The 130,881-nt window shown below is 38.0% G+C and overlaps 16 protein-coding genes and 1 pseudogene across 27 annotated transcripts; 9 read left to right on the plus strand and 8 right to left on the minus strand.

Moving 5' to 3' along the window:
* Positions 1–33,949: 33,949 nt before the first annotated feature.
* On the plus strand, positions 33,950–38,313 carry LOC110615527 (probable LRR receptor-like serine/threonine-protein kinase IRK). Its single transcript, XM_021757414.2, has 2 exons — positions 33,950–36,033; positions 36,433–38,313. The coding sequence occupies exons 1-2, from the start codon at positions 34,592–34,594 to the stop codon at positions 37,880–37,882; spliced, it is 2,892 nt and encodes a 963-aa protein (XP_021613106.1). The 5' UTR covers positions 33,950–34,591; the 3' UTR covers positions 37,883–38,313.
* A 2,141-nt stretch (positions 38,314–40,454) lies between these two features.
* Positions 40,455–44,844, minus strand: LOC110624023. Its single transcript, XM_021769074.2, has 4 exons — positions 44,515–44,844; positions 44,248–44,392; positions 41,431–41,555; positions 40,455–41,290 (listed from the first exon to the last, which is right to left on the minus strand). The coding sequence occupies exons 1-4, from the start codon at positions 44,581–44,583 to the stop codon at positions 40,844–40,846; spliced, it is 786 nt and encodes a 261-aa protein (XP_021624766.1). The 5' UTR covers positions 44,584–44,844; the 3' UTR covers positions 40,455–40,843.
* Positions 44,845–45,282: 438 nt separating this feature from the next.
* On the plus strand, positions 45,283–49,066 carry LOC110625033 (U-box domain-containing protein 62). Of its 4 annotated transcripts, none has more exons than XM_021770523.2 (8): positions 45,283–45,989; positions 46,071–46,329; positions 46,474–46,555; positions 47,228–47,285; positions 47,501–47,589; positions 47,930–48,025; positions 48,108–48,194; positions 48,714–49,066. In XM_021770523.2, the coding sequence occupies exons 1-8, from the start codon at positions 45,413–45,415 to the stop codon at positions 48,735–48,737; spliced, it is 1,272 nt and encodes a 423-aa protein (XP_021626215.1). In that variant the 5' UTR covers positions 45,283–45,412; the 3' UTR covers positions 48,738–49,066. The 4 variants fall into 4 exon arrangements, with proteins under 4 accessions (XP_021626215.1, XP_021626213.1, XP_043816993.1 ...); XM_021770521.2 differs by having other exon boundaries at positions 48,124–48,194; XM_021770522.2 differs by having other exon boundaries at positions 45,284–45,989; positions 46,074–46,329; positions 48,124–48,194.
* Positions 49,067–49,813: 747 nt separating this feature from the next.
* On the minus strand, positions 49,814–53,806 carry LOC110624609. The gene is made up of 7 exons (XM_021769817.2): positions 53,092–53,806; positions 52,880–52,970; positions 51,399–52,526; positions 51,161–51,223; positions 50,837–51,057; positions 50,398–50,516; positions 49,814–50,225 (listed from the first exon to the last, which is right to left on the minus strand). Exons 1-7 carry the CDS (start codon positions 53,134–53,136, stop codon positions 50,114–50,116), a joined length of 1,779 nt encoding a protein of 592 aa, XP_021625509.1. The 5' UTR covers positions 53,137–53,806; the 3' UTR covers positions 49,814–50,113.
* Positions 53,807–54,056: 250 nt separating this feature from the next.
* Positions 54,057–55,103, minus strand: LOC110624608. Its single transcript, XM_021769816.2, has one exon. It carries the CDS (start codon positions 54,949–54,951, stop codon positions 54,274–54,276), a length of 678 nt encoding a protein of 225 aa, XP_021625508.1. The 5' UTR covers positions 54,952–55,103; the 3' UTR covers positions 54,057–54,273.
* A 3,718-nt stretch (positions 55,104–58,821) lies between these two features.
* LOC110624566 (RING-H2 finger protein ATL74) lies at positions 58,822–60,411 on the minus strand. The gene has a single exon (XM_021769762.2). It carries the CDS (start codon positions 59,778–59,780, stop codon positions 59,178–59,180), a length of 603 nt encoding a protein of 200 aa, XP_021625454.1. The 5' UTR covers positions 59,781–60,411; the 3' UTR covers positions 58,822–59,177.
* Positions 60,412–63,292: 2,881 nt separating this feature from the next.
* On the plus strand, positions 63,293–66,931 carry LOC110624590 (transcription factor RF2b). Its single transcript, XM_021769792.2, has 4 exons — positions 63,293–63,984; positions 65,487–65,619; positions 65,801–65,885; positions 66,193–66,931. Exons 1-4 carry the CDS (start codon positions 63,308–63,310, stop codon positions 66,567–66,569), a joined length of 1,272 nt encoding a protein of 423 aa, XP_021625484.1. The 5' UTR covers positions 63,293–63,307; the 3' UTR covers positions 66,570–66,931.
* Positions 66,932–67,976: 1,045 nt separating this feature from the next.
* Positions 67,977–71,025, plus strand: LOC110624587 (folate synthesis bifunctional protein, mitochondrial). Of its 6 annotated transcripts, none has more exons than XM_021769786.2 (4): positions 67,977–68,227; positions 68,511–68,676; positions 68,874–68,996; positions 69,272–71,025. In XM_021769786.2, exons 3-4 carry the CDS (start codon positions 68,930–68,932, stop codon positions 70,738–70,740), a joined length of 1,536 nt encoding a protein of 511 aa, XP_021625478.1. In that variant the 5' UTR covers positions 67,977–68,227; positions 68,511–68,676; positions 68,874–68,929; the 3' UTR covers positions 70,741–71,025. The 6 variants fall into 6 exon arrangements, with proteins under 6 accessions (XP_021625478.1, XP_021625481.1, XP_021625480.1 ...); XM_021769789.2 differs by having other exon boundaries at positions 68,877–68,996; XM_021769788.2 differs by lacking the exon at positions 68,511–68,676 and having other exon boundaries at positions 68,877–68,996.
* Positions 71,026–74,405: 3,380 nt separating this feature from the next.
* Positions 74,406–76,075, plus strand: LOC110624589 (expansin-A8). The gene is made up of 3 exons (XM_021769790.2): positions 74,406–74,646; positions 74,735–75,047; positions 75,419–76,075. The coding sequence occupies exons 1-3, from the start codon at positions 74,505–74,507 to the stop codon at positions 75,720–75,722; spliced, it is 759 nt and encodes a 252-aa protein (XP_021625482.1). The 5' UTR covers positions 74,406–74,504; the 3' UTR covers positions 75,723–76,075.
* A 2,418-nt stretch (positions 76,076–78,493) lies between these two features.
* Positions 78,494–81,003, plus strand: LOC110624459 (macro domain-containing protein VPA0103). 2 transcript variants are annotated; one of them, XM_021769621.2, is made up of 7 exons: positions 78,500–78,898; positions 79,053–79,101; positions 79,195–79,297; positions 79,670–79,765; positions 79,863–79,937; positions 80,415–80,484; positions 80,775–81,003. In XM_021769621.2, the coding sequence occupies exons 1-7, from the start codon at positions 78,746–78,748 to the stop codon at positions 80,856–80,858; spliced, it is 630 nt and encodes a 209-aa protein (XP_021625313.1). In that variant the 5' UTR covers positions 78,500–78,745; the 3' UTR covers positions 80,859–81,003. The 2 variants fall into 2 exon arrangements, with proteins under 2 accessions (XP_021625314.1, XP_021625313.1); XM_021769622.2 differs by lacking the exon at positions 79,670–79,765 and having other exon boundaries at positions 78,494–78,898.
* A 2,019-nt stretch (positions 81,004–83,022) lies between these two features.
* Positions 83,023–85,780, plus strand: LOC110624100 (macro domain-containing protein VPA0103). Of its 2 annotated transcripts, XM_021769185.2 has the most exons (7): positions 83,027–83,298; positions 83,538–83,589; positions 83,699–83,801; positions 84,038–84,133; positions 84,869–84,943; positions 85,301–85,370; positions 85,502–85,780. In XM_021769185.2, the coding sequence occupies exons 1-7, from the start codon at positions 83,137–83,139 to the stop codon at positions 85,574–85,576; spliced, it is 633 nt and encodes a 210-aa protein (XP_021624877.1). In that variant the 5' UTR covers positions 83,027–83,136; the 3' UTR covers positions 85,577–85,780. The 2 variants fall into 2 exon arrangements, with proteins under 2 accessions (XP_021624878.1, XP_021624877.1); XM_021769186.2 differs by lacking the exon at positions 84,869–84,943 and having other exon boundaries at positions 83,023–83,298.
* A 543-nt stretch (positions 85,781–86,323) lies between these two features.
* LOC110625154 (reticulon-like protein B16) lies at positions 86,324–90,050 on the minus strand. Its single transcript, XM_021770705.2, has 6 exons — positions 89,847–90,050; positions 89,561–89,725; positions 88,183–88,363; positions 87,949–88,090; positions 87,236–87,305; positions 86,324–86,906 (listed from the first exon to the last, which is right to left on the minus strand). Exons 2-6 carry the CDS (start codon positions 89,721–89,723, stop codon positions 86,740–86,742), a joined length of 723 nt encoding a protein of 240 aa, XP_021626397.1. The 5' UTR covers positions 89,724–89,725; positions 89,847–90,050; the 3' UTR covers positions 86,324–86,739.
* A 3,292-nt stretch (positions 90,051–93,342) lies between these two features.
* Positions 93,343–97,383, minus strand: LOC110625153 (U-box domain-containing protein 52). Its single transcript, XM_021770704.2, has 10 exons — positions 96,974–97,383; positions 96,657–96,766; positions 96,459–96,580; positions 96,071–96,291; positions 95,940–95,997; positions 95,536–95,830; positions 95,272–95,373; positions 94,758–95,183; positions 93,906–94,670; positions 93,343–93,730 (listed from the first exon to the last, which is right to left on the minus strand). The coding sequence occupies exons 1-10, from the start codon at positions 97,146–97,148 to the stop codon at positions 93,665–93,667; spliced, it is 2,340 nt and encodes a 779-aa protein (XP_021626396.1). The 5' UTR covers positions 97,149–97,383; the 3' UTR covers positions 93,343–93,664.
* A 1,234-nt stretch (positions 97,384–98,617) lies between these two features.
* On the minus strand, positions 98,618–100,123 carry LOC110624716 (protein DETOXIFICATION 53). The gene is made up of 2 exons (XM_021769982.1): positions 99,468–100,123; positions 98,618–99,368 (listed from the first exon to the last, which is right to left on the minus strand). Exons 1-2 carry the CDS (start codon positions 100,121–100,123, stop codon positions 98,618–98,620), a joined length of 1,407 nt encoding a protein of 468 aa, XP_021625674.1.
* A 1,899-nt stretch (positions 100,124–102,022) lies between these two features.
* LOC110625303 (superoxide dismutase [Mn], mitochondrial) lies at positions 102,023–108,541 on the plus strand. The gene is made up of 6 exons (XM_021770916.2): positions 102,023–102,435; positions 107,251–107,297; positions 107,377–107,502; positions 107,629–107,685; positions 108,098–108,175; positions 108,294–108,541. The coding sequence occupies exons 1-6, from the start codon at positions 102,135–102,137 to the stop codon at positions 108,390–108,392; spliced, it is 708 nt and encodes a 235-aa protein (XP_021626608.1). The 5' UTR covers positions 102,023–102,134; the 3' UTR covers positions 108,393–108,541.
* Positions 108,542–109,078: 537 nt separating this feature from the next.
* Positions 109,079–110,791, minus strand: LOC110624000 (annotated as a pseudogene).
* A 950-nt stretch (positions 110,792–111,741) lies between these two features.
* On the plus strand, positions 111,742–114,033 carry LOC110624095 (40S ribosomal protein S26-2). Of its 2 annotated transcripts, XM_021769178.2 has the most exons (5): positions 111,742–111,879; positions 111,963–112,055; positions 112,163–112,247; positions 112,335–112,468; positions 113,802–114,033. In XM_021769178.2, the coding sequence occupies exons 1-5, from the start codon at positions 111,877–111,879 to the stop codon at positions 113,883–113,885; spliced, it is 399 nt and encodes a 132-aa protein (XP_021624870.1). In that variant the 5' UTR covers positions 111,742–111,876; the 3' UTR covers positions 113,886–114,033. The 2 variants fall into 2 exon arrangements, with proteins under 2 accessions (XP_021624870.1, XP_021624869.1); XM_021769177.2 differs by having other exon boundaries at positions 112,163–112,468.
* Positions 114,034–130,881: the final 16,848 nt, after the last annotated feature.

Below are 130,881 nucleotides of genomic sequence, written 5' to 3' on the forward strand. Positions count from 1 at the left end.
GAAGGAATTCAGCAGTCATCAATTGTCCCTTCACCTTCTCGGCAGTTATTGCTCCAACTGCCGAGGGGGTGAATACCAAGAACTATTATGATCGCGTCTGTTCGGGTTCAGGTGCCTTAATAACATCCTTTCATCTTTCAGTCGTTGCGCAGTTTCTGAATTCTATCTGTTCTTTCCTCTTTCTGTCTTTTCTCTATTCTCCTTGTTCTCTGCCGCCTTTACTTTCTTGTCATCATTATCTGGACATCTCCTTTCTTTCCTTTTCCGTGAATATCTTTTAAGAATCTGATATCGCTGGCTTAGAGCCTAGTGTAGTTCTGCCCCGTACTAAGTCCACAGGCTCGGAGTATATATCAGTGCCAGCTTTTCCTCATTCTTGAGCCTTCTGTTGAAATGAGAAATTCTTGTTTTATCTGTGGCAGGTCTATTCGACACCTTCTTCGAACAGATTGCCTTGTGCCCCAGAGGTTTGCTTTGATTTTGCTCTTATCATCCTAAGGGAGAGTTGTTTCTGACTTGTCTCTTTTTTGAAATTTTTTGCAGTTCCTGAAATAAAAATGGGTCAGTATAAAATTCTTGCAAATTTAATGTTACCTCTAAGGCGTCTGGATGGTGCATCGGAGATCCTTCTGGTATGGCAGCCGAAGGATGGGACCATTCGGGAAGCTGCTGAAACTGCTTTACCCAGGTCGTCTGGCCGGCCTCCTCCTCTGCTTGTTGTCCGGGCTCCAGAGAAGTTCTGGGCTGTTGAGGGGTTCGCTCTAACTTCGCCCTTTTCCGCAGAGAAAAAGGGGATTTCCTCGATGCCCCTGTTGTCCTCTTTTGAGATAAATGGGAGCGGCGCCGGCGCTCAGCTCGTTGTTCCTTTTGGTGTGAAGTACCAGTATTATTATTCCCTTTGGTGTGAAGTACCAGTATTACGTGAGGCTGGGATCTGCTGCATTCAGTCAGGTCTCCAGCGATTTTTTCGAATGTGTACTTCACGATCTCTTCGGGGCCATAGCCTCGAAGACTTATGTTTTTCAAGCGTGGTGCACGGTCGGCATACCATATCTGAGCTTGTTCGTATGTACCGTGCATCACATTTGGGTAACCGGATGTTCGCCCAGGGGAACAGTGAGAAATGCTTATGGGAATCAACTTGTTCAGTTCCCCTGTGATAGCGAGACAGATCTTGGCCTTTTCTGAGAAACTCTCATTCCGAGCTACGAGAAGTCCTCCGAGCTGAAGACTAGAATAATAGGATAGGTAATAGTCACAGATGAGGAAGTATCTAAATATGTAAATTCTTTAAGGATAGTCTTTCATCCCGTAGTGTAGGCCTTTGTAACGTGCTGTAATGTGCTTTTCTTTTAATGAAGTTCTTGTTTTGTTCTCATGCTTAAGCTGTTCTCTTTTTATCATGTGTGAAATACTTCAGATTGCTCGCCTTATAATTTTAACCAACTGAGCTCTGTCCTGCTTTTTCCCGAGCTAATCTAACCTATCTGCGAGCTCTGATGGGTTGAACTCCGGATCCACTTAGTCAACTGGGCTTTCAAGTTTTCGAACTGAACCGGATCCACTTAGTCATCGGTCTTTATTTCGATGAATTGAGCTTTGAGTCTCCTTCATCCGTCCGGGCTCTCAGGTTATGTTGTCCGAGCGGAATTGACCGACCTGAGAGTGCTGTCCTTGCTTAGTGAAATGAGCTCGGAGTTTCCTTTAGCTGGCCGAGCTCTCAAGTCGTGCTGTCCGGGCTGGACTAATCCGACCTCTGAGTTCGGCTTCTGATGAGTTGAACTCTAAGCTCTCAGCTTTGTATGACTCCGAGGTGCTTTTGGCGCTCCGTTCCGATCTCCCACCCTTTGTTTAATAGCGGTAAATCAAATCTTGTAATTTTTTAAGTGATGCACAAATCTGACCTTTATCATGCTCCCATTTGCTTGTACTTTTGAGTCTTTTCATAACTTGCCCCTCTGTGTCCTCGGCATTTACCATAGGGATGGTGAAGTAGTAGGCTAAGTTGCTCTGACTGATGGGTTGGGCCTGTATTATGTGGGTGGCAAATGGGCTCTTAAATGATGGACTGTCATCATATACTTGGCCTTTGATAAATGTAAAGAAGCCCAGCGATCATCCTTTTGCCCCTTTACCGTCTCGCCGGTTGTTACCTAACCGTCAAGAGGGTAAACTTCGAGAACAATTAATGATCGCACTGCTCCAAGACAAAACTGTTCAGTATCGACGCTTTGCCTCATAATAGCTGTAACGACCCTAAAATGGACCGTCACCGGCGCTAGGATTCAGGTCGGCTTAAGGCCGCTAGAACCCGTAGCAAGCCTGCTATACTCTCTGTGTACCTGTAAATCTCATACATGATCATACATTTTCTGTGAAAATAAAACTCTTTTCTGAACCAAGGCTTAACCTGTGCATGCACTATCTCTGTCTATACCCCTGACTAGAGCTGGCTCTAGATGGGTTATCTCATACCTGTTAAGCCTGGTTTTTCACATACTCAGCAAAATATATACATAAACAGATCATGTACAAAAACCAAAGATTTACAACACAACTATATCAAGCACAATTCTAACTGTAAACACAATTAACACATCTCTTTAATATTACATGTCCACTCTAAGCTATTACAAGTTTCTTCTCTTATCTCTGAACTCTTCTGACCTTCCCCTGTACACTGTACACTGAAATCCTGCAAGACTGGGATTAAGGGAGTGGGATGAGCTCTATAGCCCAGTGAGTAGACTAACAAAATCAGTCATAAAATATGATCTCATGGAATGCGTCATAACACAGACAAGCCACATCAAGAGTAAACCTGTCACCACATAGCCCCAGTAACTCTGTGCCAGGGCGTAGAATCGAGCACCTGGTCTTCCTGTCATAAATATATATATATATGTGTATATAACACCTCTGTACTTACCATTGCCAGGGCGTAGTCAAAGGCTCCTGGACTTTACTATATACCTGCCAGGGCGTAGTCAAAGGCTCCTGGACTTTGCTATACGTGCCAGGGCGTAGTCAAAGGCTCCTGGACTTCCTGTCTGTGACTATGGGATCATTCAGTATTTACCCACATCAACAAATAACAATGCAATGCAACACATTCGTGTATACTAATGCAATCAACCTATGGCATAACCATGATGCATGAGGTATGCTAAAAGCAGTTTATAGTTCAATTTAAAGTCATAAGTTTAGTTCCACTCACCTCTGGCTCTGGACTGACTCTGCAGGTTCAGTAAACTCTGGAGCAGTACTCACTGCTGCTCTCTCTGGTTTCTCTGGTCTGTATAAACACATAAAGACTTAAATGAGGGACCAAACTATCTTAAGAATAACTCTCTTAAACTACCCAAGAAACCCCTTAATCTCGCTCCAAAACTCATGCAAAACATGTAAAAGAAAAGCTGAACAGAACACTTTCGGCGGCAGGTTCGACGGCCGAATGTCCTCTCCAGAGACGAAACTCAAGTACCTTCGGCGGCACCTTCGGCGGCCGAATCCCCCAAACAGAGCCGAACATGCAAAACCACTCGGGGGCAAGCTGTGGCAACCAAGCCACCATGCAGGAGGTTCGGCGGCCGAATGAACCTTCGGCTGCCGAACCTGAGTTCATCCAGAACTCAGCTTCAATGGCAAACCAAGCTCCTCCTTCCCTTCAACTTCTCCACACATGCATACTTCAACTATTCCACATACATATACGCAAGTATATGTTCACAGGGGTCCAAAACTATCTAATAACCCCAAACAACAAAACAAACATAACACATAAACATGTATACATGCATAAATCATCAAAACCACTACATCTCACTTAAATATGCATCTTTCACCCTTAACTTCCATAAAACCTTCAGAAAACACATAAAAACATGTTCAAGAGCATCACTTACCTCCTATAACAAGAAGATGAACACTCTGAACTAAGGACAACGGACCAACTCTCCTCAAACTCTCAACTTCTCAAAACCTTTAGCTTTTGTTTCAACCTTTCAAAACCTTTGACAAAACACACTTCAATCTTCTGTATGAGCAGCTCAAAATTACTTGCAGATTAGTCATAAGGGACGTGGCCTATTCCATGGCAAGAATCTGAGGCCAACATCTGTCAAAAACCATGACTCAGCTAGCTGGCCAACTCATCGTCGGCTGCCCAATCACATGCAAGACCATGCAACGTTCGGGGGCCGAACTTGAAAGCCGAACATGGAGCACTTTCGGCGGCCGAACTTACTTTCAGCGGCCGATCTTGGCTGAAGTCTCCATGAACTCGTTTCTCTTCAAAACTCAAAACTATATAACTTAAAAACCTGAAAACATATCATAACACAGAAAACAAAAATCCTACCCTGTTATAGAATCCCAGCACCCCGGATTCCACCAAACAACAGGAATTCCGGTGCCGGACTCTAGCCGGGTATTACATTCTCCCCTCCTTAAGAACATTCGTCCTCGGATGTTCCTAAAACAAACAACAATCAAAACAAAAGGAGGAAACGAACCTCAAAACAGATGTGGATACTGCTGGAGTATAGACTCCCGCGTCTCCCACGTGCACTCTTCTAAGTTATGGTGGTTCCACAACACTTTCACCATCGGAATCTCCTTGTTCCTTAGCTGTCTAATCTGTGTGTCCAGAATCCGTATTGGCTGCTCTATATAGGTGAGATCTCCAAGAATCTCCACATCAGGCTCACTCACAACCTGACCCGGATCTGACACAAAATTTTTTAGCATAGAAACATGAAACACCGGGTGAATCCTCTCCATAGAAGTAGGTAAATCTAGCTTATATGATACATTTCCGATCCTCTGTAAAATCTCAAAGGGTCCAATGTATCGTGGAGCTAACTTACCTTTCTTCCCAAAACGAACCACTCCTTTCATTGGAGACACTTTCAGCAATACCCAATCTCCCTCCTGAAACTCTAACAGTTTCCTGCGAATATCTGTGTAGCTTTTCTGTCTACTCTGTGCTATTCTGATTCTCTCTCTGATTACTGGCACTGTTTTACTGGTAAGTTCTATCAACTCTGGTCCGGCAAGAGCTTTCTCTCCTACCTCTTCCCAGCAAACAGGGGATCTGCATTTCCTCCCATATAAGGCTTCATAAGGAGCCATCCCAATGCTAGCATGATGACTGTTATTGTAGGCAAACTCCACCAAAGGTAGATGCTGCCTCCAAGAACCGCCAAAGTCTAGCACACACATTCTGAGCATATCCTCTATGGTCTGGATGGTTCTCTCTGACTGTCCATCAGTCTGTGGGTGGAAAGCAGTACTAAAATCTAATCTCGTGCCCATAGCACTCTGCAAACTTCGCCAGAATCTGGAGGTAAACTGAGGTCCTCTGTCTGAAACTATAGACACTGGGACTCCATGTAATCTCACTATCTCATCCAGATAAACCTGTGCTAACTTATCCACAGAATAGTTACTTCTAACTGGAATGAAATGAGCAGATTTCGTGAGTCTGTCCACAATCACCCATATAGAGTCTATCCTGTTGGATGCTGCCGGTAAGCCCACAACGAAATCCATAGCTATATTTTCCCATTTCCATTCTGGAATCGGTAATGGGTTAAGCATTCCAGCCGGCTTCTGATGTTCTAACTTTACCCTTTGACAAGTCTCACAGGCTGTCACAAACTGCGCCACTTCCTTTTTCATGGCTGGCCACCAATACACTCTCTTTAGGTCTCGATACATCTTGGTGGCTCCTGGGTGAACACTATATCTTGCATTATGAGCTTCCCTCATAATGTCTTTGTAACGCCCCGGAAATCCGGACCGCTACCGGCGCTAGGATTCAGGTCGGCTTAAGGCCGCCGGAACCCGTAGCAAGCCTACATACATCCTGTTTACCTGTTTAATCCCATACATGATCAACAAACATACATAAGAATTAAAAACTTTTCTTTTTCTTCATATACCAAACTCAACCTGTGCATGCACTGTATTCATCATATACATAAACATTAACCCCTCTGTGGGATTTCATCAAAGCCTCTATGGCAATATACATTCAGTGTTGAGTTGGTTCACATATTCATCATAAAATAAGATCATGTACATACCAAGGGATTAACAAATACTATGGTCAAGCACAACTCTATCCTCAATGAGCTTAGTTACATAAACATAACTGTTTCAAACTTTACATTGCATTCTTATCATTTGTCATGTCCACATACTCTAGCTATTACATACATATGACTTTTCTCTTCTTTTCTTCTCTATCACTTCCGTACCTGCAAACCTGGGGGTTAGGGGAGAGGGGTGAGCTAAAAGCCCAGTGAGCAGAAACTAAAAACATTATATTAAAATTCATGCTTTCATGAAATGCATCATATCACAGACAATTCACATCAAGGGTGAACCTGTCACCAATTAGTCCCAACATAGTCTCGTGCCAGGCCGTAGCATGGGGTCCTGGTCTTCCTGTCATAACATACATAGAGTCTCGTGCCAGGCCGTAGCATGGGGTCCTGGTCTTCCTGTCATATCATATATAAAGCCTCGTGCCAGGCCGTAGCATGGGGTCCTGGTCTTCCTGTCATAACATACATAAAGTCTCGTGCCAGGCCGTAGCATGGGGTCCTGGTCTTCCTGTTATATCATATATTAAGTCTCGTGGACTAATTGGATCATACAGCATTCACCCACAACCACAAAATAAAATGCAATGCGACATATTCGTGTACTAATGCAATCAGCCTATTACATGTCATCATGATGCATGAAACATGCTCAAAACATTTAATTGCTTGATTTAAAACATTAAGCTTGTTTCCACTCACCTCTGGTTAGCTCTGACCAGACACTGAAGCAGCTCACTCACTGCTGGGGTCCTCGGTTCCTCGGGTCCGAACCTACACAGGTGGACTCCAATGAGGGACCAAACATATATAAACATAACTCTAATATATCCCCCAAAAACCCCCTAAAACATCATGAAAACATCATAGAAAATATGCATGAAATGGCTGAACAGGGCACCTTCGGCGGCACCTTCGGCGGCCGAAAGTCCTGGACAGAGACGAAACTCAGCTAGGTTCGGCGGCACCTTCGGCGGCACCTTCGGCGGCCGAAAGTGCCAGACAGAGACGAAAGTCTCTTTTCGGGGGCACCTTCGGCAGCCGAAAGCTGCCTTCACAAGAGGGGTTCGGCGGCCGAAACTCCCTTCGGCTGCCGAACCTGGTTTCTGGGAAACGGCAGAAACTTGGTTCAAATGAACCTCCTGCCTCCCAAAACCATAGATCATGCATATTTCTCAACCAAAACACACATACAAGTTCCTAGGGGTCTCAAACATGCATATACCCCATCTACAACACTTCATACACACACAATCAAGCTACATTGCTCAAACATCATCAAAACCCATAAACTCAACATATGTCCTAACATGCATTCCTACCCATAGATCTTACTTAAAACTTGTTTAAAACATAAAAAGGGTTCAAGATCGACCCTTACCTCTTGAAGAAACGAGAGGAAAGCGATCCTAGCTTGGAGATGGAGAGATTAAGCTCTTTGAACCTCCAAGCACTCAAAACTTGCTCAAAGCTCACAAATCTTCAAAACAAAGTTATAAACTTGTTAAAACCATGAAAGATCTAGAGGAAACACTCAAGATCGAGGGAGGAACGGTGGAGACTTACCTTGGCCGACAATGGGAGAGAAAAAGCTCGCCCGTGCGGACCAAGGGGACCCTTTTATAGTGGCTGGCCAGGCCACGTTCGGGGGCCGAATGTGCCTCCGCATCCATGCAATGTTCGGCGGCCGAACATAAGGTTCGGCGGCCGAACCTGCACTTCCCTCACTTAGACTTTCGGGGGCCTAACGTGCCTCCCAAAGTCCATGCATGTTCGGCGGCCGAAAGTGAGTTTCGGCGGCCGAACCTGGGTTTTTCCTTAAAGAATTTTCATGCAAAAACTTATTTAAAATCATACTTAAAACATTAAAATACATGAAAACATTTTATAAAAACATGCTTTTACCCTTCTAGAGGTTTCCGACACCCAAATTCCACCGGACGGTAGGAATTCCGATACCGGAGTCTAGCCGGGTATTACATTCTCCCCCCCTTAAGAACATTCGTCCCCGAATGTTCCTCAACTAGTACATGCATAGCGAAACAAACATAACATACACACATATAGCACATGGAACACATCTCAACTAACCTTAGAAGAGGTGGGGGTACTGCTGGAGCATGGACTCCCGGGTCTCCCAAGTGCATTCTTCCAAATTGTGGTGTTTCCAAAGGACTTTCACCATCGGGATTTCCTTGTTCCTCAACTTTCTGATCTGAGTGTCAAGAATCCGCACTGGCTGTTCAACATAAGTGAGATCCTCTTGGATCTCCACATCAGGCTCGCTAAGAACCTTGCCCGGATCTGACACGAACTTCCTCAACATGGAAACATGGAAAACCGGATGGATTCTCTCCATAGAAGCAGGCAAGTCCAGCTTGTACGATACATTCCCAATCCTTTGCAGGACTTCAAAGGGTCCAATGTACCGCGGAGCTAGCTTACCCTTCTTACCAAATCGAACCACCCCTTTCATTGGAGACACCTTGAGCAACACTAGATCCCCCTCCTGAAACTCTACTTGTTTCCTGCGGATGTCTGCATAACTTTTCTGCCTGCTGGTGGCAGTCTTTATCCTTTCTCTGATCATGGGCACCACCCTGCTGGTGATCTCTACAAGCTCAGGCCCTGCTAAGGACCTCTCTCCTACCTCTTCCCAACAAACGGGTGACCTGCACTTCCTCCCATACAAAGCTTCATATGGAGCCATCCCTATGCTAGCATGATAGCTGTTATTGTAGGCAAACTCCACCAAAGGTAGATGTTGCTTCCAAGAACCGCCAAAATCTAGCACACACATTCTAAGCATATCTTCTATGGTCTGGATGGTCCTCTCTGACTGTCCGTCTGTCTGTGGATGGAAGGCAGTGCTAAAATCCAACCTAGTACCCATAGCACTCTGCAGACTCCGCCAAAACCTGGAGGTAAACTGGGGCCCTCTATCTGACACTATAGATACCGGGACCCCATGTAGTCTGACGACTTCATCCACATAAACCTGCGCTAACTTATCCACAGAGTAGTTGCTCCTAACTGGAATGAAGTGAGCAGATTTGGTGAGTCTGTCCACAATCACCCATATGGAGTCTAGTCTGTTGGATGTTGCCGGTAACCCCACTACAAAGTCCATAGCTATGTTCTCCCATTTCCATTCTGGAATAGGTAGCGGGTTAAGCATTCCAGCCGGCTTCTGATGTTCCAGCTTCACCCTCTGACATATTTCGCAGGCTGACACGAATTGTGCCACTTCCCTCTTCATAGCTGGCCACCAATACACCCTCTTCAGATCTTGATACATCTTGGTGGCTCCAGGGTGAATGCTGTATCTTGCATTATGAGCCTCTCTCATAATGTCTCCTTTAAGCCCGATGTCATCTGGTACACATAGTCTATTCCCATAGCGGAGGATCCCCTTATCATCGAATCTGAACTCACTATCTTTGCCTGACTGAACAGTCCTGGCAATCTTCACTAACTCTGGGTCCTCGTGCTGTTTCTGAGCCACCTGCTCCAGAAACACGGGGGTTACTTTCATCTGTGTAATCAAAGCACCTGTACCAGACAACTCCATCTGTAGACCCTCCTCAATGAGCTTATAAAATTCCTTCACCACCGGTCTCCTCTCTGCCGTGATGTGGGATAGACTGCCAAGTGATTTCCGGCTTAAGGCATCAGCTACTACATTAGCCTTACCCGGATGGTACTGTATCTTACAATCATAGTCACTGAGCAGTTCTACCCATCTCCTCTGCCTCAAGTTCAAATCTCTCTGACTCAAGATGTGCTGCAGGCTCTTATGATCTGTGAAGATCTCACATTTTACCCCATAGAGGTAATGCCTCCACATCTTGAGGGCAAAGATAACTGCTGCCATCTCCAGATCGTGTGTGGGGTAATTCATCTCATGCCTCTTTAGCTGTCTAGAAGCATAAGCGATCACCCTACCATTCTGCATCAACACACAACCCAAGCCTACTCTGGATGCATCACAGAATACTGTGAAGTCCTCATTGCTGGTTGGCAGAGCTAACACTGGTGCTGAAGTCAACCTCTTCTTGAGCTCCTCAAAGCTTTCTTCACATCGATCGGTCCACTCGAACCTCTGATTCTTTCTGGTCAATCTGGTTAAAGGAGCTGCAATTTTGGAGAAGTCCTGTACGAACCTCCTGTAATAACCAGCCAAACCCAAGAAACTTCTGATCTCTGTCACTGAGGTGGGTCTGGGCCAGTTAGTCACAGCCTCTACTTTCTTGGGGTCTACCTCTATTCCATTCTCTGACACTATATGCCCCAAGAATGATATGCTCCTTAACCAGAACTCACACTTGGAGAACTTGGCATACAAGCCATGTTCCCTCAAGGTCTGCAAAACTATCCTCAGATGATGGGCATGCTCCTCTGCATTCCTGGAATACACTAGGATATCATCTATGAAGACAATAACGAAGTGATCCAGGTATGGTCTGAATATTCTGTTCATGAGGTCCATGAATGCTGCAGGGGCGTTGGTTAACCCAAACGGCATTACAAGGAACTCATAGTGCCCATATCTGGTCCTGAAGGCCGTCTTTGGCACATCCTCCTCTCTGATTCTCAACTGATGGTACCCGGATCTCAGATCTATTTTGGAGAAACAACCCGCTCCTGCTAGCTGGTCGAATAGATCGTCGATCCTTGGCAATGGGTACTTATTCTTGATGGTGACTTTGTTCAACTGCCTGTAGTCGATACAAAGCCTGAGGGATCCATCCTTTTTCTTCACAAAGAGTACTGGAGCACCCCAAGGTGAAGTACTCGGTCGGATGAAACCCTTGTCCACCAGTTCTTGCAACTGTTCCTTCAACTCTTTCATCTCGGCTGGTGCCATCCTGTAGGGAGGGATAGAGATCGGTCTGGTACTAGGCATTAACTCAATTTCGAACTCTATCTCCCTAGCAGGTGGTAACCCTGGCAGCTCGTCTGGGAAAACATCTAAGAACTCACTCACCACAGGCACTGAGGCGGGCTCTCTAACATGACTATCCAACTCCCTCACATGAGCTAGAAACCCCTGACATCCCCTCCTAAGCAACCTACGAGCCTGAAGAGCTGAAATTAGACCTCTAGGTGTACCCCTCTTGTCTCCTCTGAAGACGACCTCTGACCCATCCTGACATCTGAACTTAACTACTTTGTCCCTGCAGTCCAAGGTAGCACCATGGGTAGATAGCCAATCCATCCCTAGAATGACGTCAAAGTCTGTCAAATCTAGAACCACAAGGTCGGCGGACAAGCATCTTCCCTCTATAAAAACTGGACTACACTGGCAGACTGACTCTGCAGCTGACGGGTCACACTTGGGTCCACTGACCCATAGGGGACACTCTAACTCAGAGACCATCAATCCTAACCTCTAAACGGCTCTCGGTGCAATAAAAGAGTGAGATGCACCCGGGTCCATTAATGCATACACATCAGAACACCCAATGATGAGATTACCTGACACCACGGTGTTGGATGTGTTAGCCTCCTGCTGCGTCATGGTGAAGATCCTGGCTGGAGCTGACGGACCCTCACCTCTGAACCCTGCTGAAGAAGAGGCTGACCCTCTCCCTCTGCCTCTGCCACTGGCCTGTGTAGCAGCTGGAGCTACTGGCTGTGCCACACTTCCTGAAGCTGTCTGTGCCATAGGAACTGCTTTAGGACATTGCCATGACATATGCCCCTCTTGCCCACATCTGTAGCAGGTCGTTGTCCCAAACCGGCATAAACCCCTGTGTGGCCTACCACACTTCGCACAAGCTGCATTATCTGCCCCAGAACTAGAACCACTGCCAAATCCCAGACTAGACTTGACCTTGTTCCAGAACTTATTCTTCTTACCCTTGGGCTTACCCCATTTCTTACTGCCTGAAGCTGCTGCACTCAAGGTAGAGGGATCTAACCTTCCCCCACCCGGAGTTTTAGAACCAGAAGCTTGTGCCACTGTCTGTTTGACTGTCCCCTGAACGATGGCACTAGCCTCCATTCTCCTAGCCATATCCACTATGGCGTGAAAACTCTCTCTATCTGCTGACTGTACCAAGGAGGAATACCTGGGATGGAGCTTCATGATATACCTCCTCGACTTCTTCTGGTCTGTGCTAAGGTCTTACCCAGCAAAAGGCAGCAACTCCATAAACCTGTCAGTATATTCGTCTACACTCATGTCATCGGTTTGCCTCAACTGCTCGAATTCTATCATCTTTAATTCCCTTGAACTATCAGGGAAAGCCCATCCTGCAAATTCATTAGCGAACTCCTCCCACGATAGGCTATCCACCCTCGGCTTCACATAGTTTTTGAACCACTCACGGGCCTTTTTGCATTTCAAAGTGAAACCAGCCATCTGAATGGCTCTACTATCATCAGCCCCGATCTCCTCTGTGATCATCTTGACCTTCTCCAAATACACAAACGGGTCATCACCTGACTCAAACTGGGGAGCACCCAACTTCATGTAATCTGTCATTTTAGCCTTGCTTCCCCCAGATGAGCTAGGCTGAGGTATCTGGGTATCTGGGCATGTAGGTGCTGGTGGTGGTGGAGGTACAGCATCCCCTGAGGTAGGGTTTGCTGGATTTGGATAGTATGGTGGAGGTGGGTACACTGGGTACTGTGGATATGGTGGGTAGTATGGTGGGTATGGCATCTGTGTGGGGTAGGGGTTAAAACTAGGGTAATCCGATGTACCTCCCATCGAATACCCGGGATTTTGGGTGTAGGGCGGATAGTGAGGTGGCTGAACAAATCCCGAGGCCTGAGTGCCTCCTTGGGATTCTCCCATACCCTCTTCTGACATACTGACGCCCAAACTGCCATCCCTCCTTTGATCAACATCCATCTGATCCCCCATATCCTCTGACATACCTCCCTGCACTGTTCCTCTGACTGATCTGCTTCTTCCCAGATCTAAAGACCTTCTAGGGTCTCTCACTGCTCGGTCCCTGTTGGACCTACTTGACATTGCCCTAGGCAATGTTGAAGGACGGGCATCAGTGCCCTCGTCCTGAGGTGGTATTCCAGTCAATCGCGCAGATCGACGGGTTCCTCTCATCCTGTTTTCTGAAAACAGCACATAGCACAGCAAATATTAGCATCATATGATTCATGTGGGCACACATGAATCCTCATCACATACATATCACATCATTATAGCAAGACAGGACTCTACATCCTATCCTAGTGAACATGACTTTTTCCTATTGTGCTTGACCTTCTATAACATCTATGAGCCCGACACTTTAGGTCCGACCATATGAACCTAGGGCTCTGATACCACTCTGTAACGCCCCGGAAATCCGGACCGCTACCGGCGCTAGGATTCAGGTCGGCTTAAGGCCGCCGGAACCCGTAGCAAGCCTACATACATCCTGTTTACCTGTTTAATCCCATACATGATCAACAAACATACATAAGAATTAAAAACTTTTCTTTTTCTTCATATACCAAACTCAACCTGTGCATGCACTGTATTCATCATATACATAAACATTAACCCCTCTGTGGGATTTCATCAAAGCCTCTATGGCAATATACATTCAGTGTTGAGTTGGTTCACATATTCATCATAAAATAAGATCATGTACATACCAAGGGATTAACAAATACTATGGTCAAGCACAACTCTATCCTCAATGAGCTTAGTTACATAAACATAACTGTTTCAAACTTTACATTGCATTCTTATCATTTGTCATGTCCACATACTCTAGCTATTACATACATATGACTTTTCTCTTCTTTTCTTCTCTATCACTTCCGTACCTGCAAACCTGGGGGTTAGGGGAGAGGGGTGAGCTAAAAGCCCAGTGAGCAGAAACTAAAAACATTATATTAAAATTCATGCTTTCATGAAATGCATCATATCACAGACAATTCACATCAAGGGTGAACCTGTCACCAATTAGTCCCAACATAGTCTCGTGCCAGGCCGTAGCATGGGGTCCTGGTCTTCCTGTCATAACATACATAGAGTCTCGTGCCAGGCCGTAGCATGGGGTCCTGGTCTTCCTGTCATATCATATATAAAGCCTCGTGCCAGGCCGTAGCATGGGGTCCTGGTCTTCCTGTCATAACATACATAAAGTCTCGTGCCAGGCCGTAGCATGGGGTCCTGGTCTTCCTGTTATATCATATATTAAGTCTCGTGGACTAATTGGATCATACAGCATTCACCCACAACCACAAAATAAAATGCAATGCGACATATTCGTGTACTAATGCAATCAGCCTATTACATGTCATCATGATGCATGAAACATGCTCAAAACATTTAATTGCTTGATTTAAAACATTAAGCTTGTTTCCACTCACCTCTGGTTAGCTCTGACCAGACACTGAAGCAGCTCACTCACTGCTGGGGTCCTCGGTTCCTCGGGTCCGAACCTACACAGGTGGACTCCAATGAGGGACCAAACATATATAAACATAACTCTAATATATCCCCCAAAAACCCCCTAAAACATCATGAAAACATCATAGAAAATATGCATGAAATGGCTGAACAGGGCACCTTCGGCGGCACCTTCGGCGGCCGAAAGTCCTGGACAGAGACGAAACTCAGCTAGGTTCGGCGGCACCTTCGGCGGCACCTTCGGCGGCCGAAAGTGCCAGACAGAGACGAAAGTCTCTTTTCGGGGGCACCTTCGGCAGCCGAAAGCTGCCTTCACAAGAGGGGTTCGGCGGCCGAAACTCCCTTCGGCTGCCGAACCTGGTTTCTGGGAAACGGCAGAAACTTGGTTCAAATGAACCTCCTGCCTCCCAAAACCATAGATCATGCATATTTCTCAACCAAAACACACATACAAGTTCCTAGGGGTCTCAAACATGCATATACCCCATCTACAACACTTCATACACACACAATCAAGCTACATTGCTCAAACATCATCAAAACCCATAAACTCAACATATGTCCTAACATGCATTCCTACCCATAGATCTTACTTAAAACTTGTTTAAAACATAAAAAGGGTTCAAGATCGACCCTTACCTCTTGAAGAAACGAGAGGAAAGCGATCCTAGCTTGGAGATGGAGAGATTAAGCTCTTTGAACCTCCAAGCACTCAAAACTTGCTCAAAGCTCACAAATCTTCAAAACAAAGTTATAAACTTGTTAAAACCATGAAAGATCTAGAGGAAACACTCAAGATCGAGGGAGGAACGGTGGAGACTTACCTTGGCCGACAATGGGAGAGAAAAAGCTCGCCCGTGCGGACCAAGGGGACCCTTTTATAGTGGCTGGCCAGGCCACGTTCGGGGGCCGAATGTGCCTCCGCATCCATGCAATGTTCGGCGGCCGAACATAAGGTTCGGCGGCCGAACCTGCACTTCCCTCACTTAGACTTTCGGGGGCCTAACGTGCCTCCCAAAGTCCATGCATGTTCGGCGGCCGAAAGTGAGTTTCGGCGGCCGAACCTGGGTTTTTCCTTAAAGAATTTTCATGCAAAAACTTATTTAAAATCATACTTAAAACATTAAAATACATGAAAACATTTTATAAAAACATGCTTTTACCCTTCTAGAGGTTTCCGACACCCAAATTCCACCGGACGGTAGGAATTCCGATACCGGAGTCTAGCCGGGTATTACAGTCTTCCTTCAGACTGCTATTATCTGGTACGCAAAGTCGACTTCCAAACCGAAGGATCCCTTTGCTGTCAAATCTGAACTCTGCACTGTTGCCTGACTGAACAGTCCTGGCAATTTTCATCAACTCAGGGTCCTCGTGCTGTCTCTGTGCTATCTGCTCCAGAAACACTGGTGTCACTCTCATCTGTGCTATCAACGCACCTGTACCAGACAACTCTAGCTGTAACCCCTCATCGATGAGCTTATAAAGCTCCATCACTACTGGTCTCCGCTCTGCTGCTATATGAGATAAACTGCCTAGTGACTTTCGACTTAAGGCGTCTGCCACAACATTCGCCTTACCTGGATGATACTGGATCTTACAATCATAATCACTAAGTAATTCTACCCACCTTCTCTGCCTCAAATTCAGTTCTCTCTGGCTTAAGATGTATTGTAAACTTTTATGATCAGTGAAGATCTCGCATTTAACCCCGTAGAGGTAATGCCTCCACATCTTGAGTGCAAAGATAACTGCTGCCATCTCAAGGTCATGGGTGGGGTAATTCAACTCGTGCTTCTTTAACTGCCTCGAAGCATAAGCAATCACCCTATCCTGCTGCATCAGAACACAACCCAATCCCACTCGAGACGCATCACAGAACACTGTGAAATCCTTGTCACTAACAGGCAGAGCTAGCACTGGTGCTGTAGTCAATCTTCTCTTGAGCTCCTCAAAGCTCTCTTCACACTGGTCTGACCAGATAAACTTCTGGTTCTTCTGAGTCAGTTTGGTCATAGGAGCTGCTATCTTTGAAAAATCCTGTACGAACCTCCTGTAGTAACCTGCCAGTCCCAAAAAGCTTTTAATCTCAGTTACTGTAGTGGGTCTGGGCCAGTTAGCTACAGCCTCTATCTTCTTGGGGTCTACCTCAATTCCATCTGCTGATACCACATGTCCCAAGAAGGAAATGCTCCTCAACCAAAACTCACACTTTGAGAACTTGGCATACAAACCATGCTCTCTCAGTGTCTGCAAAACTATCCGCAGATGATGGGCATGCTCCTCTGCATTTCTGGAATACACTAAGATGTCATCAATAAAAACAATCACAAAGTGATCCAGAAACTCGCTGAAAACTCTATTCATGAGATCCATGAATGCTGCAGGGGCATTAGTCAACCCGAACGGCATCACTAAGAACTCATAGTGCCCATATCTGGTCCTAAATGCTATCTTAGGCACATCTGTCTCTCTGACTCTCAACTGATGATACCCGGATCTCAGATCTATTTTAGAGAAACAACCTGCTCCAGCTAGCTGGTCAAATAGATCATCAATTCTAGGCAGAGGATATCTATTCTTGGTAGTGACCTTGTTCAACTGTCTGTAGTCGATACAAAGTCTGAGGGATCCATCCTTCTTTCTGACAAAAAGTACTGGAGCACCCCAAGGTGAGGTACTAGGGCGGATGAAACCCTTATCTACCAAGTCCTGTAACTGTTCTTTCAACTCTTTTAACTCTGCTGGCGCCATCCTGTAGGGAGGAATAGAGATAGGTCTAGTATCAGGCAGCAATTCTATTTCAAACTCTATCTCCCTATCAGGTGGTAGTCCTGACAAGTCGTCTGGGAACACATCGAGAAACTCTCGAACTACTGGTACTGCGGCTGGGTCCCTAACCTGACTGTCTAGCTCTCTCACATGAGCTAGAAACCCCTGACAACCCCTCCTAAGCAAACGACGAGCCTGAAGGGCTGAAATCATACCTCTGGGTGTACCTCTCCTGTCTCCTCTGAAGACACACTCTGACCCATCCTGGTCTCTGAGACTCACTATCTTCTCTCTACAGTCCAAAGTAGCACTATATGCAGATAGCCAATCCATCCCTAGAATGACATCAAAATCTGTCAAGTCTAGAACCACAAGGTCAGCTGGAAGGCATCTACCCTCTATAAACACTGGACTGAAGCGACAGACTGACACTGCCACTGATGGGTCACATTTGGGTCCACTGACCCAGAGAGGATACTCTAACTCAGAACTGATCAAACCCAATCCCTCTATGGCTCTCGAAGCAATAAAGGAATGAGAAGCACCGGGGTCCATCAAAGCATACACATCTGAACACCCAATGATGAGATTACCTGACACCACTGTGTTCGACATGTTAGCCTCCTCCTGAGTCATAGTGAAAATCCGTGCTGGGGCTACAGGATTTCCACCTCGGGAACCTGCCGCTGAAGTAGAGGCTGCCCCTCTCCCTCTACCTCTACCACTACCCTGAGGCATAGCTGAAGCTGCTGGCTGCCCTACTGGCTGAGCTACACTGCCTGAACTCATCTGCTGGGAAGGTGCCACAAAAGTCACCTGAGGACACTCTCGAGCAAAATGCCCTACCTGTCCACATCTGAAACAAGCTGACGATCCCAACTGACAAGCTCCTCTGTGTGGTCTCCCACATCTTCCACATACTGGAACAGCTGTGCCAGAGCTTGAGCCACTACCCATTCCCAGACCTGACTTGACTTTACTCCAGAACCCTTTCCTTGTTCCTCTCGCTCTATCCCATCTCTTACTGCCTGTAGAACCTGAACTGGGGGCCTTAGAACCCGAAGCCTGTGCCCTTGACTGTTTCTGAATAGTGGCACTAGCTTCCATCTTCCTGGCTGCATCAATAATAGAGTGAAAACTCTCCTTTTCTGCTGGAAGGATCAAAGAAGAATACCTAGGATGAAGTCTCATGGTATATCTCCTCGCCTTCTTCTGATCAGTATCATAGGCCTGACCCACGTACTGAAGCAGATCCAGGAACTTATCTGTGAACTCATCAACAGTCATCTCATCTGTTTGTCTCAACTGTTCAAACTCAATTATCTTCATCTCCCTGGAACTATCAGGAAAAGCCCACCCTGCAAACTCATTAGCAAACTCTCCCCACGACATATTGTTCATTCTGGGCTCTATATAGTTCTTAAACCATTCCCGAGCCTTCTTACACTTCAATGTAAACCCTGCCATCTCAATGGCTCTACTATCGTCTGCACCCAACTCATCAGTAATCATCTTCACAAATCTCAGGTACTCAAATGGATCATCTCCTGTGTTAAACTTAGGAGCATCCAATTTAAGGTACTCAGTCATCTTTACCTTACTTCCAGATGAACTAGATGGAACAATTTGGACAATAGGGGCTATTAGTTCTGTTTGTGGTGGTGGAGGTGCTGGTTCATTTATTTCTGGGTGTGCTGCACTTGGATGTATAGGGGAGGGTGGATACATAGGATATGGTGGATATGATGGGTAATAGTGAGGATATGGCATATATGGCATGTATGGAGAATATGGGTCAAAGCGAGAGTACTCCGACATACCCTCCATCGGATACTCTGGCTCCTGAAACAAGGGTGGATAGCCATAACCTGAGGCCTGAACGCCTCCCTCGGACTCTCCCATACCTTCATCCATAGACGGCTCAGTCTCCATGGCCTCCCTCGCTTCTTCTGATCCACCTCCTCTAACTACTCCTCTTCTGCTCTCGTCTACAGACCTTCTAGGGTCTATTGACAAGCCTTCCCTGCTAGATCTTTGTGACCTTGCCCTTGGCAATGCAGGAGGACGAGTAGCTACTCCCTCGCTATCTGATGGGACTCCAGTCAATCGAGCTGATCGACGAGTTCCTCGCATCTTAACTCTGTACAACAACACATATAGCATATCAGCACATAAACATATATATCTTACTCAGCAAAACACATGCATATGCATCTCATAGCATCAAAAAGACAGGACTCAACATCCTATCCTAGTGGACATGATTCCTATTGTGCTTGACCAACTCTAATCTCTATGAGCCCGACACTCTCTATATAGGTCCGATCATATGAACCTAGGGCTCTGATACCAATCTGTAACGACCCTAAAATGGACCGTCACCGGCGCTAGGATTCAGGTCGGCTTAAGGCCGCTAGAACCCGTAGCAAGCCTGCTATACTCTCTGTGTACCTGTAAATCTCATACATGATCATACATTTTCTGTGAAAATAAAACTCTTTTCTGAACCAAGGCTTAACCTGTGCATGCACTATCTCTGTCTATACCCCTGACTAGAGCTGGCTCTAGATGGGTTATCTCATACCTGTTAAGCCTGGTTTTTCACATACTCAGCAAAATATATACATAAACAGATCATGTACAAAAACCAAAGATTTACAACACAACTATATCAAGCACAATTCTAACTGTAAACACAATTAACACATCTCTTTAATATTACATGTCCACTCTAAGCTATTACAAGTTTCTTCTCTTATCTCTGAACTCTTCTGACCTTCCCCTGTACACTGTACACTGAAATCCTGCAAGACTGGGATTAAGGGAGTGGGATGAGCTCTATAGCCCAGTGAGTAGACTAACAAAATCAGTCATAAAATATGATCTCATGGAATGCGTCATAACACAGACAAGCCACATCAAGAGTAAACCTGTCACCACATAGCCCCAGTAACTCTGTGCCAGGGTGTAGAATCGAGCACCTGGTCTTCCTGTCATAAATATATATATATGTGTATATAACACCTCTGTACTTACCATTGCCAGGGCGTAGTCAAAGGCTCCTGGACTTTACTATATACCTGCCAGGGCGTAGTCAAAGGCTCCTGGACTTTGCTATACGTGCCAGGGCGTAGTCAAAGGCTCCTGGACTTCCTGTCTGTGACTATGGGATCATTCAGTATTTACCCACATCAACAAATAACAATGCAATGCAACACATTCGTGTATACTAATGCAATCAACCTATGGCATAACCATGATGCATGAGGTATGCTAAAAGCAGTTTATAGTTCAATTTAAAGTCATAAGTTTAGTTCCACTCACCTCTGGCTCTGGACTGACTCTGCAGGTTCAGTAAACTCTGGAGCAGTACTCACTGCTGCTCTCTCTGGTTCCTCTGGTCTGTATAAACACATAAAGACTTAAATGAGGGACCAAACTATCTTAAGAATAACTCTCTTAAACTACCCAAGAAACCCCTTAATCTCACTCCAAAACTCATGCAAAACATGAAAAAGAAAAGCTGAACAGAACACTTTCGGCGGCAGGTTCGGCGGCCGAATGTCCTCTCCAGAGACGAAACTCAAGTACCTTCGGCGGCACCTTCGGCGGCCGAATCCCCCAAACAGAGCCGAACATGCAAAACCACTCGGGGGCAAGCTGTGGCAACCAAGCCACCATGTAGGAGGTTCGGCGGCCGAATGAACCTTCGGCTGCCGAACCTGAGTTCATCCAGAACTCAGCTTCAATGGCAAACCAAGCTCCTCCTTCCCTTCAACTTCTCCACACATGCATACTTCAACTATTCCACATACATATACGCAAGTATATGTTCACAGGGGTCCAAAACTATCTAATAACCCCAAACAACAAAACAAACATAACACATAAACATGTATACATGCATAAATCATCAAAACCACTACATCTCACTTAAATATGCATCTTTCACCCTTAACTTCCATAAAACCTTCAGAAAACACATAAAAACATGTTCAAGAGCATCACTTACCTCCTATAACAAGAAGATGAACACTCTGAACTAAGGACAACGGACCAACTCTCCTCAAACTCTCAACTTCTCAAAACCTTTAGCTTTTGTTTCAACCTTTCAAAACCTTTGACAAAACACACTTCAATCTTCTGTATGAGCAGCTCAAAATTACTTGCAGATTAGTCATAAGGGACGTGGCCTATTCCATGGCAAGAATCTGAGGCCAACATCTGTCAAAAACCATGACTCAGCTAGCTGGCCAACTCATCGTCGGCTGCCCAATCACATGCAAGACCATGCAACGTTCGGGGGCCGAACTTGAAAGCCGAACATGGAGCACTTTCGGCAGCCGAACTTACTTTCGGCGGCCGATCTTGGCTGAAGTCTCCATGAACTCGTTTCTCTTCAAAACTCAAAACTATATAACTTAAAAACCTGAAAACATATCATAACACAGAAAACAAAAATCCTACCCTGTTATAGAATCCCAGCACCCCGGATTCCACCAAACAACAGGAATTCCGGTGCCGGACTCTAGCCGGGTATTACAATAGCCTTTCTTTCTTTCTTTTCGAATTCCTTTTGTCCTTTGAAGAACTAGCGCTTGGTTGCTCTCTGTCTCCCTGCAATTCCTTCTACGTTTCTTCTTTCATCCCATCGTGTTCTCAGGTACGCTTCCTTGTTCTTCTATGGCAAGTTTAAAGCTTCCTGATGTTTTTGACCTTGAGTCGCATATTACCCCTTCCAACATAACTAATCACATTTCCCGGAGGCTTTTAGACACTCCGTTGTATCTTATCCGAGCACCTCTTCCAAATGAGAGGATAGTTCTTCCTTACCCTCGCCCTCCTGGTTTAGTAGATCCCCAAGAGGTTCGTAGTATAGTGTTTTTCCTGAAGCAGAGAGAATTTGGTCTACCGCTTCCTTTTACTCCTTTCTTTGTTGAGGTTTTTGAATACTTTGGGGTAACTCCTCGAATGTTGTCTCCAAATTCCATTTTATTCATGTCCTGTTTCGAGTCTATCTGTCTGGGTTGGGGTTTTGCTCCTACGGCCTGTCTGTTTGTCACCTTTTTCCGCCTGGTCAGGGCGAAGCAAAATTTCTATTACTTGTCCCCCCGTAATGGGCTGTCTATTCTGACGGGCTACAAGGATTCTATAAAGGGATGGGTAGAGAATTTCCTTGTGGCGGAGTTGAAATTAGGGTCCTGCCGATCGTGGGATGTGGATCTGAGGTGGGGGGAGATCTTTCCGGGCTGCAACGATCTGCCCGAATTGAGTCTTATTGAGCAGGTCGGGTTGCTTCGACTGACTTCCGTTGAGAGGAAGTATGATGTCGAGAAGTAGGGGTGAGCATTCGGTCGGTTCGGTTCAAAACCGAACCGAACCGAATAAACCGAAAACCGAAATTTTAGTTTTTATGAAAACCGAACCGAACCGATTTTGGTCAGAAACCGAATCGAACCGAACCGGTCTGATTCGGTTCGGTTCAGTTCGGTTTGATCGGTTTCAATTTTTAATATTTTTTTAATTTTTTACTCTTTATTTTTAGTATTTTAAAATTTAATTAAAATATTTTAATTTTAATATAATTTAATTTCTCTATATTATTGAAAAAATATATTATTATCCCAAATCGGTTCGGTTCGGTTTTTTTGGTTTTTTTCTGATCAAAACCGAACCGAATCGAAATAACCGGAATTTCTGAAATTTAAAACCGAACCGAACCGAAATGTATAAAAAACCGAACCAAATTTTCAAATCGGTTCGGTTCGGTCGGTTTTTTCGGTTTGAACCGGATTCTGCTCAGCCCTATCGAGAAGTGCATGTCTGCGTCAAACCTTAGGGATATCCAGGACACGGGTATAGTGCTTTGTTCGATTATTCTATATATATATATATTTTTTTTTTCTTTGCCCCTGATATCAGGAAGTATGCTGACTCTTTATAACTTCTTGTTTCTCGCAGCTTCCGAGGTTAGAATGGATAGCATCAAATTCCCCAAGAATTTTGAACTGTCTCGAGAGAACATGCATGCGATTTTTGACGCCTTTGGGGATGGGCGCTCGGTAACTGAGGTTGCTGCAGAGCTGGCTCAGGCCGCTTCTTCCAAGAAGATCGGCCGATCTCTTGTCAAAGCCTCTGCTCGGGCTTCCAAGCCGAGCTCTCGCAGCATTAAAGTAGCTCGGACATCTGGCCAAGGGGGGTCGAGCTCAACTTCAGAGGTCGGGAGGGAAACTTCCCTAGCTGTTACTGAACAAGGGGGGCAGGGTGCCGTCCATTCTGCTGAGGAAGTGTTAGGGGGGAAACTTAAGTCCCCTATTGACGAGAAGGAGGCCTCTGGGACAGGGATGGAGGTCATCCTCCTAGAGGATCAAAGCCCAGAGGTTTCTGGTGAAGGTGCCCCTGCCCCTGCGAGGACTGAGCCTGAGGGATCTGAAGGTGTCCCCTCAAGGACTGGGTGCAAGCGTCTGACCTCGTCTGGAACGCCTGTCCCATCTCCTGCTCGGAAAAAATCCCGGACTGCTGTGGGTCCTTCCCCACCTCTTCCTCCCATTGGGAAAGGGAAGGGCGTTTCTGCTGTTCCTTCGTCGTCCCCTACTGACAACATTCTGGACCTGTCAAGCATCTCCTCGGAGTCTCCGGCCTCCGCTGTTGCCGCACTTCTCCGGGAACGGATGTTCGGCGGGATAACAGAGGCTTCGGATCCTCGTCTGCTGGCCCTGACTGGTCAGTTGGCCAGTTCTACCAAGGAACAGGTGTCCTTCCAATCACGCTCTCGTGAGGAGCTCGGAACCACAATTGGAGAAATGCTGCTGATGGTAAGTTATGTTTTTACCTGTCTTTTGAGTTTGCTTTGTGCCTTTTCTTGACAATTGTTCTGCCGTCCTAGGTGTTAGGCCTGGTTATGGAGGTGGATGCCCGTGATCTCTCTCTCCGGGAGTCCGTGGACCGCCGGATCGAGGAAGCGCGTCGTGATGAGAACCTGACTGCCACCAGCGACGCGAGGGGCCACCTGGCAGCCGCCCGGGAGCAGATCCAAACTCTCCGAGTGGAGTTGCATTCGGCCCAGGAGGCTTCTAAAAGAGCTGAGGACAAAGCAATGGAGGCGGCAGAGCATAGCAAATCCCTGGAGTCAGAGCTATCTCGTACGCGCCGAGTTCTTCAGGAGTCTGATGAGAGGGCAGCTGAAGTGGAGACTCGTTGTGTAGAGGTTGTAAAACAGCTGTCCTCTATGACGACGGCCCTTCAGGAGAGGGATGAGGCTGTTGGCCAAAAAACCGAGATCCAGCGCCAACATGAGGCCTTAAAGGCTGATTATAAGGGGCTTCAAGCTCACCTGAGTGAGGTGAAGGCTCAGAAGGAAAGTGCCCTAGCCCGGGTGGAGGTCCTTGAGCAGGAGTTGGGCACAAGTTCTGAACGTATCAAAGATCTGTCTTCAACGGCTGAAGAGTCCAACCTTCGCCAACAACAGCTAAAAAATGAAGTCAGGGTTTTGGAACGTAAATGTTTAGCCCTGCTTGAGGTGGTAAAGTATGCCGAAGGGAAGGTTCAGCTGAAGCGTGAACAGTATATAACGGAGTATCAGGAGTCTGATGAGCTGAAGGGGAAAATTGATCAGGCCTGTGAAGCTCATCTTCAGGACTACAAAGACTCTTCTGAGTTTAAGGAATTTGTGGCTGAGGCTTGTGAAGAACACCTTAATGAGTATAAAGCTTCTGGTGAGATGAAAAAGGCTATCCTTGATAAGGCCTACCGCATGTATGTAACTGGCTACAATCGCGGTTTAAGAGAAGCTAGACAGGCTCCTGATGTTCCTTTGGCCGAGCTTCGGAGGCGCGAAGTGGACTCAGATGGCGAGTCAGTGCTATACGGGGAGGATGATTGCCCTTTGCCCCGAGGAGATTCGCGGAGGAACATAGACCGGCCATCTGAGTCTTCGTCAGAGGAATCTGAGGTAGGGTCGGAGGAAGATGATCTTGATTCTGAGAAAGACGGCCTCCACCCTAGGTCAGAAGTGGCCCCTACCATTAATGTTGAGAGCTCTGGCCCCAGGGACACCGAGCTTCCTTCAGGGATGGCTGTAAGTAGAGATAATGTGGGTGAGGATGTACTTACTGATGTAAGTCCTTTAAGGACTATTTATCCTCCTTCCTCGCCGGAGAAATAAATTGTAATAGTCAGTAGTGCAATGTTAGTTGCTTTCATATTTCTTGACATTTATCTCTACTTTTTGGATTTGTGATGTAAACTATATAATTTTAGGAGCTCTGAATGTGCGAGCTCAGCTCTTAGCTGATTATTGTGGGAGATCAAGTCTCATACCACTTTAATGACAATTATCATGTCAGTTTTTGGCTGTTAGTCCTGCTTTCTGCGCTGTGACTTCGTATATTTAGATAAACTGATTTAGGCTTTGATGATAGCCTTTTTTATCCTTCGAAGGGTATTTTATGCGTCCTGCTATGGAGGGAGCTCGGCCGTTCTGTTTTGGCCTTCGTATCTAGATCTTTTAAGGATATAAGTCTACCTGAGTTTGAGAGCTCGGTCTTGGGCCGTTGCGAATCATCAGTCCGAGCTGGGAGCTCGACTTTGAGTGTCGTAAGAATATAAGTCTGGTCGAGCTGGGAGCTCGGTCCTTCCTGTTTTTTTTTTTTTTTTTTTTTTTTTTTCTGGGCTTTTCTCTTTCCGAGGTCGGAATTGGATATTTAGGCTCGGGGCCTCGCCGGTTTTTGTTTCCAGGAGATCGTACGGGATCCTGTTTTGTCTTTGAATTTCCGGGACGACCTCGGGGCCTTGCCGGTTGTGTCTTTGAATTTCCGGGACGACCTCGGGGCCTCGCCGGTTTTTTGTTTCCAGGAGATCTTACGGGATCCTGTGTTTTCTTTGAATTCCCGGGACGACCTCGGGGCCTCGCCGGTTGTGTCTTTGAATTTCCGGGACGACCTCGGGGCCTCGCCGGTTTTTTGTTTCCAGGAGATCTTACGGGATCCTGTGTTTTCTTTGAATTCCCGGGACGACCTCGGGGCCTCGCCGGTTGTTTCTTTGAATTTCCGGGACGACCTCGGGGCCTCGCCGGTTTTTTGTTTCCAGGAGATCTTACGGGATCCTGTTTTGTCTTTATCATGAAAAATGTGTTTTCACAAAGATAATTTCATTGTATAAACAATTTCCATTTATTCATATTTGTCAAAATACGATGCTTTTTCTTTACAAATATTTCAAGGGAAATACCTTTTTAAGTGCTGGATGTTCCAAGCATGGGGCTCGGGGTTTCCTTGCATATCTTCAATTCGGTATACCCCGGGCTTAACCACTTTCGTCACTTTGAATGGACCTTCCCAGGTCGGTGCTAGTTTGCCTGCAGCTGCTCTTTTTCCAGTGGCTTCCAGGTTTCTTAAAGTCAGGTCTCCCACCTTCAAGCTTCTTTCTCTGACCTTTTGATTGTAATATCTTGCTGCTCGTTGTTGGTAAGCGGCAGTTCGGACTTGGGCGTCTTCCCTAACTTCTTCAAGAGCATCTAGGTTGCTCCTTAATTTGTCCCCATTAGCGTTCTCACTAACGAATTGAACTCGATGAGTGGGGATCTGTAATTCAACTGGGACTACAGCCTCTGTACCATAAGCAAGTGCAAACGGGGTTTTTTGAGTGGGCGCTCTGGGAGTGGTCCGGAGTGCCCATAGAGTGCTATTGAGCTCTTCTGCCCAATTCTCCTTTGCGCCATCCAGCCGTTTCTTTAATCCTTGAAGGATAGCTCTATTAGTGACTTCCGTTTGGCCATTAGTCTGAGGATGAGCCACAGAGGAGAACTTATGCCATATGCCCATGTTCGTTGTGAAGGCTCTGAAAGTGCTGCAGTCAAATTGTCTGCCATTATCTGAGATAAGTACTCTTGGTATGCCAAATCTGCAGATGATATGCCCCCATACGAAATCTATCATTTTGCGAGCTGTGATTGTGGCTATTGCTTCTGCCTCTGGCCATTTCGAAAAATATTCCACAGCCACTACTACGAATTTCCTTTGTCCCGTAGTCTTGGGGAAAGGTCCCAGGATGTCAATTCCCCATTGTGAGAAGGGCCATGGACTGGAGATGCTTGCTTGAGGAGTGGCAGGAGTCCTGATGGCATTAGCAAATCTCTGACATACGTCACACCTTCGGACAAATTCTTCTGCTTCTTTTTTAACGGTGGGCTAGTAGTATCCTTGCCTGAATATTTTGTTAGCTAGTGTCCCTGCTCCCTCGTGAGCCCCACATAGGCCTCTATGTATTTCCTCCATTACCTTTGCAGCTTCTTCCGGACTCACACACCGGAGCCATGGGCTGGATTTCCCTTTTCTATATAAAGTTCCCCTTATTACCTGGTAATTGGCAGCTCGAGCTGCTATCTTTTTGGCTTCGACTTTATCTTCGGGGAGTTCGCCCTTTTCCAAGTATCTCACGTATGGAGTCATCCAAGTTGGGCTCTGCTCCACCTGTAGTACTGTGTTTATCTTCTTGAAAGCAGGTATGCTGACATGCTGTATGTAGACTTCATCAGGGAGCTGCTCTAACTCTTCTTTGGTCAGCCGACTAAGCAGGTCTGCCTCCTCATTTTCATTTCGAGGTATCCGCTGAAATCTTGTCAATATGCCTCTGCTCGTGAGGTCGGCTTCCACAGCTTTTACTTTATCAAGATAACTCTGCATGATGGGATCTCTGGCCTGATATATTCCCGTCACCTGGTTGATCACCAGCTGAGAGTCACTGTTTATTTCGAGGTCGGTTACCCCTATTTCCAGAGCTACCAACATTCCGTTCACCAAGGCTTCATATTCGGCCATATTATTAGAAGCTTTGAATTCTAGCCTTAAGGCATAGCATACTTTGAAGCCTTCCGGCCCCTTAAGTATTATCCCTGCGCCACTGCCCTTAGAGCCTGATGCTCCGTCTACATATAGCTTCCAACTGTACTCTTGGGAAAATCCTCCCTCTCCTTCTTTGCTTGGTATCTCCGAGGATGATCCTTCCTTTTCCTTGTTGAATGAGCATTCTGCTATGAAGTCAGCCAGCACTTGAGATTTTATAGCTGTCCGAGGTCGGTACTCCAGACAGTAAGGGCTAATTTCCACGGACCATGCTAACATCCGTCCGGAAGTTTCCGGCCTTCGTAGGATCTTTTTTAACGGTTGATCTGTCATCACAACTCCTTGATGGCCTTCCAGATAAACTTTGAATTTCCGGACTGCTAACAACAAGGCATACGCCAGTTTTTCAATGTTCGAGTATCTAACCTCAGTATCTCTGAGTACCTTGCTGACGTAGAAAACAGGTTTTTGTTCCCCGTCTTCCACTCTTACTAGTACTGCGCTAACTGCTTGCTCTGAGGCTGCCAAGTATATCAAGAGTTCTTCCCCTTTTGCGGGGCTGCTGAGCACGTGAGGCGAGCTGAGGTATTCTTTAAGCTCTGTGAAGGCTTTTTGGCAGTCTCCTGTCCATTCAAAATTCGGGACCTTCCTCAATTTTTTGAAGAATGGCAAACACTTTTCTGCCGATCTTGACATAAATCGATGAAGCGCCACTACTCTCCCGGTCAATCTCTGAACGTCCCTTACACAGGTCGGCTCTGGCATATTCAATATGGCTTCCACTTTCTCCGGATTGGGTTCAATGCCTTTTCCGCTCACCATGTACCCCAAGAATTTTCCTCCCCTGATGAAGAAAGCGCACTTTGCTGGATTCAGCTTCATCCTGTATTGATCTAACACCCCAAATATCTCCCTTAAATCCGTTATATGTTGTTGAAAGGTTGAACTTTTAACCACCATGTCATCCACATATACTTCGACATTCCTGCCGATCTGGTTTTTAAAGATTTTATTCATTAGTCGTTGGTAGGTTGCCCCGGCGTTTCTTAATCCGAAAGGCATAGCTCTGTAGCAGTAAGTCCCGTCTTCAGTTATAAATGAGGTCTTCTCCTCATCCGTTTTTTCCATTGGGATTTGGTGGTAACCAGACATAGCATCCAAAGAAGACATATAATCAAAACCAGCCGTTGAGTCGACCATCTTATTAATATCGGGAAGGGGGTAACAATCTTTAGGGCAGGCCTTATTCAGGTCGGTAAAATCTATACACATCCTGTATTTGCCATTGGCTTTTTTGACTAACACAGGATTTGCCAGCCACTGTGGGTACATAACCTCCCTAATAAAGCCTGCCTCTTCTAGCTTCTGCACCTCTTCCTGGGTTGCCCGCTGCTTCTCTCTTCCCACTACTCTCTTCTTTTGCTTTACTGGTCTGGCTTCGGGGAGGACATTCAATTGGTGTGTCATTACTTTGGGGTCAATTCCCGGCATGTCTGAGGGTTTCCATGCGAAGGTCGGTGAGTGACTTCGGATCAGGGCCATGGCTTCACCTTTTTGTTCTTTGGTGAGGCCGGCATTGAGACTAAAGACTTTACTCGTTTCTTCTTCTGATAGGGAGAAAGTCTCCAGCTCTCCAACGGGCTCTGTCCGGGCTTCCTTTGTCTCATCCCTAACTTCCAAAACTTTCGAATCAAGCGCTTCTCGGGCTGAGTTTGGTTCCGTCACTGTGGCCAAGTATACTGCCCTTGCTTCCTCCTGGCTTCCCCGGACCATTCCCACTCCTCCTCCCGTTGGGAACTTGAGCGCCAGATACCTGATGCTAGTGACAGCCTCGAAACTGAACAACGCCGGCCTCCCCAAAATCGCATTGTAGCTCAGTGGGAGTTTGACCACCAAGAAAACCTCATAATGAGTGCGAGTTTTGGGTGCTTCTCCCAAGGTGAGGGCCAGCTTCACCTTCCCTTCTACAAGTACCGGTGCTCCTCCGATCCCTTTGATAGGTGACTGGTCCCGAACCAGCTGTTCCTCTGGGATTCCCATCTGCTGGAAAACCCGATATGGCAATAAGTTAACCTTACTTCCATCATCCACCAGAACCTTCTTTACCCGAAAATTATGAATGACTGCTTCAATGACAAGCGCGTCATCATGGGGCATCTGAACGCCCTGTGCATCCTCCGAAGAGAAAACGATGGTCATGGGAGAGTGTTCAATGATCTGCATGACCTCGCCATTGCTGGTCTCCCCTTCCCGGTTTCTCTTCTTTCCTCGACGGTTCATCCGTCCTCCAGTTCCTCCAACGATCATGTTAATAGTCCCACTGGACCCATCGTTCACTGGCCCCGTTCCAGTTCTCCTGGGCATCTGGGCTGCCGGACCGGGTTGAGGCCTCTGCCCCTCCGGTTTCTTCACAAAATTTTTGAGATGCCCCCTTTTTATCAATCTTTCAATCTCTGCAATTAACTGAAAACAGTTATTTGTGTCGTGGCCATGCGTTCGGTGATACTGACAATACTTGTCAGGATTTCTCTGATCTGCTTCCGATTTCAAAGGTTGAGGCCACTGGAGAAACTCTTTATTTTGGACGGCCATGAGCACCTCGGCTCTAGACGCATTTAATGGAGTCGGTTTCTCCGGAACCCAAGGAGGGAGCGTTCTTGGTTCGAGAATCCGAGGAGGAGGAGGCCTGTGATCCCTTCTTTCCCAGGCCTGCTTGTACGGTTCAGGCCTCTTTCCATGCTTCTTCTCGTGCTTCTCCGACCTCCCTTCCTCCGGGGCTTTTTCTTTTCCTTCCGCCCTTTTGGCAAATCTACTCGTTACTAAGGCGTCATCCTGCCTTATATATTTTTCCGCCCTCTTCATTAACTCGGCTAGTGAGGTCGGAGGTTTCCTGCTTAGTGAACCGAAGAACTCGGCAGAGGTTGTTCCCTTCTGCATGGCCTCTACCGCCCTTCCTTCGTCAAGCTCGGGGATCTGCAGGGCCTCCGTATTGAAACGGGCGACATACTCTCTGAGGGATTCACCGGCTTTTTGTCTCACTGTTTCCAGATAACTTGTCTTCCTATCTGCAGGCACCCCAGCTACGAACCGGCTAATGAAGCGAGTGGCCAGATCTCCGAAACTTTGAATGCTTCCGGCCTCTAGGCTGTTGAACCATGCCCTCGCTGGTCCCGAGAGCGTTGTTGGGAACACCTTGCACATCAGAGCATCTGACAGGGTTTGTAGCTCCATGAAGGTCTTATAGTTCATGACGTGCTCTCTCGGGTTACCAGCGCCATTATAGGCCGCCATTGGTGGCATCATAAACTTTTTGGGAACGGTCTCCTGCTGCATTAACTTTGAGAAGGGAGAAGAAGTAGGCAAGGAGGTTTGACTTTGATCTTTCTTACCTAGCTCGGCTAGGAGCTGCTCCTTCAACCTTTTCAGCCTTTGGTTCATTTTCTCGTCTTCCGGGCTGGATCTTTTGCCCAAACTACATTCTTCCTCCTCTGTTTCAGTACCCGTTTCCCTGGTTGTTTCGGCAGAATAGTCATTCACCTCTTCGTTTTCTATCCACTCTCTTGCCCTTCTCCCATGGATTCGAGCCTCCGGTTCTTCCTCTTCCCTGGCATTGTGGTTGTTAGTTTGGAGGCGGGCAGAGGTAGGTTGGGGTTCATCGGTTCTGGGTTCCTCCACTACTGGGAGTGCGTTTACTGGGGTGCTAAGTCCCCTTTGTTGCATTATCTGCCCCAACCAGTGGGCAGTGGTTTGTAGCTGGAGAGCCATGGTTTGAATGTCTTGGTTAGACAGGGTCATGGTGGGAGTATTCCCTGCCAGGCTTGGCGAGGGATTCAGAGAGATAGGTGTTTGGTTATTCAACGTTGTAGGGCTAGAAAAGGAGAACTGCTGCCCATCTTGGGCAGAGCTCAAGTCATTTGGAATATTAAGGTTACTGTCTTGGTGGTTTGCCATCGTGGATCTCAGTGGGTTTTGAAAGTGAAAACTCCGGTGATGAAAAGATCTCCTTCGTTTCCCACAGACGGCGCCAATTGATGATCTGAGATCCAATAGAATAGGGTTTTACAAGGGTTTTGTATTACTGAATAAGGCCTAAGCTTTCTGAGGAGGGGACTCCTCTTTTATACATTATCTTGCTTGCTGGTGACGTGTAAAGGTCTCTCCAGGATTGGGCCACGCGTCTCTGCCATGCGGATTCGGAGGTACTAGGGTATCAGCCGCCTGCTCCATGCATAACGGCCTCTGATTCTCCTCGTGCGTACGTTCGAGCGGATCTGCCAAGCTGTCTAGTGAATATTATTCTGGATCCTGGACTGGGCTGAGAATTGGGCCGGATGCTAAGCCTGAGCGGAGAGGGCCTGCTTCGGGCGGGCCGGGCCGGCTTGAGTGAGGAAGATGGGTCGAGCTCGGCTTTAAAGGTTGGATGAGCCAGGCTTGTTATATACATCAGGTGTGTGTGGGCCTCTACGTCATGGGCCTTGGGCTGTGGTCAAGCCCCTGGTCCGGGGTGAAGGAATTCAGCAGTCATCATAAACCATAAAATAAATACAGATAAAAAAATTTAAAAAAAAAAACATAATGGGAACACAAGAGAAGTTTCTAAAATGTGCAATAATTAAAAAATAAAATAAAAATGCAAAAAACAAAATAAGGGTAAAAAATATGTTAAATGAAAGGAAGGGAATGGAATGCATTTATTGAAGTGGAAAAAAAGAAATGATAAGGAGTAGAAATGGGGACCTCTCTGCTGAATGGAATTTTAAAGAAAGAAAAGTGAAAGTGGTGAGTGGAGAGTGGCTCAGCCTCAGCCTCAGCCTCAGCCTCATCACCACCTACTTCCTCTTTACCCTTTATTGCTTTTTTTAGCTTTTCCTCTCACTTGTGTCTGCCCAATTGCTTCAACTCTACAACTTTGGCTTTTTCTTCCCTTCTATTTTCCATTTCCTATTATTCTTTTCTTCTTCACATGCACCTCCAATTTTGTTTCTCTTTTTCAAAAAATTCTTATATATTATGAAGTTAATTTATAATTTTTCAAAAATATATTAATTAATTATTTTATTAATTTTAATCGTTAATATTTATAATAAAAGCTCCATTTTAATAATACATTAAAAAAATTTTAATTTTTTTTAAAAATCTACAGTGAAAGTATTTTAATTATTTTTAACACTTAATAAACTAAAATTAATAAAAAATTTAATTAATATATTTTAAAACTTTAAAAATATTTTAATATATTTAACTAATAAATTTTTTAAAATTATAGAAATCAAATAGTAAAAAAAATTTCACGTGTTTATAGATTTGAAATTACTTTGCAACCACATATTAAAAAAAGAAATTAATACTAACATGTCAATGGAAGAATGCATCTCAATAGCAATTGATGAGTTCAACAAATAAAATTTTGTATTTTTATTAAATATTTTGAAATTATTTCAAAATATTATGAATATATCAAATTGATACAAGAAAAAAAATTCTTTAGATTAATATTTAATTTTAATATGTTACTTAATCTGAAAATATTCTATTATAATTTTAAAAAAATAGTACTAAAATCTCACAATTAATCAAAAGAAAAATGGTGGTAATAATTTTATGATCCAATTAATCTTCCTATCCAACGGCAGATATATATTGCTCTCAAGGTCAACTTAGCCTTCGCCCAACTTGTCTCGTCCACGTCAAAATACCATTTAAAGATCATGACCAAGTGTATGCTACGTAGGACATCAGTCCTTAGAAAGATTGCCACGTGTCTAACCCATTAATAGCCCCCACCCACACACCCACCAACCTGGGTCCATTTCCATTTTCCCGTTAATAAAAGCACCTACTTCTTTTATTACACCTCTGTCCCCTCTTTACTCTCTCTTTCACTCTCTCTCTCTCAGTGTCACTGCTCGCCCATACTTGCCGGCGACTCTCACCGGAATTTGGCTAACCATATAAGTCTCAGACATGGCTTGAGATTCCACTGTGTTTGGAGCTTAATTTATAGTCTGAGATTGAGGCTTGTCTCAAGTTCTTCTCATTGTTCTCCTCAAGTCCTCGAAACCCAGCAGAAAGGGCAAGACTTTGTTTCTGCAGAAAATTCTGGGTTTTTAGACTTGCCTCTTATTGAGAAAATCATAATCTTCTTTTTCATTTTATCGTTTGGGCTTCATTCTTTTGGTCTCTCATTTAGCTCGCAAAAGTTCTCTTTTTGGTGTTTTTAGAGTTCCTTCTTTGTCTCTTCTTGTTGTATCTCTGGTCCAAATCTAGCCGTTGAAAAGAAAAACAGAGAACCCTTTTTGACATTTTCCATTATTTGGTTTGAAATTGTTGGTAGAGTGGTAGTGTGTTTAGCTTTTGAACCCAGCAATCACTTGGTTTTAGCTTCTGTTGTTCTTCTATATATATATAAATATATATACTTGTTTTTAGCTAAAACTTCAATGGGTTTGAAGTGATTCTTTGCATTCCTTGTTAAACCAGAAAAGGAGCTTGCCATGGTGAAAAGAAAGGAGCTGTTGATAAGCTTATTAGCTTTGCTGGTTTTTGTTTCACGGTGTGTGGGATCTCTAAACCCGTCGCTAAATGACGATGTGTTGGGTCTAATTGTATTCAAAGCGGACCTGCAAGATCCAAAAGGAAAGCTTTCGTCTTGGAACCAAGATGATGATTCTCCCTGCAACTGGGTCGCAGTCAAATGCAACCCAAGATCCAACAGGGTTACCGAGCTCACGCTTGACGGCTTCTTTCTTTCGGGTCGAATTGGGCGTGGCCTCTTACAGCTTCAGTTCCTCCGCAAACTTTCACTGGCCAGAAATAACCTGACTGGCAGCATTAGCCCCAATATTGTTCGCCTTGAAAACCTTAGAATCATTGATTTGAGCGAGAACAGTCTCTCTGGGCCGATCCCAGATGAATTTTTTAAGCAATGTGGGTCTTTAAGATCCGTTTCTTTGGCCAGGAACAAGTTTTCAGGGAAGATTCCTGCTTCTTTGAGCTTGTGTGCTACTCTTGCATCTATAAATTTGAGTTCAAATCAGTTTTCAGGGTCTTTACCCTCTGGGATTTGGGGTTTGAGCGCTCTCAGGTCGCTTGATTTGTCTAATAATTTGTTGGAGGGTGAGATTCCTAAAGGGATAGAAGCTTTGAACAATCTGAGAGCTATTAACTTGAGTAAAAATCAGTTTACTGGGGAGTTTCCTGGTGGGATAGGAAACTGCTTGTTATTGAGGTCTATCGATTTGAGTGATAATTCGATTTCTGGGTACCCTCCTGAGACAATGCAGCAGCTTAGCTTGTGCAGTTATCTGAGCTTGAGCAACAACCTGTTAGCTGGTGATTTTCCTAGCTGGATTGGAGAAATGAAACGCCTTGAGACTCTAGATCTTTCTGGGAATAGATTCTCTGGTCAGGTTCCAAGTTCTATCGGGAATCTTCAATCACTGAAGGTATTAAACTTATCTGCTAATGGTTTAAGTGGGAACTTGCCGGAATCTATGGCCAATTGTGGAAACCTTTTGGCTTTAGATGTCAGCAGGAATTCAATGAGTGGTGACCTTCCTGCATGGATCTTTGGCTTGGGATCCGAGAAAGTTAAAAATTTGGAGAACAAGCTTGGGAGTTTAAACTCCGTTCCAAAGCTTCAAGTTTTAGATTTATCAGAGAATGAGTTTTCTGGTAAAATTTCATTCTCTGTTGAGGTTTTGAGCAGCTTACAGTTCTTGAATCTATCTGGGAACTCTCTTGTGGGTCCTATTTCTGGGACTATTGGAGAGTTGAAGGAATTGTATGTTCTTGATTTGAGTGAGAATGGGCTAAATGGGAGCATTCCTCGAGAATTAGGAGGAGCATTTTCTTTGAAGGAGCTGAGGCTGGAGAGGAACTTACTCACAGGGCAAATTCCTAGTTCGGTTGGGAACTGTTCTTCTCTAACAACTTTGTAAGCTCTCTTTTGCTACTCTCAAATTCTTTATAAATTCTTTATAAATCATAACAGTTGCTATAGTAGATAACTTAATAATCCCTTTGCAAGGAAAGTTGATGCCTTCTTTTGAAGATTTACATACTGAAGAAGCATCAAGTCTGTAGAAATATGGTTGCAGTTCATTATGGCGTCCTTTTGTCAAATTAGTTGTTAGGATTTGACATTTAGAGTTCCTTATAACTTAAAATTATTGCTTGATATCTAAATTAAGAAATAAGAAAAGTTCCTTTATGCTTTGACAGTTATTGCCCTTTTGGTGAAAACATGTATTATGGTGAAAGAAGGTGTGATGTCCTCATCATTCTAACAAATTTTTCTTTCTTGTTTGTTTGTCCCTTTCCTATGATCACGTAGGATCCTATCTCGAAACAACTTGACTGGACAAATACCTGCAGCAATAGCAAAACTTACAAGCCTACAAGATGTGGACCTGTCATTTAACAGCCTCACTGGTGGTTTACCCAAGCAGTTGGCTAATCTTCCCAATCTCTCCACCTTCAACATTTCCCATAACAAGTTGCAAGGTGAACTACCCGCTGGCGGCTTCTTCAACACCATATCGCCCTTTTCTGTCGTTGGCAATCCATCCCTCTGTGGTGCTGCAGTCAACAAGTCTTGCCCTGCAGTCCTTCCGAAGCCCATTGTTCTCAACCCAAACTCTTCCTCCAACTCTGCTCCTGATGTGCTTCCTGAAAATCTTGGTCACAAAAGAATCATCCTAAGCATATCTGCTCTTATTGCCATTGGTGCAGCTGCTGTCATTGTTGTTGGAGTTATTGCTATCACTGTGCTTAATCTCCGCGTTCGCTCATCAACAGTACGATCTGCACCTGCTCAGACATTATCCATGGGCGATGTTTTCAGCCATTCCCCCACTACAGATGCTAATTCTGGCAAGCTTGTCATGTTTTCAGGTGATCCCAACTTCAGCACTGGAACACATGCTCTGCTCAACAAGGATTGTGAACTTGGGCGTGGTGGGTTTGGAGCAGTCTATCGGACTGTTCTTCAAGATGGGCATCCAGTTGCCATCAAGAAGCTCACTGTCTCCAGTCTTGTCAAGTCCCAAGAAGATTTTGAGAGGGAGGTTAAGAAATTGGGAAAAGTTAGGCACCAAAATCTTGTGGCACTTGAAGGTTATTACTGGACACCATCCTTGCAGCTTTTGATATATGAATTTGTCTCTGGTGGGAGTTTGTACAAGCATCTCCATGAGGCATCAGGCGGAAATTTTCTTTCATGGAATGAGAGGTTCAATATAATTCTTGGGACAGCAAAGAGCCTGGCTCATTTGCACCAATCAAACATCACCCACTACAACATAAAATCAAGCAATGTCCTTATTGACAGTTCTGGTGAACCAAAAGTAGGAGATTTTGGCTTGGCAAGGTTGTTACCAATGCTAGACCACTATGTTTTAAGCAGTAAGATTCAGAGTGCACTAGGGTACATGGCACCCGAGTTTGCTTGCAGAACAGTAAAGATAACCGAGAAATGTGATGTGTATGGCTTTGGAGTTTTGGTACTGGAGGTTGTTACTGGCAAGAGACCTGTTGAGTACATGGAAGATGATGTAGTGGTGCTTTGTGACATGGTCAGAGGAGCATTGGAGGAAGGAAGGGTGGAAGAATGTGTTGATGAAAGGCTCCAAGGCAATTTCCCAGTTGATGAGGCAGTTCCAGTAATGAAATTGGGATTGATTTGCACTTCACAAGTGCCATCAAACAGGCCAGATATGGGAGAGGTGGTAAATATATTGGAGCTCATCAGATGCCCTTCAGAAGGACAAGAAGAGTTGGGATGAATATGAAGCTATTTTTTAAAAAAAATTAAGACTCAAGGATTTACAATGGGTTATCCGGCGAAGAGGAATCCGGTTTGTTCAGTTGATCAAAGAGGAGAAATTTCATTGTTGGTTCTTTTTCTGTTTCTTTTTCTTGTAATGGTTCTTGTCTTGTTTATTTTCAGTTTATGCTCGTAGTTTCTTCTCAATGTTACAGTTAGATTACCGGATTCCTTTTCACCGGCTTCCGATTTGGGAACCTTTTGGATATTATTACTACTAATCTTCATCTTCCACTAGGTTTTGCTTTTGTTTCTAGTTATTAGCTGATAGTAGCATTGGTTTCTGACTGATTTTGCAAGGCACATAGCCTTCAACCTGTTTATGACTTGCACTGTAAATCATTCAGGCTCTTTGATTTAAGCTTCCAAGTAGATTTCTTGTTTCTGGCCGACATTCTCACTAGGGTAGTGAATGCCTAGTTGGTGCAACTCCAGTTGGTGCAGAAAAGCTGAACAAGTTTCCACATACTTGTGTTTATTCGGTTGCTTTGCTACTTCTTTTTTATGGTGAAGGGCAAATTTGACCCTTTCAACTGTTCAAATAAAGAGATCTTGTTTATTTATCAAGATTATTTGCTGTCAGTGATAGCAATTACCAACACTAAAGGTATTAAAATATCTGGGGTGGGGGATTATTTTTTGATTTTTGTAATATAGAAAACTCAATAATTACTCCTTTTAATTTTAAAAAATATATTAAAATTTTTTAAAATCTAATATTAAATTTTCCAAATACTTACAAGTCAAAAAGTGAATCAAGAGTCTAAGGACTCTCAAGATTCCTAGCACCCACTTTGAAGCAAATAATCTCAGTGCTTAATTATATAATAAAAAGACTAGAGAGACCACAACAGAAAGAGTGGAAGACAGTTAGAGAAAGAAAGAAGCCATGCCTCTCAGATAAAGAATGTGTCGAGGCATGGAAATATAATATTACAATATGATGCTGTCGGAATATAAGCCTTCTTTTTTTATGTATTAGATTTTGGCACCCTTTGTCTTTAGTAACTGATTATCTACTTTGTTTAAATGCCTTTTTTGTTTGTTTCTTTTCAGACCCTCTTGAATTATCCCTGTTTCCAATGGATTTTCTTAAGTTAATTACATTTCAACTCAACTAATCTCACATGTCTTTTGCCCTTCGTCTTCTTCTATTCTTCATAGACTCATGGTCATAGACTCGGTTGTCTTAAATTGTCCCCCTCCTATTCAATTCAATTCTAATGTTATCCAATCAATCTTAAATATAAATTTCAAAGCACTATAAGTTTTAAACTATTGTAAAGTCTATTAAGAACTTGTAAATTCAATAGCTTTATGAGTGATTTAAATTAGAAATTGATGGTATTTAATCTGTAATTTCAAATTAAGTGAGATGATAACTAATATTGCATAATAATTATTTTTAAATGTCAAAAGGAAGGAAATCAGTCATAGCCCTGCATATTATTAATTATTAATTAAACAAAAAACTGCTTTTCTCAGTCAAAGAATAAAAATTTTCATGACCATGTGAAAGGAGAAATGAGTTGTCCATACTCTCTCTGTCTCTCCTTTTTTTTTTTTTTGAACAGTTGTCCCTACACTCTACTGAAGTCTGCTTTGAGGTTCTATAAAAGTTGATGGACCCAAGAGAACTTTATGGTTTTAACATGTCATCATCAACTAGCACATGGGTCCTTAATAATCCTGTTCTTTGTCTAAGGATGGAATATTAAATCACCTACTTTTTTGTTGTACTTGATTGCTGATTGAGACCACACTATCTCTTACAATGTCCCAATGTATTAAATCGCCACGATTAAGTATCTCTGTTTGGAATTTTATACATTACCATAACAGAGACCTACTGAACAAGTCCACCATGTCTTCTTCTTCAGACTGTCACTTGGGTATCAAATTAAGAATTCATTCCAAATTTTGATAGTCATTTTCTGGGTGTATTTATTGTTTAATGATCAAAGATGATATCTTAAAAAAAAGGGTATTAAAAGCTGTATGCTGTGATCTTTTTTAAGTATAAAATACATGAAAAGAGCATAAAGCATTATCTGCTAGTATGAATTTTATATGCAAAGAAATTTTCACTTCCTTCACTTATGGCTTTCTTGTTCCTTTTCATGTTGGTTTCCAAAATTCCCTTGCTTTATTGAAAGGCAAAAATGATGTCTTATCAGCTTTTTTCAAGCACGTAGTAGTTGAAACAAGAGAGCAAATGATCTTGGATTACTGGGTGGGTGGGGGGGGGGGGGGGGGAAGAGTAGCTTACTTTTTCCAATAGGTACTACTTGATTTGAATTAAAAGCACCAAAATGTGCAGTTGCAGCTTTGTTCTATCTATTTTCCAAGAGATTATTGAGGCTTTTGTGAGAAAAGTTGGCCTCAGCCATAGAGTGAAATTCTAGGAAGCAACTTCAAGTATATACAAGTTCTGAATTCACATGCACTCTCAGGCTTTGATTTGGTTTGAATCTCTGTTTTCATCCTGATAAAATGATATCAAGTTATGAGCTGCTAAAATAAGCCACAATGTGCAAAAGTGTGAATCTGTATATGTATTCTCTGAAAGAAAATTAACTTCTGCCTAATTCTTGCATTTAGCACCATTCTGTCCAGGAAAAGGCCTGTTGCCAGGATCATAACAGGTGAAACAAGCCTGCAAATTTCAAAGAGTAACAATCTTGTTTGACAAACCAAAACTCCAACATGATTATCAAAATTTCAGCCTGCTTTCCACTTTAGCTTGAACAAAGAAATATTGAAAACTCAATTTTACATATCCATCCTGCTTGAGTTCCTACGCCTTCTACGTCTATCGATCTTCCTTTTTGTTTTTTCTTTCTTTTCTTTAAGTTTTTTCTCTGTTTTTTTTCCCCACCCTGTCATCTTTCTAAGCCAAGGTTTCCAATCCTATTCTTGTCTAATCGTCCCAGTCATTTCCCCATCCGTCTTTGTCAGAAGTTGGGGAAGCATGTCCATTGGCCGAAACATTTTCTGTTAGATGTTCATCCAATGGTTTCCCTTCCTTTTGCTCGACCCAGTCATCATCCCAGGATTGATTCCATCCTAGTGCCATTTCCTCATCGTTGGCCGAGTGCGACTCAGCTTGCCCCATTTCGAGTTCCTGATACTGGACTCCACCATCATGCCGTTCATTTTTCACAATCTTACAACAAGCCCATGACCCTCCAGCAATCAGAAATGTAAAAAACAATAAGTAGACACCATAAATGGGGGATAAATGTGTGGCAAACTGCTTATAAAATCCACTATTTGATTTCTTTGATCCAATGGGAATTGCACATTTCAGAATTCCAGATTTTATTGTTACATATGGACTTCCTTCAATATTTGCCATGATTTTGATCTGGAGAATAAAAATGTAATAAGACTAATCAAAGGTCAAGCTAGATAAGAAAGAAAAACCAATAAAATTTTCATGCTAGTCATCTCCTATTCTTTAAAAAGATTAGCAAATGTCAAGTAAAAAAGTGTTGAGAAGTGAACCTTTTTGGCTTGGTGTTTAGGTACTTGTATCTCTGGGATAGCAACGTTGATATCTACGACTGTAACGTTCACTTTCAGAGAATCCTCTCCATCATTCTGGACAACAAGAAACAAATCCTTGGAAGCTACATGCAAAAAGGGAGCAATTCAGTGTTTGCCATTAGGAACTGAAGAACGCAAGATGACAAAAAATTTTAAGGGAGAACAATGCTTGCAATAAATTGATACTGTTCTTGAACACCTCCTTACTATAGTTGATGCGCATCATTCACTTTGATAACTTCATTGAAGAAAGTTGCCCAAACTAACTACATTTTGTCAAGTGGTATAAATGATTAAAATCAAAGCGAGTAATTTCATAGCCTAAACTAAGGAGCTAACCCCCTAAAAATCAATTGCACAGACTGTAATGCAATTCAATCTGAATTCTGAGATGACTTCAAATCTCGTTCACATGGTTCGGAAAATGGGCATGTTTAAACAGAAGGAAGGTTCCAGCCTTCCGGTACATGCAAATTTTAACATGGTCTTTGTCATTTTCAATGTGGAAGCCTAAAGACAAAAAAATTTTAACTTGTATATAGAATTGTTGAAGTACATATGAAAACTTCTATCCTATTTTATGGCTGACACTATTGTAGAAAATATTTACCGTCTTCATATAATCCACAGTTTTCTTTCAATGCTATTCAAATGTAAATATTTTCTTTCGCAGCTAAGATATTGAAGTACTTCAAAAATCCTAAATGGTTAATCTATATATGATACCTGTTATGAAAATCTGAAAGAAGATTTATACTGAAGCTACCCTTGAATTCTGAGTATTCTTGTGATAAGGAAGCTGCTTTTAGTCGTAGAGAAAAGGAACTTCACTTTTAAGGAAAGCTCCAGGGAACTGGCCTATACTTATTAGGGTCCGAGGGGAACATGAATGGCCATGTATCCAGCCTTGCCAATCCGAAGCAGAAAAATTTTATGGATAGAAAAGATACTACTCTGTTCACAAGACAACAGAAAGTCGTCGAAAGTGAATGTGGATTAGGAAAGGAAAGAAATGATAAGTAAGCAACCACATCTAGAGAAAAGGAACCTTCCAACGAGAAATATCAAAGTTGAGTTCAAACAAAACTCCAACTAGATTGAGATTTGGGATTAAGGCTATCACATCGTCCCACATTGATTACAGAAAAGTGGAATTGTAGCACGAAACTACTGAATAATTTGACTTAACCATTTTAGACCAAATAAAAACTAAATTTAAAAAGTTATTTGAATCAGTTTGGATCAGACTACTACAAAGGCATGGTTGAGTAAAAGCAAAATACAAATTTAAGTTGAGGTAGGAAAACAAACAAATGTAGCTGTGAGTCAGGTTCCCTCCTATTCTCTTGAAATATTGACAAGTATGAGACTCGACGAGAAAGGAGATGGATACACGTGCACAGGAGGTTTGATTTACAGGAATGTTAATGCCTTTGTTTTGTGGAGGTTGAGGTTGCTTTAGGAGATCAGGAGCCTCTTGGATCTGGGATCGATGAAAAAAATTATCCTCGGAGATGGCTCGTCCAGAGGTATTAACACCATGACCATGTAAAGACTTCTGATAGAAGTCTTTTCAGACCATGATAGAAGTCTTTTCGGACTGGACGGTGACATGCCATAGTAAGTGTATTAAACGGCTTATTAAAGGCGAGCAGTCGGTTAATAAATGTCGAGCAGCTTCGTCCATCCATTGTCCATCACAAGTGAAATGCAAATGTAATTATGGCTCTATGAAAGTTCTGTGCATTTTGAAGAGTTAGGTCTATTAACTCCGAGCACGGGCAAAGTCTGCTCGTCTTTTCCGGGCAGGGATACAGCTAGATGCGTAGGAGATTGATCATACCACGTTGGATGGGTCTTTTATAGCCCGGTTGGACCAGGGTCCTGGTCCAGAGGACTCTTCTATTTCTTTTATATGACTGTCATGATCTCAGCGGGATCGGATCGGTCATTGTTATATGATCAAATATCAACATTTTTTTTTAATAAATAAAATCTCATTGAAAGAAAATGCATCTCTTGTGAGATTCACAATTCAGCTAAACTCATATACTATGAAAATCAATAAAAATCACTTGTAGGTACCAAAATTGAGAACATGGATGGAAAGGTGTCCAACGGTTTCAAGAACTATAACGAGATGCATTCAACTCACTAACTAAGCTATTCAAAATGGATTAGAACGAATAGTTTGATTAGATTTCACTGCAAGAGTCGATGGATTTTATTTGCAACAAATCAACATGCTGCTATTTCTCCTAGCCTAGGATATAAATGAAACTGCTTCACTTCACTAAAACGATGATGAATGCCAAAGATCTCAGCGAAAACAATTGTGTGGTTAGTCTTTCAACAATTTATTTCGGAAAAATTGGTTATAATCATGAGTAAATCCTCCCCTCTGGAAATATAAGAATGAGTTTTATATGAGAAAAAAAAATTATAATTTTGATTCACTGCAGAAGTAGAAGAATTTCATGAAGTAGTTTCATTTTGTCATGAGATTCATTCATGAAGCAGTGACTATTATTTCATTTATTTATTTATTTATTTTTCAGAACAAGCTCAAAACAGTTACCCTTCTTAAAAATGGCTTCTCAGAACTTTCTTCAAAAGCATTCATGTCAACTTCAAACACGCATTTGAATTTTAATGGTGATTTAATTTTAGCTCAATAACATAACAACCTAAAATTATTCAAAACAACTGAAACCCAACAACAGAAATCCATTGAGAGATAAATCTAACATGGGTAAAGACTCAAGCTTTACTCACCTGCAGAAATATTGAGGCAAGCAGTCATGTGATTCAGGTTACAGCTTCGTGTAAAGGAATCTGAACACCTCTCATCAGTTAATGCAACAATTGGTGGAGTTCCACCATAACCCAGATTAGGCTCTGGACCAGGTGAAGGAGAAATCTAACAAACACCCAACAACGAAGCAAGAATTTTTCATATCCCATTTTCAAATACCCAGAAACAAACAGCAAAAAGGAGAAAAATTTTCTGATTCTAGAATTACAAAAATGCCATATCATTACCTGAGTAGCATAGGATTCATCGGCTGCGATGAAAACAAGCAAGAACACCATCCCAACTCTGATATTCATATCTGAGAATATACTGGGAAATTATTTGAAGTCTAATCTTAACAACCTTAACTTTGAGATTCGAGACTCGAGTCATATGGAGTTTTTCTAATTCCTTCGATAAAAATAATGAAATGAAATATTGAAACCCACAAAAAAGTCAAAGTCAATGCCGCTTTCAGTCTCTTTTGTTCTGAGTTCTTGGTAGTTTCTCTCGGTTCTTTTCTCGTCATCTTGTTTGCAACGTCCGTAAGGGGTTAGAATCCTCTACGTTTACTTCTACAGCTACTCCGTCGACCTGGCCAACTTCTTTTTGGTATTTTTTGAAATAAAATTTCTTATCTTCATACACTTATCTAATAAAAATTTATTCATTTAAATTTAAATATGAAATTTATCATTAATTTAATTTGTTTTACTTAATTTTTAATGAAATTTGTACAAATTTCATTATGTTTTATATGTATTAGCTTAAAAGTTCATCCATTAAATTTTAGTTCAATTTACTATCAATCAGTGGATAATTAAGTCAATCAAATGGTTTAATTAATTTGAAATTAGTCGGAGATTAGTCATTACTTACGACTCATTAGTCATTGGTCCCTTTGGCCCACAATTTATTGTCGCCACGAAGGATTACCAGACGCTGCCGTTTTATTTCCTTCCTCCAAAACGACACCGTATAAATCATATTGGCTTCTCTCTCTGTGAAATCAATCCTTTTTTTTTTTTTTTCTGAAAAAAATTCTCTCTGTCTGAAAAGCTCACTCCTTTCCACAGCTTAACCAAGTTTCATGCCCAATTCGTCAAAATTAGGGTTCCATCTTCATGTAATTTGACCTCCAAAGCTATGTCAGCGGAGGAAATCTCCTTAGTTCCCTCCCAAAACGGCCTAAATTCTCAGCTCGTCTTCCAAGACGACCCCTTGCGTTTCAACTGCGGGCCTCCTCAGCGCCGCGTCGGAGGGGATCCAGGCCCCAAGAGAGCGACCAGAGAGCTCACTGGCTTCATTGACGACAAGCTTTTCTCTACCTCTAACTCCGCCGCCGACGCCGCCAACAACCGTTACTTCTCCTCCCACCAGGGTGGTCCCGAATTCCCGCGCAATATGTACCGGGAGAATCGGAATTGGAACGGGACCGGGACCAGCGGCGAAGAATCAGACGGGGACGAGGACGAGGACGAGGACGACGAAGACGACGTCGATGATGAGGATGATGACGTGGGCGGTGGTGATGGTGACCATGATAATGAAGTGGGGGCACTGGTTGGTGTTAATTCTAGTACTAGTAACACTAATAACAATAACAATAGCGGCAAAAGCAATAACAATAATACAGCCACTACTACTAGTACCACTAGCAATACTGGTAATGTAGATAAAATGGGAAACGGAAATGGAAGGCCCAAACACCATCCTTCTTTTGGTAAGTATAGGTACATCATCCAATTTAGCTTTTTTGCTCTCCATTTTTGGGCTTTCTCAATAATTTATCTTTTGTAACTAGTAGGGGCTACTGGGGAATTGATGGCGGTGAAAGATGGAGGTGGGAGTATAGGCCAAACAGGGAATAATACGGTGACAATAGCAGAACCTGATGGGGACATGTATTACTCGCAGTATTTGCAAGCAACAGAGGGGTCTGGGGGTGCAGGAAAGGACATGGGTGTGGAGAATGGTTGTGGTTTTAGTGGAAGAAAGGAAGGTTCATCATTTTCATGCGAGTCTGGAGAGTCGTTGAGAGCCATTTTATCAGACCCAGTAACGTAAGTTTCTATTTTCTTTTATTTTTTGTTTGTTTGTTTATTGTTAAATTATACTTTGCATGAAATGAAGAGATTCTTGTTGCCACTTGCTGCTTGCTAGTGTTTTTATTTGTGTTGCATATTTATGTTAGCTTTTCAATTCAGGGGAGCTCTAATGGATGATGCAATGATTTTGCCTTGTGGACATTCTTTTGGAGCTGGTGGAATACAACATGTTATCAGAATGGTAAGTTCTTAGTCAAAGGCTTTTTTAAGGCTTTTGGTATCATTCATTTTAAGATATTTTAGGGAAAATTAGTGCGATATAAAATGTCTTCTAGTAATTTTTGGTGTGCATGTTAAAGGTTCATATATTAACTGCTGAAAAGAAGTAGCTCATCACCAAATAGCAATTTGAATATAAGTTTACCAGTTGTTAATTCACCTTGTAGACTGAATGAAGCAGCTTGGATGTCAGTTTGCTTTTAATATTGATATGTTTCAAACAATATCCACTGATTTCTACTAATACATTTGATTCTCCTATCATAAATTTGTTCTTATAACTAATTTTGATGGTCAGTGATTTTCATTGGATCTTTTTTGCCTTATGGACCAAATTGTTCCCTTAATATCTAACTAACATTTGTATCATAGAATTGTTTAATTATTTCTATAAGATATGCTTGCTTGAATGAAGTCTTGTTTATAGATGAGCTGTGTGTGTTACATGTACATTACACCTTCTAATCAAGCAATGATCAATAAAAATTTTTGTTTTAGTTGTTCATGGACTGTTGTTCTGATTTCTTTGAACTATGTTACATTTGATAGTTTTGGTGTATGGGGATGAATATGCACTTATCAATATTGAATATTCTGATCCTTATCATGAAATTATTTTATAATGCAATTTCAGAAATCTTGCTACACTTGTTCCCAGTCAGTTTCTGAAGACTTGATAGCTTCTAATCTCTGTAAGTGGTAATCTTTTTTGTCCTGCTCATTCACTTTAACGTTAAAGATTTGACCAAATCATACATATAAGCTAGCAGATTTTACCTACGAAGAGCAGCAGCAAGAATTATGGGCAGGGGGATTATAGGCAATACAGTAAAGACAAGTATGAAACGCCAGTGTATTTCACTTCCCATTCTTCTTATTCTAGTCTTTTGTGATTGTATGTGTATAGCACTCCGAGCTGCGGTGCAGGCATTCCGCCGGGAAGAGGAGTTACAATTTTATCGCTCATCCAAAAGGAGAAGGGAGAGGTTTGACCAGGTTTGTGATCTTCATAATCATGCCTTGGATTTTTCTGATAAGATAAAATTTTTAAGTGACTTCAAATGTAGCATATATAAAATTTCCAAGCAACTTCAAAAGTAGTATATGTGCAGAGGAATATAGGAAGAGAAAAACAAATGGAGCAGCTAATTTATGTAGTGAATCATGACATACTGGCAATTAAGCTGCACTGCATTTTTATTGAAACCCTGTTAGTCAATTACTGTATTCTCAAATGGCTTATTGCTATTTTTCTTTCTAATTATCACTCACACCATCAGCATTACAACTAGTTGTAGTATTGTTGACACAAACATCTTATCTTCTTACCACACAGGATAAAGGTGTTTATGGTGATTCACCAGGAGTAGATACCCCAAGGGGTCGAGGTGTGCAGTTCCCATTTGTGGTGACAGACCGCGTTATTATAAAGGTTTTTCTTTTTTTTATTCCAGCAAAGCTTCCAAGTCTTGGCTGTATTCTAATTCATTCATTAGTTGAAAATTAATTTGAAGAGGGCAAATGAATCAGGGAAACAAGAGGACGCCTCAGCGATTTGTTGGGCGGGAGGCTGTTGTGACTACACAATGCTTAAATGGATGGTTTGACTCTTTGTTGCTCTGTCTTCACTTTTAATTTTTTAGCAGATTTTAAGGTTTCCATATCGTCCAATGCACGCAGAGATTGATCTGAGTTGCTTTCTTATGCTAATCAATGCATTTTTCTTTTGAGCTTATTTGCACTTACATTTGTGCAAATCCAGTGAAGATTGTTGCTTCATTATAGTTGGCTACTTGGCCTTTCTTTTTGGCTTTTCCTTAATATGCATTTTTCATTCTCTTGAGAGGGGGATATCTTTCTCTCCAATATGCTCTTCCTTTTTTGAAAAATATGCATATGCAGAAGACATGAAATCTGCTTTTAACACAGTAGATACTAAGAAAGATATTATAATAAATCAAGTTCAATGGTTTATCAGGATTCATGTGACCTGTATTAGTTGAATTAGAACTGTAAATTGAGAAATAAGTTTTATGCAATGGCTGTTGTATAGGTAAAGGAAATTTTCCTTCGTGACAACTCAGATGGTTATTCATTAACTGATGCAAAGCCATGTGCAGGTATGTGGTGAAGACATTGGATAATGCAGAGAGTGTAAAATTGCAGTATCGTTCTTTGGAGAAAGTTTCAGATGATCCATCCTCTAAGGCAACGTCAAGCAAGATGCCCCCAAATTGGCTCTAGTCCTCCTTATACCAAATAGAGGCAGCAATATGGACTTTTTCACACAAATCTAACTTTGTATTTTACAGTTTTCTTGCTTGTCCCCTTTTCTGTATTGTATTTCTTACATGCAAATATAGGGATATGAATGCCTTGTAAATTACAGAAGCCTGTTACAGTTGTAATCTGAGGAACCCAGGAATGTGATTTGAGAAGTCAAGAATATGCAGTCATTTTTGCTTCAATTTCACTGCAGTTGTCTTTGTGTAAAAGATAATGTTTTATGCACACGTGATTGCAATGCAACCATTCTTGCTTATAATATCATGAGCAGCAGTCATTTCCTGTTGGTTCCCTTCTTCGTGCTGAACTCTTTTAACCAAAGGCGCAAATAATGCAAATAATTCAATGTTTGCTCAAAGTATTCTAAATTGACTCAAATTAATCGAGTTTCACTTGAGCTCGAGTAGTTTGAGTAGCTTGGTGAGTTGAGCACAACTTCAGTTGTTCATTATCATGCTTAATTAAAATTACACTTATTTTCTTAATATTTATTAATAATAATTGATAAAATATTAATAAGTCTCTTTTTTGAGCTCAAACTATCTCATTTGAGATTTAAAAGTTTTAGTTATAATATCAAGTCTTTCCAAGTCCAGGAGATACATTTTGGTCTCATGAAAAATTTAAGCTCTACAAAGAATCAAATATGAGTCAAGTTGAATATCAAGCTATGAAATTTAAACTTAAGACAAATTTAATTTTGATGTTACATTGATTTGACTCGGCTTGGTTACACCCTTAATTGAATTAGCTGTAAATAATTCCCACGTCAATCACAATAAGGCCTTTTTCTTTTTTTGGCCCTGGACAATGAGAGACAAAAGTTGAAAGAAAAAGAATCAGATGAGAATATCTTCAGAGACAAAGTTAAAAAAATAATAATAATAATTAAAACAATCATTCTACAATCAGATAAAAATCCAAGGGAAAAAAATTACATCAAGGAACCTCACTCAGATTCTACCACTTCTTTTATTATGCAACAAGAGTTCTAACAATCAAATTCTACCACTACCTTGATTCTGCTTACATAAATTTAGAACCAAAGAAAAGGTTAAAAGAGTTTCACGGCTAATGTTACAGATTTGCTATTGCTGAGCTGCATAGCATTGTAAAATTAAACGCCTAATCAGTAGCAGGCGAAATGCGCAGACATTTCATGGTATGGTATTAAGGAAATCACCATAATAAGATAGGTTGAAGGGAGAAAAAGGAAAAAGTATTGTTAACGAGATCAGAAGCATGATACATTCTCCTTTGACATCAGAAAACTGCAGGTTGAATAGATGGAAGCTGCAGCAGCTCTAATAGCTAATTCCCGCTCAGAGCTATCAGCTTTCCCAATTCTGCACCACAGAAAATAATGAACTGTTGAAAACTCACAGCATTATCCACCGCAAAGGGAGCTTGTAATGTTTCAAAATCAATGAAATTAATTGTATGCCTTGTGGCCTTGAAAAATGCACAATATAAAGAAATTGAGCCTATAATCAAGGTGTTTGGCTTATGAAGCTTCACCTAGTGTAATTTTCTAACGTTTCCTGAGGTTGGAAACCTAAAATTTCATTCCATTGGAAGTTCTGCATGCCCTGATCACAATGCAGCTGCATTTCTTTTACTTGACTCAACCAACTTTCCTGCAATTTAAACCCAAAAAGATAATGTTTAGCAATTTAAATAAATCTCATTAATCAAACAAATTTTCTAGTTGAGCAAAGTCCTGTACAGTACAGGATACTAGACTGAGAAAGGTAGAGAAGGAATCATGTTTCCATTAAAACAGTTGGTGAAGAATAAGCTAAATCATACAACTGTAAATGGATGACAGAGTGAATTAAGTCAAATTGTATTTCCTGATCCTCTTCAAAGAGAATAATGCAACTCAATTTCAGGAAACACCTATAGTTCATTTACTCGGGCCCATGATATGAAATGGAATACTTCCTCTTATTCTTACAAGTTGCTTTTCTTCTTCAGAAAGCGCTTTCTCCATTTGATCAAACAATGTTTTCCATCTTTCTTGATGCATGGCTGATATTGCATTACTGGACATTTCATCGGATGAACTTTTCATAATAAAAGGATCATTCTCTTGATTAGATGGGAATTCTTTTAATACTAAAAAAGGTAATTCTGTTGTAGTTACAGCTCGGACTCTTCTCTTACTCCGTCGCAATGCTGCAAATATACAACACATTTTATTTCCAGGAACCAGAATATTGCTATGTATTTTCACTACAACCTTCAGCTTTTATTCAAAAACAAAATAATAGACCACTACCTGAGAGGCGCCCTTTAATGTCTTGATGAAGAAGTTCTAACCATTGAGAAGCAACGCTAGCAGCTGAAAGTCAAGAAAGAGCACTAATTTCATGAAACAGTGATGCTCAAGTACTTGGAGAGGAAAGAATACAAAAGCTATTTCTATGCATTGCAAATTGCGCCGAAGTCTTAACCTACCCCATCCTGTCATACATAAACATGCATAATTAAATTAGATATTCTCTTTAAGTACAAACCTCTTACAGAAAGAGAAGATATGTTAGTGACATTTGTTGATTCCTCAGTAGAAAAAGTGCTAGATTCCTCAGATGCCTTGGTTGATGTTGATAACTTCAGTGCTAATGTATCATCCTCAACGAGAGCAGTGTAATGTGAAACAGAATTTCTGCTACATATTCCATCTACCATGCTGGAGTTACCATCTCTGGTCAGTGCATGGCATCCCCCTATTTGATTATTCCCAGATAAAATAGCTGAAATCCCATTTCCTTGAGAAAAACTGAGAAGATGTATTCCAGAATCGCTCACGTTGCTGGTTTCTTTAGTTTCAGTTTTTAGACGGCTCTCTTCTTTAGTCTCAACATGACTTTTTTCAAGTTTTTCAGACCTCACTAGGGCCTCTATTATTGAATGGACCTGTTTTTTGTTCCTCACATGGTTTATAATCCCAGGGTTCAATCCATTTAACAGTCCACTTGGAGCAGCAATTTTCGTGAACCTGTCAACTTGTTCTTTCTTTGCAAGCTCCATCTTTTTCTTGAGCAGATCATTCTTGCTTTTTCTTCCACGTTGCTTTGGCATTGGTATTCCTCCATGTGAAGATGAGGTTAAACCACTTTGATTCAAAATCCCTCCATGAGAATAAGAGAGAAAACCATTTTGCTTCATCTCCTTCCAAACTCTCAGTGGATCTTTCCCCTCTACTGGACCAGTAGTACTCCCACACTCAGAAGGTTCCCTTCTTGATTTCAAGTGATCATAATTTTTGGAAGTATGAAATGATTCCTGGTTCATAGAACTAGTAACATCTTCTGCATTGAGATCCAAGCCAATCCCTCCAGATGTTGCAGATTTGCTATCACGTTCTCTATCATGCTGCTTAAGCACAGAGACTTTCCTAAAAATTTCACCGTGTTCTGCACTTCCGTTGCTAGCTGAATTATTAGTAACACAAGCTTCACTATTGAGATCCAGAGTTCTAGGGGCAGGATTAACCTCAACTGATAACGAAGTCCTCCCACGTCTTTCTACTTGAGTAGCATCCAGATCCAAGGTTATTGGCAAATTAGTAACTTGTGAAGTTTCTTCAGCAAACTGAAATTGGTCACCGGCTTCTCTATTTTTCAAATGCTGGGTGCTGGTTTCTGGGGCAATTTAAGCATTAAAAGTTAAAAAAGAGTTTAAGCTTCAAAAATAGTCTCCAAGAGAATTCCTATAAATTGGAAGACAAGTTGCATCTCTTGTAAATGCAAGTCAATAAGTAGAGGTCTGAAAGCGACAGAGATTGAGAAAGCGAACAAAAATTGGCGGGCAAGAGCAATTTATAAAGCTACTGTTTTGGAACTGAAAACCAGAAAGAATTAAATTAACTGTGCAATATAATATTCTTTTATACTCCATCTGAAATCAATTCTAGCATCCTCAACACTCAAAAATCCATTAACAGAGCACCCAATACAATCAACAAAATTGATAACTCTAAAAGAAAAATAATTACCTTGAGAATCAAGATTTCGCATTTTAATCCGCTTGCGATCACTTTGTTGTTTCTCTCCCAATTCGCCGCCACTTCGCTTCTCTCCAATCGCCTAAAAACAACTCAATAATAAAGAGAGGGAAACGAGAGAGAGAGATCATATGAAAGCAGATTGAAACATAAATATAAAACACGAATTCAGTCAAAAGCTGCCAGGAAATATAGAAACCAACCGTAAAATCAGACCCGAGCACCCGCAAATCACCTTGATTCTTCATTATCTTGGAAACCCAGTTGAAGTCGAATACTTTTTAGCACAAAATTCAAAAATTCTCGAAAAAAAAATAAAAACTTCAAAACAAAGAGCGTTGGGTTTGCATTAAGCGAAGAAAAAAACACAAATAAAGGCAGAAACTTTGTTGAGAAGCGAAATGATATTTAGGGTTTAGAAAAGGGAAGAGATCTGCAATTGAAATTTTTTGTTATTTGAATTAGAGAGGGAGATAGCGCGCTTAGTTAAGCATATAGGAAGAATATAAAAATGGGTTGAATTTTGAAGGAAAGAGCGGGGGTTGGATGAGTGGTGTTTGGAATTCAAAAAAGAGGCTGGAGGGATTTCGGTTTTGGCCCATACCGGTCTATGAGTTGGGCTCATAATCAGACCCAACTCGAACTTAAAATCAGAATTAACCATTGATTTGAGTTCAAACCTTTTTTTTCTTTTTTGACAAGTAACCCACCGGCTCGGCCTATTAGAAGCTTTATCTCTCATTTTTTTAAATTAAATCAAACATTTTCAGTCTAAATTGTTATATTTTCCTTTCAAAAATCTCAAATGAGATTGAATTAAAATAAAGTTAAAAATTGCAATCTGATTAAAGGCCTCTCAACTTTTATGGTTGAAGCTATGCTTTTGGATGGATAAGGGTAAATTTAATACAAACTCAAATTTATATGTGAACAAGTCTAATAATCGTTTAATTAATTAATTATATCAAATTATTTCTCTTCACAATGAATATAATTAATTGATGGGTAATTCTTAACTAAATTGAAATTATATAAATTTATAATATAGCCTTTAATACATAAAAGGGCCTTGATTAACAGAACCTACCCATGGTGAAAAATTAATTATATACCTGTAATCAACTCCATGGGCAAAAACCTCTACAAACCTTTCACAAAATAGATTTGGATTAAACTGATTTGGGATTAATTGATAGCATGTAAGAAATCAAGCGCAGCTTAATGTTCCAATGCAAGTTCATGAATGATGTCTTACTGTAATTGATTGATACTTCCTATTAAAAATCATCATTTACATCCTAAACCCAATATCTTATTTACCCGATTGGTTTATGCCACTAATTAATCATCTAAAACCTAAATCCTTCTTCTTCTTCTTCTTCAAGTCAATGCCCTTGTAGCAACCAACAGTTTTTAAGCTGAGACATAGCACTCTCTTCAAAATTCTTGACCCTCATCAGGCAGAAATGGGTGCACCACATGTCCAACCCTGACCCGACCCTGCTTGTCTTCAACAAATAACAAGCTGGTCCACAATCTGCCCCTTTCCCTTGCACCACTATCCCCCATGCCTTCGTCGACGTCCATTCTTCCTCTTCCTCTAGTTGCTCCACAAATATCACTCCTTCTGGCAATGGCGCTTCTCTTTTCCCCCATTTTTCCAACACCACAGGCCACGTTTCCTCCTCCATCGCCTTCTCCGTTTTCAATGTCGTCGTTTCTCCCTCGTCGTAAACCTGAACCAACAACGGCGCTTCCTTTAAGTTCTTGACGATCTCCATCACCGAATCTTTCATCCACTCATCAAACTTCTTATAGACAACCGCTGCCTTATCACCACTGTCGTTTATCTTATTCTTACGCTTTAACACCGGCATTCCCGTCCCCGTCCGGGCTTTCATCGACACTGAACAAATCTTCCATCGTTTCCTTCTGGAACAAGCATCCATCGCGACGAAGCGAGCCCCAATACGAGCACTTAGATCAGTCGGAAGGTTACTTTCCGGCCAGAGAAAATTGGTGAAATGCTGGTTTCCTTGACAACCAAAGGAAGCCGACGCCATCTAGTGATGATTGCCGCAGGCAGGGAGAGAGAGCATCGGAAATTGGAAAACACAGAAGAAACGTATGAGCGTTGAGATTGACTGAGGAAACAGAGAATCTTCAGTTTTGGACGGTCAAGATTGGCATATTGGTATTTAAGTAGTTGTATATGCATATATATAGGAAAATAAGACATAGGGGAATTAGATGCCTTGTGGGATTTGGATTTCCACATCGGCCTCCATTTAAGGACCGCGTTCTTCTTAGTGGTTGAGATAGGTCCCACCACTTTCCACATCAGAATCTAATCCTCTACTACTGAAGCTTGCTACATCCGCCACGTGCATAGATCAACTAATCGATTTGGAGTCCATCTCCTATAATTGATTATTTGATCTTTCCTATCTAGCTCATTATCGTTCACTTTACTCAAATCTACGGTCTTAGAAGGGTTCATTACGGTTGATGCTGATGCATATGTCGCAGGGAATAAAAGCCAGGGGAACGCGAGGTCCTCGGGTACGGGATATTGATCAGGTGGTTGGCAAGTGACGTGGTGATGTGGGGTTTAATCAGAGACGTTAAGGGGGAAGAAGGGGAAGTCCAACGTGGAGGAAGTTGCGGGTAGTGCATGAAAGCGAGGAAGCACGTGGATGCATGCATAGTATGCATGAAGAGAGAAAGCGAGCACACGCTAAGCTTCTTCAACAATTGCATCCAATCATTGATTGACACGTAAGTATCTAGTCAGCAAATTACTTATTTGGCAACGTTTACATCGTGATAATTTTTGTTCTTTTTCTTTTGTGCACAATTTTTTTTTGCTCTGTTTCTTTCTCTTTTTTTTTTTTAACTTCATTTTCATTCAATTATAAATAGTTGTTATACTTTCTTGACAATGACTGATTTTCATTTTCATTAGCCAAAGCTAAATCCTATACTTTCTATTCTTATCATTTTTTTTTTATTCGTGAAGGTTGTTATCATGTTCAGGAGGCACATTATCAACATTTTATTTAATTTTTAAAAATTTATATTTAAAAAAATTAATATATTATTTTTGAAATAATAAAAAGTAATAAAGCTTACTAAAAAAAGTAATAAAGCTTACTAAAAAAAGTAATAAAGCTATTTCCTCAGTTACTTGATATATATTACTTAATAAAAAGTAAAAACCTCATGAGTGATTAAATATAATTTAAATCTAACTTCTAAAATGCTAATTTAAAATTAAGTTTATTAAATAATTTAAATCAATAGTTTATTTTTTTTTTATAAAGAAAGCTTAAAAATCTAAAAATGGACAGTATCTAATATAACTCAAATCGACTTTGCGATAATTGAATATAAAATTTTAAAAATATTCATATAAACAAAAATTGTTCTTCATAAAATGATTAAATAATTATGTAAAAGAGAATTACATTCCCAAGCCCATAAGAGAGATATATAAAGAGGATTGTAGAAAGCACCAAAATCCAGTCCATTCAAAAAAATATATATATAACTAATTAAATTTTAAATTTCTCTTAATTACTTAGATATTTTTCCATAAATAGATTATATTAAAAAATTAGTTAAGTTCAATTTTATATTAAATTGGTTATTATGGTTAAGTGAAACAATAAAATAGATTAACTTAATTTAATTAGAGTAATATTTGTGAATATATTATTATTATTATTATTTCTAACCATATTATTAAATTGTGTGATTTTTATGTTATTAATTTGTTTATATTAAATGCCATTGTTAATCTATCTTTCGATTATTATTATTATTATTATTTTAGAGCAATTTAGTCAAATTTTAATGCATATTGACTAAAATTAAGTAGCTTTCTTATAGTAGAATTATAGTAAAATTATCTTAACGGGTTATCACATAAAAAAATGAATCTTTTATCAAATTTTGCAATAAAAAAATATACTTGCATAGATGAAATTTCATTTGTTATAATTTTAATGGACTGGATTTTTTAAATCATAATTTAATCATTTTAACATAATTTTATAATAAATAAATTTCTATACATTTTAAGACTCTTTTTTAAATAAGTTTCAGGAATTGGGCTTTAGAGGAAACCTATTTTATTCTCTGAAAAACAACCCATCATTATAATATTATCATCTTATGGGTATTAGAGAAGGGCCCAATCATACACAAACTCTGCCGCTGTTTGTATATTGGCCAATTTACTTCTATCATGCCAAGAGGGAAAAGAAAATACTGTAATTACCAAATATTATCATAATAAATTTAAAGAATTTTAAAATTTGAAACGAAGAGGTGGTCCAATGATGAATGATGGTAAACATCAAGTCTTAATCATAGTAAGAGATGTCCTCATTACTTATCAGACAAATGTATAGAGAGTAGCGGTAGTGCAATGGATGAATTTTCCTAATCATGACCCACAAAAAGATTTTTCCTAGAAAAGAAAAGAAAAAGTTTGAGATTCCACTCTTTAACTTTAAGCACCAAATAGTAATTGCCTGTCTTTCTACTCCAAAATGCCCCATCAAATCAAAAATGAAGTAGACTTCCTTATCTTGAGATATATACACATATGATTCTTCGCTTCCAATTTCCTCTTCTGTCTTCTCCATTTATATAAGCAATCCTCGCACATAATTATGTAGATTAACTTTGGACTTATCCTATCCAACATTATGATTTCAAAACATTATTTAATGGTTAATACAAGTTGTTTACACTTAAAAGTAGTATTAATATTTACGTAAAAAATTAATTAAATTAATCTATTTATACTTTTCAATAATTAATATTCAGTATTCCTTCATCCTAAATTTTAATTTTATCCATTTAAATAATTCATAAAAATCATTATTAAGTAGTTTATACTTAAATTTTGTTTAATTCAATTTAATTTAATGATTTAAGACATGACATTTTATAAATTTTTGTTTAGAATCGTAACTTTTTATTTCTATTAGGGTGAATGAAATGTAATTATAAGGATTTCAACTTGACTACATTTTGTGGTACGGTCAAGCATTCTAGAACAAAGTGGAATATGAATATGGTACCAAATGTAATAAACTTAATTGAAGACAAGGCATTCTAGAACAAAGTGGAATATGAATAGCCACTTTTGGTTAAGAAGGAATCGCCATGAGTGTGGCACATGCCCACATCAATATATATATCTGTATATCTTTTCTAAGCTTAGTAGTTTATGTCTTTACGCTAAAAAATAATTATATTTGATTTGGTTTGTTGGACAAGTTCATTTTCTCTCCTAAAAATGTTTAAGAGGTAGAGTTATTGATAAAATTCTGTAACTCTTTTCTCCAATAATTTTTAAAATAATATTTAATATTTTAATTTAGTCAAAATATTAATGTTTAAAAATTAATAAAAATAAATTACTAAAAGTTAAGTTTTATTATAACATTTGATCAACGGCTAAAATACCTATTATCGATGAATAAAATCTACATTTCCACCTCATTTGCTTTTGATATGTGTGCATAATATATCTTCAATTCAGTAATATTAAAAGTAATTAAATTATTAAATTCAGAATTAAATAATAATAATAATAAGTAACCTTAGTTTAATTTGTTATTGATTATGCATATCACTAGTTCATTTGTTCTTGATTGAATGCATATCACTAGTTCAGTAAACTCACCCCATTCTCTCAGGTTTAGATTTTAATTCTACCATCTCATATCCTTTATAAATTTTGAGAATATTTGGACAAAATCTTTTTAAAGTCTAGTTTCTTGTATTTTAACAGGAAAAAAAAACGGATATAGCAGCAAAAAAAAAATGTATTAAAATGTCGGAAAAAAAAAGTTGGAGGCAATTCTTTTTTTTTTTAAATTCTAATAAAATTGCCAAAGGAATATTAACACAGAAGCAAACAACAAGCCTACTAATTAATTAAGCACCACTTTTACCTCACCCACTAAACATGTACAATCAAAGATTTCCCTTAGAAATCTCCATATGAGCACATAATTACATCAACCAACTCCACATTTCAAGAATAATATATACATTAATTACTAATAAAATGAAGAACCCATTTCGCCATTTTTCTCTTATTTTTTCTGGTAAAAGCTTTTTAGGGCCGCAATAATTTTTACCCACGTTAAAGTGTATAAAATTTTATCAACATTAAGTCACTAATATATTTGTACATGATATGTTTTGATTAAACAGGTTTATATATTTGGACGCGGAGTAGAATTCCCCTAAGAGCATAATCACCTACCTAATCTGCAGCCATGGGCACATTACTCTGAACTGCTGCTCCATTTCCATGAATCCTGATCCCAGAAACAGAACCAGCTGCTTCTGCACCATCAGAACTTGCTCTTGCTGGTTGTTCAATCAAAGATTGTCTACAAGTTGGACAAGAGGAATGTGACTCCAACCAAGGATCTATACACCTTACATGAAACCCATGACTACATTTTGGCATAACTCTCACTTTCTCATCATCCAAAAACTCTCCAAGGCAAATTGCACAATCTGTGGCTGTCATGTGAATCCCTGCAGCTCCATAAATGACCACTGGGATCTGTTTCAATGCACTCTTTTTAAGCCCAGTTGATGCTAAACGAGATGCAGCCTCATCTGGGGTTTCAAAACCAAACCTTCTGCTACATCTTAAGGCATAGCGTACTATTGAGTTTAATCCAAGTGCACATATTAAAGCACAAAGCAGAGCTGCTAAAATGATCACCACGTTTGTGTCAAAATTGGCCTCGCTAGCGTAGCTGTTGCGGCTTCTGCTTCCATTTGCTGGTGCTGCAGGTGTGCTTGATTCTGTCTGGAGCAGCAGCCGGTGAGGACGATGAGAGAGAGCCACCATGTCTGCAGATTGATTTGAGTTTGTTTTTCGTGTATCTATTTCAAATGCACTAGAATACCCTCTTGGCCATATGCAACTTATTTAAAGCTTCTTTGATGAACTTAAGCAAATAAGCTGGAGAAAGATTTCATTGCTCCAATGATTGTTGGGATCAAATTGAACCAAAAAGGAAACTGGAAGCAGCAGAGATTTCATTCCACTTCTGTTGTAAGAGCTTGCAAGGGAGGATTTTTATTAATTTTTCCTTTTAAAAGACTAGTGAAATTTATGGGTTTTGATGGTTGAAGAGGAGAATGAAAAGGGTATGGAGAAAAGTGTTACCTTTGTGGTTTCTTGCTTTTGGTTATTGATGATCTGATTTAAGCAGAGACAGAGAGAGATGAAACTTTTAGTTACTGGACAAAGGACATGAAAAAACCATCCTTCTGAGTTTTAACCCAATTCAAAGAATCAAGAACTTGTAGTTAAGGTCACCATCCAGGAGGCTGATATGGATTAAAAATAAATTTGAAGTGGGTGCTAATAATCTGCAGGAAAGAGAAGAGAGATGGCTTAAATAGTTGTAAAAACTATAATAGCAGAGTAGTTAAAGGTGGGTCTAGTCTTTGGATGTGGGAAAAGGACACTGGAATATAGGTGGAGGAAAAAAAACACCAAATGAAAGAAAGATACTGTGTTTGATGGCCAAGCGTACCGTATTTGATTTCGAATATTTTGAATTTGAAATTTCCCAATTCTAATGTAATTTGCCTTATACAACCTTTTTTTTTTTTTTTTTGAAATGGTTGCCTTATACAACTTTAAAAGCCATAGAAATGTTATTAAGTATGATTAAAAACATTGAGATAGGGAAGTAATATTTTACAAGCTTAAAAAAAAAGTGACTGGTTAGAAATTGAGTGTTGAAAAGTGATTGGGTTAGGTATTGAGTTAATTTGAGATTGCATTTGAAATTCTTATTTTAAATATATTGATAGAAGGTATTAAATATTAATTTAAAAATAAATTTAATATATTTAATTATTAAAAATTTGAAATATTTAAAGATCTTCAAACTTCATTCTTTTAATAATTAACATTCAAAATGACATTTAATAAAAAATTATTTTAGCTTCTTAACTTTAATGCAAAATGAGATTATTATTTACATTTTTATATATTTGATGTAAATTATATATTTATATTAAAACGATGTAAATAATAATATGGATAACTTTAAAGTTTTAATAAAATTATTTATATGAGAAATTTTAAGTTTGAATTTTTTTTTAAATTATTCTTACTTATATATGGCCATTGTCAAATAAACTTTCAGCTGAAAGTTAAATTTTTAAGCTATTCGTACTAAAAATTCTGATTATTGCGGTGATTTATAATTTAATCTATATCTTTTAATTTTAACACAATCAAATAAATTTTAAAATTTTTTATCTTAATTTTAAATTGAGAATTAAGAAAGTGTGTCTAATCTAAATGGCAAGTCACATGATTTAATTTATTATTATTTTATGAGACTCACTTGGCATGTCAATAATTTGGATTAATTTAACCAGTCTCTCCCCAAATTGTTGACAGTAAAAAACTAAAATTATTGCCAAACAATCAGCTTTCCGGTGGAGTTCCCTTTGAATTTTTGAAACTTTTATGTCTGCGAATTCTTGAAGTAGTTCCCCAACTTGAAACGTCTCTCTCTTGCAAACAATTCCTATTCTTTAATTTCTCTAGTAATAGGTTTGTTAAGGGATCTGTGCCGTTGATGAGCAAAGCTAGATCTATGGCATCTCAATCCCTATTAGTTGAGAATGGTACAACCAAAGGATAGAAAACTTTTTCTTCTACAGCAGGACTAACTTCTGAAACCAGTCTATGACTTTTGCTCAAGCTTCTGCCCCATCTTTAACAGGAACTGAACACCACAAGAAAAAAAAAATAACAAAAGGAAGCTTAGTATGTGGATCCTATGATTTCTCGGCGGAGCAGTTGCTAGAAGTCTACCTCGCTTTGTGTTTTCGATGATGTTCAAGTTGGGAGTCAGCGATAAGAAGTAGAGGATGTTCATTATTTTCAATTTAAAATTAGGTTAAAAATTTAAAAAAATTAATTGATTGCGTCACAAATTATGGTAAAAATGAAGTGAATTTTTTAAGAATAAAGAGGAAAGTGGTTGATTTGTGATCCAAACTAAACCACAATTAGACGTTTAAAAAATTATGCTTATATTCTAAAGCACCAAATCATTCCATTCCATTGTTTGCTATAACATTCCATTATAACTTGTAATTCAAAACATTACTTCATTCTATATATGATGAATTGTTTTTCTCATGGAGATGAGATGGGAATAATAATAATAAGATATTTATGAATGTGATGTGGCAAAGGCAAGTTCCTCCATTGGTCCACATTTGCATAGTATTTAGCTCACAACATTTGTCTCCTTAACATTAACCAACTCCATAACACTACTTCCATCACTCTCCCACCTTTCACCTACTTTCCTACCCTTTTATTTAAGCCCACACCTCAACTGCTTTTTAATAATTCAAAAATTATTACTTAATCTTTCAAATTTTAAAAATATATTAATTAGTTTCTGTTAAAAAATTTATTAATTAATCTTTTCGTATCATAAAAAATTAAATTTTAATTAAAAAATAAAATATAATTACAATAAAATTATAATTATAATTAAAATAAATAAATATTATGTTGCTTTTTAATATATCCTCTATTAATATTGTTTTATTATTAAATCATAATTGAAATTAATAAATTTCATTTTTAATGCATGTTCAAATTAAATATATTAAAAAAATAATTATTAATTAAAAAAAAAAGGGAAGACAAGAGGTCCCTACTTGACCCATGTTGCAATAATAGGTGGGATGTTGTCCAATAATTTCAAGCACATACATAGTTTTACACAAACATCATTTTCATTATAGCCCATTCTATACCCCATGACGTGGATCCATCATTCTTCTTCTTTTTATTTTCTTATTTTTTATTTTTTTTAAATGAATGAGAAATTGTCTATTTTCATTTGATTAACCTTTTTCATATTTGGCTTTCTCCATAATCAAAATGATTGTTTTTTTTTTTTTTATGGCTATTCTTAGTTAATTTCTATATGAAACATAAATTATTGCACATCTTATCTAATTATTGAATAGATTATATTTGAATTAAGAAATGTATAAAATATGGTTTGGATCAATTTTTTAAAATATTTTTTTTATTTCTTACCTAAATCTCTTCAATTGTATCCTATAGACCCATCTTGTAAAGATGAAAAATTGACTAATATGATTCTAAAAATGGGATAAAAAGATCATCATGAGCTTGATTATGCTTTATATATATGTATATATTTTTTCTTACCATTTAAACAAAATATATACAAACTGATATTATTCATATTTATATCATACATTTAAAGAGATTAATACTATATTTAAACAAATTTAATATTATATATCTTATTAATCTAATTTAGTTTTAGGAAAATATTCTTCAAGAGAAAGAAAATGCCAAACGACACCGTGTGCTTTCGTCCAGGTAAGATAAACGCACAGGGCGCTTTCTCTCTCATCTGTAACCCGCGATGTGAAGCGGCCGTGATACTCGTCGACTCCAAGAGGAAGAGGAAGAAGAAGAAGAAGAAGCTGGATAGAGAAGCAGAAGAGCAAGAAGAACAAGTACCCAGAATGCAGGATCCGCCAAACCCAAACAAAAACATCAATCCTAAAACTAACCCAACTCCAGAAACCCAAAACTTTCCTTATGGTCAAGCACAACCATTTTATTTCCGAAGTTATTGTCACCGTCGTGCCCATTCCGAGGTTCATTTCCGTCTTCCGGAAGACCTGGATCTTGTATCGGACCCATTCGAAGGCCCATCAGGAAGCACTTTCGATGAGCTCGGATCCGAAGATGACATCTTCTGCACTTACATGGATATTGAAAAGCTCGGATCCAGACCTGATGAAGGTCCCTCTGGCCTGAAACCTGACAATGCGGTTAATGGGTCAAGTGGTGGCGGCGGAGGAGACGAGGTGGACGGAGAGAAGAATGTGAGACCCAGGCATAGGTATAGCAATTCGGTTGATGGGTCTTCGATTATGGAGTCTATAGAGGCAAAGAAAGCTATGGCTCCTGATAAACTCGCTGAGCTCTGGACTGTCGATCCAAAACGAGCCAAAAGGTTTTGTCTTTATTTTTTCATTCTACATTTTCTAAAAGTTATTTTGTTATGGTTGGCATCTAAGTTGTCTAACTGATATTATTACCGTTGATATTATTATTAAGATATCATTGCAACTCTAGATAAAGTTCGTTGCTTTAAAGCGCAAATGGATAGTGCTTATTCTTGCTTGAGCTAAAACAGTTTATGTTTAGATATGGGACTAGGTTCCTTTGTCGCATTTATACGTTTGTCAAAATTGGATTGGTGTTTGGTGGGTTTGCTTTGTATTTTAAGGTCAAGCTTCTTGGAGCAGATTCTTCCCTCTTTCTGGGAAAGTTAGCGTTTAAATGTGAATAATCCTATTAGGGAGCCATGAACGTTTGTAGAAAAGAAAGAGAGAGAGAGAGAGAGAGAGAGAGAGAGAGAAGCTGCGTATTTTTGGTGATTTAGAAACGTAATGGATCTTGATCCGTAGCAGCATGTCAATGATCTACGTTTATTTGTTGTTGAGTTTATGATGTTGTATTTATAATTCAATAACTAATTTTTTTTTCTTTAATAATTTTGATTTAGTCTGTGAACTTGTGATGTCACTTTGCAAAATAATTTAGTTTAGGACTGTTATAGATGGCGTCTTACTTGGTGCCTTAAAGCTAGTGGAGTGATGGAAATGGATTCATGTAACTACCTCAAATGATCAGAAGTAAGGTGGACTCACGTAACTACCTTAACTGATCAGAACTAAGGCTTGGTTGAGTTTGGTATAAAGTTTGATGAGTGGGTAAGCTTTTAACTTTTTTGTATGTTTGCTTTATTGAATAACGATATAACGGTTTGATGGTTTGTTCTGTCAAGACATTGAAAAAGTGTAATAGACATTTTGGTAACTCTGTCTTCTATATGAAGAGCAGAAAATGTGTAATTTGCCCTTTTGACATCTGTTTGCCTGTCTCTGTGGTTGGTGCCATATGTTTCATAATCAACATGTATCGCCATTTATGCTTCACAAATTAGCTTCTCTCCGTCTCTTTCTAAATAATCAGATATCTTCCAGTCCTATGAATATCTGTGGTTTCAATCGTTGATGTTGCTCTCTGTATGCTATGTCATAGGAACCAAAAGCTACATAATTTTGCAGCTTGTCTGTGCAACTAAACAAAAATATAATCCAGGCATTTAGTGATTCCCAGGCAGGGTGCTAATGTTAAACATGTTTTCTTACATGATGAATGAAGTTTTTCAAAAGTTCAAATAGACAAATAGATTTGCACAGTTGCACCAGTGTTTTGTAGCAATATGATCAACTGGCAGTTGAAGCTTTGTTGAATTTTTTATTTTTTGAAAATTGATCACATTTGTTCCACGTATTTATATGTTGTACTAAAATATGTATTATATTAATGAAGGGAACTGCTTACAGTTTTTGTTTCATGCATCTATTCACTTGCATCTAGTGATGGAAATGGCTGTCAAGGCTGTGTACATGCTTATCTTTCCTCTAAAAAAATTAATTTATGCAGGATAATTGCAAATCGACAGTCTGCGGCTCGGTCAAAAGAGAGGAAAGCCCGCTATATGTCAGAACTTGAAAAAAAAGTTCAGACCCTTCAGACAGAAGCAACTACACTTTCTGCACAGCTCACGCTTTTCCAGGTTTAGAACTCATGTTTTGTTAAATAAACATTGATTCTAGTATATCAAAACTTCATGATTAGCATCCTATATCTTTTTTTTTTTTTTAAAATGTTTGCTCTTGTGATTGCAGATGCATTTTGGGTTTGAATAAGAGCTGTTTTTGAGCGCCATTTAATAATGCACTTGTGTTATTTTTCAGAGAGATACAACGGGCCTGAGTACTGAGAACACTGAGCTTAAGCTTCGGTTACATGCTATGGAACAACAGGCTCAATTACGTGATGGTTCGTTTTATGCTTGCCTCCTTTAATTTTATTTGCTCGGATCATTGTTGGATGCATCTTTTTCTGAAAATACTGACCAGGCAGTTGGGGGCAATTCCCACTTATGCAATAAAATAGTTTATGCAGTGCCTTAGAGATTGTAGGCTTCAAATACTGGTATACTTGGTGATAACACTTGTTATGATCAAAGACTTTGCATCTTATGAAGAATTACATATTTCCTGCACATTTTCGTCTTATATTCATTTACATTCAATAGTAAGTTAGAAAGTTTCTAACAGTTTAAGTTTGATTCTGACATATGCAGCTCTGAATGAGGCACTAAAGAAGGAAGTAGAGAGACTTAAGATTGCCACCGGAGAAATGATGACACCAACAGATCACTATAATTTGGGAATGCACCATGTGCCATATACCCAATCTTCCTATTTTCAACCTCAGTCGCAAACTAGGCCAGTTAACACCCAAAACATGCAAATGCCACCACAGTTTCATCCCTTTCAGTCTAACATACCAACTCCAAATCAGCCTATGGGTGCTGCATCACATTCACATGCCTTCCCAGAGATGTTGCCGCAGGATCCTCTTGGGCGAATGCAGGGGCTTGATATTGGTAGCAGAAGCACTCTTCTAGTTAAATCAGAAGGTCCATCAATTTCTGCTAGTGAAAGCAGCAGCATCTGATGCAAGGTTTGCTGGTTTACGCTCTGCTCCATCGTATTTGTTGGATTGTCCATAGACTGACATTATTGACAGACTAAGGTAGTATTCTTTTCACTTCGATTCTTTACTTGAGTGGGATTTTTTCGGTTTTTGGTTGACCAGCTATTTAAGATGAGAAGTTTTCTGTGTTGGAATGAAATTTGCATTTCTCGGGGTTTAATGAGGCTGGAATAGAAGGTTGTTCCTGTCGGAGATGCATCTTTCATGCTTAGTCCTCCCCATGCTAGATTTCGTTTGTTACTATTCAAAATTGTATGTTCAGAACAATGAAAAATTTTTTATTCACTCAATAATTTCAATGGACGATCTCTCTTTCTCTCCCAGTTAGTGTTAGCTGTCTTATGATGCCGCAATATTGGTTCTTCTTCTAAATGTTTTGAAGCTTCTTATGAATAAATCATGGGTAGAAATTTTGTTGGGGGTAGCAGAGATGCACAGGTATGTGAATGCATGAGAATGTTGATTCTCTTGAAGGTTGGATATTTGGCAGCTTCAGTTAAGACTTTACTTCATGCACTGGTTGAACTGCTATTGTTTGCAATTTGTTCTTCAATTTGGTTGTTAATGGCTCAAAATTAAAAGACCAATTTATTATTCTACTTTAAGGTTATCGCTATTTTTTTTTTTTTGGAAAAAAGAAAGTTAATGCTAAATTTATATGGATAATATAACGAATTACATTTTTTTATTTGATATATATTGTTTCATTTTTAATATAATATTAAATAATTTATTATTTTATCTATGCAAAATTAGTAATAAATAACTGCCTTTAATGAACTTTAACGAGTGTATTATTGCATTTGTTAGAAAAACCATTACACAATTTTTTTTGAATAAAAGCAAATTTCATAAAAATTCAAAGAGCAATTATATTTATGAGGTGAGAAAAAAATCTTAATCAGGTTTGAAATAGCATGATTAGCTTGAGTAATTGCATGAATTACACAATCTATGAATAAAATTAATAGAAATAATAATAAAATTTTGATGAAATTTAAATCATTTAAAATAAATTTTATTTGAAATTAAGGATAATTTTGATATTAAATATACTATATTTTTGTGTACATCTTACGTACCATTGGTTACCTAAATATTACCTACCATTGCTTTCCTTAAATATGACTAAAGCTTCTTTTGTTTCTTAAAAAGAATTAGTATATGCAGAATATTTTTTTGCTAAAATAATTTATTTTTAATATTATCTTAATAATTTTTATTTTTAAAAAGTAAAATAATTTTATTTTTAAAAAGTAGAGGATATTTATAAATTTATATATAAAAGTTTACAGTAATAAAATTTTCAAATTTCAAAAAAATATTATCTTTTAAAAAGTGGAAGCAATCTTCTTTAAAAAAATTTTCATTTTCATTTTGCCAAAAAAATATTTTTCACGTGTAAAAAAATTGTTTTCTTCAAGCAAACGGAGCTAAACATGAATTATCAAAAAATTGAATCTTTGAAAGTCTTATGGAGTCAAGTTTGAAAAGATTTAACGCTTTCATCTCATAGAGGTAACCAAAGTCCTGTGGAATATGGCAGCCTGAAAGAAAGGTGATAAGGGCCAACTGTGCCTATTTGTACAATCCATCATCTTCCGTCCAGATTTGTCACGGTAAACTTTTATATCTCTTGTTGGTTTCTTCTTCTGATATAAAGTGCGTGTATTTGTGGGTTGCGGGCCTCACAATGTTTGTGCACACAACCTGTTCGACACATAATCTATATGAAATTATGGAAGCTTCGTCTTTCATTTCTCTGCATTTGTTGTCCATCTATCACTGAATATGAATGTTCTTCACTTTTCGACTTTCTTCCGACTAATCTTAGAGAACTCCGGGTGAAAATATAAGTCATCCTTGGTTTTCGAAGTCTTACAAAAATAGCATTTTGTGTAGGCACAGTACTCCATTTCAGCTGTCTATTCATGGAAGAATGTAATGCTTGGGGGTGAAATGATAAAAACTTATTAACTTGTGCCAAGGGACATTTTAGAAGTTTTGCTTCTCATCCCTTGGAGTTCGGTTGGTAAACAAAGAGCATACGTTTATTTCGAATGCTAAAGTAAGCTCTCTCATCCTGTGAGACTTATGTTAGCATCTGATCTAGCTGGAGCAAGTCACTTGCTGCTCAAAATTATTTTAATTGGGTGCATTTGGGCAAGTGTGTCTTCTAGTTTTTCTGGTATGCTATCTGTGGAATTGCCTTTTTATTACTGATTTATATATATTTTTTATGACTTGGCACGTTTGATGATGAAGAAGAAAACAAATTGGATACTGGAAGTGAACTTTGCATTTCTTGAGACCTTTCTGATATGAGCCTATTTAAGCGGTTGATACCCATTAAACAACGGCTTGTTGATGCTGTGAAGCACGTTAGAGGTAAGAATGTTTATTTACTCTTGATGGCTAATAAGTTGCCTTTTATTCTTTGTTATTAAACATCCGATTTGTGCTGTGATCCATTACCCACACTCTAAAGGGCATTTGGTAGCTTATGTCCTGATATGTCATGGTTATGTTCTTTAATATGGTTCATGTTATTAGTTCACCTGTTTGAAATTTAGTCCAGTAAATAAGAATTCTTTTTAGTAGTATAACTGTATAAGGGATAGCAGGTTACGGTTCTTTAATAGTTGTAGTAATATATATTGCAGGACCTTCCTTTTGCTTTCTCCATCCAGTGCCAGCTAGTTATGTGGAACTTCATTCTCAAGAGCAGGAAGTAGTAATTGCTCTAGGAAGCAATGTGGGTAACAGACTCAATAATTTTAACCAGGCGTTACAGTTGATGAAGAAATATGGCATCACCATTACTAGACACGGTTGTTTGTATGAGACAGCACCTGCCTATGTGACTGATCAGCCTCACTTTCTTAACTCTGCAGTTAGAGCTGTAACAAAACTTGGTCCACATGAGTTGTTGGGAGTGCTTAAGAAGATTGAAAAGGATATGGGTCGTACTTATGGTATAAGATATGGGCCAAGACCAATTGATTTGGATATATTGTTCTATGGAAAGTTCAGGATTAATTCAGACACACTTACAGTTCCCCATGAGAGAATATGGGAGAGACCATTTGTAATGGCTCCATTGATGGATGTACTGGGATCGGATGTTGAGAATGATACTGTTGCTTGCTGGCATTCTTTGTCAACACATTCAGGTGGACTTTTTGAATCATGGGAGAAACTGGGTGGTGAAAACCTCATTGGGAAGGAGGAGATGAAACGAGTCCTGCCAATTGGAAACCACTTGTGGGATTGGTCACGAAAGACATCTGTGATGGGTGTTATTAATTTGACCCCAGATAGTTTTAGTGATGGAGGGAAGTTCCAGTCTGTGGATTCTATAGTTTCTCATGTCTGCTCGATGATTTCGGAAGGGGCAGATATTATTGATTTTGGTGCTCAATCAACAAGACCAATGGCCTCTAGGATATCCCCTCAGGAAGAATTAGATAGACTAATGCCTGTCTTGGAAGCTGTTGCAAAGATACCAGAGATGAATGGAAAGCTCATATCTGTGGACACCTTTTACTCTGAAGTTGCTTTAGAAGCAGTGAAAAATGGAGCTCAGGTTGTAAATGATGTGTCTGGGGGGCAGTTGGACCCTAACATGACTAAGGTTGTTGCTGGCCTGGAGGTTGCTTATGTTGCAATGCACATGAGAGGAGACCCAACAACAATGCAAAATAGTGAGAACTTACAGTATGATAATGTCTGTAAGCAGGTTGCTTCTGAGTTGTACTCGCAGATTAAAAATGCAGAATTATCAGGTGTTCCAGCTTGGAGAATTATCATGGACCCTGGCATTGGATTTTCAAAGAACACTTGGCATAATTTGGATATCCTTATGGGGTTACCAACTATTCGAGCAGAGATTGCAAGGAAAAGCTTGGCCATGTCTCATGCTCCTATGCTTATTGGACCTTCCAGAAAGAGATTTTTAGGTGAAATTTGTGCTCGGCCTGCAGCAGTTGAAAGAGATCCTGCAACTGTTGCTTCCATCACTGCTGGGATTCTGGGAGGTGCCAACATTGTAAGAGTACATAATGTTAGAGATAATCTAGATGCTGCAAAGCTATGTGATGCCATGCTGAGACAGAAGCGGCCTTCTGCATAATAGTAGTCGCTAGATGGGCCTGCCTGGGGCTTAAGGCTTAACAGGCACTAGGTCTGGTGCCTTCAACGTGGTCAGGCGGTGAGCTAACTGAGATGATTGCCTTTTTCCAAGCGTGAGACGTACAAATGTGTGCATTTTGTTTTCAATATTTTGACAGCAACGATTTATTTGATGTTATTTTATCTATACTGTTGTATAAGTTTGCAAAGTTGGGTGTTAGTGTATGGTGTCTGATAGTATGTCCTATCAAAATGAAAGCAACAGAAGAAGAATAATGACAAGGTCTCTAAACATTGTTATATTTTTAGTTGAAAATACATCATAAGAGAAAAAGAGGAAAAAGAAACAAGAACCAAAAAAAAAATAGAAAGAGGGTTTTCAAATTATGAGGGTTTCCTTTCTCCAAATAGAAAGAGCATTTTTAGTTGACAATGCTCCAAATTGGATTTTCACAGAATCCTTTAGCAGGTTTCTCTTTATCTCTTCACTCTCCTCTATTCTTCAATGAGGGTTTCCTTTCTCCAATCCCCCCCCCCTTTCTCTCTCTTGGTTCTCTTTTCCCTTTTTTCCTGCCCTACTATCTCTTCTCAACTTTTCTTCTGTGTTCTTTCCCTTTCATCTAATTCTTCTTTTTTGTTTTTCCTTGTTTCCCACCTTTTCCTTTCCAAATATAGTTTTAAGAAACCTATAATATTATTGTTCCTTATCCCATAAATTTGTCTTGCCGTACTCTTCCTTGCCATTTGTGGCTTTGCATTGGTATGAAATATAGATTCTACTAATAGAGCCATAAAGAACCTATGTAAGGCAGACTTTTTAGTACAAAGAAAGAGAATAGATCACATCTTAGTTGCCTTGTGTAATAGTTGGTTTTGAATTTTCTAGCAAATTTTGTTGCTTTTCACTTCATTTTCAATGGCCTTTGCCTTTTGCGTAGGCACCTGGAATACCTTTGCACCTTACACCTTTAATAGATATAATAATCATCAGACAATTATTCCTTTTCTGAAAATTTTGCTCGTTTCATTTTTCCACCACTCCAATGGTCTGTATCATTCTTATGAGAATAGAAGACTGATATTACTTGAAAACAGGATTTGGGGTTCCATTTGCTACAATTCTGCTGGAGTAGTATTCACATTTTATAAATTATGTTTTAGGTTATATAGAAGATGACAGTGCACTTTCCTTCTTCCATGTGAGTGATTTTGGAATTTAGATGTAAGATTTAATTTTTCCAATTATCCCTGAACTTTAGCTATTACCATGTCAGAGTTGCATCATCATTGTTATTACTATTTTACCATCCAATGGATTCCTAATGTACTCTCCCTTAAACCATTCTTATTGTAAAAGTGATAAATCTCATAATGGATGAATTGAGAGACTATGGTCTATCTCCTGATTGGGAGCTGGCGAGGCATTATGAAACTAGCAGTATCTGGTAAGGAGAAGATTAATCCAGAAAGATGGGTGTCATTAACACATGCAACATATCATGTCATCATGCATCCAGAACTCGAATCACAATGCACCAAATATAACTAACTTGTTGCCCTTACAAGGGTTATATGTCCCAATCCTACATTAAAAATTCACATGGTAGGGTTTGCAACTTTAATTTTCTCTTGTGAATAGAACCTTGCAGGAAAGTTTTCAAGTGGGTGGGGTTGTTTGCTGATGGCCTAAGCAACCATGTTGTTAACTACCCATGAGAAAGTGACTATTTAAAGGCCCTTGTGGCTGTTGTCCTCTGTATGTTGGGGTTTGTTGGTGTCTTTCAACTGGACTAACAGACAACCCCTTGTGAAGGGCTCTTTCATTTTGATCTCTCACCAGCAATTTTTGGATAAAATCCTTCTTCCTTTTTGTGGATCTCGTTTTGAGTTGGTGATATATTGTTCCTCTTTGGTGTTTTAGGTTCACAAGCTATTGATTCTCATTATAACTCTTTATGGGATTGTTCTAGTCTCAATCTTCAATAAAGAAGAACAATTAATTCCATACTGAAGGTCTAACTCTTGAAAAATTAAGGCATTGGATAAAATCCCATTATTTTTTTCCAATTTTTCTCCATTTTCCATGATGACTTTCCTCCACAAAATGTTCCTTTTTGACATTAACACTATTGTGATTCCAATACACAAATCTTGACTTTCTACCAAGAAATATATAAACTAAGAATATTATTTAACAGTCAAATATATATAAAAAATAAAATTAAATTCATGTACAATATTTTATGATTTATCGAGATCTACTTAATACTATAACAAGTCATATACATATTAATCTTGAGATTTCAAGTTTGATCCTTAGTTTGCCTTTAAATAGTGTAAACATAATGAAAGAAAAAAAAAAGAAGAAAAGAGATGAGATGGTTCTAATCCAATAAAGCTATTAGAGTTGACAAAGATGGAGCTAATCTAAATCAAAGGGTTATAAATTGAGCCAATTAGAGAGCTTATGTTCCAATACAAGAAGAGACAAAACTTGAAGATTTGGAGGCAAAAAAAAAAAAAAAAAAATCTTGGTTTAGACTTTAGATAACAGAAGTTGTCTTCTCAATAAAAAATTAATCAAAGAAAATGAAAATGAACATATATTTATTTGTCTGTAATGAGAAATTGATATGAAAAGGATGCATGAAGACAGGGGACCGCAATGGGCGGGAGAAGCATGTGCAAGTAACGTGGTAGGTCTCTAAATATACACATTAAATCAAAGTACACACATAACAACAATATGTAATTATCAACTCTCAATCTTTTAATCCAAAATACAATTTTTCTTATTCTTTCTAACTCCCTTTATTTATCTTCATCATACGTGTGCTTCTCATTATATATATATATATATATAAATATATTCTAAAGCTTTCAAATCATATCTATTAATATTATTATTTCCCAACCGACACTTGATTATATTATGGAAATTTCTATCCATATTCTAGTTCATGATTTTTTTAAGTAATCTACACTTTAATTATTTGAAAAATGGGCACATTTTAGCTAATTATTATTATTATTATTATTTTTTTAAAATAGTGTTCATATAATATTACATGCTAATTATAAAAATATTGTCCATGTACGCTATTTGGGCTATCTTCCCATGATTTGTTTCTATGTTTTTTTTTTTTTTAATGCGTAATTAAAGCCTTGATACGTCAAGAATAACCTCAGAAAAGTGTGACAAATAATGAACTGAAATTGATGCTTAACTTCTAAAACTTACCCACCAATTTGGACCTCCAAATCATCCCATAATCAATGCCCTGAAAATTGCAGGTTAATTTGCGGAATCTGAGGCCATTCAATGAAGAAAAATTCCACTTTTATACTTCTAGTTCCCCACGTAAACCTTGTCAATTCTATGAACAGGTAAAACTTCAAACTAAAAACTTGATAAACTGCATCTGCATGTGCCAAGTGGGATCATAGGATTAGAAGTTGGTAGGCCAACCCTAAACATTTGCATGTGCATTTAAGTCACTTGAAAAATCAGTTTTTTTTTTTTAATTATTATTTTATTTTATGGCTTTGGCTTTCTCCAATTCTTGAAGCCATGAGCTTTTGTTATAACTTGTCTCCTGTTAGTATCCTAGTCCACATCACATCCTGTATTCCTAGTCCCTCCTTTGGCTATATAAGCATGCTCTCATTTCTCTTAGGAAAATCACCAAGCACTCAGCAACCAACATTCAATACTACCCTTTCTCTCCTTTTCTTCTTCCCTCAACAAATACACATACACAGAATATGGCCACAGCAGTATTCTCTGTAATTCCTCTTCTGCTCTTTGTGATAAATCTTTGCCTTAAAGGCGCTTTTGGAGACTATGGAGGATGGCAAGGTGGTCATGCCACTTTCTATGGTGGTGGTGATGCTTCTGGGACAATGGGTAAGTTTCAAGAGAGTGGCTTTCTTTTATGTTAGGCCAAAAGTAGAAGCAAATCTAATTATGAATTGAATGATTATGTTTCTTGCAGGTGGTGCTTGTGGGTATGGCAATTTGTATAGCCAAGGGTATGGTACTAACACTGCAGCACTTAGTACTGCTCTGTTCAACAATGGCTTGAGCTGTGGAGCTTGCTATGAAATGAGATGTGATAATGATCCTAAATGGTGTCTCCCTGGAACCATCACAGTTACTGCTACCAATTTCTGCCCTCCTAACAATGCTCTTCCTAATGACAATGGTGGCTGGTGCAATCCTCCTCTCCAACATTTTGATTTGGCTGAGCCTGCTTTCTTGCAAATTGCTCAATACAGAAGTGGAATTGTACCCATCTCTTTCAGAAGGTAAGAAGAAATTAACCATTCTTCAAAGTTCATTAATTAATGAGAAAATTACTATCTGTCCCTACTATAGGAGAAACTCATTAGTTAGTTTTTCAGTTTTGAAAAATATATTAAAATGTCTCTAACATTTTAAAAAATTTACTAATTATTCACTCTATTGATTTTCAACCGTTAAATATTATAGAAAAATCTAAAATACCCTTAATACGGAGGAACTAACGAGGAACCAACTAATATATTTTTCTATAATATAGGGATTAAATAGTAATTTTTTTTTTAATTTTAGCATAAAAACTAAATAGTAAATTTCCTTATGGTTTTAGCATATTGCATTAGCAGCAATTAACATTCTTGTGGGCTGGTCTGAGCAGGGTCCCCTGTGTGAAGAAAGGAGGGATAAGGTTCACAGTCAATGGACACTCATACTTCAACTTGGTTTTGGTGACAAATGTTGGTGGAGCAGGAGATGTTCAAGCAGTTTCAATGAAAGGATCTCGGACAGGGTGGCAAGCCATGTCAAGAAACTGGGGACAGAACTGGCAAAGCAATGCAATCCTCAACGGGCAAAGCCTTTCTTTTCAAGTCACCACAAGTGATGGTAGGACAGTGACAAGCTACGATGTTGCGCCTGCTAACTGGCAATTTGGGCAAACATTTGAGGGTGGTCAGTTTTAGATATATTTTTTTTCTTTTAGGACAATAAATTGTTAATTTAGTTGCTACAAATAATATTGTTAACGGTTTGTAAGAAGATGTTAGTATCATCTTGTGATTAAAAAAAGGGGTATAGGAGGAGGTTGGCCAATGTGGTCGGCTGTTGCTGAGGTGGTTTATTTGGCACCCGCTAGGCCTTTTTATATAAAAAGAAAAATGAAATGATTGTGAGATTAAGAGATGTTCCCTTTGCTGGCTTTTTGTTTCATTCAAACCCATCAAATATCATTGTTTGCTTTGTTTATAGATTTAATTCCAATCCTAGTTGGGGCAAGTTACATGGTGTTATAAACTTTTTTGTTGTTATTCGTTTAGTTTGACTTTAATTTTTTTTTTTTTTTTTTATAAGAAGTGTTTTACATACTCAATTTGTATAATTCAATCCAAACTCCAACAGAAATTGAAAAACATACAAACCAATAAAAAATCGGTCCAACCTAAATATTGTACATGCAAACCATCTCGAAATTGGTCCAACCCAATTGGTGCTGTCTGAACCACAAATATGCACTGCACTGCCAATCAATCCACCCTCTTTGCCACAACCACGGTCCAAGATAGAGCAAATGAAGAAATTAATGGAAATAGAGCAAAAAAACACCAAGCATGTCTACAAAAAGCAATCCATATAAGTATTTAGATAACCATAACATAATCTGGACGATAAAGAGCAAAACCTAACATCCACAACCAAACCAAAGGCAAATCAACCACGATTGACCCTTTGCTATCAATCAAAATCTAATAACAAAATAAAAAAGGCCTGAATCTCTAACTGGAGAACCACCACATTGAAAGAGAAAATGTGACAAAGTTGGTCGTGAGTGTTGATTGCCAGATATAGCGACGCAGTCCCAGCTGATGTCAATACTCAAAGGTCCTCCCACGAGCAAATCAGACCGCTCTTACAAATAAAACCCATGAACCCAAAAATTACCACAAACTGAAAACCAAACACAAGAACAAACCGAAAATGAAACAAAATAAAGACAAAAAAAAATGATGCAACTACCACACTCAAAGGAGACCCAAAGGCCTCCAACCGTCGGCCAACAACACGTGCTAATAAATTAATCACATAAACTATAAACCATAAACCATAAAATAATCGGAAAGCTTTACCTGCATTGGGTCCGTGTGAATTGTAAAATGATAGTGAGTCCACATAAAACTCTTTCCATTTATACTGTTGGTCCATATAAACTTGGTTTAGGTAAGCCCTAACAATAAGCCTGCATACTCTCCAAAAAATGCGTACAGGTTTCTTGTGGCATTTATGGTGTTCTTTCTAGTGATTATCTATTTTTTCTATTGATTTTAAATTGAGATCTCTTGTTTACTGTCCATGGTTACAGAAACAGCTTGAAAGTGGCCATTTGTCCCTGAAAATCTCATTCCTTGCTCTTTTAACATGCAAATTATTGAACTCTGTAACCCTATGGAAATCAATCAGACCCACTCTTCCAAGTACAAAATGAGAATTCTCAGTATGGAAATCAGAATTCTCTATCGGCCATAATGAGAGTTCTGTCTGCTTGTATTTATCAGATCAATCTGACTTTCGTTTTTGGTATGAATTTACTGTTTTTTTTATGGGATTGAAATCAGAAAGGAAAGTGCCTGATTTTGACACTAGATGCTTTCTCGAAGAAAGTAAGCTTAGGGATATGAATAAATAGGTATCCATGAAAAATTAATGAAAACAATTTTATTCAAACCGGTTCAAATAACTTTGAATCCATTTTCATTTAGTTTAAAATGGTTAATCAAAATTATTTAATAGTTTCGTGTTAACTATTATATTCAATTCGGAATTATTATAATTTTCTGATGTATACTACACTCCCGCTAAATTTGTTAAATCAGGACTAGACTCGAGGATACTGTGGTTCCTTAGCCCTTTCCTTGCGGGGCCTACTAGCTACGCACAATTAAAACAGTCCGGTCCAAACTGACTCAAATGATTTTTGAATCTATTTTTCACTTAGTCTAAAATAGTTAACCCAAATTATTTAATAGTTTCGTACTAATTATTATATTTAATTATTATATTCAATTCAAAATTATTGTAATTTTTCAATGTGCTGAATCAATTACAATTACTAAATTAAGACCGGATCCTTAGATATTATAGTTCGCTAGTATCTCGGGTGGATCTCTCACGGATAGCCCTTTCTTCGCAAACGCACTAGTTCTGTACAACTTGTCTGACCCAGAATGGCTTTGATACTAACTAGACCAAATAATTTTTTGACTCACATTCCACTTGGTTCAAAATAGTTAATATGAGTTATTTGGTTGTTTCGTGCTACCTATTATATTCAATTCAGAATTACTGTAATTTTTTGAAATGGGACTACTTAAAATTAAATTTAATTTATATTAGTAATATTTTAATTTATTTTGAATTTAATTAAAAATTAATTTAAATTATTTGAATTTATTTCAAAATTGATTATTGTTATCGGAATAAATTCAACTCATTTAATTTTATATATTTTAATTAATAATTTATACAATGAATAAAAGTCTAAAATTATGGTTCAAAATGATCTTGATTCATTCTAAGAGAAATTGCTAAAACATTTGACTCTCCATCCATTTCAATATAAAGACTTAGTCGATCAAATAATTACTAAAACATTTGACTCTCTATCCATTCTAATATAAAGACTTAGTAAATGAAATAATAGATAGCAAATGAGTTGATTTAAAAATAAATGAATTGCTAGTGGTAGAATTATTCTACCGAAACCAAGTAAGCTAAGCTTTTTGATCACTAGGTGCATGTGTTTACCTGTGGGGGCTGATTTCTGCGCCTACACGGTTTGCCAGTTGTGATTTTTCTTGAGGAAAAGTTTTCTACAGTGAAAAATAGAAAGAAGTTTCCTAGAACTCTGCAAAAAAGATCTTGACTTCTACTCTGTGGAGGTCTATAGAGGCGATCATCCCCTCTTTGAACATCACCACCATCTCCACTTATCATGCCGATCGACATCTCTGCTGGGATTTTTCCGGTGGTTCCTTACACTGAAGTTGAGCATAGCCAGGTTTTCCCTTTGGCTTCTTCCAATCTTCTCAAAGTCCGGAAAGGAGACATCACCAAATGGTCTGTCGATGGCCACTGTGATGCTATTGTAATGTCCTCAACTTTCAACTCCCGGTCATCATTTTAGATTAGAAAACACATCAGTGCCAAAGGCTTAAAAAATTTCCATGAAAGCATATAGGTGCTTGTTTAAATGCTTAAAAGAAAACAGTTGACATCAAGTAATTTATCTTCCGTTGCAGGTTAATTCAACAAATGTTCGAATGCTTGCAGAGGGAGGAGCTGATGCAGGTAACCTGATTCCAATCCCTTTCTCAGTGCTTTGCTTCTCCTGATGTTCTTGTATTGAGCCAAGTTTTGACAGAATTGGATACATTTTATTAGCTATACATAGAGCTGCAGGACTACAACTAGGAGGTGCATTGTACGACATCCCTGAAATGCAACCTGGAGTCCGTTGCCCAACAGGACAAGCAAGAATTACTCCGTAAGCTCTCGCTCCACAGTAATTTGACATTTGTAATTAGTTCTAGACCTTCCCATTTCCATCCTCCCTCATAGCCTCTTGTCTTAGTTGCCTTTTTTTATGTATTTGTATGTACTCCTCTTTAACAATTCCTGACAACATAAGTAATATGTCTTAGAATTTGAGACTTAAACTCGAGATATCTCTGGTCTCCACTCTCTGCATGTTTAACCTCTACATATTTGCATAACAAATATAGATTAATAGTATACAATTAAATCCAAGCGACTTTTCAGTCTTGTTTGAACCTCTGTGTATTTGTCTGATACTAGTTGACAATTGTACATGTATCAATTTCTGTTGGAGAGATCATGACATGTTACTTGCGTTCAGGGGTTTCAAATTGCCTGCATCTCATGTGATTCACACAGTTGGTCCCATCTATTATTTTGACAAGAACCCTGTAGTCTCCCTAAGAAATGCTTACAGGTGAATTATAGGATTCACTGTGCTCGTTCTTATGACTGGTTTTCTTCTTCTTTTCTACTTTATCATCCTTGATAAGTCTCTTTTTTAATGATCACAGGAATAGCTTGATGGCTGCCAAAGCCAACAGGATTGAGTATATTGCTTTCCCAGCTGTCTGTTGCGGTACTTATGGGTAAGTTGCCAAATGGAACTCCTTTTTTGTTGGTCCATTGATGAACTGAGTCTGATGTGGGTAGATTGAAACGTTTTTCTTCTTGAAAACTTCAATCTGAGTTATAGCCAGGGGAGAGCACTTTTCAGGTAAAACCAAATAACCGGTTTGGTTAAGCACCTATGTTGGATTTGGTTCGGTTGGGGTGAAATGTATGTTTGGTTTTGTTGGTTTTTTTCTTTGGGTTTGGTTCCGACCTAATGTACACCCTCAGACTATGGCCATATAAACCTTGAGAGTGTGAGTTGGTTGGAGAAAGAATTTCTATGTTCAGATATTAGCTCGCTCTTTGCAAGTTTTGTCAACACAATAAGGACAGAAGCTCCAAGTTTCAATGATGACATGAACAAACATATACTTTTCACTGAGTTTGGCGTTGTATTACTAATGACTAGTGAAAATTTCATTGGTCTCTCTCAAATTTTGGTTTTGTTTCAGGTATCCTTCTAGGGAAGCTGCTACAGTAGCTATATCTACAGTCAAAGAATTTGCCCATGATTTTAAAGAGGTGAGCATATAAAATTAAAAACAATAAACTTCCAGTTGATTTCTGTGGATGCTTGCAATTCAAGCTCTTTGAGGTTAAAAAAATCTTCAGTCGAAATTGATGCATGTAAAATGGTTTTATTCTGACAGTTGATTATCGTAGACTGTTTTAAGTTCCCACTATAATCAATGGTTGGAGTAAATCTGTTGTACACACATAGATTTCACTAAACTCCTCTAAGAGGGCAAATGCTCTAAAATTGCATGTCTTGACAAGAAGTTGGTGCCATTAATTGAAATTTTTGTTGGTAGGTGCACTTTGTTCTGTTAATGGATGAAGTTTTCGACAATTGGCTGGACAAGACAAGGGAATTGCTCCCTCCTATGTTGGGTTGATTCTCACTCAATTAGCCACTTGTGATTATGCATAATTATTTGAATATGAATTGATCAAAATTCCTTATAAATACACTGTTCATCTTCATATTATATTGACCTTCCATTGGATGAAATAAAAATATATTCTTCCGTTTTTATTTTATTTTATTTATTTTTAAAACTAATCTTCTTGTAGTTTGGTTACAAGTACAGCAACTCAATTGAAAACTTGCCTCCGGTTCTGATCAACACAATGCTCTGATTTGCTTTGATTTCATATGAAACTTTTCTGTAAATTTACCAGAAATTTCAACTTCTGTGCATTTCTTGAAAAAGAAATTTATCCGAGAAACACAAAGCTCAGAAAAAGAAAGAGGGAGGAGAGACAAAAATTTACCTTTCATCTAACTTGCTTCTGACTGAATTTATAATCACGCAAATTTCTTATCCAATGTAAAATGAATTTGTTGGATCTGCTATGATTTTGGTATAATATCGTCATTAGAGTGTATAACCATTACTCCGGAATATCTAAAGATATTAAAATGATCTTTAAACTAAAAACATGAGTTTTGGTTTCAACACCAATTAATTGTTAAGAAAAATTATATAAATAGTTTATAATTTAAGGTTGAGTTATAATTAGGTAGCTTCAGTTTTTTTAAAAATTTATTAATTATTTTTATTTTACAAATTTATTTGTTTTACACAAAATATTTTTTAAAAATATATTTTTTAGTATTTAAGGCATTTAGAAAAAAAATTATGAGAGTTTTATTAAGATATTTATGTATAAATTTATTAATATATTTTATTTTTTAAATTAAAAATTAAATAATAAAAAATAATTTTATTGAAAAATTTAAATTCCATTTCCTTGTACAGAGTAATTTGTATTTAAAAATATTTTCTGTGAGAAAAATATTTTTTTATAAAAATTTTTTAACCAATTATTTTATTTAAGATAAATTTTTAATTAAAATATTTATAAGAGATTGATAAATAAATTGATTATCACAATTTAGTAATAAATATTACATAAACACTTTATTATTAAAATAATTAAAAATTATATTAAATAGAATGTAATGAAGTTTTAAAATTAAATAAAGATAATATTAAATTAATTTATAAATTTAATGTTTATAGACACTAAAATAAAAAATAATCCAAACCTGTGAATAAAAAAATGTTATACATAAATAGCACATCTTATATTTTAAATATTATATATACTGTTTTTACAAAAACTAAAACTAGTGGACTCACAATTACATTTAGATCCGATCAAGAGCCGATTTTAATCTGATTTTAATATAAAATCAACCCTTAGATTTAATTTACAGGTCGAATTGAAATCGATTCAATTTATAATATACCAAAAATAATTTTAATTTTTAATATTTTTTATCCGATTTAATTTTATAACCGTTATTATTTTTTTACGATTTTAATTTTAGTTTCACTAAATTTAAATTATAAATAATCAATTGATTTTAATTTTAAAAAATTTAAATAAAATTAAATAAAATATAAAATAATAAACAAAAATTTTTCTTAAAGCAGAATTTAAAATATATTATATTTATTCAGATATTATCGAATTAAATTTGTGAGTGCAAGAAATAAGAGTTTAAATTGTTGAATATATTATTTATTAAATAAGTATAAATATATCTATTTATATAATATAAAAATTAAAATAGTATTATATTTAAAGGTAAATAATATTTTTGTATAAATAAAAAATTAAAATTTAATTATTTAATAATTTAACTTATTTAATCAATTTTAAGAGCATAAATTTATAAAATAATTTATTTTAAAAATAAAAAATCAAATCAAAATTAAATTAAACTGTAAATTTGAATTTTTAATTCTAATTTACAAAGGAGGATAGTAACTTATTCTCTATTTAAGATTTTGATTTAAATCAAAAATTGAAATCGATTAACCATTCGATTTGAACCGTAACTGTCCTAATTACATTGATATAATCATACAAAAATAAAAAGGAAATTTAATTTTTTTTCTTCCAAAAAAAATGTTTATTTTATCGTAAGATATAATGATTTTCTATTGAACGACATTAAAGTTGAAATAAAGCACTGAATTTGACAAAAATCAAACTGCCTTTAATAGATTCAAAGAATTGCTGAAATGTCAAATTTGCCGGCTAAAAATGTTTCTTTTTTATTTTATTTTTTTTGTCAAAGCTAAAACTATCATTTGAAGGCAAAAATATCATAGCTTTCTCTCTGAAGGCCTATTGCGACGACGACCATCTCCTCTTATCATGCCGGTGGACATCTCTGCTGGGGTTTTTCGGCCTACATTTCGCGTTCCTTGGACGTCAGATGAGCATAACCATGTTTTTCCATTGTCTTCTTCGAGTCTTCTCAAAGTCATCAAAGGAGATATCACCACATGGTTCGTGGATGGCCACTCCGATGCTATTGTAATCACCTCTAACTTCCAGTTCCCACTAATAATTCTTTAGCTGTTTAGATTAAGAACCCACCGATTTGTGGAAGTCTTACAATTTCCACAAAATCTTCCATCTTAGAGATGCTTGTTTAAATGCTACAATGGTTATTTCTTGCTGAGTAAGTTTGCTCATTTCATTCGGTGGAGCAATTGGGTTTTAATACAATGTTTGTCTCAGTTTTATATCAATTGATTGATCATCTTTTGCAGGTTAATCCAACAAATGAACTGATGCTTCCATGGGTAGCAAGTGTGGATTTAGGTATAATTTTATTTTAACTCAAGATATTGCAGCCAGAGATGAATAATTCACTTTTCAGCTTACTGATCTTGTATTGACCCAACCATTAACATGGGTTACATTTTGCTAGCTATACATAGAGCTGCCGGACCACAACTGGAATTTGCAATCGCTGACATCCCTGAAGTCCAATCTGGAGTCCGTTGCCCCACCGGCGAAGCAATAATTACGCCGTATGCTGTCCTTGATATTTTTGTAACTAGTACTTGAACTCCCATTCCATCCTTGCACATAGCCTTCTATTGGCTCCGTATCACCAAGATTGCATGTTAAACTTCCATGTGTTGACAGTAATATCTAATACAAGTATAGATTAATAGCATTATGATCCAAGTGAGTAATGTATTCAATCTACCATAGACAAACTTTGTATGTATTTGAGATAATGACATATTAAACGTCTGCGCAGGGGTTTCAAATTGCCTGCATCCCGTGTGATTCACACTGTTGGTCCTATTTATTGGTATGAAAAGAACGCTGCAGCCATCCTCAGATATGCTTACAGGTGAGGGTTTTTCCCCACACTTGTGTAATTTTCTTTTTAAATGATCAAAAATGTGTTTGGGAGGAAATATTTCCTAAATGACAAAGTCAGTATCCATTCCAATGGTAACCAATGCTTGCTAAGAGTAATTATTAGGCGCATCCAAGTATATATTCTTAGCTAATGAACAAATGACATGAAAAATCATGATAGAACTATATTAATTAAAATCATGGTAGTTAGCATATTAACTAATAAAATATCTATCAAACCATTATTTTTCCATCTGTCTACTGTATTTCGTTTCCTGCCCATCATGGTAAAATAAAAGAAATATTAACAGGTAAAAGAACATACTTTTTTTTCTTCTTACTACTTATGTTTAATGTTTACACTTGGAATTTGTTCTGCTCAATTAAATCAAACCTGAACGAAAAAAAATTATGGGGCTGTAAAAATAAAAAAAATAATAATAAAGAATACTTTTTAAAAAATGCACTTCTTACTTTTTTTTTAAAAAAAATAGAGAGAGAAATCAACCTTCACAATCTTAAAGAGATGGAGAGACTAGAGAGTGGTTAATTGGGATGGCCTCAGCCAACCGTTAGCTGCATGGGGTTACGGTGAGGTTATAGACATATTTCGCAAAAAGTCCAGCAGGTTGATTTGTAGCATTGAATCATTGATTGCGCTCTTTGTTATGACTATTTCTTTTAGATTTCATCCTAGATAGGATCCCTCGTTTAATTTTCGCAGGAGAAGTTTGATGGTGGCCAAAGCCAACAAGATTCAGTACATTGCTTTTCCTGCCATATCTTGTGGTAATAACGGGTAAGTTGCCAGTGGAACCACCTAGCTAGGCCTTTTTTCTGTTGATTCCTATATTTCTGCTGGACTCTGGATGAATTTATTGCATTTGCACAACTCCATCTTGAGTAGATAAAAAACTTTTCTTGTTGAAAGCATCGGTCGAGTTGTAGCCCCATATGCCTTGAGAGTTGAGAGTTGTTTGGAGAAACAGTTGGGTATGTTCAGATATTAGCTTGCTGTCTGCAAGTCCTGGCCATCAATATGTACAAGAATCCCAAGTGTCAAGGATGAGATAACTGATACTAAATTCACAAAGTTTGTTGTTCTATAATTAGTAACAATTTCATTACCACTCTCAATTTTTCTATATTTGTTTAGGTATCCTTTAAAGGAAGCTGCTACAGTGGCTATATCTACAGTCAAAGAATTTGCAGATGACTTCAAAGAGGTGTGGATGAAAACTAGGGGCTCTTGCGATGGAACAACATCCAAATGCCATTTGATTTCTATAGATGCTTAAGGGCCACATATACTCCACAATTACCTGACAATTTGTATCTCTTCAATTGTTGTTGGCAGGTGCACTTTGTTCTACTTTTGGATAATGCTTACAAGGATTGGTTGCACGTGACAAGGGAACTACTCTGGAATTAGCTTGGCTCAACTATCCACTTCTGATTTTGCAGAATAATTTGAAGTTGAATTATCAAATCCCTGCATGAAGATGCTATTCATGCACATGTTATAGAAACCTGCCCATTGGATAAAATAAACTTTTATTTATTTATGTTTGGAACTAAAACTTGTAGATTGATTTGATATCCTTTATATTCAGAGCAACTCTATTGAAAACCTGCATCAACATTGTTTATCTTCTTATAGATTGAGGCAATGACCTCCATTCCTTCTGCAGAATGAATTACTGTACATATGGAAGTATTTAAGAAAAGTACAATCACCATAAACATAAAACAGATGTTGCATATGAAATTGAAATTTTCGTTTATTTAAGTATTGCAATATGGAAATGGAAGCTTTGAATATAAGAACCAAAACTGCTATAAACTCAAAGGAAAAGCAAGAGCTGAGACCCATAATTTTCATTTATTTTTTCTTTTTTTAATTGTTCTAAAATTATTATCCACATCTTTTAAACTATAGTAACATATAAATTGATTATTATAATCATATTTAATTTTATCATATTTCTAAATAATTTTTCAAAATATTTTTAGTATTTAATAAAATTTAATATATTTAAAATAGATATAATTGAAAAGTTAATAAAAAAAATATACTGAAAAAATAAAATGGATAAAAATTATGAAATGGAGAAATAATATATACAAACACCAGAAATTAATAAGTAAACCAGGTTCTTATTGTACGTAGCAGCAGCTGTTCATTAAAGGAGATTACCTTTCTTTTTTCATTTAAGAATGTCAATGTACATTAATCCTATTACCAATGTACAATCCATCTAATTCATCTCTCCAGAGGAAATAATCCCCCAAGAATAAAAATTAAACTAGCTCTAAATTTTAAACTACAGAGATCTTCACAATGACTAGAAAATTAACCTAGCAAGCCAAACTTCAAAATTTCACATGTTTGCAGAAGCTTCTGTAAGACTTTGTAAAGTTCATTGTAACGAGGATAAGGGAGACAGCACCTGCACATCTTTATTGACGAACCAATTTTGGTAAACAACACACAACAAAAGTAGATGATTTCGCCAAAAATGAAACTCTTCAGACTTGGTGGCAATTTTTATAACTTCTGAACAGACTCGACCATCATCTGCATGTATTTCACACTTATGCATCTTTGTCCTTGGATAAACTGCGAGGGATTCTACTGATAACACTCTCATCCACTATCTTATAGTGATGTGATAATTTTCTATGGATCATCCCACAATATTTATCAATGTGCTCTTCATATTGGTTATACAAGGCAGGAACTGTAATGGATAAGATGGTTCCTGTCATCAAGACCAAATGGCAAACTTGTAAATACTTGGGTCCTCCATTTACTAATCTGAAACTTTCAAGGGATATAGTCAAGCAATCTAAGGGAGACCTGCAAGTGACATACATAACCAAAATATACAATAGGGCAAACAAGGTTCAAGACGTGTCATAAATACTGCAACACGCTTTCTACCAGCAATATAATTTGGAGCTGAAGAGCTTTGCTCTCTAACCATTGGAGTATGTTGCACAAGGTTTTAACAAATAAGCAAGGTGCCAAAGAATCATAAAAAAGAACAGAGGCAGAATTTTCTTAACAGACTGAGCATGCAGTGCATACCTGCATAGGCGAGAGTGAAGAAAGAGAAGTAGCTACCAGTGGCAGACAGGAGCCATAGACTGACCACCACCTGTCAAATAAATAAATTTTTGTAAAACTTACCTAAATCAGTCTGCAAAATAATGCATACACGGAAGACGGAGAGATAGTGCAGCCCTTTGACATAGATTCTATGGACCATATTCCAATATTATATAAGTTCTTCAGGATTCTGAGGGTTGGGACCTAAACTACATTGATCAGCATGCATTGCTTACAAACCAACTATAACAAATGCTGACCTCATTGCCTGTGCAGTGTGTACCCTACAATTTTCATAAGCCATAACGGATGTTCTGCTTCAAATATTCCTGCTAGTAAACTGAGGGTAAGGATGCTTAAGTGTGTTCAATTTCCATTTCTATTGTGTTTGTTAACTTAAAAACAATTCATTTAGATCTCTATAGTTTTCAATTTTATGGAAGTCTACAGTCTATACCCTTCGAACAAATTCTATCAAAATTGATGGAATTTGCAAATGAATTCCACATCACTTCAATTACAAAATTAATAAGACCAAAGTACAACCATAAAACCCTCAACTATATTAATTTTAGATACCTCAACTATATTAATATAACAACTCAAAATTCCAAATCATTTATATGATGCCAAGTTAGGCCAAAAAACCTTCATTAGATAGAATAAACTCTAACAATCCTGTCAAAACTAACCTTGAAAAAGAGTCTAAAATCTTTTCCGTAAGTAATGTCATGAGCCATAAGAAGAACATTATTGATTTTAACACGAAAGGATGCAGCAGCATTATTAACCATTTCTTCTGATAAAACTAGCTCTGGTAATGATTGTGGTTGTCTGCTTCAGAGGAAAAAGGAGTGGTTAACATTGGAAATGATTTCAGAAAGAAAGGGACTACTGATTATAAAAGTGGTGGGTATCACACATACTTATTTCTGATAGCAGCATAGTTGGCCTGGACAAATAACAATACAGTCACGACCAGCAAAACATCTGAACAAATAGTCAAGAATGGCAACCCAGACCGCTCAAATATAAACCACGTGACTGTTGCAACAACAATAACACCAAATGAAACACGCCGCCGCTTCCACAAAAGCACATCAGCAGCTACCATTAAAGAGAATTTGTCAAACATCTGTAAATGCAGAATATCGAGTGCACTAATTTGGAGACATATGTTATGGAGATAATATCATATGGTCTAAAATAATCATGATAAACAGTAATAATATTCTTTTGCATTAAATGTTTAGACACATTGATGATTAGGATTTTTTTTTGTCAAAACAGCAAGGCTGAACCAGAAACACCCCAAGTCCCCAACTCAAAATAGTCTACCCAACTAGTTATAGCATATATGACTCAGAAATATTTAGTTCAATTGGTGAAGCGTGATAGAGAAATGGAAAGAAGACATAAGTTAAAATATAAAAACACAAGGCCTTAAATAAAATACTAAAAAATCTGAGGGCAATAGAAACAAAAAACTGCTTTGCAAGAATAGTAGTACAACCACCAAAGGGCACCATGCAAATTCATCTTACATATTTACATTCTACCATGATGCACTTATATATGCTGAAGTTTTCAGGAAAATAAGTGTCTGAATTAGAGCTTTCATAGTGATTTTGACATGACAACAAGGTCACACATAAACTAAGTATCAATATTTAACAGCACATTGGTGGCGAAATAAATAGGATATATCACTTACTAGTCCAAACAGAATGACAACGATAAAGATGAAAAGCACATGAAAGAAACAAAGAATATTACAGTTGGTCTAGGAGTTGAAACATAAACATGTAATTTATAATATTTGCAATTTGCAACACAAAAACAAAGATCTCGACCCAAAATCTCAATACTAACGGCCACAGAAATGAAATAAAGCAAGATAATTATCCTACAAATGCCACTTTAAACCAGAAATAATATCTCTAGTATTCTCTAATTGCAGCATTGGTCATCTTTCATTCACTCCAAGAAGAGCATGTAAAGCTTCCACTGCTAGTTTGCTCAAACTTCAGAAACCTTAACACATAAGAGTACCGTTGTTATTCACACATTTTACAAATGTAAACCACATTGTACCATGCAAATGGAACCAAGCAGCATATATAAACTAAAACAACCCTTTTCAATGTGTATGAACAGAACTCATTTCAAAACTTTTATTGAAAGCAGAATTGCCTTTCTGGAAGCAGCTTCGTAATTATCTTGGTTCTTGATTAAGACAAAAAAATTAAACCATCTAACCAAGAAAAACCCACAAAATTCTTTCCTTTTCTTATTTAAAAATACCTTTTCCACCTCCCATAAACTGATGAACTGAGGCTTGCCGACCGAATAATCGATACCCAGATGCTATAGCCGAAGAAGAACAATTAGCAGAAGCTGTTGTGTCTCTTCTTGTTTCTCCCCCATTGCCATCCACTCTCTCTACAGAATCAGCTGAATTGTCCATTACTGTTGAATAAGAACAAACCCAATTAGGAAATTCACTTCCATGAATAAAGGGAAGATCGAAAACAAAACCAATTCCTTCGCGAAACTGTCAAGAATGAATACAGAAAAAGAAAATTCTAACCTTTCCGTTATGGATTGGAGGATCTGCTAGTTCAAAAGCAAGGAACTTTCTTGCGTTTTGAAATGTCTACAGGATTTTGCAGAAACCAAGGGCCTAGAAGACGACAAGGAAGTCAGAGAGGGTGGCGATTACCTACTTCTTCCCCAAGTGCTCCTCCTGGATTTAATGCACCATTTTCTGGGGAAAAAGTTAAAAAAGATGGATAGTAATTTTAAATTTTCATGGAAAAGTAGGTTAAATGATGGCATAAAGCTTCGAAATTTTTTAAAATGTAAACAATATTCATTTTAGATTATAGAATTTTTAAATAATAATTTATTTATTTATTTAATATATTTTGATGTTTATTAATTTATTATTATTATTATTATTATTATGATTATTATTATTATTTATAATCTCATTTATTTCACTTTCTCTTTGGGTATAAGTTGCTTTTTTTTTTTTTTCATTGGATGCAATGCATTATATATTTACTTTATTAAGTTTTGGGTTGGTCGAAAATGTTTGGTTTGTTTTGCTTGTTTGTTCGATTTTGGTATTTTGGGTTGGGCTTTGAATTTGTGGGCTTTGCTGCTTATGTTCTCTCTTAATATTCTGTAGTCTCATTAAATGTAATCCGCTTACACTGTTAAAAAAAAATTATTATGAGAAATTACTATTTTATTAAGAAATGCACATTTCTTCGATTTACTACTAATTTATAAATTTTATTATTGATATTTGGTTCTATTTTAATAAATTTGGTATAATTTATCTTCTCTTTATTTCTTTTATCTCTTTGTATTCTCTAATAATATGTAACCGCAATGTTGTGTTTATATTTCATGTTACAATCACATTTGACTGTACATACAAACATACTATATTATTTCTCATGATTAAACGGTCATTTAATTTCATCCGACGTCATATAAATACGATTTTCAATGTGAAGAAGTCGGTTGCTTCGCAAATTCAGTAAATCAATTGAATTGAAGTATAAAAGACTAAGTTTTATCCGATCAGTCTGAGCGAATCTTAAACTTGTATGTAGGTAAATTTATGTATTGAGTTTTAATAGAGTTAAAATCTAACTTTTCCAATATGAACTCGGCTCTAGTTTGAATGTCTAAGACCCGGTAATTAAATAAATCTTAATAAGTCTATAGTTTTCATAATGTAAATAAATTTAGATACTTTAATGATATTAACTTTAAATTTTATAAATTATTTGAAAATATTAATAAATTTATTGAAAAGTAAATAATAATTTATATTTTTTAATTTAATTACAACAATTTATAATGGTATTATGTTTTGGAGTTAAGCAGCCGATCTATCAAAATGACCGTATTAAAGATATGTTAAAAAATAATTAATTCTTATTTTATTTATTACTATCAAATTCAATCATAGACTTTTTTTTATCTCATTATTTTTCTCATTCCAATTCTATAAAAAGTAAAAAAAAAAATTTAGTAATATCAAATATTTAATGTTTAATAAAGTAACATAAATAAAAATTATATTATAAAAATGGTAAATAAAATTTATTGTTTTGACAATATTAATTATTTTTTAAAAAGTTATGTGAAAAGTATAAGCAAATTTATTCTCAAGAGAAGTTTATTTTATTTATTTATTGTTTGAGTTGGGAAATGGAATTTTGATGTAAAATGTAACATAAAGTAGAAAAGTATTTTCTCATACAATCTATTTAAACATTTCCCTTTGATACTAATAATTTTCCTTTCATACTCATAATTATATTTATTATGATAATAAAAAATAATGATTAGAGAAAAATAAAATTTTATTATTATGATATTTGGATTTTGAATAAAGAGTGAAAAATATTAAAAGGACAGTCGTTTTTGAAATGATAGAATTATTATTTTATCTTTAAATTTTAAAAACAACATACAAAATATGAGAATGTATTTGCAATTCTAAAAAGTTTGCTCCTACATTCCTCCTATTTAGAGAAAAATAGAATAAAATGTAAATATTATTTTCATCTTAATATTTACATTTTTTTTTCTCTCCACCCCTAAATCGAAAATTTATTTTTTCCTAAATCAAAATGAAAATAGACTCTATCGCATTTAAAAAATATAGTAGACCCTATCACGCTTTTAATGTAACTCGTTAAGGAATTGTATGATTTAGTTTAAACTCATCACGCGATGAATTATATGATTTAGTTTAAACTCATCACGCGATTTGATTTATTAGTTAGAATTGAGTCTCTCTAATTTTAAAGAGCGATTGGTAAATTAAATCCAATAATATTATTTAGATTATTTGTTTACTAGGGTTAATTAGTAAAAATTTTCTAATTAATTTAGATTTTAGGAGATATTGGTTACAATGAGCATTTTCTACTATTAAAACTAATTTATTAGAATAAATAAAAATATTTTTATTTTTATAATCAATTCTCAAGATATTAATTTTATTTTAAATTTATTTGTATTGATTTAATTTTTTCTTAATTATTAATTTTTTTAATTGTCTTATTTTTATTTATCACTTTCATTAAAACCTCTTTTAATCGGAGATTTTTAGTATCAATTCATTTCGATTTAATTTATTTTATATGTGATTTATATTTATTAAATTTAAAGATATTATTTTTGTGGCTTCGACCCTATTAGGAACACTATCAAATAAATAAGAATGGATTTGGAGTGGACAAATTTCTGGAGCTTCAAGAGGTATTGCATGCCGTATCAAGAGTCCGTGGTGTTGAGAATAGAAACCATAACTTAAATCATGTCAGAGGAGTTAACCACGGTAGAGTCAATTATGATTTTGTTCTCTTTAATTTTAGAAGAACACTGGTTACTAACCATAAATATATAGGAAGTGGTGTTCAACTGTTATGTAATTCAACAGAAGAAAGAATATAGAGGTGGAATCAGAAGCTTGTGAGATAACAAAGGACATTAAAAGTTTGGAGTATATCGAGTTTGAAGAGTTCATACTTCATAATGTCTTTTGCTATGATTGATGATGATGAGTTTGAATTGGAATTTTTAATCTATTTATCATTGAGAAGGAAGTTGAAATTCATAAGAAACAGTGAGGAGATGTGGAGATGCCGATGGAACTTGAAGAACAAGCAATCCTAGAGAATTAGTGGAAAATTTTTCTGAACTTATTATTCCACTTGTGTTGATTTATTTATTTGTTCAAATGTTCCTATAAATGCAAAGGATAATATGGCGATCTTCAATTCACTTTTGTCTGTACTATCTTGCAAGTATCGATCAAGAACAAGCCAAGATTTGAATCTCCCAACTCCCAATGGAGTTTTTGATTCTTCACCACTTAAAAATATTGTAGGAGGCTATTATTTATTTGGATTTCTTCAATAAAGCTATGCTTTAATCTTGTTTATTTTGAGGTCTTGAATTAGATCTTGTTTTTTTTTGTCAAGGGTTTAATCACAAGTAGATCCTTACTCTGTGCTACACTGTATCAGTTGCCAACATAGTTGCATTGTTCTTTGTTAAATATGAAAGAAGCAAAAAAGTTTTTATTATAAACTAGTGAGATACACAACTTGGGTTAGCTTTCCCCCTTTCCATCAACTCCCTTCCCGCAATCTGAGATTCCATCTTTAAACTTAACACTGAAACCTGAAATTTTACCCACTGAAGTATATTGTAGATGAAACAAAAAAGAAGTATAAGCATTGCAAGATTGACAAAGCAATCTCACTTCTATTATGTTGGACTCTCAAGTTCCACTAGTTCCAAGTTTGGTGCTCCAATCAGAAGTGCTCTAAGCTTGCAGTAGCATCTTGAGCTAAAATATTATCTTCTTCCTCCTTAAGATAATGAACTTGAAATGCTTGAGCTCTCAGATACAGTTAGCACATCAGTCATCGCCATTTCCTAGAAAAAAATAATCAAATATATATGCGTGAATAACGAAGTTAGCAAAAGTTATGGTGGCCTTAGAATGTGTGAAATTAGAAAAAAAAATGTTTTATTTTTAGAAAAAAGTTCAGTTCTATAATGAATAGGAAGAATTGTTGAATAAAAAATATCTGCACGATGTTTAACTCACTTGAAGTGAGGAAATATGGCTGTGATTTGTTGATCTGCTTCTTCTAATTGTACCTCCAAACATGGGGTAAGGCATATTTTCTTTGCCAAGTGCTTTCAATCTGTTAAGTTCAGGCAATATGACCTTTCCGAGATCCGGTCTGTCTTTTTTTCTTAGTTCTGCACATTTAAGAGCTAGTTTGGCAAACTTCAAGGTATCCTCTACAGGCCATTGAGGGACAGTTGGGTCAAGTACCTCAATAAAAGTTCCATCCTCAATGGATCTTTCAACTAGATGAGCTAAACCCATTGGTGACTTCGCTGTTATTATTTGTAGAAGCAGGATACCAAGTGAGTAAATGTCAGATTTTGTTCCTAGCATTCCAGTCTGCTGATATTCTGGATCAATGTAACAAAATGTTCCTGCCGTTGCTGTCATGTGATATTGAGTAACACTATCAGCTACAGATGGAGGAACAAGTCTTGCCAAGCCAACATCACTGATCTTGCTGACAAAATAACGGTCGAGCAAAATATTGCCAGGTTTTAGGTCACGATGCACCAAAGGTTCTGGTTTGGTTTGGTGCAGGAAAAGAAGGCCTGTGGCAATCTCTGCAGCAATTTTGAATCTCACTTGCCAAGGAAGATATGGGGTGTTTCCTCGCCGGAAGAGACGATCATCTAAGCTGCCATTAGCCATGTGTTCATAGACTAGACAACCATACTCTGGGCAGGCCCCAACGAGGAGAACCATGTTTGGATGCCGAATGCAGGATAATATTTCAACCTGCAAGAGAGTTGTTGGATGATACAATCGAGATTAAAGTGTTTTTCATTTTGATGAAAGTCTAAGTTCATGAACAAAGTTTCACACCTCTTTCTGGAACTGTGGCTTCCCTTGAGCTGCATCTGCACGTAGAACTTTAACTGCAACTTCTGTATGATCCAGGTAGCACTTGTAAACTGGGCCATAACCTCCTTCCCCAATCTTCAGAGAGTCTGAGAAGTTCCTTGTTGCTGTTTCAATCTCCTCAATCGTGTATCTTCTATACCTAAGGTCAGATGGCACCCAAGATTCCCTTGCCTCTTTCTCCTCATAGTCCTTGAGGGCTTTGATTTCTAAACTCGTCCTTTTTGGTGCTTCCAGGTCAGCAAGATTCTGAGCAGCATGAGCGGCTTCCATAGCAGCCTTACGCTTTGTTTTCTCCTTCTCAATCAGTGCAAATGCGGATTCCTGTGCTGGTTGTGACTCATCAAATTTATGTTGTTCTTCCAAATTCCAATATTGATATTCCCTAGCCTGTGGAGATTTTATACAGTAATTTTTGCTCAATGACAAAGTTCTTTGTATTTGTGAATGTGTAACATATAATTGATTTTATTGTTACCTTCTGTTGTGCTGAGAGTGCCCCCTTGCATGCTGAATTGTACATGTCCATTGTTTGCTTTAGCTCTAGTCTGAGTCTCATAATCTCAGATTCTGCATCATTCTATAAATTTTGAATGATGGAAGCATTAGTTTATTTTTTAATTTGATTAATTTTTTATTAGCATATTTACTTAATTCAAATAATTTTCTTGAAGATGTATATAAGAAAATTGTAGTATATTGGTGTTTTATGCCCTTCTGTGACAGTATCCAGTGTCCTTACCGTGTTTTGTGAATACCACGACGTTTGCCCGCTGTCCTGTGAGCTGTATGAGTAGTTATATGGTGAACCCATATCTATCGACGTGCTTGCTGAGTCTGTTGACGGAAAGCTTCTATCATCATAGTTATTGCCAATTGCATACTGCGGGTTCATTACAGATTCCGAGTTGTCATGGAAAGATGGAAACATGCGGTTGCTGGTTGGCCTGACACTGCTAGCATATGATATATCCATTTCTGGTGGGTAAGGGTCATATGATTTGACCATTGAACCACTATTTCTAATGAACGGTGACCTGTTCCAATTGTTTTCAGGTTAGTCCTCTCATCTGGGCTTCATGTTATAACCATACATGCTGAATGTTGTTGATGGAAGGAAACAAGAAGTATTCAAGCCGAACTTACTTGATCATTTCTGAATCTTCTTGGATGCTATTTGACATGTAGGATGACCTCTTGGACGCTGCAAAGGAGATTGATAAAACTCATGAGCCATGACAAGACCCATTATATGATGCTAGTTAAAAATTACAAACCACTGAGAGATCGGCCAGTCCTTTGATGTTCATGTACATCAGGTGAAGCAGAAATATAGCTGGGTTTGTTAGGCCACTGAATTTGAGATGGAAGTTTTGCAGGTGGTGGAGCACTAGCAGACCGTACAGAAGAAACCTTTCCTTTGCTGATGACATATACAGTACAGAAGTCCGGTGCAGCTTTTGACACGGTGCTTGGAACATCTATTGTCTTGAATTTTCTGCAGACAGAAGGATAAAATTAGTATTTGCATAGCCACATCAGAAGCCCTCTTTCTAACACAGGTGCTCATCGATATCCCAGTATAAACTGCTGTTTAGATAAGAGACAATGTGGATGTTTCTTCATTCTATGTATTTTCTTGTTTGTTCTGTTTGAATGGTATACCTGATAAGTAGGCCCCCTCTTGGTGTCCCAAGTATTAAAGTTTGTATTATATGCGAAGCAGCATAATCTATTATCGCTTTTGATATATCAACGTCCTCGACCACAACTTCATTACATCTTATCTGCAGGAAAGATTAATGATGAGGTCAATCAAGCATTTAAACAGAACAAATCCGTTATATGGGTAGCAGAATTTACATCCTTGCGTGTGCAGAAGCAGCGGAATGGAAGGAATAATTCTCTGGCTTCAGATTCAAGTTGTTTGGTATTTGTTCTTGAATCCTCCTTATTAACATCATGGATTCCCACTGCAGCTCCAAGAGATAAAAGAAAGGAAAAATTAGCAAGTTTTTGGAGGCCAGATGATAACCTTATTGAAATGCCAGATTATCAGTAAAATTCATTTTAGCAACATATTTATTTCTCATGTATTTCTTTAATCCTTCATTTGAAATCAAAAATTTCGCAAGGAGCATTGAAATGTTTATAGAAAGAAAAAAGCGAGAAGTTCATACATGGTGCCTTTTGTTTAACATGGAGAAGGGTGACAGATTGGCCTTTGGTGAGAAAATGTTCAACAGCCCATTTAAGGGCATATTGGCTTCCTTTGTCAACGTCTATGGCTACTGCAACACTTTCCTCTCCCTTTTCTGCTGCCTTTCTTGCAGGTTCTGCATGCTTTCTGACCATATTTTGCCTCCCTTTTCTTCTCTCCTGAAGAAAATCTTGGCTGAAAGAATGCAGAAGCAGCAATGAAACCCAGAAAACTGAAACTTTTTATCTAAACAACACCAAAAAGTGAAAAGGAAGTTGTGTAATAATGGTAGCCCCTTATTATCTCCTTATTTATAACTAACTCAACAACCTCTTTGCTCCGTCTCCTGTCCTGAAAAGGAAGACCCCCGAATAACACGGATCTGTTAATTAGTTTGTCTTGTTAAGATTGTCCATGAGTTGTTCCTGAGTTTTTATGGAACGGTGAAAATAACCATATAATTATCTTCATCAGCTTTTCTTTCTACGCAGAATTTTTTGATTGCTTAATTTTTTCCCCCCCTCAAATCTTTTGAAGCTTTTGCAATTCTCCCATCATTTTTAGCAATTTAAAAGATTACATATAAATTCGGACTCCGATAAAAATTGAATTTAGGGCAACCAATTAATGAAAAATGAGATTATCATTATGTCTTATAATTCTTTGACAAAATTTAGAATATAGTTAATAAAATTTGAAGCATAGTAATTTAGTTTAAGAAATCATTTTATAAACTATTAATTTATATTTATTAATATTATAATTTTGTAGGTTTAAGTTAATTCCTAATAGCATCCGGCTGTAAGCATGTATTTGATTTTTTGAAAATCATAAACTTATAATGAAAACATTATTTATTGAAAATTTTGAACGTATATACGTGGGTCCCAAATTGCTAAATTAAATGGACATGACATAATTATAAAATGAGAAAAGTTGGAGTTGCTAATCAATTGATAACTTTAGTGGACCTTAATTAACCAACATTTTTCTTCATCTTTGAATTCCTCAAATGAGAAAATCTCCCTACAACGATGGCAATTTTTCATTTTTTTTTTAAAAAAGAGATGGCAATTTTGTTAAAAATATTTTACTGCATATGATTACAAAATATTCCCATTTCTGATTAATTTAATAGCCATAAAGAAAAAACTTACTATCAATGATTCAACTAGTTGATAGGACACAAGCAAACAATCCAATAAAATTTTAGATTATATTTCTATAAACACATTTTTAAAGAGATCAACAATTTTTTTCAAGGCAGACTATTTATATGGATGCTTTTTTAGCTATTTAACTACATTCTATACTAATTTTGTATCATTTTTTTTTTAATTATTCAAATAATAACAGTAAATGACACAATTGTACAATTTAAATGTTTTAAAATTTAAATTAGTTTTATCTAATGCCTACTATTAGTTTAAACAATATAATAGATTTCCATACATATGGCAATAGGATCTTAATGCAAACGCATTTCTTCATTATTGAATAGGAAACTTTGGTGATCCATCTACGATTGTTGCTACAAAAAGTTTATTTTTTGGTATATATCATCCGTTTGATTAAGGGAGAACGGATTATATCATCCTGTCTCAGGATTTGAGAGTGGTAGCGATTAGTTTGTAGAGTATAGGAGATTGGCTTCCAAATCATTGTTTCCATCTTCATCAGTGAGCTGAGTCAATTCCTTGGCCCTTTGTGCTTGGTACTTCCAATCAGTGCAAACTAGAACATATATCATCAAGCAAACACATGAAGCTTGTGATGCAGCAAGCCCAAACCACAATCCCATAACTCCCAACTTAAGTTTGAAGGCCAAAAGTGTAGAAACTGGCAAACCAATTAGGTAGAAGGCAACAAAGTTTACACAAGCACCCACCTTAGGCCTTGCAGAGCCTATTAGGACTCCACATGCAGCTGTTTGTGGGCAGTTTCCCAGCTCACAAACTCCAACTATAGGCAACACCAGCGATATTAAGTCTAAGATCTGTTGCTCTTTTGTATACATCTTTCCCCACCAATCTTTCACTGAAACTGTGAAGACAAAGGCTAATAGTCCACAAAAAATTGACACAATGAGTCCTACAGTGGTAGCCCTTTTTGCCTGTGAGGGTTGCCCAGCCCCCAGCTCTTGCCCTACACGAGCCGATAAACCCAAGTTTAAAGAGTATGGAACTACATAAAGCAAGCCTGTGGTTTGAATGAGGATTCCCATTGCAGCTACACTTGCTTGAGGATTATCTTGGAGGCCACACAATAGGAGCATTATTTCATACCACCACCACTCCAAGCACACTGATAATACACTTGGCAGCATGAGGGAAACCAGCGGCTGCCACCCTTGAAAGAAAGATGTTACATGCAAAACGATTTTATTTCGAGTGTTGATCACAACAGATCCCATGTAAGTCTCATTATAATTAACGTTTGAAGTATACTCATTGTGCATATCAACTAGTTGCTTATTCTTCCAAGGTTTCATTGCTGTTCTTGATAGAATGAGGTATGCTAATAGACCCAAGCTCAAGTTTATTGTATACCAAAAAGAGGCCAAGGCAACTCCCTTAACACCTAAATTTAAATGTATTACAAGCAAGTAATTGATAGGAAAGTGAAGGATCATTGAAAAAATAACAACTATGGCAATGGGTTTTGTTAGATTTTGAATCCTTATGAAAATCCTTAATGGATGAAGATGAGCTTGGGATAGGAGTTCAGGGATCGAGTACGTAATATAGACCCTTGCAATGGATGTAATGTTTTGATCTTGACCAAACCCTAAAAGGATTGGCTCCATATATAGCCATAACAGGGAGATTGGGATAGTTGCAAGAAAGAGGATGCATAGTGTCTTTTTGTAGGTTTGGCTTAGAATTGACCATTTTTTAGCTCCATATGCTTGGCAACATATGGGTTCCATCCCCATTGCTAGTCCTTTAATAACAGAATAGCCTGTTATGTTTGCAAAGCCAATTGCAAGTGAACCCCCTGCTAGTTCAATATCTCCAAGATGTCCCAAGAAGAGCATAGATATTATAGATTTGGAGTGCAAAACTAAGCTTGATATTGCCATAGGGCATGCAATTTTTCCTAGCAATATCAACTCCTCAACCACCTGCATTGGTCAAGCAGATCACTCAATGTATATATTTGTCAATACAAAACCAAGTCTATAATAAATCTTCTATGTACTCGATACATACACCTAACCAATAAAAAAAATACCATATATGTTAAAATCATAATAAGTTTCACTCACAAAAGCATATTAATGGCTTTCTATTCGTTGGTGTATAAATACCTTGACGCTGATAAGTTTTCTATATTAAAACTGGTAATAAATAGATTCTACATTGTAATAATATATAAAGCATGAACTTTTAACTTTTTTATTTTTATTGCATGGCATGCATATTCCATTATATATTAACTATTATTGAAAGAAAATGATCACCTTAATCTTCAGGAACCACCCAAGATATATATCAATGAAGCTTCTTCCTCCAACGTCAACTCTGCCATTTTCTTTCCCGCTGCAGTTTTCCAAAACCTCATCAAGAGAAGTTCCTGGGGAGTCAATTGAGATGCACATTTTCACCAGAGATCTATTCTGAAATATTGACTAATGAGTCAGTGATAATGGAAATCAAAGCTGGCTAATTATGGAAAGCTAGGAGCTTTATTAATTAATTATCTCCACCTCACACGTATTTATACTGTTACATCTCTAGTTCTTGTAGATTTCATTAAGGAACATCCTTAATGTTTTCAAGAAGCTTTTTGTCATGTTCGATATATTACATGATGGTAATGTTATAGGGTTGTCATTTCTATGGAGTTATTTGGAGGTATTAGCCAGAAGATAAAAATGTAGTGCTTGCAAATGGAGGTATTAGCTTCTGAAAACAAAAATGGAGGAAATAACAAACCAAATAGTACTATATACAAGTTACTTATTCCCACACTTTAATCAAGGAGGAAAAGATCAAGTTTTGATTAATTATGTATGTAATAAAAAAAATAGACAACACAGAAAACACATAGAAGTTATTCGAGACTCAAAGTCCAGCTTCTTGTCTGAACGTAAAGCCAAGTTTTGCTTATTGCAAACAAAGCTCAAAACTAGCCCCTATCAATAAACTAAATAAGCATATTCTCTTGAACACTCGTCACAAACTAGCTTCAATTGTATAAGAAGTTTTAAGAAAATATAAATAAAAATTAGTCTTTCAAGTTGCTCAAAATTTGAATGCAATTAGAAAAATGTATACTAATTAGATAAAAAATTTAGAATTGCAAGAAAATTTAACTTGTGTGTTTCTTGCATATATGTATTTATGAAAATGAGATTTATAATTTGAGTAAATTAATGTAGCATTACCTAGGAAGAAGTTGAATATGATATATGCATCAAATTAAAATTATTTTAACTATTAATTATAATAGCAATAAATTTAAAAAATTAGAATACAAAATTAAAAATTTTGCCCGTTAATGTGATTAAATGTAAAGATTATAATTATCATAAACTAATGTGAGTGAACAGACATATATAATTTTTCATTTTTTAAATTATATTTATTTTTTATTATAATAAATAAATAAAAAGTAAATAATAATAAATAATATATATATATATAGCATTTCTTAAAAAAATAGAATTTTTTTTTTCTGAAATTTTCAAACGACAGCAGTGATCGCAAATAATTCTGTACTTTTTAATTTTTTCAACAGCAGTTTAGAAGCTATCAAGTAAATAATAGCTGTTGACGTTTTTTCCTAATGATTACGGAGGAATCGTTGAATAAAAAACCTTCATCAAGTGTGGCGAACCTCATCCAGAAGGAATAGTAAAATTCAAATGACATAATCCACGTGGAGTGTGGCCACGGATCTTCATGAGCGGTGATGGGTCAAGCCTATGCGACAGAAAGCAAGATGTGACCTGTGATTTGACAAGCGTCGCGCCTCCATGAGACGTGGTTTTATTTTCTCCTTTTGTCGTTTTGCTTCTCTAATTCACTCCGCGATCTCCAAAACCAAACTACCCTTTCTTTGTTCAGCTACGCGCTCACTCAGCACTCAGCACCCAGCACCCAGCACCCAGCATCATACCACATAGAATCTAATCCATGGCTCTCCGTTCTCTCGTCGCCCGGATGACCCTAATTTCCACCTTCATGGCCACCACAGGGCTAGGGCTAGGACAACTGCGGGGATTCCAGACTTTCTCGCTCCCTGATCTCCCCTACGATTATGCCGCTCTAGAGCCTGTTATTAGTGCCGAGATAATGCGGCTTCATCACCAGAAACATCATCAGACTTATATTACTAACTATAATAAGGCTCTTGAGCAACTTCATGACGCTATGGAGAAGGGCGATTCTGCCACCGTTGTCAAGTTGCACAGCGCCATCAAGTTCAACGGTGGAGGTTCGTTCCTTTTCTCCGTCATATGTTATTGCTTATTTCTTTTTATTTTGAGCTGTTTTGACTGAGTTTTTTAGTACATGATTAATTGAATTTGGATTTCCGTATGCAAATTTAGGATAAATTGATTTTGGTTGTGTTAAAAGCAAACAATATATAATAAGTTCTTGAAATCAATAAATATTCAAAAATTACAAATTACAAATTACAAATATTTGTGTCTGATCATATATTTTATCCAACTCTTTATCTTTTCTTACAAAACTTTTATTAGATTATTATTAATAATTTTTAAAATTTTATTATCATTTAATTAAATTCATTTTTTTAAATATATATTCATTCAATTAATTTATAAAAAAATAATTTTATTTTATTATAAAAAAATAAAATTTTCAATTTTAAAAATATATAATAAAATATTTAAAATTTTAACAATATACTAATTAATCATACATATTAAAATTTTTGCTATTTAAACTTTATATTAACAATTAGTTTTTCAATTTTATAAAAATATCTATTAATTATTCTTTTCATATTCAGATAGTAATGATATTTTTTATTAGTTGTCCCTCAATTTTGAAAATACTTTTTTAAAGTGATCACTAAATTTTAATTTTTTTTAAAAAATTCTTTAAACTTTAATGTTTATAAGAAAAAACTCCTTCCTACCATTTTTCGTCCAATTTTCCATTTAAAAGATGATATAGCTTACCCATATATATTTATAAAATAAAAAATATATTTTTGACTCGCATAACCTTGAGATTTGGAAAAATTTTCCTTTCTAAAAAATAAAATCTGTTCACTTTCATTTTTTCTTTCTCACATAAAAAACTTCTTTCTCTCTCCAACATGCATAACTTGAATTTTGAAAAACTTTTCCTTCTCATAAATAAAACCTATTCAGTCTCATCTTGGTTTTCCTTCTTAGAAAATTCAAAATTTCTCATTTTTTATCTTCATAAACATGATCTTCGTTTTAATTTCAATCTCTGTTTTTGATACTATAATTTACATATGCTTTGTTTGACTCTCGAATTGAATAGAAATAATGCTAAGGCTATATAGAGTTTAGTTAATAGAAGATTATTGCATTTGTAGACCTATGGAGAGAGTTGTAGAGACAATAGTAAGGAAGAGCTTTTCATATTACTAAGAGGTTGTAAATTTTTATTTTGTAATTTTTTGAGATCATCTAGGTTAAAATTGGGTGCTATTTTCAAAATTAATTTCAATTCTCATTGTAGATAAATATCTTCAATAATATTTTGTTAGGCAGTGAATTTAGTGTTTTAGTGGGATTTACTATTTTGAGATTTTAAGTGGGCATCGTTACTTGGTTTTGCAACATGTTTGAATTTATTTTCCTTACCTTTTGTTTGATAGAGTTAGTTGCAATGGTGTTTGAGTTGTTTTTATTATTATTATTATTATTTTAGCCTTTTAACTTTCTATGCATGGATGATTATTTAACACAAATTCATTTGAAAATTATTTTGCTTATTGGTTTTCCTTCTTATGGTTCGTTATACTTAAGTTTTCTTGGAAATTTCTATAGAATGTTTAATTTATTATGCAACTGAAATAAATTAGCATATCTTTTGATGATAATAAAATCAATGATTTTGGATTTTGTGTTATTTTACTCCATTGTAGTTTCTGGCTATTTTCTCATAACTTCATATTTTTTTTTCTGATTTGAGAAGAAATTTATGAGGAGAGATTTTTAGAGGAATGAATAAAAGATTTTTTCTTTTAGCCCTTTTCCTTGGAGAGAAGAGATAATGTGTATTTCATTTCCACATATGAGAAAATAAAATTTTTTATTTTTAAAATCCCAAATGAAACATTCACGTAACTGTTTAGACGAAAGCTTTGATGGAGTTTTTTAATGTAAAAATTAAAGTTAAAAGAGTTTTAAAAAGGAAATTCGAAGTTTAATAACCACTTTAAAAATACCCTCAAAGTTGAGACACAACCAGTGAAAATTACACCTGAATGAATTTTAAATTTTTTTAAGTAAATTTTTTTATTTAATATTTTAATATTGAAAAATTCAAGTAAGTAATATTTTGATTTTGAAAAATATTTTAAAATATTTCTACAGTATTTAAATTAGTTTAGCCTTTAAATACTTTATGATGACTATTTATTACTTAGTCATGGTGAAAAAATTATTAATTGGTTTTTTAGTTTTATAAAAATATCAACTAATTATAATTATTTCTTCTATATTAAAAGCATTTTAAATAATTTTATAAAACTAAAATCGATGGAGATATTAAGTATTACATTTTTTAAAAATCTCAATTAACACATATTTTTTAAAATTAATTGATTAATTAATAAATTTTTTATATCATAAGAACTAAATAAAATTTTTTTATTTTTATAATATTTAAATTTTAGAATTAAGAGAGAAAATAACTAATCAACTTTTTAAAAGCTAAAATATATTAATATATTTTTTAAAATTAAAAAATTAACTAATACGTTATTTCTATATTATCGGAATTAAACCGTAAATTTTTTTTTATTATAATATTATATATTTTATAAAAATAATTTATTATTATGTTTATGTGTAATTATTTATAAAATTTATTTGTATCCTTATTTTATTATTAAATATCATATTGAAAAAAATATTTTACTACTTATTTTTATATAAAAATTTATAGACCTGTTTTTATACATAATTTTTAAGAAGTAAATAATAAAAATTAAAAAATTATTTTTAATAAAAAAAAAAGCCAAAAACAGAAATTCTACAAAGTTACCAAAAGGCACTTTTGCTTTGTATAGATTCTGAAAACGTTGTTGTTGTGACATGAGAAAATTAATTGCTTAATAAGCTGAGCAAGATTTTGCTTTACTGGATGCTTTTAATTCTCTTGATCATTAATGGTACTCAATTATCCATAAGAAATTTTTTTTTTAAATGGGAATCGGGGATTAGTAGAGTAAAATATGATATTTTTTAAATTTACTTAGATGCACTTAACTTGATGAGTGCAATTATTCATTAAAATTGATTATGCAAATTTTTATAAAAACATAACATGCATAGTCCTCTATCTTTACATAAAGTAGACTCAAAAAGTTAATTACACTTTGTAACCATTAATATTAAATTTTATAAAATATAAATATTATGTAACGACCCGAAAATCGGATCGCTACCGGCGCTAGGATCCAGGTCGGCTTAAGGCCGCCGGGACCCGTAGCAAGCCTGACATAAAACCTGTAAATCTGCTTAATCCCATACATGATCAAGAATATCCATAAAAATTAAAACTTTTCTTTCATACATTTTCTCATACACCAAACTCAACCTGTGCATGCACTGAGCATAGTAAAAAACATAAGCATTGACTCCTCTGTGGGATCTCATCAGTGCCCCAAAGGGCGATACAATATATGTTGAGTTGGTTTACATAAACATCATAAAACATCTAAGATCATGTATTAAAGGGATAACAACATTCTATGGTCAAGCACACCTCTATCATCCATAAGTCTCATTACATCACATGTCTAAACTGTACTTTTACATAACATCAAATACATTTATCATGTCCACACTATCTATTACATAAACAAGACTTATTTACTCTTGCGGACCTCCTGGTCTACCCTTTATCTGCAAACCTGAGAAATTTGGGAGAGGGGTGAGCTATTAGAGCCCAGGTTTGCAGGTACAGGGTAGACCAAGAGGTCCGCAAGAGTAAAGAAGTCTTGTTTATGTAATAGATAGTGTGGACATGATAAATGTATTTGATGTTATGTAAAAGTACAGTTTAGACATGTGATGTAATGAGACTTATGGATGATAGAGGTGTGCTTGACCATAGAATGTTGTTATCCCTTTAATACATGATCTTAGATGTTTTATGATGTTTATGTAAACCAACTCAACATATATTGTATCGCCCTTTGGGGCACTGATGAGATCCCACAGAGGGGTCAATGCTTATGTTTTTTACTATGCTCAGTGCATGCATAGGTTGAGTTTGGTGTATGAGAAAATGTATGAAAGAAAAGTTTTAATTTTTATGGATATTCTTGATTATGTATGGGATTAAGTAGGTTTACAGGTTTTATGTCAGGCTTGCTACGGGTCCCGGCGGCCTTAAGCCGACCTGGATCCTAGTACCAGTAGCGGTTCGATTTTCGGGTCGTTACATATTAGACCATTAAATTTTATAAAGTATAATTATTTAACGCTTATTTAGAGAAATATAATTATTTAACACTTAATTAAAAGCATGTTATAACTCGGTTAAATAATGCTTTCAAAAAAAAGATAACTCTGTTAAATAATTACATTAAGATCAGGCATTAAAAATTTAACAATAAAAATAATATAAAGGTGTTAACTAACTTTTTGCACAAAAATCAGTGCCTAAATTATACATTTAGCTTTTTTTTTCTTATTTAACACATATGAAAAAGCCTTATAGGAGCATCAATTGACTAGAATGAAGAAAACATCATTATATCTAATAAGAGTTGTAGATTTGATTGTTACGAGAAAGCATAACATCTAGTATGAGTAACCTAGTATGATTTGGTACCACTTGGTTAGATTATTATTTGCGAATGTTCTACCTTACAATGGGGAAAAGGAACTTTTAATATTTTGTCGTGTTATTCTTGCATGCATATTGGTAGGTAAAATAATTCAGTTTTGTATCCTACCTTTGATCTCCCTGCATATTGGTACGTATTGTTTATATTGACATTCTTGTTAATGTTGTTCACTAGTGTCATTCATTTTCTTTGACTGATGGCAAATTATTTATCCTGCAGGTCATATCAACCACTCCATTTTCTGGAAGAATCTTGCTCCCACCCGTGTAAGTTTATTATTCTATTGATATTTATTTAGATACAACTTTTGATTGCTTGCTTTGCCTAACAATTGGTGCATGACAGGAAGGAGGTGGCGAACCCCCACATGGTTCTCTCGCTCGGGCTATTGACACAGATTTTGGCTCATTGGAAAAGTTAACACAAACAATGAACGCAAAAGGTGCTGCTGTACAAGGATCTGGATGGGTGGTAAGTTAATCAGTTTGTTGAAAATTCTAAAAAATGGTTTTCTGTTTGTGTTTGTATCTGATATAGACTGCTTTAATCTGTTTACTCAATTTCGTGTGTTTTGTCCATAACTATTGATCTTAACAGTGGCTTGCTGTGGACAAAAAATTTAAGAAGCTTGTGGTTGAGACTACTGCTAATCAGGTAAATTCACAATTGTTGTTGTAAAGTAAACTTGATGATTAATAGATTTTCTCGAACTTCTCAATTCCTTACTTTAAAATCTTCCATGGATAACAAACACACTGTCAACTAATTGCATTCCATAAGAACTGAGCCTGCTAGATCTCTATAAGTCCTCCCAACTTCATATATACGGATTCCATATATAAACATGAGGTGTATGGGCTTATGTTGCAAGCTCTATAACGTGAGATGAATCTTATGTTGGACTAATTATCAAAATTTTGAGGATCTGAAGCAGATTGTTGAAGCTGCAGAAAGTCACATGTCTTCACATATTTTTCACTTCTATATCAGATGATGTCAAATCTCCTCTAGAAATTTATTATTGTGCTGCAACCTTTGAACTTATGTGCTTTGGTTCTTGTCACAGGATCCATTGGTAACTAAAGGACCAACTTTAGTTCCATTGCTTGGTATTGATGTTTGGGAGCACGCATACTACTTACAGGTGAACTTTTGTCTTTAAATTGTGCAACGTGTGGTTTCTTTGTGATGGTTAGCTTCCTTTTTTCCTTTTGATTTTGTGGTTGTCATGACTTGGAAACTTTATTTACTCCATGCTGCAGTACAAAAATGCAAGATCAGACTATCTTACGAACATATGGAAGGTAATGAATTGGAACTATGCAAGTGAAGTTTATGCAAAAGAATTTTCTTCAGCTTAGAGGGCTTTCCATCCTTTGATGGAAATGACTTTGTATGTAGGCTATGTTTAAAAGATGTAATATAATGAGATCATGTTGTAGAATATAGAGACTCCCATATTTTCCCCTATTATCAGAAATTCTTCTACCTCCCTTTTTAATTGGTTTTTTTTTTTTTTTTTTTTTTGGTCTTTTAACAACTGTTTGGTTGCTAATCTAGAGGCGTTTGAAATCATTTAGCTTTCGGATTCCTTGCTAAATGTACATGATGCGCTAATTTTTGTCGGACACTTTTATGATTAAAATAATATTAAATTATTTTATAAAAAAGTAATTTAAATAAATTTTTATAAAATTAAGTAATAAATTTAATTTATTTTAAAATGAAAATTTTTTGAATTAAAAAAAATTCAATTGAATTGTATTTTCATAAAATTTTCATCCAAATTTTCATCCAAATAGAGGATAATGAATATGGTTGGAAAGGGTATTTTATTTGTATAGCACTGAAGCATCTGAAATGTCCAAGGGAACCAAGCTTAAGAAAATTACTCTCTTCCAACTCAATATGTCTTATAAATTTTCCTATGAAACGTTTTACTCTCTTTATATCAGCTCATAGCAGGCATTTTCCAGGCTATTAGGATACTCATCAAGGGTAATTATCTTTTTAAATTTATCCTATTTCAACATGATCTGTATTTAGATGCATTTGTCATAGCCAGATCAAACTCAATTTTTCCCACCTTATAAAACACTTTGATTCCAAACTCAGAATGAATAATTTGCTACTATCTCCTCTCTAAGTACAAGAACCTCAAATTGGGTAACAAAAGATTAAGAAATCACAAATCAAACTTTAATTAAGTGACAGTGGGGATATATCCAGAATCCTAAATTCTCTAAGTTCAAGTTGCTATACAAGCCAAATGAAAAGAAGAAACAAAAAAGCCCTATATATATTCAAGTTTTAGCTTCTACATGGACATGTTTACAAACCCATGAACAATTTATACCAGAGAATTCCCAAGGTTTCAAAATTCAAGACTACGATTTTGCACAAAATTTAGCAAATCCTTTGTGTTCAAATCTATGTTCCTTTGTGTTCAAATCTATGTCGTAGGTTGAGAAAGTCTGGCTGCATGGTCTAACATTTCAAGTACCTCTGCTCTGCTCCTCACAATTGTATGAAACACTTCTCTAATCTGTGTCTGCAAGACTGCAAAGGTATCAAACCTTCTTCCATTCTCATGCAAATCTCTGCAAGCTCAGCCACCTGAGCTGCCACCTCCTCTATCTTCTCTGTCTCCCCTGGAAACTGAAACCCATTTGCAATATCAATCAAACTCAGCGCCAGTTTCTCCATATTATCTATCTCTTCCAGCAACCCCATCGAACCTTTTTTCTCCTTCTTCTTCCATTCCTCCCCAATCTTCTCTTGCAGCCCAGTCATGCTATGAGCACACGTTAATTGCCTTGGAATCTGAAAATGCGTCGCCAATTCACTCCTCTCTTGACAAGGCAGAGTAGCCACCAGAGCCCACATCACAAGCACCATAACGGAGCTCATTACATAAACAGGTAATGCAAGTCCTGTAGGTTCTCCACCTCGAGGAGGCACAAGATTGGAACACATTGCTTGGATTTGCTTAGAAGCAGACCAATTTTTAGCGACGATCATGGAAAGTGACCGGAAGTAGCCTGGAACTTGCTCCTTATTTGCAGAATTTGTATTTCCCTCTCCTCCCGAAAGACCATGTTCGATCTGCACCCTTAAAACCTTTCTCCTTATCATCTATATTCATCGCAGTTAACAAAGAATTCAATGCCTTTCTTGCTCGCTTTACTTGGCCATCATCCATTGGCTTCTGCTCCAAAGCAGAGACTGCAATTTCTGCGAATTTCTGATACTGACGTACAGATTCAACCCCACTAGACACGGCATTACATATATCCAGAGCTTTAACAGCTCTGTCCAGGAGTTCAGGAATCAATTATCCAACGGTGGCTTGCAAAGTTGAGAAGGATCACAACCCATTATTAGAACAGCTTTGAATTCAGCTTCGCAGCATAAGAAAACGTCTACAAGTTTCCTTAGCCATGAAATAGAGAGCAGAGTTTCAGAAGAAGCAGCTACATCCTCCATTGGAGATAACAAATCACCGAAACGATCAACTACATGCCTTTGAAAAAGCTCGAGGTCTTCTAGCTCTGGATCATGGTTAATGTCAACCTGATTTCGGCGGATGCTGATTATACCAAGAAAGGAGGCCTGAGGCTCTGTTCCAGGCATTTTCTTCGAAGATTTTGAATAAAAGAAATGATACAAGAGAGAGAAAAAAAGAAGGGAAAAAAAAAGAGATAAAAGAGAAAGAAGAAGAAAGAAAGAAAAGGAGAGGCAAGTCCAAGACAGAGAAACTATCAGCAGAGCCTATGGCTTGGATGTATTACTATGTTGGCCATCTTTTTGCAATGCACTTAGATGATATATACTCAATTCTCCAATTTTATTTAAAACTAGTAGAATTTTTGCACTATTGTAAAATTATATAAAAATACAATAAATTTAAATTTTAGATTATTTTAAATAATTATTAATATATTTTAATATTAAAAATATAACATCATTTTCCTTTATTATTTTTAATAATCTCATTAATTAATAAATTTTAAAGAGAATAGAAAAAAACACATTAACTATTTAATTTTAATTTTTTTTTATACTTGTAAATTTAGTCTGATAATAAAATGCATTTGAGTAAATATGAAAGATTTCAAATTTTACTCTCTTAATCTTCGAAAAAAAAAATTATTTAATTTTTTTTAAATATTAAATTAGAGAAGCATCGGAATTGAGTTTTCAAAGTTTTAATTAAAATTTTAAAATTAAATTGCTCCAATCAAATTGAAAAAAAAAATTATAAAAATTTAAAAAATAGAATACTAAACAAAAAGAGTATGACTTCCTTTTGCTTCAGCTTTTATACATCTATTTGTTATGTTGAAGGAAGAATAATTAGAGAATTATATATCAAATAAGCCATTATATAAACATGGCTAAAAAAATTAACTTGTATAATTTTAAAATTAATTTAAATGAAAAAACTATAAGTGTGAATATATAATTTTATCATTTCATTATCCACACATGTTGAACTAATTTTCTTGCCAAGAAAAACTATATTGTGATGCTAATTTAAATATTATTTTATTATTATATTTAATTACTAAAATATTTTAAAAAATTATTTAATCTAAAAAAATTATTAATTTATTGAACTTAAAAAATACATTCTAATAAATTTTTAAAACATTTACTATTTAATCTTTATATTAATTTTATTTATTAAGTGTTACAGCAGGTATTTTTATGTAATTACATTATCCTCTTCCCACTTTGTATATATAAATATAATAATAAGCAAACTGCTTCCTCCTGTGAAAACCCTAGCGGCACCTGCGCATATCCCACATTTGTATCCAGGAAACACCACCACTCGCCGCCATGGTTAGCTCCCCTTCTTCTCTTCCATTCATCATTAATCTCAATCTAATTATAATCTCACTGACAATATTTTTCAATTTTCGCAGACATTCAAGCGTAGGAACGGCGGTCGCAACAAGCACGGCCGAGGACACGTCAAGTTCATCCGCTGCTCCAACTGCGGTAAATGCTGCCCCAAGGTACATACCTACTTGAATCATTTATTTATTCATTGACTTGATTTTCGTTTGGGATTCCTGATTTCTGTTTGGCTTTTGTTTTTTTGTTTTTTTGCAACACCTGAAAGGACAAAGCAATCAAGAGGTTTCTTGTGAGAAACATCGTCGAGCAAGCTGCTGTGAGGGATGTTCAGGATTCTTGCGTCTATGATGGTTTATCTATCTTTCTGTTCCTCTTACTTTGTATAGTTATTTGTTATTTATTTGATTATTTATGGATTGATTTATTTGGTTTTGCAGGATATGTACTTCCCAAGCTGTATGTGAAGATGCAGTACTGTGTTTCATGTGCCATTCACTCCAGGGTTGTGAGGGTTCGCTCTCGCACTCAGCGCAGGAACCGTGAGCCACCACAGCGCTTCCTCAGGCGCAGGGTACTATTTTTTTTTTAAAAATATTTTCTCTATGCTTTTATTTATTGCCCCTAATACCATTGAGATTGCAATTGTACCATGTTAGTTGCTGTTATTGTTAGAGTCTTAGTTTTAATTTGTTGTTTTATTCCTGTCATGATTTCTTTGTGATGCTCATGCTATACCCCAAACAAAGGGCCCAGCTCATGCAGTTTTTGCTGTTAATTTGTTAAAAACATAATTACATTCTAGTGTCTAGCTGATGATAATAGTTATCTACTTATATAAGGGTCTGGTTTTGGGCCTAAAATGGCGATTGCATTTTAGGTTATGGGGGATTGGATCTGAACCTGAAAATCAAATGACAGAACTGCTGAAATTATATATTGAAGGCCCACTTTGAATCCAACTGGGAAAAAATTGTTTGGTTTGATTTATCAATTCTATGGGGAAAATCATGTACGTAGGACACTAACCTTCTTCCCAATCTAACACACACATCATTAACAGAAATCAAAGTCTCAAATAAAATCAATTGACAAAAATTTCTCAATTCTAAATCTCAAATAATCCCAGCCTAGATTTCATATGATCCAACAGCAGCAATGTTGAATAAAACCCAAAAGAAAAGTAAACTCAGTTGAGTGAGATGCAACTGGAAAACTCGCAAATGTAGTCAGCGGCCCACAGCTTGTAGTCACACCGAGCACGTCCTACACCCATGGCCCTAAAATAAACTAAAATAGATGGATTAGAATTACTTCTATTTTATAGATTGTAAATAAAAAAATGTAGATGAGTTGTAATTGAATTAGTGCCTGTAACTATTCAGTATTCGCATCTTTTTCATTAAGTAATAAGTCTGTAGTATAACTTGTGTAAACTATTTTGTTAGAGTCAGGCATCTTCAATTTTATGATATTTCCTATTTGATCCTTTTTCCTTGTTATCTTATAACAAGAACTTATTCAGTAAACTTCTCATCATGCTTCTGAAAACATATTAACTTATTTCTCTGGCTTTTTAAGAGAATTTATATATAACATGGGGGGATGTTAATTCCGCAACATTCGTATTCCCATTCCATTATTATTTGATCATAGGTGCAGTGTGTTTCCTTTCCATCTTTTAGCTGGATCTTAGATTATTATGAGGGTGTGATCATATTTGATAATACCTGGTTTAGGGTCAGGGTTCCTTGGTTTGTAGCTTCTTGAAATTATTTGGTTTGCTAAGGTAATAGTATTTTTTTTAAAAAAAACTGTGTATACAATTTCCTTCGACGTGGCTTTGAGCTATGACTATTTTCATGCATTATTTAAAAATTTTATTCCTTGCTTTTGTGGTATCTCAGGATGACTTGCCAAAGCCTGGACAGCCTGGACAACCTGGTCAAGGAATTCGTCCTGCAGGGGTTGGGACTGCTGCTAGAGCTTGATAATTTGATTTATTTCCTGTCATGCTTTGTTATGATACTACTAGAATTTTGGAAGAAATATTTTGAAATTTCACTCTTTGAGTATCTATTAACGATTACATATGTTTAAGATCTTAGAAGTTTTGGTCAATGAATATGCTTTTTGAAATCTGTTGATCTTCTGCATTGTGGCATGGGCATTTCAGTTTATATATCTAGTATTGTTGGCATATGGATGAGGTTATTTTGTCGACTTTTAGGTTGGGGTCTATTTGGTGCTTAACCCTGCTGTCGCTAATTTGACATGTGTGCCCTTTGCAACTGCATATTGCATGATGTTTTAATATCACTGTTGAAAATAAGCCAAAGCAAATAAGTGTATAGTTTTACCTTTAAAGATGTGGAAAGAAGATTTTATATTTGAGTTTTATTTGTCTTTCGCCATTCAACAGAAGTTGCTAGCTGAATAGCACCAAGGAGCATATAACAGTAAATATTTAATGGGACGTATGTCTGATTTAATATTGTACAAAGAACCTATCCAAGTTTATGCTGTATCTCCTTTGACATCGTTGTGCTGCAACCCAAAGAGAATGCTGAAGTAGGCACGAGTAGGTGATAAAGATAGGCTCAAGCCAAGATTTATAACTGTTAGGCAGAATTGAAAAGAAAAAATATTAGAAGAGAAATATAATAAAAAAGAAGCTCTTAAACAATAATATCACAATGTTTAAATACAAAATTTGATTCAAAACATAAGATACCAAATGGAATTTGTGATAACTACATTACCAAATAAATGGAAAGTTGGAAAATACAAAAACTTACTTTAAATAGTGTCCTGCATATATGTCTCCCATAATAGCGAGAATAAGTCGGGCAATTTATATTGTGGAGGCATCTACTTATTGCTGCTGTCTTAATAAATCAATAAAAATATTAGTATTAAAAATAGAATAATATTATCATTTTGGATTTCATTCAATAAAAATATTAATATAAAAAATAGAATAATGCTATCATTTTGGACTTAGTTTTAAATTCACCTTACATATTTTCTTTATAACCTCACGTACCCCGATTAAAGAAAATGATCGGGGTCATATAGATTGATTTTTGTTAACATTATATATTTTCTGTTGATTATAAAAAGTAAAATTTAAAAATTAAGGTCAAATATATATAATATTTTCATGAATTATGAATAGTTAAATAACCATCAAAGCCACCATTAAATTGCTATAATCATATAGTTAATACAAAATTAAATAAATTAGTTAAATTATTTTGAAAACAAATATAAAATTTTAGTTTGATAAAAGTATCATAAAAATAAATTAAATAAAAGTAGACAATATTTGATTAAGTATTCGGTAAATTAAATAAAATATCATAAATATATAACTAGAGGAAGAGAGATTGCTTGAACAATACTTGTGTTCACTTTGAAGCAACCATTATTTTTCCTTTACATAATAGTAAAAGATAGTTCAATTTTTAACTTTTTTTTTTCCTAAAAACTTCTCTAAATGATTCAATAAATTGTTGAAAATAAATATAATTGCATTTTATTTTATTTATAAAAAATAAATATATAATAGCAATAATAAACTAAACTGATTAAAGAGCCAATTATTAATCAACTTGAGTAAAATTCATTCAACTATAAAATTAAAGAAATAATAACAAATACAAATTAACAACATGAATTTAATCTCTTTCCTCTAGTTGTTTATGTCATTAGTTCCTTTGCTTGGTCCAGAGTATGGAACTGGTCCCTTCGCAAGCACATGCAAAATCTTCAGTCCATACTTTTCCGCTACTCTTTCTCTGTCTGTCATGGTAGAGCTCATGTTAGAAGAATCTATTTCACATGGTAAAATATGGTTGGAATTTGACGAATCAATAACTTGGTTATTAAGAAGTAGAAAATTCAAGGTGGGTTCTGATGATGCTAAGTTCTGTGGTAAAGAGTCATGCTCATGCAGCAGCCTAGCTGATGAAGAAAAAGAATAGAAAATAGATAATGAAATGAGAAGGGAAAAGAATACAAGTGTAACGATCCGGAAATCGGACCGCTACCGGCGCTAGGATCCAGATCGGCATAAGGCCGCTGGGACCCGTAGCAAGCCTACTAAGCAACCTGTACAGTCGGTATAATCCCAAACATGAACAAACATTTCCATAAAACATTTAAAACTTTACCTTTAACCAGCTATGACTGAATTCATAGAACCCCTAGGGTCAGCATACCCTATGTCAAACTCGGTTCAACACATACATCAACATAAAAATAAAACTCATGTCCAAAGGGATTATCCAACTCGGGCCAAGCACAATACTATAACTCTGAACATATAACAAAATATCATTTTGTAATACAACTCTTTTACATCATTACATAAACTTACATTACATCATGTCCACTACTATTCTATTACACATCAAAATCATAGCCGTAGCCTGGTGACTTCCTGAACGATCTCCGACCCTGCATACCTGGGGTTAGGGGAGAGGGGTGAGCTCTAAAGCCCAGTGAGCGGAAACCATACAAGAAAAACAGTTCATTTTAAAGTATGCTATCATGGAATGCATCACATCACAAACATATCACATCAAGGATGAACTAGTCACTAATAGCCCTCAACATACCGTAATATGTCCAACTATACCAGGGGCGATGAGGCCACACCTAGTATTCGCTTACTTAACTCATATCATAACATGTCCAACTACACTAGGAGCGATTAGGCCTCACCTAGTGTTCGCTTATATTTAACATAGTGTCAGGGGCGACCTGGTCTTTCTATCTCATATCATACCATGTCATATCATATCGTTTCATATCGTACTGAGGGCTAGAGGATCATTCAAGATTCATCCACACCAACAACATATTATGCAATGCATCATATTCGTGAATACTAGTGCAATACAACCTACTACATATCATGGCATTTTATGATGCATGAATCATGCTAAAACATTCATTAATGCTTTCTCATATAGAAAAAGATTTAGTTTAGTTCCACTCACCTCTGGCAGACGCTGGACTGACTCTGCAACTGTTAACACTGATGGTCTCCTCGGTCCCTCGGGTCCGATCCTACACAGGTGGACTCGGATGAGGTGCCAAACACACTCTAAACAACTCATAAATAACTCCCCAAAAACCCCCAAAAACATCATAGATGTAATACCCGGCTCGAGTCCGGCATCGGAATTCCTGTAGTCCGGTGGAATCTCGGGTGTCGGAACCCTCGAGAAGGGTAATGCATATGGTTTCCAAGGTATTTTCACTTGTTTTCATGTTTTGAAGTGTTAAAAGACTTGAGTTTTGAAAGAAAAGCAACAAGGGAGAAATGCAAAGGTTCGGCCGCCGAAGGTCACTTTCGGCCGCCGAACATTGCATGGTTGCGGCTTCACGTTCGGCTGCCGAAGGTGGTCTGGCCAGCCACCTATAAAAGGGCCAAAGGTCGGTGAGAGGAGGGTATTTTCTCCTCCACTTGCAGCCAGATGTGAGTTTCAGCCTCTCCACGTTGACTTTCATGTTTTCCATGATTTTCATCAAATCTTTCAAGAGTTTTAAGAGTTTTGGTGATTTATGAAGGTTTTGAGCAAAAGAAACAAGTTTTGAAGCTGGGAGCTGTGGAAGCGCTTTTCTTCCTATCTCCACGTTAGGATCCTTCATCCTCAAGTTGTGTAAGAGGTAAGTGAAGATCCTGAGCTTCTTTGATGGTTTTGAAAGGTTTTATGAAGTTTGTATGGGTAGTATGCATGTTTAGGTTTAGGTGAGGTTTGTGGTGATTTGTGGTGTTCCAGCATGTTTAAGTGTTATGTGCTATGTTTGTTTGGGGTTTTAGGGTAGTTTTAGACCCCTTTGTGCATATATATGTGTATATGCTAGTTGGGAGTAGTTGATATGCATGTTTGTAGGTTTTGGGCAAAGTTTGCATGAAACAGAGCAGGGTTCTGCCCTTCGGGCAAAACCAGGTTCGGCCGCCGAAGGAAGGTTCGGCCGCCGAACCCCTTGTGGAGGCAGTTTCGGCTGCCAAAGGTTGCCCCCGAAAGCTAGGCTTTCGGTTTAGCAAGAGACTTTCGGTCGCCGAAAGAGGGAGTTCGGCCGCCGAAAGTGTGTGAGGTTCGTCTCTGGACGAGACCTTCGGCCGCCGAAGGTGCCACCGAACATGCATGAGTTTCGTCTCTGGAGTGGGGTTTCGGCCGCCGAACCTGCCGCCGAAAGTGCCCTGTCCAGCTTTCTTTTGCATGTTTTATGTGATGGTTTGAGGATTGTTTAGAGGGGTTTTGGGGAGTTTCTTAGAGATGTGTTTGAGTAAGTTTGGTCCCTCAGTTGAGTCCACCTGTGTAGGTACGGACCAGAGGAATCAGGGAAATCAGCAGTGAGTCCAGTGTCAGAACCTGCAGAGTCAGTTCAGAGATAACCAAAGGTGAGTGGAATTTAACTTAATGTTTTAATATGAGAACTGACTATTTTATCATGCTTCATGCATCATGAATATGCTATAGGGTGAGTGCATTAGTGTACACAAAGATGATGCATTGCATATATCCTTGTACTTGGCACTGCTCCTTGTACATTGCTTATGTGAGACGGCACGGACTTCGTGAGGATTCATTAGCCCTCAGAGGAAAGACCTGGAACAGCCCTACGGGGACCAGGCACACAAAGACCTGGAACAGCCCTACGGGGACCAGGCACATGGTACTTAGGTACCCCAGATGAGATAGAGGGATTTTTGATCCGTCCGGCCGAGGTGATGTGCTTATATGTTGCATTCCATGAGAGCATGTTTTATCACCTGTTATTTTACTATTCTACTCACTGGGCTATAGTAGCTCATCCCTCTCCCCTAACTCCAGTTGTGCAGGTTCAAAGGTCAGAGAGAGCTCAGCAGGGTACAGGAAGAGTACAGAGTATTGTAATAGCTAGTGTGGACATGTAATTGTATAGAGATAGTGTATATGTATAGAATGGTGCTTGATTTATAAGACTTGTAATCCCTTTGTGGAGTCACATGATCAGTTTATATATGTTTCTTTATTCTTGTATGTTTATGAGCAAAACCAGGCTTAACATTATGAGTTTGATCCGCCTAGAGCCATGAGGAGCTCTAGTAGGGATTAGTAGAGCACAGAGAGAGTGCATGCACAGGTTAAGCCTTGGAATGAAGAAAAGTTTTATGTTTTTACAGCAATTGTGTGATCATGTATGGGATTTCACAGGTCTACAGACAGGATAGCAGGCTTACTACGGGTCTCGGCGACCTTAAGTCGATCTGGATCCTAGTGCCGGTGGCAGTTCGGTTTCCGGGCTGTTACAGATTGGTATCAGAGCCCTAGGTTCATATGGTCGGACCTATAGAGAGAAAGTTGGGCTCATAGAGAGTTTAGTAGGTCAAGCACCATAGGAAAAACATGTCCACGAGGATAGGATGTTAGTCCTGTCTATATGCCGATGTGCAATGCCATGAGTTATGCATGTGCATGTTTTTATGTGTTGCTTATGTATTATGTGATGTGTTGTTTTCCAGAGAGTGAAGATGCGAGGAACTCGTCGATCCGCAAGATTGACTGGAGTCCCACCTGTAAGTGAGGGTACAGCTGCTCGTCCACCTGCTTTGCCAAGGGCAAGATCTCACAGGTCAAGCAGGGAAGGAACGTCACGAGACCCTCGAAGGTCTTCTGACGAGAGCAGGAGAGGAGTAAGCAGAGGGGGAAGGTCAGTAGCAGAAAGAGGTGTGATGGAAGAGGATCAGAGTAGAGATGTAAGCATGGGTGTAGGAAGATCAGAAGAAGGTATGGGAGAGTCCCAGGGAGGCATGCAGGCCTCGGGGTTTGGCTATCCACCCTTTCCTCAGGGCCCAGAGTATCCGATGGGAGGCACGTCGGATTACTCCAGCTTTGCTCCATATCCACCCTACATGCCATATATGCCCTATCCTTCCTTTTATCCACCATATCACATGTATCCACCCCCACCTGTTCATCCAAGTCCAGTACAGCCTGAAGTGAGGGAACCAGTTCCTCCACCACCACCTCCTGAACCAGTAGCCCCTGTTGTGGAAGCACAGCAACCCAGTTCTTCAGGGGGAAGTAAGGTGAAGATGACTGAGTACTTAAAGTTGGATGCTCCTAAATTTAATACAGGAGATGATCCCTTTGAGTATCTCAGTGCAGTTAGAATGATAACAAGTGAGTTGGGAGCAGATGATGGTCGAGCGATTGAGATGGCAGGGTTCACTTTAAAGTGCAAGAAAGCTAGAGAATGGTTCAAGAACTATGTGGACCCGAGACTGGAGAGTATGACATGGGAAGAGTTCGCCAACGAATTTGCTGGATGGGCTTTTCCTGACAGTTCTAGGGAACTAAAGGTTGTGGAGTTTGAGCAGTTGCGACAGACGGAGGAGATGAGCGTTGAGGAATATACAGATAAGTTCCTGGAATTGTTACCATATGTCGGTCAGGCATATGATACAGATCAGAAGAAGGCAAAGAGATATGCCACAAGGCTTCATCCCAGGTATTTCTCTTTGATTCTTCATGCGGAGAAGGAAAGTTTCCACTCTATTGTGGATGCTGCTAGAAAGATGGAGGCCAGCGCCATAAGTCAAGGTGTAGTCAAGGCACAGTCTTCTGGTGTTAAACCAGGTTCCTCCTCACAGAGTACAACAAGTGCAAGTAAGAAGAGATGGGAGAAATTCAGAGGAAAGAGAGGCAAGTTCTGGAACAGGCTTAAGTCGGGTCTGGGAATGAGTAGTGGCTCCAGTGCTGGCGCAGATTTTCCAGTGTGCAAGAGGTGTGGCAAACAGCATAGAGGAGCTTGTCAGTTGGGATCCACAGCCTGCTATAGATGTGGGCAGGAGGGACATTATGCACGGGAATGTCCTCAGGCGACTTTGGTTGCACCATCCCAGCAGATGAGTTCGGGCAGTGTAGTACAGCCAGTAGCTTCAGCCCTACCGCCAAACAGTGGCAGAGGAAGAGGAAGAGGGGCAGCCTCTTCATCAGGGATGGGTTCCCGAGGTGCAGGTCCGTCAGCCCCAGCACGGATTTTCACCCTGACTCAGCAGGAGGCAGACACGTCGAACACGGTGGTGTCAGGTAATCTCATCATTGGGTGTTCCGAGGTGTATGCTTTAATGGACCCCGGTGCTTCTCACTCTTTCATTTCTTCTAGAGCTGCAGAGAGGTTGGGTCTGATGGTGTCTGAGTTAGAGTGTCCTCTATGGGTCAGTGGACCCAAATGTGATCCATCTTTGGCAGAGTCAGTTTGTCGGTTCAGTCCAGTGTGCATAGAGGGTAGATACCTTCCAGCTGACCTGGTGGTTCTAGAGTTGACAGATTTTGATGTCATTCTAGGGATGGATTGGTTATCTACGTATGATGCTACCCTGAACTGTAGAGACAAGGTAGTCAGTGTCAGAGACCAGGATGGGTCAGAGTGTGTCTTCAGAGGAGACAGGAGAGGGACACCTAGGGGTTTGATATCAGCCCTCCAGGCTCGTAGGATGTTAAGGAAGGGGTGTCAGGGGTTCCTAGCTTATGTAAGAGAGCTAGACAGTCAGGTTAGGGAACCATCCTCAGTACCAGTTGTTAGAGACTTCCCAGATTTGTTTCCTGAAGAGCTTCCAGGACTGCCACCGGATAGGGAAATAGAGTTCGAGATTGAGTTGATGCCCAATGCCAGACCGATCTCTATTCCTCCCTACAGGATGGCACCAGCAGAGTTGCGAGAGTTGAAAGAGCAGTTACAAGATTTGGTAGCTAAGGGTTTCATCCGCCCGAGTACCTCACCCTGGGGTGCTCCAGTATTATTTGTCAGAAAGAAGGATGGACCTCTTAGACTTTGTGTCGACTACAGACAGTTGAACAAAGTCACTATCAAAAATAAGTATCCGTTACCCAGGATTGATGATCTATTCGACCAGCTGGCAGGAGCAGGTTGTTTTTCTAAAATAGATCTGAGATCCGGATACCACCAGTTGAAGATCAGGGAAGGAGATGTATCCAAGACTGCTTTCAGAACCAGATATGGGCATTATGAGTTCCTTGTGATGCCGTTCGGGTTGACTAACGCCCCTGCAGCATTCATGGATCTCATGAACAGGGTTTTCCGGGAGTACTTGGATCGTTTTGTGATCGTCTTTATTGATGATATCTTAGTGTACTCCAGGAATGCAGAGGACCATGCCCAGCATCTGCGGTTAGTGCTGCAAACCTTGAGAGAGCATGGCTTGTATGCCAACTTCTCCAAGTGCGAGTTCTGGCTAAGGAGCATTTCCTTTTTGGGACATGTTGTATCCGAGGAAGGCATAGCAGTAGATCCCAAAAAGGTAGAGGCAGTAGCCAACTGGCCTACACCCACTACAGTGACAGAAATCAAGAGTTTTCTGGGTTTGGCAGGCTACTATCGGAGGTTTGTTCAGGACTTCTCGAAGATAGCTGCTCCTATGACCAGACTGACCAGAAAGAATCAAAAATTTGTGTGGTCAGAGGAATGTGAGGAGAGTTTTGCAGAGTTGAAGAGACGATTGACTTCAGCACCGGTGTTAGCTCTGCCGATCAGTGATACAGATTTCACAGTGTTCTGTGATGCATCCCGAGTGGGATTAGGTTGTGTGTTGATGCAAAATGACCGAGTAATAGCTTATGCTTCTAGACAGCTGAAGAAACACGAGCTGAATTACCCGACACACGATCTTGAGATGGCAGCTGTTATCTTTGCACTTAAGATGTGGAGGCATTACCTCTATGGGGTAAAATGTGAGATCTATACGGATCATAAGAGCCTGCAGCACATCTTAAGTCAGAGAGAGTTAAACTTGAGGCAGAGACGGTGGGTAGAATTGCTCAGTGATTATGATTGTAAAATCCAGTATCATCCGGGCAAGGCTAATGTTGTAGCTGACGCCTTAAGCCGAAAGTCACTTGGCAGTTTATCCCACATTGCAGTAGAGAGAAGACCGGTGGTGAAGGATTTCTACAAGCTTGTGGAAGAAGGGTTACAGTTGCAGTTATCTGGTACAGGTGCTTTGATCGCACAGATGAGAGTGACGCCAGTGTTTCTAGAGCAAGTGGCTCTGAAACAGCACGAAGACCCCGAGTTAGTGAAGATTGCCAGGACTGTTCAGTCGGGCAACAGTTCAGAGTTCAGATTTGATGGTGAGGGGATTCTTCGGCACGGTAAGAGGTTATGTGTACCAGATGATAGCAGTTTGAAGGCAGACATTATGAGGGAAGCTCATAATGCGCGTTATAGCATTCACCCGGGAGCCACCAAGATGTATCAAGATCTGAGAAGGGTGTATTGGTGGCCAGCAATGAAGAGAGAAGTGGCACAGTTCGTGTCAGCCTGCGAAACATGTCAAAGGGTGAAGCTAGAGCACCAGAAGCCGGCTGGAATGCTTAACCCACTGCCGATTCCAGAATGGAAATGGGAGAACATAGCTATGGATTTTGTAGTGGGGTTACCGGCGACGTCTAACAGACTAGACTCCATATGGGTGATTGTGGATAGACTCACTAAATCTGCTCACTTCATTCCAGTCAGGAGTAACTACTCTGTGGACAAGTTGGCGCAGGTGTATGTAGACGAGATAGTAAGGTTGCATGGAGTTCCAGTGTCAATAGTATCAGATCGAGGACCTCAGTTCACCTCCAGGTTTTGGCGGAGTCTGCAGAATGAAATGGGCACAAGGTTGGATTTCAGCACTGCTTTCCATCCACAGACAGACGGTCAGTCAGAGAGGACCATCCAGACCATTGAAGATATGCTGAGAATGTGTGTGTTAGATTTTGGCGATTCTTGGAGGCAGCATCTACCTCTGGTGGAGTTTGCCTACAACAACAGCCATCATGCTAGCATAGGGATGGCTCCTTATGAAGCTTTGTATGGGAGGAAGTGCCGAACACCTGTTTGCTGGGAAGAGGTAGGAGAGAAAACTCTTGCAGGGCCAGAGTTAGTTGCGATAACCAGCAAGTTAGTGCCTATCATCAGAGAGAGGATCAGAACAGCTGTAAGCAGACAGAAAAGCTATGCAGACGTCCGTAGGAAGCAGATAGAGTTCCAGGAGGGGGATATGGTATTGCTCAAGGTGTCTCCGATGAAGGGAGTGGTTCGGTTTGGAAAGAAGGGTAAACTGGCCCCACGGTCCATTGGTCCCTTTGAGATCTTGCAGAAGATCGGGCCTGTGTCGTATAAGCTAGATTTACCGGCTTCTATGGAACGAATTCACCCGGTATTCCATGTTTCTATGTTGCGAAAGTTTGTGTCAGATCCAGAGAAGGTTCTTAGTGAACCTGAGGTGGAAATCTTAAGTGATCTCACCTATGTAGAGCAGCCAGTGCGGATCCTTGACACCCAGATCAGAAAGCTGAGAAACAAGGAGATACCAATGGTGAAAGTTCTGTGGAACCACCACAACCTAGAAGAGTGCACTTGGGAGACTCGGGAGTCTATACTCCAGCAATACCCATATCTGTTTTAAGGTTAGTTTTTCCCCTTTTCTATGTGTTTATGTTGTGTTAGGGACATTCGGGGACGAATGTTCTTAAGGGGGGGAGAATGTAATACCCGGCTCGAGTCCGGCATCGGAATTCCTGTAGTCCGGTGGAATCTCGGGTGTCGGAACCCTCGAGAAGGGTAATGCATATGGTTTCCAAGGTATTTTCACTTGTTTTCATGTTTTGAAGTGTTAAAAGACTTGAGTTTTGAAAGAAAAGCAACAAGGGAGAAATGCAAAGGTTCGGCCGCCGAAGGTCACTTTCGGCCGCCGAACATTGCATGGTTGCGGCTTCACGTTCGGCTGCCGAAGGTGGTCTGGCCAGCCACCTATAAAAGGGCCAAAGGTCGGTGAGAGGAGGGTATTTTCTCCTCCACTTGCAGCCAGAGGTGAGTTTCAGCCTCTCCACGTTGACTTTCATGTTTTCCATGATTTTCATCAAATCTTTCAAGAGTTTTAAGAGTTTTGGTGATTTATGAAGGTTTTGAGCAAAAGAAACAAGTTTTGAAGCTGGGAGCTGTGGAAGCGCTTTTCTTCCTATCTCCACGTTAGGATCCTTCATCCTCAAGTTGTGTAAGAGGTAAGTGAAGATCCTGAGCTTCTTTGATGGTTTTGAAAGGTTTTATGAAGTTTGTATGGGTAGTATGCATGTTTAGGTTTAGGTGAGGTTTGTGGTGATTTGTGGTGTTCCAGCATGTTTAAGTGTTATGTGCTATGTTTGTTTGGGGTTTTAGGGTAGTTTTAGACCCCTTTGTGCATATATATGTGTATATGCTAGTTGGGAGTAGTTGATATGCATGTTTGTAGGTTTTGGGCAAAGTTTGCATGAAACAGAGCAGGGTTCTGCCCTTCGGGCAAAACCAGGTTCGGCCGCCGAAGGAAGGTTCGGCCGCCGAACCCCTTGTGGAGGCAGTTTCGGCTGCCAAAGGTTGCCCCCGAAAGCTAGGCTTTCGGTTTAGCAAGAGACTTTCGGTCGCCGAAAGAGGGAGTTCGGCCGCCGAAAGTGTGTGAGGTTCGTCTCTGGACGAGACCTTCGGCCGCCGAAGGTGCCACCGAACATGCATGAGTTTCGTCTCTGGAGTGGGGTTTCGGCCGCCGAACCTGCCGCCGAAAGTGCCCTGTCCAGCTTTCTTTTGCATGTTTTATGTGATGGTTTGAGGATTGTTTAGAGGGGTTTTGGGGAGTTTCTTAGAGATGTGTTTGAGTAAGTTTGGTCCCTCAGTTGAGTCCACCTGTGTAGGTACGGACCAGAGGAATCAGGGAAATCAGCAGTGAGTCCAGTGTCAGAACCTGCAGAGTCAGTTCAGAGATAACCAAAGGTGAGTGGAATTTAACTTAATGTTTTAATATGAGAACTGACTATTTTATCATGCTTCATGCATCATGAATATGCTATAGGGTGAGTGCATTAGTGTACACAAAGATGATGCATTGCATATATCCTTGTACTTGGCACTGCTCCTTGTACATTGCTTATGTGAGACGGCACGGACTTCGTGAGGATTCATTAGCCCTCAGAGGAAAGACCTGGAACAGCCCTACGGGGACCAGGCACACAAAGACCTGGAACAGCCCTACGGGGACCAGGCACATGGTACTTAGGTACCCCAGATGAGATAGAGGGATTTTTGATCCGTCCGGCCGAGGTGATGTGCTTATATGTTGCATTCCATGAGAGCATGTTTTATCACCTGTTATTTTACTATTCTACTCACTGGGCTATAGTAGCTCATCCCTCTCCCCTAACTCCAGTTGTACAGGTTCAGAGGTCAGAGAGAGCTCAGCAGGGTACAGGAAGAGTACAGAGTATTGTAATAGCTAGTGTGGACATGTAATTGTATAGAGATAGTGTATATGTATAGAATGGTGCTTGATTTATAAGACTTGTAATCCCTTTGTGGAGTCACATGATCAGTTTATATATGTTTCTTTATTCTTGTATGTTTATGAGCAAAACCAGGCTTAACATTATGAGTTTGATCCGCCTAGAGCCATGAGGAGCTCTAGTAGGGATTAGTAGAGCACAGAGAGAGTGCATGCACAGGTTAAGCCTTGGAATGAAGAAAAGTTTTATGTTTTTACAGCAATTGTGTGATCATGTATGGGATTTCACAGGTCTACAGACAGGATAGCAGGCTTACTACGGGTCCCGGCGACCTTAAGTCGATCTGGATCCTAGTGCCGGTGGCAGTTCGGTTTCCGGGCTGTTACAATAGAAACATGCATGGAAAACAATCATGAAAGGGCTGGACAGGGCACTTTCGGCGGCCGAAGGTCCCTACCAGAGACGAAAGTCATGCAGGTTCGGGGGCACTTTCGGCGGCCGAACCCTCTCTCCAGAGACGAAAGTCAGACACTTTCGGCGGCCGAACATCACCTTCGGCGGCCGAAAGTCTGCTCCAGCTCCGAAGCACAACTTTCGGGGGCAAGGTTTGGCGGCCAATCCATGCATCCATAGGCAGGTTCGGCGGCCGAAACCACCTTCGGCGGCCGAACTTGAGTTCGTCCAGAACTCAGTCTCATGCACCAACAGCCTCCCAAACCATTTCAAACACCCCAAAACAAGCACCCAACTTCTTAACACATGCACAAACTCTTAACCATGCACAAAGGAGCTCAACAACTTGATTAAACTCCAAAAACAACATCAAAAACATACATAGATAGCTTATGACCCACATAGGCCAAAACCATCAAAACAACCCATAATCTCACTTGCTCTTTCCCAATCATGCATACACTCTCCCACATGCATAAACTAGCTCAAATCTTCAACATAACATCATATAAACACACATTGGGCACAAAACCCACATAAACCCTAACATGCATATCTACCCATACACAACCATCAAAACATCATTAAACTAACTTAAAACTTCATTAAAACACTAGGAAAGCAAAGATCTACACTTACCTCTTGAAGATCGAGAGGTGGTGCGATCTCTAACACGGAGGTGTGGAGGATCCAAGCTCCAAAAGCCTCCAAACTTCCAAAACTTCTATTCGGGCTTCAAAACTTCAAAACAAAGGTAGAGTTCATGAAAAACTTGGGGGATGGGTAGAGGAAACATGAAAACAACCAAAGGAGGACAAAAACTCACCTGAGCTCGAGAATGGGGAGAAAACTCGCCCATTTCCGGTCTGAGGGCCCTTTATAGTTGGCCTGCTGAACCACCTTCGGCAGCCTAACGTGCCCCCTAAACTCATGCATGTTCGGCGGCCGAACTTGAGGTTCGGCGGCCGAACCTTGGTTCATTCAAACAAGGCTTTCGGAGGCCAAAGGCACTCCCAAAACCTTCCCATGTTCGGCGGCCGAACCTGGCAAAAGCCTCCTTGGTCTTTTCCTTTCAAAACTCAATCCTTTTTCAATTAAAATCATGAAATCAGTAAAAACATTTTAGAAACACATTTTAACCCTCTAGAAGACTCTGGCATCATCAAAATTCCAGATTCCAACGGAGATTCCGCTGGAAGGTAGGGATTCCGATGCCAGAATCTAGCCGGGTATTACATTCTTTCCCCCTTAAAGAACATTCGTCCCCGAATGTTCAAACAAACAGGCACATGCATATACACAACATAAGCACAAACATAGCAACACATAAACTCTAGTCTATACAGGAACACGGTATTACTGGAGTATGACCTCTCAGTCTCCCAGGAGTACCTTTTTATCTTAAGGGGATTCTAAGGGACTTTCTCCATTGGGTTTTCCTTGTTTCCACACTTTCTAACTTGTGTGTCTGCGGTCCGTACTAGCTGCTCAACATAGGTGAGATCTTCTACGATCTCCACCTCTGGTTCCTTCAAGAACCTCACTCAGGCTCGACACAAACTCGTATACCCTGGAAACATGGAAAAACGAATGGATTTCTTCCATTGAAGTAGGTAAATCTAACTCGTGGGATACGTTCCCAATCCTTTGCAGGATTTCAAAGGGTCCAATGTATCTGAGAGCTAATTTACCTTTTTGCCCATAACGAATCACCCTCTCTTTAGGAGACACCTCCAGTAAACCTCGACTTCCTCGAGAACCTCAACATGCTTCCGCTGCACACTTTGACAAAACTCTTCTCTCTTCTGATACTCTACATGCCTCTTATGGACAACTTCATAACTCTCCTGCTGACTCACAGCAGTTCTGATTCTTCTCATTTTTTGACTACTGACCTTCTTCTTACTGTACTAAGGGATGGGATAGCTGTCAAGTGGTTTCCGGTTGAGGACATCTATCAAAATATTCGCCTCACTCGTAAATTGAACCTTGAAGTCATAACCACTATACAGTTTTTACCCATCTCCTCTGCCTTCGGTTCTTCCCCCTTGACTCAAGATGTATTGCAAGCTCTTTCGATCCGTAAGGATCTGTCATCATACCTTATACAGGTATCGCCTCCACATCTAGAGTGCCAGGATTACCATCGCCATCTCTAGATCGTGTGTAAGATGATTCAACTCATGCTTCTTCAGCTACCTAGAAGCATAAGTAATCATCCTGCCACTTTACATTAACACACAATCTAGTTCCACCCGGAACGCATCACAGGACACTATGACACCTTCATTACTGGCGGACAGAGCCACCACTGGTGCTGACATCAACATTTCCTTCGGCTTTTCAAAGCTCTCTTCATACTGAGTAGACCACACAACACTCTGGTTCTTCTTGATCCATCTGGCCATAGGAGCGGCAACTCTAGGGAAGTTCTAGATGAACCTCCAGTAGGTAACCTACCCAACCCAAAAAGTTCTTGATCCACGTCACTACAATGGGCCTGGGCTAGTCAGCTACAACTGCAACTTTCTCGGGTCTACCTCACTTTTCTCTTTTTCCCGACATACCATGACCCAAGAAAGGTATGCTCCTCAACCGGAACTCACATTTGGAGAACTGGGCATCCAAGCCATGTTCTCTCAGGATCTGCAATCTTGATTTCAGATAATGGGCATACTCTTCTGCATTTGTGGAACTCCCCGAGGTACTGTCAGTGAAGACAATAACGGAGTGATCCAGAAACCGACTAACACTTTGCTTATGAGACCCATGAATGCTGTAGGGGCGTTCATTAACCCGAACGACATTCCTAGAAACTCATAGTGTCCATATCTGGTCCTAAACACTGCTCTCTGTACATCTTCTTCCTTGATCTTAACTGATGGTACCTGGACTTCAGATCTATCTTGGAAAGGCAACCAGCTCCTGCTAGCTGATTTCAAATAGATCGTCGATCCAAGGTAACAAATACTTATTCTGGGTAGTGACTTTGTTCAACGACTCGTAGTCGATACAAAGTCCTAGGGATCCATCCTTCAACCTCATAACAACACTGGAACACCCTAAGGTGAAGTGCTCAGTCAGATGGAAACCCTTGTCTACCAACTCTTACAACTGCTCTTACAACTCTTTTATCTCTGTTGATACCATCCTATGGGGAGGGATAGAGATTGGTCCAACTCCATACATTACTTCTATTTTGAACTCTATCTCCCTGACAGGTGGTAGTCCTGGGAACTCGTCTGGGAAAACATCTACGAACTTCTCTGATTACGGGCACTGAGGCGGCTCCCTGACCTGACTGCTATACACTCTCATATAAACTAGAAACCCCTAACAACCTCTCCTAAGCAACCTACGAGCCTATAGGGCTGATACAAACCTCTAGGTATCCCTACTCTATCCCCTCTAAGGACTACCTCTGATCCATCCCGACCTCTGAACCTGACTACCTTGTCTTTGCAAGCTTAGGTAGTACCACTAGTAGAAGAACCAATCCAACCCTAGAATGACGTCAAACAGTCACATCTAGAACCGCTAGGTCAGCTGGAAGGCATCTACTCACGACATACTCTGAACTAAACCGGCAGACTGACTCTACCACTGATGGATCACACTTGGGTCCACCGACCCAAAGGGGATACTTTAACCCATAAGCTATCAAGCCCAACCTCACAAAGCAAACAAAGAAAGAGAAACATCAGGGTCCATAAAACATACACATCAGAACATACCAAAGTGAGATTACCTGATCCCATCAGGTTCGATGTGTTAGCCTCCTGCTGGGTCATAGTGAAGATTCGTGCTGGAGCTGATGGACCTTCACTTGGGAAACTTGTCGAAGAAGGAGCTATCCCTCTTCCTCTACCTCTGCCCTGCGCCATGGCTGGAGCTCCTGGCTGAGTCATTCTGCCTGAAGCTGTCTGCTGGGACTGTGTCACCAAGGTCACGGTGGGACACTCACATGCCATGTGCCCCTCCTGTCCGCACCTGAAACATGCCGTTGTCCCCACCAGGCAGACCCCCTTGTGCGGCCTACCACACCTCGTACATCTGGAGCTACCCGAACCAGAGCTCGAACCATCACCTAAACCCAGACCAGACTTTATCTGATCCCAGAACTTTCTCTTCTTCGATCTTCTGAGGCCTCTGCCTCCCTTCTTACTCTTTGTGATAGCCTCGCTCCGAGGGGAGAGATTAACCTCACTTGTCCCCG

The sequence above is a fragment of the Manihot esculenta genome, chromosome 10 (assembly GCF_001659605.2).
Source record: "Manihot esculenta cultivar AM560-2 chromosome 10, M.esculenta_v8, whole genome shotgun sequence".
Lineage (NCBI taxonomy): Eukaryota > Viridiplantae > Streptophyta > Magnoliopsida > Malpighiales > Euphorbiaceae > Manihot > Manihot esculenta.

What these genes read in the sequence shown, in the direction of transcription:
- LOC110615527 (XM_021757414.2), top strand. Translation starts at nt 34,592, where the DNA reads ATGGTGAAAAGAAAGGAGCTGTTGATAAGCTTATTAGCTTTGCTGGTT. An exon ending in TGTTCTTCTCTAACAACTTT is followed by an intron (nt 36,034 to 36,432) that starts GTAAGCTCTCTT and finishes ATGATCACGTAG; the next exon opens with GATCCTATCTCGAAACAACT.
- LOC110624023 (XM_021769074.2), bottom strand. Translation starts at nt 44,583, where the DNA reads ATGAATATCAGAGTTGGGATGGTGTTCTTGCTTGTTTTCATCGCAGCC. An exon ending in ATGAATCCTATGCTACTCAG is followed by an intron (nt 44,393 to 44,514) that starts GTAATGATATGG and finishes GGTGTTTGTTAG; the next exon opens with ATTTCTCCTTCACCTGGTCC. An exon ending in CTAAACACCAAGCCAAAAAG is followed by an intron (nt 41,291 to 41,430) that starts GTTCACTTCTCA and finishes TTTATTCTCCAG; the next exon opens with ATCAAAATCATGGCAAATAT.
- LOC110625033 (XM_021770521.2), top strand. Translation starts at nt 45,413, where the DNA reads ATGTCAGCGGAGGAAATCTCCTTAGTTCCCTCCCAAAACGGCCTAAAT. An exon ending in CAGACCGCGTTATTATAAAG is followed by an intron (nt 48,026 to 48,123) that starts GTTTTTCTTTTT and finishes CAAATGAATCAG; the next exon opens with GGAAACAAGAGGACGCCTCA. An exon ending in ACACAATGCTTAAATGGATG is followed by an intron (nt 48,195 to 48,713) that starts GTTTGACTCTTT and finishes AGCCATGTGCAG; the next exon opens with GTATGTGGTGAAGACATTGG.
- LOC110624609 (XM_021769817.2), bottom strand. Translation starts at nt 53,136, where the DNA reads ATGAAGAATCAAGGTGATTTGCGGGTGCTCGGGTCTGATTTTACG. An exon ending in ATCTTCTCTTTCTGTAAGAG is followed by an intron (nt 51,224 to 51,398) that starts GTTTGTACTTAA and finishes CTTGACTTTCAG; the next exon opens with CTGCTAGCGTTGCTTCTCAA. An exon ending in CATTAAAGGGCGCCTCTCAG is followed by an intron (nt 51,058 to 51,160) that starts GTAGTGGTCTAT and finishes GTATATTTGCAG; the next exon opens with CATTGCGACGGAGTAAGAGA.
- LOC110624608 (XM_021769816.2), bottom strand. Translation starts at nt 54,951, where the DNA reads ATGGCGTCGGCTTCCTTTGGTTGTCAAGGAAACCAGCATTTCACCAAT.
- LOC110624566 (XM_021769762.2), bottom strand. Translation starts at nt 59,780, where the DNA reads ATGGTGGCTCTCTCTCATCGTCCTCACCGGCTGCTGCTCCAGACAGAA.
- LOC110624590 (XM_021769792.2), top strand. Translation starts at nt 63,308, where the DNA reads ATGCCAAACGACACCGTGTGCTTTCGTCCAGGTAAGATAAACGCACAG. An exon ending in CACAGCTCACGCTTTTCCAG is followed by an intron (nt 65,620 to 65,800) that starts GTTTAGAACTCA and finishes GTTATTTTTCAG; the next exon opens with AGAGATACAACGGGCCTGAG. An exon ending in ACAGGCTCAATTACGTGATG is followed by an intron (nt 65,886 to 66,192) that starts GTTCGTTTTATG and finishes TGACATATGCAG; the next exon opens with CTCTGAATGAGGCACTAAAG.
- LOC110624587 (XM_021769786.2), top strand. Translation starts at nt 68,930, where the DNA reads ATGAGCCTATTTAAGCGGTTGATACCCATTAAACAACGGCTTGTTGAT. An exon ending in TGCTGTGAAGCACGTTAGAG is followed by an intron (nt 68,997 to 69,271) that starts GTAAGAATGTTT and finishes TATATATTGCAG; the next exon opens with GACCTTCCTTTTGCTTTCTC.
- LOC110624589 (XM_021769790.2), top strand. Translation starts at nt 74,505, where the DNA reads ATGGCCACAGCAGTATTCTCTGTAATTCCTCTTCTGCTCTTTGTGATA. An exon ending in TGATGCTTCTGGGACAATGG is followed by an intron (nt 74,647 to 74,734) that starts GTAAGTTTCAAG and finishes TGTTTCTTGCAG; the next exon opens with GTGGTGCTTGTGGGTATGGC. An exon ending in GTACCCATCTCTTTCAGAAG is followed by an intron (nt 75,048 to 75,418) that starts GTAAGAAGAAAT and finishes TGGTCTGAGCAG; the next exon opens with GGTCCCCTGTGTGAAGAAAG.
- LOC110624459 (XM_021769621.2), top strand. Translation starts at nt 78,746, where the DNA reads ATGCCGATCGACATCTCTGCTGGGATTTTTCCGGTGGTTCCTTACACT. An exon ending in TCCCTAAGAAATGCTTACAG is followed by an intron (nt 79,766 to 79,862) that starts GTGAATTATAGG and finishes TAATGATCACAG; the next exon opens with GAATAGCTTGATGGCTGCCA. An exon ending in GTCTGTTGCGGTACTTATGG is followed by an intron (nt 79,938 to 80,414) that starts GTAAGTTGCCAA and finishes GTTTTGTTTCAG; the next exon opens with GTATCCTTCTAGGGAAGCTG.
- LOC110624100 (XM_021769185.2), top strand. Translation starts at nt 83,137, where the DNA reads ATGCCGGTGGACATCTCTGCTGGGGTTTTTCGGCCTACATTTCGCGTT. An exon ending in GGTAGCAAGTGTGGATTTAG is followed by an intron (nt 83,590 to 83,698) that starts GTATAATTTTAT and finishes ACATTTTGCTAG; the next exon opens with CTATACATAGAGCTGCCGGA. An exon ending in ATCCTCAGATATGCTTACAG is followed by an intron (nt 84,134 to 84,868) that starts GTGAGGGTTTTT and finishes TAATTTTCGCAG; the next exon opens with GAGAAGTTTGATGGTGGCCA.
- LOC110625154 (XM_021770705.2), bottom strand. Translation starts at nt 89,723, where the DNA reads ATGGACAATTCAGCTGATTCTGTAGAGAGAGTGGATGGCAATGGGGGA. An exon ending in ATTTTAGACTCTTTTTCAAG is followed by an intron (nt 87,306 to 87,948) that starts GTTAGTTTTGAC and finishes TTTATTTGACAG; the next exon opens with GTGGTGGTCAGTCTATGGCT. An exon ending in CTTCACTCTCGCCTATGCAG is followed by an intron (nt 86,907 to 87,235) that starts GTATGCACTGCA and finishes TCTTGATGACAG; the next exon opens with GAACCATCTTATCCATTACA.
- LOC110625153 (XM_021770704.2), bottom strand. Translation starts at nt 97,148, where the DNA reads ATGGTCAGAAAGCATGCAGAACCTGCAAGAAAGGCAGCAGAAAAGGGA. An exon ending in AGCCACAGTTCCAGAAAGAG is followed by an intron (nt 94,671 to 94,757) that starts GTGTGAAACTTT and finishes ACTCTCTTGCAG; the next exon opens with GTTGAAATATTATCCTGCAT. An exon ending in GCCATATTTCCTCACTTCAA is followed by an intron (nt 93,731 to 93,905) that starts GTGAGTTAAACA and finishes ATTTTTTTCTAG; the next exon opens with GAAATGGCGATGACTGATGT.
- LOC110624716 (XM_021769982.1), bottom strand. Translation starts at nt 100,123, where the DNA reads ATGCAGGTGGTTGAGGAGTTGATATTGCTAGGAAAAATTGCATGCCCT. An exon ending in GCAATGAAACCTTGGAAGAA is followed by an intron (nt 99,369 to 99,467) that starts TAAGCAACTAGT and finishes AAATAAAATCGT; the next exon opens with TTTGCATGTAACATCTTTCT.
- LOC110625303 (XM_021770916.2), top strand. Translation starts at nt 102,135, where the DNA reads ATGGCTCTCCGTTCTCTCGTCGCCCGGATGACCCTAATTTCCACCTTC. An exon ending in CATCAAGTTCAACGGTGGAG is followed by an intron (nt 102,436 to 107,250) that starts GTTCGTTCCTTT and finishes TTTATCCTGCAG; the next exon opens with GTCATATCAACCACTCCATT. An exon ending in TACAAGGATCTGGATGGGTG is followed by an intron (nt 107,503 to 107,628) that starts GTAAGTTAATCA and finishes TGATCTTAACAG; the next exon opens with TGGCTTGCTGTGGACAAAAA.
- LOC110624095 (XM_021769177.2), top strand. An exon ending in GCGGTAAATGCTGCCCCAAG is followed by an intron (nt 112,056 to 112,162) that starts GTACATACCTAC and finishes AACACCTGAAAG; the next exon opens with GACAAAGCAATCAAGAGGTT. An exon ending in AGCGCTTCCTCAGGCGCAGG is followed by an intron (nt 112,469 to 113,801) that starts GTACTATTTTTT and finishes GTGGTATCTCAG; the next exon opens with GATGACTTGCCAAAGCCTGG.